We start from the raw sequence: 102,372 nt of genomic DNA, 5'->3' as shown, positions 1-102,372 counted from the left end.
CAATGAATGAGTGAACAAACCACAAATGAACTTCCCTCGTGCAGCGATGGGCTGGCTGTGGCTCTGCCGGGAGACCGTCTCCCTTAGAGCCTAAATCATAAAAACTGGAAACAGTATCTTGCAATCACAGGGATGCTGCCCAGGGAGGCGTGCACGGTGGGAAGTAGACCCCAGCTCCCTGTGTGGTTCCCCAGACCAGGCCAGCTTCTCTTTGTCGTCCCCCAGTCTCAGATCCCAGCGGTGGCAGCCAGGCTCCTGCAGGAGGTGGTGGTGAGGGGGTGGTTGGACTTGCCTCCTGTCTTGCAAGGGGAAGTGTGCCCCATTTCACTTCTGCTTTGAGGTGAGACACATCCCGTGTGTCAGACCACCCTGGAGTGCTCCCATCCTCCGAGCGCCAACAACCAACGGTGGCTAGTGCGGTGGTCAGGCCCTGGGGAGGCCAGACACGGCCCTCATCACTGTGCAGGGAGTCTAGGCCACAAGCCCTGTCCTCCCTACTTCCAGGACGTGGCTGCCCCACCCTGAAAGCCACTGTTGGTAGGCTGCTTCCTCCCACATCCCCCCCTTCTCTCTCTAAGGGAAGAGCTGTGAGGTGGAGAATCCCTGAGCCCAATCCTTCCTCTGCCATGTGTGTGCTCAGTAACCCAGGGTAAGTCCCTCCACTTCCCTGAGAAGCGGGGGAACTGCCCTCAGGCTCCAGCACTAGGACAATGGATGCACACTAGCTTGGGATCCAATGTTACTTTTCTTCTGTTTTCTTTCCCTCCCTTCTCAAGCTTCCAACCAGCTGGTGGTGTACCAGGCTCTCAGTGGACCTCCAGACACATTCAAATCAGAACGTTTGGACGGCCTCAATGCCCCTTTCTCTAGTCTTCCCCAGCCCCCCTGTGCAGAATTAAGTCCCCTCCTCTATTTCTGTAGTGCTTTACATGTCTGCTGCCCTCCACCAAGAAAGCAGGGCCACCTTGGTTCGGCTTTGCATAAACGTTGGGCTGAAAAAATGAATTCAACCGATTCTAAATGAGCACCTTTGTGGGATGGAGACCCGCAGTGGAGGATACAAGATGAGCAAGATGTGCTCTCTGCTCTTGGGGAGCTTAGATACAGCTGGAGAGGCAAGCCACATGTACAAGGGAAGGGAAACACAAGAGCCGCATCATAGCACGTGGGCGCTAAATACAACCAGGATTCTGACCCTGGTTCTGTCGATAACCTGCTATGTGCCTCTAAGCAGGTCTCTTAGCCACTCTGGTCTTGGAACCCAGCAAGAGAAATTGCTACAGGACATTGGGGATGGGGATGCCATCAAGAAAGGATTCAGATCTCCACCATCAGGGGCAAGTGGCGGGCCCTCTTCCTCCAAAGTCACAGGAGGGAGGGGCCCCCCATCTGGACCGCTTTCCCCATCAGAATCTAGTTCAGGGCTTCTCAACATCAACACTACTGACATTTGGGACTGAATAATTCTTTGTGGCAGGAGCTGTCCCGTGCACCATACGGTGTCCAGAAGCAGCCACTGGATGCAGGTAGCACCTCCCGCAGTGTGACAACCAACTGTCCCCACATGCCCCTTGGGGGTCAAAATTGCCGCCAGCTGAGAGGCCGTGGCTCTCCTGATTCTCCTCCAGCGCTGTAGCCAGGGGCTGGACAAATGTTTCTCGGGCTTGCCTCTGGCAGAGCCCTGCTCGCCCCCTTGAGCTTGTGTCAGCTCAGGTTCTGAGGACACAGGGCTTGAGGAAAGGCAGGACATGACACCTTGAAAAGGGGCCCCTTCCCCAAGACAGCAGCTGATCACGCCTCCCAGAGCTCTCATCCTGGGTAGGAGGAGGACCCAGGATGTGAACCACTAGGGTTGGATGAACACAAAGGCACTAGGGAAACATTTCTCTCCTGGGATGCCACGGGCTTAAAAATAAAATTTTCTGCTGCTTAAGAGACATTTGAGGATGAACAGGGGTGGGGGCAGGGGGACGGGAATGGAACCTGGATAAACAACCTGGTACGTGAGACTCCATTCCAGTCACAGCCGCCACAAGCTGCTGAGGGATCGACAGGGACGCCAGCCCTCTGGGAACTCAGCTTCCCGTCAGTTGAGAAGGGGAGGTCTGGAATCTTGTGGGCCCCCAGGTTTCACCCAGACTCGCTGCCAAGGGAGACAGCACTCAGAGAGCAAGGGGCCTCCCCTCACCTTCGTGGGGGAAGAGGGCACCTTCTTGGAAGGACAGTGTCGTGATTCCCTGAGAAACAGATGGATCTTGCTGCAGCCAGAGAAGCAGGTGGAGGTCAAATTTAAAGGCTGGTGTGACTGAGTTCATGGTACCCACACATTCCAGGCCAGGCTTAGGGCCAGTGTGAAGGCCAGGAGCTGCCTGAAGCACTTGCAGGCTGAAGTCAGGGGCCAGAGGGGAGGAGCCTGGGGGGAGAGGAAAGACCCCGCCCCCTTCCTACCAGAGCCTTGAGGCCATGTCCACACCTGCACCCCAGCAGGGCCGCACCACACACGGAGCATAGTCAGCCAAAAGGGAGAGAGGGGCCCCCAGGACGGAGCAGAGGGCAACACCTCACTGTCCCAGCTGCAGCCGGAGGGGAGGGGGACAGCACAGCGGGCAGGGCTGGGTTCTGGGGCCCCACAGACTTGATTCCAGCCGCTGTCGGCTCTGTAGCCTGAGGCTCCGCCACCTGGGGCTCCTACCCCACATCTGGTGTGACTCCGCCAAAGATTACAAGATGGAAAGGCATGTAAAGTATGCTACACTGCCCAGAACGCAGGGAACCCTCGAGAAATGGGGCAACCATTTTTATTTCATGCATCTGAAACTATTCAGTCTTCTCTCCCACTCTTTCCACTTTAGCAAAACCTCGTGGTGTCTCAGGTGTGTATTGTGTACTTGTTCCTCGTAATACCTGAAGTTTCCATTTTGTTTTGATGGGTCTCTTCCTACAAATGGGAGACGGGCTTCCGTGCCTCTCCAACATAGAATTTGGCAGTGTTGGCCCATCGTTTGGGGGTCCCGTGCCTGTAGGGGTCCCGTGCCCTGGGAGGTTCTCTGTCCACCCCTGCTGCCATCGTGCTGTCACTTGTCGTTTCACCCTGCTCTTGAGTTCTCTGCCTTCCGGTGTGTGGCGACCTCTGTTCTGCTGATTTCCAGGCTGGTTAGGCCTGCGTGTAAAGTAAGAGGGAAGAATCCCAGAGAAGGGGTCTGCAGCAGCGTTTCTCAAATGGACCACCAAGACCGGAGTCACTCGAGCATCTGTTTACAGCGCAGAGTCCAGACCCCTTGAATCAGAATCTCTGGGGTAGGCTGTGGAATCTGTGATTTAAGCAGCTCTTAGGCACAGGAGCCTTGAGGAATCATGGGTGGGACTAACGCAGCTCCTTCTGCTTTGAAGCCCCTTTGGCTGATTTCTCGTTCCTTTGGTAAAGTGATGTGTTTCTTTCCCCATCATGTTTTCTGCAACCCACACCTGTGTGATTCCTCACCCCAGACTCACTACTACGTCCAGGAGGCTGACTGGCACCGCCCCAGGTGTACAGGGGCCCATGTGCATCCACCTGCCCCCAGCACAACCACAGAACTGAGAAATGTCTCCAGAGCTGCCAGCCTCGGGCCACAACCCTGTTCCCAGTGGGCAGGAGCCAGGAGGCCCTTCTTCCTGCTCTTAGCAACGTGGCACCTCTGCCAACAGAGGAAACTTCCCAGCAGAAGTTCCTGGGACCCAGATAAGGCAGAACAGCCACAGCTGTTAGAGGAGTGCAGCCTCTTGACCACACCGACTCCTACACATACTACAAGGCCCAAGGCTCCTTCCTCTTTAAAGACTGCCTCGTCCATTCCTGCCCTCTGTGGTCATTCCCATCTCTAATCCCCTGGGGTTCACAGAGTCCCAGGCAGTCATCATCATCGTCATAACAGCTCATGTTTAGGAAGGGCTCACAACCTTCCAGGCACCGTCTTAGCTCTTTATGCGAATTCTCTCGGGCAATTTTCACAACCCCATGAGGGTATTATTGTCTCATTTTTCAGATGAGAAAACCAGGGCTCTGAGAGGCACAGTAACTCACTCAGGGTCACATGCTGGCAAGTGGCCCTGCTGGAATCTGGATCTGGTGCCTAGAAAGGTACTAGGCCAGGAGCCGGAGGTCCTGGTTCCTCCTGCTGGTCCCACCCTGAGCCTGGGGCAGGTCACTGTCTTATCTGGGAGAAAATGAAGAGGTTGGACCAGATGTCCAAGAACCTCCTGCTCTGGGGCTCTTGCCTTATGGGACCAGCCTCATCTCCAACCGCAGTGGGGTGACCCAAGGCATGTCACGCATGTGTTGGGGACTCAATGGCGTCAATTCTCAACACGAATGAGTGCCTTCCAGGAGTCAATTTAGGAAGCCAGACCGGGGATCCTTTCAAGGTGTTTCTCACAGTTCTTGTGTCCCTCCTACATGCTGGACCCCGTGAGGGGCCCTGCAGCGTGCACCAGCTCCCTTGATCTCACCAACTCATTCTTCTCTCATTAGCTGAAGAATGTGCCAGAAGAAAGTCCCAGCAAGTGAGCTGAAACGGGTCAGCAAATAATGACAGTGTCGCAAGCACAGAAAAAGAGAAACACTCAGAGGCATGCTCGCAGGTTTGTGTGTCTGGGTGGGGGCTGGGGAAGAAGCTGAGGCCACACCATTCCTATTTAATAGGGGAGGAAACAGGCTCAAGGGACAGAACCATCCCTGGTTCTCACAGCTAAGAGATGGCAGGGCTGGAATTTAAAGCCAGGTCCTTTTGGGCCCAAGCCCACTGCTTTTCTCTTTCCACCAACTAATGGCTATCACATCCTTACACCCGGTGGTGGCCTTGCGATCCGCACCTGTCCTCCGAGTCTAATCAAACCTTGCCCTCCCCAAAGGCCGGGCTCCGCACCTGGGCAGCAGGGAGGGAGGGAGGTGGTGGGCGGGCCTGAGGGACAGGTGGGAGTCTGATGGAGGAGGACTGAGTTTGACTCCCAGGTTCGGTCTTGGACAAGTGGGTGGAAGGAGGTGTGGAGCAGCGGGAGGAGGGATGCGAGGGGAGCAGTTCGAGGGCACGTGTTTCACGCCCAGCTCCCAAGGATGGGTGACTCGGGATTCTAACTTGTCAGCTGCCCCTTCTCCCACCAAATCATTCTCTGAGCCTTCTCCCGGGTCATCTTTGGAAGAGGGAAGAGGGCAGAAAGCAGGGGCGATTGCTGGCCTTACACGCAGGACACCAAGGATCATAGGTATGGCGGTGGGTGACCTGATCTGAATGGGCCAGCGGCTGCCGTGTCCACACAATGACTCAGGAAGCTGGCTCGGAAGCACGTGAAGACTCCCGGCCTGGGGACATGAGGGTGGGCAGCCTGCATTTGTGTACTGCCTGCTGGTAAGTCAGCTCTTTCATATACATCTGTCTTTAGATCCTCCAACCACCCTGGGAGACACCCTCCCATTTTATAAGTGAAGGACACTGATGCTTAGAAAGGAGCAAAGATTCAGCAGAGGGAAGGGAAGGCGAAAAAGGAAAAGAAAATGGGTTTTTATGGAGGACCTGCTACATGCCAGGAATCAGCAAGTGCGGTCTCACATATGTTAACAGACCTATTCTTTCAAAATCTCTACAGGCAGCATCAACACCTGCATTTGCAGAGGAGAAAACAGGCTCCATTGAAATAAGCTGGAAGCCCAGGGAGTGAGGGAGAAATTCAGATGGGACACCCAGTGCCTGGCCCTCGAGCCCAGAGCTCATTCATTCACCCCATGCGCTGGGCCAACAACCACTTCTCCAGCATCTTCCATTAGGCCAAACATTTAGGAAAAAAGGATGAACAAAATAGTCAAGCCCCCTGCCACGTGCCGCGTGTGGTGGGAGGAGGGCAAGATGCCGTAGGAAGACATGACGGGGTCCCACGGAGCTTCTCTGGAGAAGGGACCTTTGAGCTGAGGGCGGATGGATGACGGCCAGGATGAGTGAGGAGTGTTCCAGGCAGATGAAACAGCGTGTGCCAAGGGTCTGAGCCCATAAAGAGTTTCTGACGTTCCTGGTGGCTGGAGAGGAAGCCTGGGACCAGATTGTGCAGCTATGTCTAAGAGCTTTGAAGTTCAAGTCACCAAAGAGGTCTAAATAGGTGGGAGGAACAATCAGAGTGGTGACTGCCGAGTGGAGAAGGGCCTGGAGGGAAAGCAGAGACCAGGTGGGAGGTGCTCCTAGCCATGCAAGAGGAGGAAGAGGTGAGGGCCAGGCTGAGAGCGGCTGCAGGGCTCCTGGGAGAGGGGTACGGACTTGCAGGCCATTGAGGTGGTAGATCAGTAGGGCTTGTGATTAACTCGGGGTGGAGGGGAAGTGGCGGGAGGGGAAGTGGTGGGAGCTGTCAGGTCCCCCACCCTCTACCCCCTGGCCAGTGAGGGCGGGGCTGCGGTTGAGGACCATGCGGAGTCTTATCCCACGGAGCAGTGGGTCCTAACCTCAGCCAGAGTCAACAGAGGCTTCCTTGGATTTTTTTCGGAATGCCACATTTGTGCGTCATGCCAGGCTCACCTACTTAGCAAGACTCGCCTCCCACAACCAGGCCCGCGGGATCCCAGCACCTCGTCCTGTCTGCTCATGAGGCCTGCCCGGAACTCTCTTCTCCTGCCCGAGGGCCCGTGAAGAGAAACCTTTCAGTAAACTCACAGCCAGACCCCCAAGTGAATTCTGGAGTCCTCCCCAGCGTCTGTGGCCGCCTCATCGGCCTCCAGGGCCCCAGCGGCAGGGCACGACTGCCCAGCCGAAGACAGGATTGCTGCTGCCCGGTACCAGGCTGGGGACAGAGATGCCACACGGGCCAGTTTATTCCTGTTACTGCTCTGTACAGGTATATACAGTTGGTGTGAGCCTATGGTACATTATTTCACAAAGTTATCTTACATCCTGTGCACACTCCTCCTGGGCGAGAAGTACCTGCGGGCGGTGGAGGAAAGGACGCTCACGGGAGCCACTCTGTTGCTGAGGACGTGCACGGGGGCGCCCTCCCACCTGCTCCCGGGTGCCGGAGGCTTCCGCAGTCTTTCTCCTGGAGCGGATAGAGGCTGGCGGGGGCCAAGCAGCACCCACAGCCCCCACCACCCCAGCCTGCCTGACCCCACCGAGTACCATCAGCAGCAGGACAGTATCCCCCGGCCCCTCGCCCCCCGCCCATCACGGGGCGCTGGCGTGCATCTTCTCCAGGCAGCTCGTCCAGAAGGTCACCAGCCGGTTGTCACGGTTGACGCAGAAGTCCGTGAAGTCCTTCAGCAGCCGGTCAGCAAACCTCTCGTCGCCGGTGGCGCTGGAGCGCCAGGTCTTGGTCAGCATGGTGTTGTAGGCCCAGCTGTAGCCCACCCTCTCCTCGCAGAACAGGCTCTGGCTGGCGGAGCTGGTGGAGTTGCGGCGCCGCCGTGGCTGCCCCGAGAACTTGCGCTTGGAGTAGGGCAGCTGCAGGAACACCGTGCCTGTGGGGACAGGGGCCAGGTCACAGCTCCGGGAAGGAGGGAGGGAGGGTGCCCGGGCCAGCCCCCCGCCCCCACTCTGGGGCTCCCGGTCCTACCTCGGCCGCCCCAGACCCCGCCCCGTCCACACTGCGCCTGGAGCGCCTCACCTGTGACGTGGATGTACTGAGGCTTGGTCTCAGCAGGGAAGTTGAAAGCAGAGGCAGAATATTTATCTTGAACAAACCCAAATCTAAGGGAAGGACAGGGAGACAGGCCGATGAGGGCCCCCTGGGCTACAGGGACATGGCGGGGGGGGGCGGGGGGGCGTGCTGGGGGGAGCGAGAGTGTGGCTAACACGACTCTCCGACGGCCATGGGATCTGGAAAGTCTCTTTCAGGTGGAACATTCAGGCTGCTCCTCACTGTCCTCACCACTTCCCACCATCCCGGCCCCCTTTCCTCTCTGGTGCTGAGAGCCTCTCACCTGCCCAGCTCTCCCTCCTCCAGCCTTCATCTCCACCCAGCCACCCCCCACTCCATCGCATCAGCCCTCCCCCCTGCGCCCACCCCCAAGACTGTCAGCTCCCCCGGGGAAGGCCCTTATCTTAACTCTGCTGAGCCAGGCCCCTCTCCCCTTCCTCTCAGTTCTCCCACACTAAGCACACAGTAGTTCTCAATAAAGGTTTTGCATTGAGAAATATCATAACTGGAGTCCTTTCCTTAAGACGAGGAAAGCTAGGGCCCTGCCTCGCTGTGTTCTGGAAACAGGCATCCATGGCTTGTTCTATTCCTGGTTTTTTAATTTCCACAAAGCGCATGTATTACACTTTACCTGCTAAGTGCTGTAAAGGATGCATTGGCAGATATGGCCCCTGCCCTGAGTCTGAGGGGTTTATGTAATGAAGCCTGTGATGAGGCAGAACTATAGCAGGGAAAACCCTGTCTCCCTTCCTGGACTGAGCTCCAGGGAGGTGCTGTGTTGCATCCTCTACAGAAGCTGCTGGCTTTACACGGGCACTTGATAATTATTTACTGAAGAACATGTGAAGTCAGACGCATAAACAGATCGGCTGATGGGCACTGCCAGCTCATCACTGTCAGCTGGTTCTAGCACATGCAGGAACGGCTCTGGAGTCTGCCCTTCTTCCTCTCTACTTTCCGATCAAGGCTCTCTATTTACTCAGCGTGGATCAGCAGGACCTGCTGACAAACTCGTCTTCCTCATAATAACTACTATCTCCTGGGGCCCTACTAGGTGCTGGGAACGTCAGGGAACCCTCCCAACAAACCCGGTGAAGGGGGAGAACTCGAAGGCAAAGCACCTCACGGTTCCTCAGCCAGATGCCGGTGGAGGCCGAGGTGAACCAGGCCTGTCCGCTTCCCACATCAAAGTCCTTTCCCACCTACCTCTTCATTGACCGCCCCAAATTGCACCCCCTCCTACTGGACGGAGGAAGTCAGGTGCCCTGGCATTCATTTCACAGCCTTTACCAAGCATTGAAGAAAAGGGCTGAGTAAGGTCTAAGGCAGGCCTGGGCCAGCTTGGGTGGGGGAGGCTGAAGAGTCCGGACTTTATCCTGCGGTTGGTGGGGGGCTGTGCACGGAGGGGGGTGTGCCAGGTGGGGCGGGGACAGCTGAAGGCGCCTGAACAAGATGATATGACACTGAAGCAGGCACAGGAGGCTCTGATTTTCTATGAATAACACAAGGCAGCAACCGGACACTGAGTTAGTGATGTTCTAGAGACCCAGCTGGACCGGCCTGGGGGATACAGCTAAGCCTAGGAAAGGCTCTCCCTGGTATACATATTAGGTACCAGTAAATATCTACTGAACGTATCTATTGCTTTTTAACCATTCATTGTCTTCTCAACATGTGTCAAGAGGCTCCTGACAGATTCTACAGTTTTTCACCTCCTGGAGAGTTTGGCTCCAGGTCCTGTAGGAGGCTGAGGAGAGAGCTCTCTGCTCTCCTACAAACTGGAAGAAGAGGGAAGCAAGTCTGAAAAACTACAGCTCCAGGAACCGGACAGGTGGTGCTCATCTCTGAAACCAAGGCAGAGGGACTAGTCGGAGATAAGCAGTGAATCTGTCACTGGTGGACTGGGTCCATCTCCCCAGAAAGGGAATGAACTGGGCTTCGCTGTGGTAACTGCTATTTGAGACAAACACTGATGCCTCCCCATGCTTCCCTCTTGCTAAGGGACAAACCTGTGTGCAATGGCTTCCTGGAAAAGGTGCATTCGGTCCCAGTATGTTTCTGGTTCAAAGCCTAAAAGGAAAAAAGAGTAAATGCCGAGTTGTGATTCCAAGATTTGCAAATCTCCCTGGGTCCAGCCTTGGGTATCCTTCACTACTCTTGGCAATGCTCCCCCCTTGAGCCTGAGCTCTGCTTTTTCACACCACCTGCTTTCAGAAAGACCAGCCTCCACCCCAAGGAGGGATATCCTAAAGACAGTGACAGCCCTCAAGCTTCATCAGGGTCTAGAAAGGAGAGGAATATGAGTCCTCAGCGACCCGTGTGAGCTACTAGAACTTGGTATAAGACTCATTCTAATGACCGTCTGTGCCAAAAGCGGAAAGGAGCAGGATATTAAAATACAACCAAGAGATAAGCTTGAAATGAATGTCATTTGCTTCTAAGGAGAAAACAAAAATCCCAATCTTCCATTTTAGGGGTGGGGAAATTGAAGCAAATCAATATAAAATGATTTTTGGAAATGTGATCAGCTGGGGAGGGGAGGGGAGGGGAGGGGGCAGGGCAGGTGAGTGCCCGCCCCCACCGCCCACTTCGTGCTCCAGCCTGGCTGGTGTGAGGACAGGAGCAGGGTGAGGAGGTGGCAGGGCTGAGGCAGCTGTCACACAGCAGAGGCAACAGGCCGGGGCTGCTCTCGGGATCAAGGTGTGGAGGGCTGGGGCAGCAACCACATGAGACCTCGTCCCAGAGGCCAGGGGTGCCTGCAGGGGCTTTGTTGCTCTTTCTGTATTTGGAATTTTATATCTAGGTTAGATTTGAGGATTCTGGGTAACCAAAGAGCAGAAAAGAGAAAAGACTTTGGCTTTAACAGATAAAAACAGACAGTGTATTCTTGTCAGATTTTTAAGATTTTGAATTCCCTATTATCAGAACGGGAGATAACAGGAAGAGAGGTGGCACAGAAGCAAGAAAATTGATTTTTAGATTCAAGTCCTTATTCCTTTCAACTAGGACTCCTTTCGTTCAGCTGTAACCATGGCAACCAACAGGGGATGCTGGTCTTGAAGACTGGGTTACGACTGGCAGGGAAAACCATCGGTTCACACAGAAATGTCCTCCAGTGCCAGCCCTGCGAGCACCCCTGCGCTGTTACAGCGAAGGTGGAAAACCCCAGAAGAGTCTTTGGGTGGTATGGGGGGAGATCTCGCCTTCCCCTCAACATGTTAAAAACAGCAGTAGGAGGCGGTGCCTGGCTTAAAGTCATCAGATGCAGACATAATCACCTGCCATTTCAGGACGGCAAAAAACAGTCCCCCCTCGGCCACACCATGAGGGTAAATGAGAATGTGTGTGTGTGGGGGGGTTGGGGGGTGCTTTGTAAACCCTAAAGATCCCAGGATCTTCAGCCTCCAGGGGCCGGGGGGCTCACCTGGAACCCCAACTATCACTTAAAACACTGTGTCTATACACAAATGTCTTCCAAGATGTAAAGAATGTACAGGTGGGCCTTTGGAACAAAAGCTCTTTGCACCCCGGGGGTGGGGGGGCCGTTTCTCTGCCACCAAACACAGCACAGACTCATAAGAACTCAGGAAAAAGCATCTCCTTCACCTCAAAAGTTTTTTTCTCCACACTGATAATTTCTACGCCTGAGAGTCTACAGGGCTCTGACACACCAGCAGCAACTCTAGCTTTTCGTTATAAAAAGATCATCCATGAGCTCATGGGGTGCTTTGTAGGAGCTAATTACATGCTCACTGAAATGAGTGCTTGGTGATGAAAAGTCCATGCTGTGTGAAGTCAGCTCATCCCTCCATCTGTCTATACCTGCCCTCAGAGTCTGGTAGACGAGGGTGGAGCAGCGGGTGGGGTTGGCCCCATGGTCTCCATTCCGGGGAAGCACTCTGAGGGGGTCCCGCGTCCTCCAGGTGCTGACGCATCTCAGCTTTGCACAACAGCACACTGTGTCCTGTTTTTGCTTTCAATGCCTCCCATTTCTGGCCTTTATTCGTGGAGCAGCAGATCCAAGCCTCCAGTGAGGATCAGATTCCTGCCGCCCAAACCAGTAAGGCTGGAGCAGAGAGAGGAGGGTGTAGGGAGAAGCCTGGTGCTGCTCGAGATTTACAGAGCACAGCGCCCTCTCCCACCCACCGTCCCCTCCAGGCCTTACGAGGGTCTTCTTGAGCTAGTGAGGCAGCTCTGGTCACCCCCATTTCAGGAATAAGGCATTTGAGGCTCAGAGACATTAAGTGACTTGCCCAGGGTTGCTCAGCCACTAAGTGAAGAATCAGGATTGAAACTCTGGCCCCAGCACTTCCCTGGTGGCGCAGTGGTTGGGAATCTGCCTTCCAGTGCATGGGACACGGGTTCGAGCCCTGGTCCAGGAGGATCCCACATGCCATGGAGAAACTAGGCCCGTGTGCCACAAATACTAAGCCCGTACTCTGGAGCCCACGAGCAACAACTACTGAGCCTGAGTGACACAACTACTGCAGCCTGCGTGCCTAGAGCCTGTGCTCCGCAACAAGGAGGGACCACCGCAATGAGAAGCCCGCACACTGCAACGAAGAGTAGCCCCCGCTCGCCACAACTGGAGAAAGCCCGCGCGCAGCAACGAAGACCCAACGTGGCCAATAAATAAATAAATTTATAAAAAACAAACAAACAAAATCCTCTAGCCCCCTGACTACAAGGCTCCTTCTTTTCACTGGCCCGTGAAAAGCTGGCCTCCATTTTACCAAATTGAAAAAAAAAAAAAAAAAAAAGCTGGCCTCCAGGCGCCTCGAGAGGCGACCCTGGGGGAAGGGTCTACGTGGGTAACAGGCCCTCCGGAGAGGGGTGTCTCTTACTGTCAAACAGGTGCTCGCTGCCCTCCTTGAGCAGGCAGCTGATGTTGAGTGGGATGAAGAGCTGGGCCCGGAGCGGGTCGCCGTACAGGTAACTGGGCAGCGCAAAGGGACCCTCCAAAACCGGCACCAACAAAAAGCCACAGGAGGTGGCCTTGCGATGCCAACCTTGGACCTGGTGGGAAGCACAGAAACACACAGCGTCACCTCCAAGTTCATTCTGACAAGAGAAGTAACTTCCTGAGGAGTGAAGCCACCCGAGTGATGGCCTGCGTATTGATCCACAGGTTCACTGATTAATGTCCACCGGCTCCAGACCCGCCCTGGGAGGAGGAAACACAGTTGAACCTCCTGTGAATCCTTGGAAGACCGGGAGGTAAGCGCATGGCTCCTCACAGCCTGAGTTTCTGCAACTTCAGGGGCTCTTTCGGGAGGAACAGGCTAGAGAGAGCTATGTCCTGCCTCTTCTTGCTCCATAGGATGTTGGAGGAAAGTCACAGGATATAGGTTAAGTCCTTCTAATTTTGTCCTTTATCAAAAATTTACTAAGTCCAAAGTATCAAATAGGAAAACAATCCACTCAGGCTGGCTGAGAGAGATAAGACGCGGGCTGCAAGATGATCATGGTGGCCTCTGGCCAAAAGTGACAAGCGCTGACCTCGCAGAATGAGAGCTGCTCTCTGCAAGCTCCCAAACGCCATCTGTCTGAAGACTGACCGAGAATAAAAGTTACTGGGGCTTAACGACAAACCTCCCCACTCTTAGCTTTTCTCCCAGGAACACTCCTAACCATGACCAAAACACCAAGGTCTCTGTTTGACCAAGTAATTTCTAAGGCTTATGTAATATTTATCTAAATAAAATGTGGTTTATAACAAATGTGGACATGGCCTTAAAATAATAATTAACCTACACTCGAGATTCTTAAAAACTTAATAAAATCATGATAAAAATGAGCAGCTTTCAGTGGGTTTTACATGAATTGATGTGCAAAGTGTACTTTTTAAAAGATAGATGCTAAACTCCTCTGAGGAAATAAATACTCTTCTTCCCGCCAAATTATAACTGTATCTCTGTGTGTGTGTGTGTGTGCGCGTGTGTGAGTGAGAGAGAACACTGTGGCTGTGTGGTTCTGAGACAGTGTCACCTGGTGGGGCTTCTGAGGAGGACGCTATCGCACTGGGCCAGAGGGTTAGTTCTGGCTGGAGGGAGTGGTCATCCCAGCGCTGACCCGCTGGGGAAGAGCTGGTGTCCCCTGCAAGCTGAGCGGAATGGGCAGCTGGGCGTCTTTTTTGATTTGGACCTTAACAATGTTCCCTGGATGGGAGTGTCTCCATGGGAGGGGTCCTCAAAGACAGTAATGCCATTTGGAGGCAGACAGGGGTTGGGCAGACAGAGACGTAGACCAATCTCTTCCACGTCTTATAGGGATAAAACTAGGCTTTTGAGCCCCGGACAAAAAAACCTGTACGTTGCCAGCCGACGCTGTGCTCCTTTCCCTTTGGTCATCTCCTAGGCTCTTCCAAACTCTTTTTGAACTTTCCAGCTGCTTTCAGCTGTGCAATGAGATGTTTGGACCAGTGTTGGAGGGGCGTGGGATTCAGTTGAAGCCACAGAGAAATACTCTTTGGGGCTGAAGGAGAGAGCATATAAAAAAGGGTAGGAGACCATAAAGATGGCTCACGAAGGCTCCTGGAAGACACTGACAGCTCGGCTAAGGAGCATTTATTTTAGACACACAGCCTGGGATGGGGGGTGGCCAGGAGCAATGAGTGACCTGATGAGGCAGCTGGACCACGGTGGACGAGAAGCAGAAACAGTCAGGAGACCAACTGAAACAGGGCTTCTCAGCTTTGGCACTTGAGACACTGGGGCTGGGGGATTCTTTGCCGTAGAGGCTGTGTTGTGCTCTGTGCTATAGGATGATGGGCTACATCCCTGGTCTCCCCACCACCCGCTAGACCCCAGGGGCACCCCCACCATTTGGGGCAAGTAAAAATGTCTCCAGATATGCCAAATGCTCCTAACAGGTCACAACCACACACCTCCCCCACCCCTGTAGAGAACCAGTTAATAGCAGTGATATTCACGAACAGAGGATTGTGTAGATAAACTATGATACAAACAAGCAACAGAGTATTCTGCAGCCCTTAAAAATAATGAGGCAATGTCTTCCAAATTGAGCTGATGTAGTGTGTTCTTGGTTACCAAAATACTCAGGTAGCTTTGGAAATTTGAAATGGTAAATATTCATGATGTATAAAAAAAACATGATACAGGGACTTCCCTGGTGGTCCAGTGGTTAAGAGTCTGTGCTTCCACTGCAGGGGGCGCTGGTTCGATCCCTGGTTGGAGAAGTAAGATCTCGCATGCCACACGGTGCAGCCCAACAAAAACAAAACACATGATACATAACTATAGAATCTTAATTACATAAAAATGGATGCTTAGTTGCATAGATACATAAACGGGACCTAGAAGGACGTGTCAGACTCTAAAATACTTGTGATTACGGATGACTTTGATTTTTTACTTCTTGTGTTTTTTAGTTTCCTATTACGCACATGTTAACTTTTAAGAAACAAATGTTATTTTAAAAACTTTCCCCCCAAATGAGGCAAAACAAATTAAAAAACAACTACAGCGAAGCCGACTTATTTATATTGATACAGAAGATATATAGATGATAGGAAAAGCACAACATGAATAGTAAATATTCTGAGCTACTATGTCTGTTAAAAAAAAAAAAAAAAAGTAAAAGTAACAGGGCCTCTATATGCACAGAATCTCTCTCCAAGTACCAGCAAAGTGGCAGGGCAGTAGATGGAAGTCCCAGGGAACAGGGTGAGGGTGGGAGAGAGGGTTACATTCTGCTCTGCACCAGTGATTCTCAGCTGGGGGCAATGCCTCCCCTCCCTGGGGACACAGCAATATCTGGAGACATTTTTGGTTGTCACAGGAGGGTATGCTACTGGTATTTGGTGGGTAGAGGCCAGGGATGTTGTTCAACATCCTACAATGCACAGGCCAGGCCCCCCCATGACAGAACCATCGGCCCTACGTGTCAGTAGCACACCAAGGGTCAGAAACCCTGATCTACACACCCTTTTCGACTGTTTGAATTTTTCACTATGCTTAATTTTTTGAAAGAGGCTAATCCAACGGTCCACGTGAAGGTAATAGGAGCCTGAAGTGAAAACCATTTTTTGAGTGACGTGAATCTCTACCGAGCACCTGCGCGCCCGTCTGCCAGGTGAGCCCAGGCCTGACCGCACATAAGGGGGTCTCACCATCTCAAAGAGCACAGCGGCGGTCACCGCCATCCAGTGCAGCTTGATCTCGAAGGCCGCGTTCAGTGAGAAGTTGCCGTGGTAGTAACAGCTGCACCACTCCAGTCGGTCTGTGCGGTTGTTCACATCCACGTCCAGGGTCACGGTCCTCTGCTCTGGGACAGTGGCAGCTACATGGCAGGGGGGGAGGTTGGTGGCCGGGGGGAGGGAAAGGAAGGCAGGGGGTGAGGAGGAAGAGAAAACAACTGAGCATCCAGATGTGAAACTGCAGATTCCAGATGCTTCCTGGAAATCAGCTAGTCCAGGGCTCGGCAAATGCTTTCCATAAATGTCCACGTAGTAAATATTTTAGGTTTTGCAGGCTACAAGGCCTCTGTTTCAACTATTCAATGCTGCCGTTACAGTGCAAAAGCAGCCTCAGGTTTACCTAAACGAGTGGGCGCAGCTGTGTTCCAGTAAAACTTTACAAAAACAAATGGATTTTTAGGGCAGTCAGGCTACTCTGTGTGATACAATAATGGTGAATACATGTCATTATACATTTGTCAAAACCCATAAAATGCACAGCACCAAGACTGAACCCTAAGGGAAACCATGGGCTTTGGGTGATAATGATGTGTCAGTGTAGGGTTGTCGATTGTAACAAGTATCCCACTCCAGTGGTGACGCTGATAGCAGGGGAGGCTGTGCATGTGTGCAGGTTGTGCGGGGCGGGGCAGGGAGTATATGGAAACTGTACTTTCTGCTCAGTTTTGCTGTGAACCTGAAAGTGCTCTAAAAATAAAGTTTATTATAAAACAAACAAATGAACAAACAGGTGACAGGCCAGATGTGGCTGGTTAAACCATAGTTCGCTTCCCCTAATCTAATCCAATTCCTGATTTACAGATGAGGAAACAGCAACCCATGGAGGAAAAACGTCTTGGCCAAGATCAGAGTCAGAACCTCAGCCAGGCTGAGCCCCAGATCTTCCAATTCCAGTGACCACGAAGGGACATGATGGGACACACAACCCGGACCACAGCGAGGAGAAGGTCTTGCTTTTCTGGTTTCAACCCAGGAAGGCAATAGTTCTATAATTGTTTCTCAAGAAATGAAAACTCTTAATGAAGGCTAACGCTCTGTCCCAACAACCGTGTGCTGCCCAAGGATGTCAGGTCAGTGCCAAAGTGGCTCATCCAATCTGGGCTCCTGCTCAGAAATCCTTCTCAACCAAGACAGGGGTGTTTTAGAGACGGGTCAGACTGTCAAGTTCCTGACCAGACTAAAGGCCCAAAGCGGGCTCAGAAGTAAGAAGATTAGGGCTCTGCTCCACCTGGCTGGGCACTGCCACACATGGGGCTTCCGCAAACTACGATCGGACCCTCTTTCTCCCCTGCCCCCTTGAATCCAGTGACATTTCTCTGCGGCAGTCAGCTTAGTTCTGGGTTCTGCAGGTAGAAGCCCCGAGTGGCTTTTATCACACACAAGTAACAGCTCTTAAGTCAGCAATTTGAATGAACTTGTGCTGGGGGGGCAGTGGAGCTGCCGCTCGGACGCTGAACGGGACCTGGGCAGACCAACACTCAGCTGCGAGGTACACAGCTTGTCATTCTCTCAAAACCAGAACGTGCAAAAAAAAAAAAAAAACCAGAACGTGCAAAGTGGGAGACACTGTCGACTTGGACTGGGAAGACCTAAGCCCTGCTGTCCAAGCCCTGCGCCCCTGAGAACATTGCTCCACCCCTCCTGGTTTGGCTCCTCGTCTGCAAACTGAGAGGGCGCCCGTCCAGCTGCTCTGCAGAGAAGAGGGGAGGGTCAAGTGAAACATGGATGAGAAGGGCTCTCGGACTTCCCTCCTGCCTTCTCCTCTGGCCACCCTCCCTTGTGACTCTCCTCCTTTCCTCCTCCTCCTGTTATTCCTTCCTCCCAGTTTAAGCCACGGGCTTATCACCACTGCTCCATCAGAGGTCTGCCTAAGACTCCCATGGACGCTGCTTAAGCCTAAAGAACTAGGTGGCTCTGGTGCTAAAAGTCTCATCAGAACGAGTTTCTGTCTCTGCCTCGTGTTCCTGACGCCTGACACCGCCAGAGGAACCCTTTACTGAACAGCCCAAACTCAAGGAAGGAAGTTTGCTCTCTGGGCTTGGACAGTGTGTTCTCTGTAGGTGAAAAGCCCCGGTCACAAAAGAAAGGGCACTCAGAAAACACCAGCAGTGACCTTGCACATGTCTCCTCTCCCATGTGGCACGTCAAGTTCAGAACAGGCTGGTCTGAGGAAGCCAGAGGAAGCGCACTGTTCAGCCTAGTGGTTACGGGCTCAAGATACCACTGGCTTCACTCCTCAGTAGGGGAGGTGACAGTGCAGACGCTGTGGGCTGAGGATGCTGACAATGGTGTGAGTCCAGCTGAGGTGCAGCCCCTGGCCAATTCTCTGCATCTCTTCTCGACTTCCATGAGGACCGGCTTGTTCCCCTTGGGATAGGGAGATATAGCGAGGCCAGTGAATAAGGACAAACCCAGGCTGAGCATCCTTCACCCGTGTCACAGAGACGGGTTGTCAAAGACCTGAGGAGGGGATCGGTGTCACAGGAGGAGAAAGAACAGCATCTCAGGGAGGGGAGTGAAGGTAAAGGTAACAACCAGCTCTGCCCACCGACAGAACGAGCAATCTCAGGAGTGAGTGCCACGTGGGTGGGAGTTTTCAAAGAGCGGCTGGCTCCCCACTCCTCAGGGCTGCTGTGGAAGACATTCAAACATCAGGGTTTGGACCGAGGTGCCCTACAGCCCCTTCTGAGCCTGAGATCCGGTGGGCTGCAAGAGAAGGCTGAGAAGTAAAAGGCGTGGGACTGGCTCAAGGGATGCAGTGCTGCCTCTTCCGGGGTCTCGGATCCCCTGAGCTTCACGGCTCAGCGACACAAGATGACAGGGGTGGGGAAGTGGAGCCACCACAGACCAAGCCAGACAGGACCATGTGCCGCCGTCAGGCATTTCAAAACAGTTTTCTGCTGCTAACTTCCAACTGAGAATTAGGAATGTCTAAAAAGGAACACATCAAAATGAATGAACGAAAAAGGGAGCAGGTCATAAATGGTACAAAGGCCTTCTTCCCCTTCTATGTCATTTTGATTTTTTTCTGAGAAAAATACTCAACACTACAGATAGACCAATTTCACTTAAGTAAACAATACAGTAAAAGTCTATATTCTAACCTGAAAAAATGCTGGGAAGAAGGATCTCATGTCCTAACACAGAGGTGGGAGGGGTGTTACTGGAGAGAAGTAGCTGTAATAATGCCGTGTTGGGTTTAAAAGGAAAAGAAACCCACTTCCTGTGGGAGGGGTGGTGGGAAAGGAAGCTGATGGAGTAAAATTCCACTATAACAATCATGGGAGCCATTGAAAACCTAGTAAGTGGATGTTTTCCCAGAAAACATGCACATATGAAAGATTCTGCCTAGTTTCAGAACCACCGACCCTCCTGACACCCCTGTACAGGGTGAAGAATACCCCAGGTTGATAAACTACCCGCTGTAGACATAAATCTCTTTGCCCCTACTCTTCCTCTTTTTTGGACATATTTTCCCATATGCTTTTCCTTTTTGACCACACTTTTTGAAGTAACTAAGAACCAAAGCTAAACCAAATGACACAAATCTCATCCTGAGCTTCAGATGACGGCAGTCACGAGAGGGTTGTACCAGCGGCTGCGGGAGAAGACTTTGGAAATGAGGATGTCCCTAGAGAGACTGTCAAGATAGCCTCCAGAACCAAAATGATGACGCATTTCCCAGAAGCAGTAACCCTAACCAAGGGGTAAGTGCAGCACACGGGCTGGGACCCTGCACACACACCCGTGGAGACCTTGGTGAGAAGCAGTGGTCTGTCCCCTGCCTCTCGCACAAAGCACTGGCCACACTGGCCCTGAGCAACTCTGAGAATCTGGAAACTGTGACGACTTGTAGCGTTTCCATTCCACCAGCTAGGCAAGCATTCCAATTAGCCGGGCACTTCTGGGCTAACCAAGTAGAATGGGGAATTTCCCTGGAGTTCGGCCTATGTTACGTTTGCTTCCCTCCATCCAGAGGGTTTTGAGGGTCTCTCCAACCTGCCTTTGAGGGAAATCTCACGACGCCCTGCCTAGGGCACGCATTTTCTAAAGACGCTCACATCTCGACCCATCAGTCCGGTCCTTGAGAGCAGAGGTCACCACTGTTCAATAAGCAGGTGCTCACCCCATCTTAGGGCTGCAGGAACCGAGGAAGGGAAAGAAGAATCCCGGTGTGCATCCCTTGATGGGGTAAGCACATTTGGGGAGGGAGGGCAGAGAGGAGGGTCACGCACAGGGTGAGTGCCTGGAGTGGACACCTCTGAGGTCTTCTTCTTCTGAGGTCCTAGGATGTTGTAGTCATGGGACAGCCTCTGGCAAGAGCTAAACCAGCAGTGAGCACCAGCTCACGTCCCCTGTGTCCTGAGCCTCTTGGGAAAAGTGACCACACCGTCTGTCCTCTCCTATCCATAGAAGATTAGTGTCCTGCCCTGATCTGACAACTGCTGAGCCCTGTTGGTTTGTTGGGACAATGATGAGCTCGACCCACTAGGCTGGTGAAAGCCGCACAGGAGCCACGGTGCTAACAGTCACAGTGTGACAGCCACGGGGGCCCTAACCCTGGTTCCCGTGGCACCGCCCCTTTGGCTGCCCCTCTGCTCAGCCACCCGCCAGTGTGTCCCCGGGCTCCATCTGCTTGGGCACCTACCTAAAAGCGCAGCTGCCTGGCTCCGGCCCCCAAAGCTGCGGCTGAAGGAGCTGTGCCTGCTGGCGTAGGAGGCTGGCCGGCTGGGCAGCCAGGGCAACAGGAAGGCAGGGATCTCCGAGTGCAAGAGCTCCTCGGCCACGAAGGCCACCTCAAACCACTTGCGCTGGAAGCTGGCGAAGTCGTCCACCGCCGTCGTGTGCCAGGCAGTGGGCTGCTGCACGGCCACTGGGAAGGGCAGAGGGGAGGGGGAGCCCTCAGCACAAGCTCTCGTGTGCTCACCGGTTCACGCCCAACACGGGTGAACCTGAAAACACAACGCTAACGAGCCAGACACAAAAGACCACAGAGCGTGTGAGCCCGCTTGGGTGAAATGTCCAGAACAGGCCAGTCTTCAGAGACAGAAAGCTGACTGGTGGTGGCCAGGGCCTGGGGGAAGAGGAGTTTTGGAGGGAGCCCTAATGAGGACGGGGTTTCCTTTCAGGGCGATGGAAGAGGTCTGGAACTAGATAGAGGTGGTGGTTGCATGACACTTAGAATACTCCATGCCACTGCCTTTTAAAATGGTTAGTTTTGGGAACTCCTTGGTGGTCCAGTGGTTAGGACTCAGTGCTTTCACCGCAGTGGCCCAGCCAGATTCAACCAAGATCCCGCAAGCTGTGCCCCACGGCCAAAAAAAAAAAAAAAGCCAAATAAATAAATAACTAAAATGGTTAGTTTTATGTTATGCAACCTCTCCTTCAATTAAAAAAATATTTTATCCCCAGTTTCAGACCTCTAATTTCAGAGCATGTGACAGTAACTGGGGGTTTTTCACCTTGAAGGTAAGGTGGGTGTCTACTGGTCAAACTCAGAATTTAAGGGAAGAGGGGTGATGGACACACTTGGTGTCTACGAGGAAAAAACCTAGACGGATCCACTTCCAATACATGCTTGGATAAGAGCGCCAGTGAGTGGCACCAGCCGCTTCATCTGATGGAGTATTCCCGAAGCCCAGAGGCCGAGAAGCTGTCTGTCTGAAGGGTGGGAGTCACTCCCCTCCAAGGTCCCTGTGTGCTCGGGAGGGACTGGAGATGCTGGTCGGAACCCTGGGTGCCTGCAGCTCTGACCAGGCTGGAAATTGCTCCCCTTCTGGGAATTCCTTTTATTCATTAAAAAACAAAATACTTGAAATTTATCTTGGAAAGCTTGCTAGTCTTCCTGGAGGAAGAGATGGAGTCTGAAGGCCCAGCAAGTAAAAAGTGCTCTCAGTTAGATGAGAGCTGTCATGTTATACTCAGACCCACCTGCACTGGGTGGGGGTCGGGGGCGCCGTGAGTAAAAACAGTGACCAGCAAATGAGCCGCGGGCATTTCCTCATCATTTGCCTCAGCCTCTTTTAGGCTTATCTTCCATCCACACTGTGCTCACCAAGAATGTACTGTGGCTTTAAGAAACCCTTTGTCACTCTGGTGATGCTCAAAGTAAGTACAGATGCTCAAGGAGGCTGACGGATCCGTCAACTTAGGGGACAGCATCACACGAGGAGCTCGAGAAGCACCGTCATTTAACGGAGCATGTCACCAGGAAACACCTGCCCCACGGGCAACAGTTCGCCTCACCTCGCTCAGGCTCTCTGTCCATCACTATCTTGTAGAAATAGAAGCCATATATGAAGGTCCGCCAGACTTCACCAGAGGCGTGTGTGATGAGCTGCTCTTCCAGCATTTTCTAGAAGGAGAGACAACGAAGCTCTGAAATTCCTGCAGGGGAACATCTCAGAGGTGCAGCCCTCAAACCCCACTCTCCACCCCCATCAGCGGTGACGACTGCGCTGTGTTAAATGCTGTGCCTGGTGTAAATTATATTATAAAATGCAAATGCATAATACAGTATCATCAGATATTTCAAACATACAGAGAAGTATAAAGAAAATCCAGGTCATGCCATCAGCTAAATTCAACTAATTTAACTTTTTGCTATACAGACTTCAGAGATTTTTGTTTAAAAAAAAAAAACATCTCGGGAATTCCCTGGCAGTCCAGTGGTTAGGACTTTCACTGCCGAGGGTGTGGGTGCGATCCCTGGTCGGGGAACTAAGATCCCGCAAGCTGTGCAGCGTGGCCAAATAAAATAAAAATTAAAAAATCTCTATGGAGTCTCCCATGTCTCACTCCCCTTCCTCTCTCTCCAGAAATAAATGGTTAGCGAAATGTAATTCTCATGCATGTTTTTAATAATTTTATTATATAGACAAGTATTGATCAAACAGCACTGATTCCCCATGGGGGCCTCTGTGTGGACAGTACGGTGTGAACCGACCTCTCCCTTTCCCCTTCTCTCGAGTTTAATTCCAGTTCAGAACAGTGTCATTAAATTCAGCGAGTGCTTGCTCAGTGCCTACCATGTGCCAAGCAACACGGCGGGCACTGGTGATGTGGAAACACACAGTAAGGGATGGCCTGCGCTCGGGGGGCCTGCTCAGGGCGGAGGACGAATGAGATGTGGACCCCACTCTGCTGTGCCCAGCGATCGACAGAGGATGCGCGGGGTGCCAGGAAGATGCTGAGGCAGAGGGAGGGCACTGCCTGAGGATCCTTCACAGAGACTCCCCCAAGGTTCAAAAGCACAGATTCTGCCCAAAACATTTCAGTTCCGGTGGCAGATTATGCCCGATGTTTAAGTCAAGGTAAAGTAGTGCCTTTCGAACCAAGACCTGCTCTATGATTCGTTGATCCCAGACAGGCCTCACACTGACTAAAAACAGACTCTTACTCCACCTGGTGACCTCATTACTGGCGAGGGCCCCCGCTCTGTGGTCTTACCTGCATGATGTCGATGGCCATGGCCTGCGTCTGCACCCCATCCACGTTGTTCACCAGCCAGTGTACCACTTCCGCACTGATGAAGCAGCACGGTGAGAGGCCCTTCTGCTCAGGGAGCAGCTGGACTCCTGTCCTGAGTTCCAAGGCGGCAACAAGCAGAAAGAGAAGGTAAAAAAGAAGGGACCCCCACTAAAACATTTGATATCTGAAGTGAGGATCCCCACAGCTCAATTTCTCCACATTAATCCTAGACTCAGAGAAATCCCTGTGACAGGACAAAAGAAGGTGTTACAGGGGAAAAGGAGAAGGGGGAGGAGAGAACCTGGCCTTCAGAGAACACCTATGCTTGTCGGGCGTTACACTGGGTAATTTACATGATTATTTCATTCAATCCTCACATCGATCCTGTGAATCAACCATTATAATCCCACTTTACAAACAAGGTAACAGAGGCTCAGAGAGGTCAAGTGACTCACCCAAGGTCTCACAGCTGCTGAGCGTAGTCAGGTATAAACCCACCAAACCACGCTGCCTGAGCACCACCCCAGCTTGGGCCATGGGATCCTCCCACCCCTGCACTCATTCATGAAAGAAGCCACTTACGAGGGGTGCTTCATGGCCTCCAGGATCTCCACCAGGGTGGAGGAGGACGTCAAGGAGCTGGCCGCCAACTGCTGAGAGCTGTAACACAGAGAAGCAGAGTGAAATTCCCGAGTCTTGACCCTCTTGCTTTGCTTCTTACAGAGCTGGAAACCAGGCTGATATGGACACTGAAGGCATTCAAGCAAATTCTGGACAGTTACATCCTGGAGATATCTCACAGGGGGGTTCCTGCTTCCAACATGTATACATTTAAAAAAAAAAAGGATTCAAAGTGGTTTTGTGTCCAAACTTGCTTCCTTTAATAAGCATCTCCCCTCTGAATAATACGTCAGGCTTGATCCCTTCCAAGAAATCTCTCTAGAAGAATGTTCTGGACCTTTCACACATCACATCATTTAATCTCACCAAAGAACGCTAGGTAACATGGTCAGAGCACAGGGGGCAGAATCCCAGGATCATCACCATCAGCTGGAGGGCCTCTGGTTTTTCTTGGCCTAAGTTTCCCCATCTGAAAACTGGGGATGATACTGTTCCTGTCTTCCAGGGTTGCTGTGAGGTTAGTGTGTGTAAAATACTGTGCATGGGACTGACACCCACAAAGTCCAAAACGGTAGACCATACTAAACACAGTGACAGTAACATCCACCCTTTGGAACTTGGAGATGTAAAAGGAGCTGGTGAAGGTCAGAGCTGGGAAGCGTCAGGGTCATCATTTGAATCCCGTCTGTCTGCTCCAGCGCCCAGATCTTTCCGTCACCTGCTGCCCGAGTTCTTCCTCGATGGTACTATGGTCCCTTAAAGATGCTTAATACTCAGCGACCGAGCCCAGATTACTGGGCATGGGACACACAGGGCCACCCATCACACCAAACCTGGGGCTTATCCGGAAGCTCCTTAAACCCCTCCCATTCCTCAGTCCCAGCCTCCTCTTCCTACTAGGCAGGTCCAGGACCCACTGGAGCATTTCAGAATCTCAGGGTTAAAGAAGACTTTAAAGATCCTGGAAGTGAACTAATGCCTGAGTCCTCGCGACAAGAGTCTGGACAGAGGCCGCTCCATTGTGTGAACATCTTCAGTGGCAGAACCAGCTGCTTGGGAGCTCTTTATCGTGAGGTGGAGTGTGTTCTCTGTAATTCAGTCATTGGTCCTGATTCGTGTTGTTTTTGGCCTCTCATCTCCAGCCTAAACATTCCCAGTTCCTCTTCCAAAAGCAGAAGAGAACCTGCCACGTGAGCAACGAGGAAGCAGAGAAGTGCACGCCTTTCCTGTGCCCTGGGCTGCCGGAGCCGAAGCGTCTGCCAGACTTGGCAGGGACGTGGGCCTGGGGAGACGACAGAGGCCAGACAAGGCCAGGCCTGCGGCTGCCTCCAAACTGACCACCTCTACCAGCCAGTATAGACGAGATGCAAGTAAATCCAGCACAGGATGTGTGACGTGCAAAGGAAACTGCGTGGCTGCTGATGGGGACCAGCCAGGTGAGCTGCCTCAGATGACCTTCTGCGCTCAGGTGAAAGGTCCAAAGTCATGTCTCTTAGACCATTTAGCTGAGGACCACTCAGTCAGTGCAGTGAGGGAACAAGAGCAGACTGGACAGAATTACGATAAACCAAACGCAGCTGGGAAGGATATAAAAAAGAAGTTTCTCAAATTTGACAACAGCATTAAAAGCTGGGCACTTCCTCCAGCAAATGAGCTCCAAGCAGCTTCTTTTCCCCCTGGTTATTCAGGAACAAGAAAAGAGCCACGGAGGGACTTCCCTGGCAGTCAAGTGGTTAGGACTCTGCGCTTCCACTGCAGGGGGCACGGTTTCCATACCTGGTTAGGGAACTAAAATCCCATATCCCACACAGCGCAGCCAAAATTAAAAAAAAAAGAAAGAAAAGAAAAGAGCCACATTGGGGCTCTTAATCGACCCATTCACTGTTCGTCCATTTCCTCAGGTGGCGTGGACTGACTGCACCTGACATAGGCAAGGCATCGGGCCATGGGCGCCCCGTGCAGCAGGACGGGTTCGCTCTGGGCCCCCTTCCCGAAGCCCACTCCTGCACAGTGCCTGATGCTTCTCTGTGTCTCTGCGGCAACCTCTTAGCTGTCCTGTGAGGAAGGCAGGGCACTGACCACTAGCCCTGTCGAAAGGTGCTGGTGAGGACCGACTGTCTGGGCTCCCAGATATAACTTGTGGCCGAGTCAGACCTTGGGCCTGGGATCCGGACCCCCGGCCTCTGCAGCCTTTGAGGTCAGACCAGCCTCACTGCCCAGGAGCATGAGTTTGGCCTTTCTGGGTCTCACCTGCTGTCACTGGAGTTTGCAGAGGGGAAGCCCTGTTCCCCTGAGCTCTGCGAGTTCCCAAAGGTCTGGCTGTTGCCTCTGTCCACGGACTGGCCTGTGCTCACCCCCAGACTGGTGCTGTCCGACATCGGGGTGGCCGTCTGGTCCACAGACACCTGTAGGAGATTTAAAAGTTAACACCAAAGGGAAAAAAAAAATCTTTCAGGCTATTCACACGCATGGTCCTACCCATTCCTCTCATTCCCAGTCCCCACTAGTCCCTGGTTGAGGAGCTAAAGGAGTCCAGGGACCACCCTGCTGGCGTGTGCCCCCTTCTATCGGAGCCAGTGGGGGGGGGGATTCCTGTGCCGCAAACTGAGGCCACGGGAGGCCAAGGTGCACAATGAACCCCTGGGACCAGGACCTGACTCAAACCACAAGATTTACACTAAAGAAAACCCCCACCAAGGGAGTAAAGAAGTCAACATCTTTCCTCAGGGCTGGGAGAAGGGAGAGAGCACGGTTAGAGACAAGCAGCTCTCCTGGCCCCCAGTCTTCCTCACTCGCGCCTGTCGCAGGTGGAGTCAGTCTTCCCATTTGCCCAGGTTCACAGCTCAGGTGCATCTGAAGCTCCCTTCTCCAGCTTCACCTCTAGAGGCCTCGTCCTGTGGCCTCCCGTCTGCCGACTCCCACGACCCCTCAGGCGTGCCTGCCCCACCGCCTGGCTCCCACTGACCCCCCCACCTCACACACACCCTACCTGTGAGCACTCCAGCTTCATCTTCCTAAAGGATAGCTCCAATCTCATCACTCCGTTACTGTGAAATCTTTCAAGACTCCCCACAAGCTACCGAACTGAGAACCGACTCGCGGCACCGGAGCTCTGGCTCAAACTGCCCCATCCACGCTCACCCACGGCTCTGTTTCCAGCCGAGTCAACCCTGTGTGTTTAAAACTGTCTGTGTGCCCCACCAACCTGCGACGCCCTTCCCCACCACCACAGGCTACAAACGCTGTGTTTCAAATGCTGCTCCCTTAGTGAAACATTCCCTGACTCACTCTGCCCCCATCCCCAAACAGAAACTGTCTCTCTACTTTGGGTCTCTGACCCCTGCCTGGGAGCTGCCAGGTTTTGCTTCATGTCATGGTTTTCTATCTGTCTCATTCCCTTTAAACGGCCTGGAGGGCAGGACTATGACCTGCCCACCTAGAGAGGCTGCACCCCACAGCAAACATCTGGAGAGAACAGCAAGCCTTCCAGAGCACTTCTGGAAAAATCTAAGACTCCTAGTCCCTCTTACATGGGGTTCTCGAGTACTTCCAGAATGGAGCCTTATATTATCAGATACTCTATTGGATGATGGAAAAATCACTCCTTCTAAAACAGGGAGTCTCGGGACTTCCCTGGTGGCGCAGTGGTTAAGACTCCACACTCCCAATGCAGGGGCCCCAGGTTTGATCCCTAGCCAGGGAACTAGATCCCACATGCATGCTGCAACTAAGAGTTCACATGCCACAACTAAGGACCTGGAGAACCACAAGTAAGGAACCCACCTGCTGCAACTAAGACACAGCTCAACCAAATGAATAAACAGTAAAAAATAATAATAATAAAATAAATAAAACAGGGCATCTCAACCACCGCATTATCGCCGTTAGGGGCCAGATAAGCCTTTGTTGTGGGGACCGTCCTGTGCATCCTCGGGTGCTGAGCAGCTCCCTGGCTCCTACTCACCAGATGCTAGTAATGACCCCCTTATCATCGCCCTCTGCTCCAGCTGTGACAAGTAAAAATGTTTCCAGGTATTACCAATCGTCCCCTAGGAGACAAAATCACCCCTGGTTCTAAAAGAACCAATTGGCTCTCCTACATCAGGTTCAATGAACTGCCAAAAAAAAAAAGGACCAATAAGTCTTTGCCAGCACCATAAATACTGAGAAATGCAGCAAGAAGCAGTTTGCAATTACCAGCTACCACCTGCCCCCAACCAGTAAGACTTAGGAATAGATGCTACACCGAAAAATTAAGTTAGAAGCTAACGGAGGGGACTAGACTCAGTTCTCAGGCACAGAAGCCTCTAGGTGCTGCCTCTCTGGTGGGGTCATCTCTCGTCTACTGCCCCTGAGAATTGCCCCACCAGCCTGAGCCAGGAAGTGGTTAAGAATTATCCTCTAAATCAGAAATTGGCAAATATTTTCTGTCAAGGACCAGATGGTAATTATTTTAGGCTTTGTGGGCTATAAAGCCTGTTGAAACTTATACAGTTTCTGTATAAGTGAAAAAGCACAAAAGCAGCCATCAATGATGTAAATGAAGGGGGTGTGGCTTTGTCCTGATAAAACTTTATTGACAAAAGCAGATGGTGGGCCAGATTTGCCCCACCCCTGCTCCATATCACACAACGTCCATGTTTCAAGAGGCTGCTCAGATGGGACTCCTCTGGTGGTCCAGTGGGTAAGACTCTGCACTCCCAATGCAGGGGGCCCAGGTTCAATCCCTGGTCGGGGAACTAGATCCCACATGCATGCCACAACTAAAAGCCTGCATGCTGCAACTAAACATGCCTCAATGAAGATCCTGTGTGCCACAACTAAGACCCAGTGCAGCCTATATAAACAAATATTTAAAAAATAAAAAAATAAAAAAGAGGCCACAGAGAAAGGCATTTTGCTCAGATCTTAATACCAGGAAAAGTTATGCTTCTCCCCAACAACTGGTTTGTCTTTATCTCATGACCACTCTGAATCCTGGAACAGATGTTTCCCACTTTTCTTTGGCTACCAGGAAGTGCAGAGCTGAATTTAGCAGGAAACTCTAAGTACGTTATAAGACCTTGTAGGATGTCCTGTCTTGTTTTTTCTTTTCCTGAATTTCCCCATCTAGTCACATTTTTATTCTGGAGGTTGCATTTATTTCCATAATCCACCCGAAGAAACTTTTTGGAATAAGACCAGTGGGAAAAGACAGACAAAGAGATGGACAGAACCGCCGTTGTCTCACACGGAGAGCTGAAAAGAGCCAATCAGAGGGAGGTGCTTGGTCTGGGATGGGTTTTGTCTTAGGAACCTCATTCAAAACCTTCCTTACAGAAGGACCCCATTAAACCTGTGCAGATGGGACCTTCCAGAGGTGAGTTTAATCTCCTGTCTCCTCTTTGGAGTAGGCTAGATTTAGTGACCTGCTTCCAGAGTATAGAAAGGGGAAACAGCAGCTTCACAGTGGAGACAGCTGGCAAGTACCACGTCACCAAGCGATGACGGTTCACGTCACCAATGATGTTGTGTGGACCTTGTGGACCTCCATGGGATGTGATGAGATGGGTACTTCACCTCTGAGGATTCTTTTCAAAAACCTATAACTCCCGTCTCGCCGTGAGAAAAACATCAAACCAACCCAGATTTGGAGACTTTCTACAGGATATCTGGCCAGGACTCCTCCAGACCATCAAGGTCATTTAAAAAAAAAAAAAAAAAAACCAACCCAAATAACAAGAAAAGACTGAGAAAATGTCACAGACCAGAGGAGACTGGGGAGACATGGCAGCTAAATGCAACATGGCGCCCTGGATTGGACCCTGGAACAGAGAGGACGTTCACAGAAAAACCAGTGAAATCCAAACAAAGTTTGGCACTTAGTTAATTAAACAAACAAACCAACAACCCTCAGCAGCAACACCAACCCCTTCTCCTCCCACCTTCCCACACGCCCAAAGCTGTGGGAGAAGCTGAGGGAGGGGGCTTTCCCAAGGACGCCTCTGAGATGAGCATTAACCACAACACGTGCCCGCATGGCCCCCAACCCCATGCCTGTCAGAGCCCTGCTTGCTCCTGCTGGAGGACAACCAGCCACCAGGACACAGCAGGACCCGCCAGCCCAGCCCTCAACTGTGCATTGAGGCCAGCGTCCCACCTGGAGACGAGGTGGGTTAAGCAGGCCTCCTGCCTCCAGCCACCCAGCACCATCCGGGCACAGAGAGGCCTCGTAAAAGCACTCATGACGGAATCCCATATACCTTGCAGAGCTGGAGAATAACCCCAGCCCCACAGCCAGGATGTTTTCCAGGGTTTATATCATCAGAGAAGGAAGGAATATCACCCCTCATCAAAACCCTCCCCTGAAGTTTGCGATTGACATGTACACACTGTTGTATTTAAAATAGATAACCAACAAGGACCTATTGTATAGCACAGGGAACTCTGCTCAATATTATGTAAACCTAAATGGGAAAAGAATTTGAAAAAGAATAGATACATGTATATGTATAACTGAATCACTTTGCTGTTCACCTGAAAGTAACACAACATTGTTAATCGGCTATACTTCAATATAAAATAAAATGTTAAATAAACAAACAAAAAAAAACCCCCAAAAAACAAACTTCCCCTGCCCTCATGGTGCTCACCCTCTGGGGGTGAGGAGGGGGGAACAGACATCAAACAAGCAACAACCACAGGGTGTCGTGTTCATCCCTGTATCTCCCACGGCACTCAGCACAGCTCAATTTAATTTCATGTCAGTACAGAGCGCTCCCTTACTACATCTTACACGGGATCATTTTTTTTTTTAATGGTGGGTAACATAAACTCCTCATCTCTGTTTGCTGTTTCCAATTCCAGGAACTTATCCACTTCTGTTCTTCCGGTGAACTCCACCACGTGAACCTGTGTGGAGTATTATAGGATGTCTAAAACAATTCTCTCCCGCTCTGTTGATTTATCTTAGGTTAAGTTCTAATCTAAGTCTGAAGCTTTTCACAAGAGGGTCTATTGTTAGAAAGTAAAAGGTTAAAAACTCCAACCGGAGTCTGTTTTAAACCACAAGGGCAGGTTGCCTCCTACGGATGGTGATCGCTGGATTAGGACTCAGAAGCCCCAACGGGGACCTGCCCAGGGTCGCGCTTTCACTGGGAAGAGCCCAGCACAGACCCAAGATGCCCTCTGGCCTCCCAAGAAAGGGAAGACACCAGTGTGAACTACAGAACAGTGGAGGGGCTCTGCCACTTGCTAGTTCCGGGCCCTTTGACCAGGCAACATACTTAAGCCTCAGTTTCTTCATCTGGAAAATGGGGTGATAGTACATGTACCTCATGGACTCACAGGCTGTTTGCAAAGCCCTTTGCACAGTAGCTGGCGGAGCACGTCCTCAATCCATGTTGGTTTTCTCACTTCCATCAAATAAGGGTTCCTAAACCTTTGCCCCGAACCTCCCACGTCCGTCCTCCTGAGCCTGCCCTGCTCTGCACAAACCTCTCCTCCCTTTCAAATCTCTGTGACCAGGTCAATCACATATACTCAGGGGCCTCAATAAAGGGCAGGGAGCCCAGGTTCTCTTCACCAAGATCTGTCAGCACAGCAATGACTGATGCTAATTATGGGGTGGGGGTAGTGAATCAAGCATCTTGGTCTTGATTTAAATCCCAGCTCAACCCTGTACTGTGTGAAGCACAAGTTCTTTGGCCCTCAATTTCTCCATCTGTAGAACTGGGATAAAACTTCTGCTTAACTCATAGGCTACGCTGTGAGGATGAGATGAAATAATACTATGAGCCTGGCACATAGTAAGTGAAGAGTTTTAAGGCTTGGAAGCCCCTTGAGATGGGTCCAAACCCTTTATGTGACACGCGAGTTCAGGACAGTCCAGAGGCAAGCTGCCCAGGGACACACACCCTCAGTCTATGACAAAGCACATGCCTGGTAGTAATTGCTTGCTCTGTTCTTCACCACTTCCTGCCGCACTGCTATAAATTTATCTGCTTGTACTAGGAAGAACAAAATAAGAGTTCTGTCCTTAAGTCAGCATGTATCATGTTGCTTATGTCATATGGCCAAAAACACCTAAATAGGAAGATGCTGCCCCGTGGCCAAGAGTCAGTGGCAACACATGACAAAGACGGGAACACATTAAGCCACACGTGCCAACATGTTTTCTGACGTTAATCTCCTCATCCCCCTGTGTCACCACAAACACCAAGAAAGGAAATGCACCTCTGAGACTGAATTCAGTTTCAACTGCCCCTCAAACTCGGCTTCGGCCCAATTCCACGCGTTCAGAGCCGAGCTGAAGGCCAGGTCGCGGCTTCTGCGACGGACAGGCATGCACGGGCCTCGGGGCCCTGGGGTTGGACTGACCTGCGGGTAGAAGGTGGACGATGCTGTGCGTGGGCTGCGAACAAACTCCATAAAGAAGGCCCCGTCCTGAGGTCAGAGCGGCAGGAAGCGGCAGCAGGTGCGAGGGGGCGGAGGGACGGAACGTGGCCCAGCAGCGAACCATCGGGGAAGGAGGGGGGGACGAGAGCAAAAAACAAAAACAAGGAGGGAAGGAGAGAAAGAAGGGCACATGAGGGGAAAGGGAAAAAAAAAAGAGAGGGAGAGAGAGAGAGAAAGAGAGAGAGATCCACCCAGGAGGAAAATATCCAAATGCGAAGCATTAGCAGAAACTCACACCTTCCTGGGCAGAATATCCCAGTGGGGTGGGAGCCAGCACCTGGGGGAGAAGGTGTGTCCAAGCGCCTCAGATCTCATCAGAGCCTGGCTTGGCTGCTTGCGTCCTCCCACATAGCTCTGAACATCCTCAGACCTATGCCGAAGGGAGGAGAAGGCCGCAGGGCAGCTTGCAGAGGGGGGCATGGGGCAGGATTGGGGGCAGCGTCCTGGCCTCCCGCCTGGCTGGGTGACCAGCAGGCCTCTGGGAGACGCACGGAGGCCTGACGTTTGCGTTTCCGCCTGTAACATGGCAGCCAGATGGGAGAAGAGGATTCACTGCAGGAAAAGTTCTTTTTCTTTTTTTTTTAATTTTCTGTATAGATCATATATTGAAAGTGATGATATTTTGGATACATTATGCAGGAAAAGTTCTTGTTTAATTTTCTGAGCAACCTGGGAACACAGGAGCAGCAATACCTTCTCCCCACTGGTTGTGTAACAAAATCATATGCAGTCCCCGGGAGGGGCTCCTGAAGCAGCCTTCCCCTCCCCACCCTATTCTTGTGGGGTTCAAGCTGCCGTGTACTTGAAACATAAATGACAGAGAGAACTTTTCCAAAGACCCACTCCCTCCCTCTTTCTTAAGGTCAAGAAGTGTCCTCTTGTCCCTTCAAAATCTTTTTACTTTTTATGCTTTATTATCACTGAAATTCGGAAATGCCACTTGATACACCTGAAGGTCCCTGCTTTCCTAAAACTTTTTAAATTCTAAAAGTAGAATCACTGAAGTATTTCGGTGTCCATTTTACCAGGACTGCTGCCACGCCCATCAGCCACTAGGAGCTCAAGTAACGAGCTGAGGAAACACATGTCTGCGGAGATGCACACTCGGGTACCCTCTACACATCCTGACACAGCTGCTGCCTGGAGAGTGCTGGGCCATCTCCTAACACCTCTGCTTCTCCTGGACCACTTGGGAATCTACACCCAGCAGACCGATGGCTATCCACATGGATTTCAGTGTCCAGCTGGAAGATGAAGGGAGTGCTCTAGACCATGATCTCCTATTTGGCTGTTGGTGTATTTTAACCATAATGCTTGTGGTTCTGTAATTTCTGTACTTCTCAGTACTGTCCCCCGCACTGTTTCTAATCCTCAAAGACGGCAGTGGGTGGACGTAACAGCTAGTGAACAGCACACAGGCACTTGTGTGTTCTCACGTTCTATTTGCGTCCCTTCTCTGCCAGAACATACAGAAGCAGAGGTGCTCACGCTGCTGAGATGATGTTCCCGTGAGTGAGGACAGGTGAAAAGACTTTCTTCACCAACAGGTCATTCTTGACGCACAGACTATCCTTGGGACTGTACCTAGAGTCACTGCCTCAGAGCTGGGTTTGCGGAAACGACAGCCTACAGCCTAATCCAGTCACCTGGTTATTCCAGCCTGTGAGCTGAGAACCATTAAGATTTTAAATGGTTACAGAAGAGCCCACACAATAGCCTTGATCTTCCCTCTCAGCCCACAAAGCCTAAAATATTTATTGAGGTTTGCTGTCTCTGGCCTATGGATGCCACACACTGCCTGCAGCCTCAGTTGCTACTTTTTCTCAGATTTTAATCCCTCCATCCTAGAAGTCTAATTCTAAGAACTTACCCTGTAGAAACAATCAGAGATGTGATCAAATAATTATGTGCAAGGATGTTTGCAGTATTACTTGTAATTGTGATACACTGCAGAATAATTATACAAACTTATGGAATAATTGCCAAAAACTATTTTTAAAAATCTGAAACCACCATTTTTTTAACAAAAAATGAAGTTATAAACAAAGGTCTAATCATGTGATGAAATATTATATAGTTATTTTTTAAAATCAAACTTTGGAGAAATAATGACATGAGGAAATTTTCACGATGTGAAAGTAAAATAAATAAATATGCAGATGGATATACAAGCTGACCACAATGTTGAAAAATAAAATACATCTATTGAATCTCCTTCATTTCCGAGTGAGAGAGACCAGGTAAGAGAATGTGTGGCCAGCTCACCCTGCCACATCAGAACGATATCAGATTCTGAATTTCCAAGGAGAAGGAGTTGGCAGAGACACATCTATTGGTCTTAAAAGCTACAACAAGCCTGACCTGTGGAGCTTTCAGCTCCTCTACTGTACTTGCTATTCCGTATAGAGGCCAAAGCCTCAGGTTTTGGTTTCCGTCTCCCAGGATGCTCCCGTCTGACTACTTCTTAGGAGTCTAAGCAAACTGATGGGAATTTCATTCACCAAAGAGTGAGCTCTCCCAGAAGCTGCTTCAGTCATTTTCTACCTCCCTCCCGCCACCAGGAGGGCTGAAGATGGGGCTGAAGGAAAACCAGAGGCCAGTGTCACAGCTTGAGCCAGATCTCAGATAGATAGAGTTTAGCTTGACTGATTTACATCTGCTTTCATCTAGCAGTTAGCGTCCTTACAACCGTGAGCAGGCAAGTCCCTGCATCAAAATAGCAGTGCTGCAAAGGATTCCTCCAAATCCTCAGCACACTTAGTCCTGGACTCATGGGCTGCGTGTTACCCTCCATACCGGGTCCCTGAGCGCACACGCCAGCCCCCCCACCGGAGGGGCTCCTTTACCTTTCGTGGGCTGTCCACGTAGGTGGGAGTCATGGCTACGCCGCTGCTCTCGGCTGGGGGGGCGGAGCTCTTGCCCCCATGCACCGCCACCTGCTGTTCTCCCAGGCACCTGAAAGGGGGGAAAACACAGGGCGGTCCTTGCTCAGAGCCCCCTGGGGAAGGACCCATGTTAACCACAACGAAGCGAAGGCAGCTCTGTTGCCAACACCTTCGAAACACGCTCTTCCGCTTTGTTAATCCTCAGGCCCTACGTGGTGCCCTTAATTTCATTCATTGTCCTGAACAATCACCAGCTGCCACGGAAAATCAGAAAACAGCTCAATTTTAAAAGCCTCTTGGCAGCACCTGGGCTTATGTATTACTTTGAAAAGGCAAGTGACATGGTTTGAGTGACTCTGTCCATGAACACCATTTTTTTAACTCTCTGGGAGAAACTTTTTCTCAGTTTTTATTAAATATACCAGCAGAAGCACATTCTGAACGTTAGGGCTGCGTTACCATTCCGCATTAACTAAACAGGGTGAAATGTGTCGACTCTTTATACATTTTGAAGATCCGTTAATCTTGCAAATGCACACACTTGAGCCCTCCCCACCCCCCAAAAAAATGCCACACACTAATCTAACAGGCATTTATCTCAGACACAAGACAACTATGGTTTTCTTATGACATCTCCTCCCATCTCAGTTCTGGTATCCATAAATGCCTACTTTCACATATATTTTCCTAATTTTTTTTTCCGTACTAAGATAAGCCATGAACTATGGTAACGTAAATGCTACCCCCAAATTAGACTGTTCTAATATACCATTGAATTTTTATTTGGTAAGTTCCAGGAGACTCACATTACAGTCTAAAGTGCTTCATTGTTACCATAACACACACTTCTCGTGGTGGGAACTTCGAGGCGCCACCCAGACCCTCTGCCGTGGCCCTGCTGACACGGGAACTGGGCATGTTGTCCCCCTCCAGAGACGGCCCAGCTGCAGAGCCCGAGCCCCTCCCTGGGCTGCCTGTGGACAGTGAACCATCACCAAGGGGTGTAAAGGCCTGGCCCTGTTGGTCCAACCTGGCTCATCTCCGAACGTGGCTCTAGCTCCAGGGCTTGAGGGAGTTGCCCGAGGCCGTCACTGGGCTTTCCTGCATCTCAGCTTCTCCCTCTGTCCCCTCCGCCTTCCGCCCGCTCCCTCCCACGGGGGCTGAGCCCACGACTAAATTCTGTCTCCATCCGTTTCCCCTGGAAGCCAATTTGTGACATTTCCCTCATCTTAAAGCCTGACACATCTCTTACTGATGGTGAAGTAACCTCATATCGGAGATTAAAAATCAGTTTCCATAGTAACCTGTTACACTCTCTCTTTTTGGTTTTTGTCATGGAAAATTTTCAAACCCATATGAAAATAAGGAGGATAATGTAATCGAACTCTTATCTACCTGGACCCCAGAATTATTTATTGATAGAGCCAATCTTGTTTCATCTATCCCTATCCACCCGATTATTTGGAAGCAAAACTCACACATGCTATTACTTCATCCACAAACACTTCAGTATATATTGTATCTTTAAAAGATTTTAGGACTTCCCTGGGGGCGCAGTGGTTAAGAATCCACCTGCCAATGCAGGGGACACGGGTTCAATCCCTGGTCCAGGAAGATCCCACATGCCAGAGAGCAACTAAGCCCGTGTGCCACAACTACAGAGCCTGCATTCTAGAGCCCGCGAGCCACAACTACTGAAGCCGGTGCACCTAGATCCCGTGCTCTGCAACAAGAGAAGCCACCGCAATGAGAAGCCCACGCACTGCAACTAGAGAAAGCCCGCATGCAGCAACGAAGACCCAACGCAGCCAAATATAATAAATAAAGTTTTTTAAAAAAAGATTTTACTGTGTGTTTGTTCAAAACAGGATTCAGTTAAAATCCCTACAATGCAGTCAGTTATGTCTCTCAAGTATTCCTTAAGCTAAAAGCTCCACTCATCCCTCCATCTCCCCGCAATTTATTTGTGGAAGAAAGTAGCTCACTCGTCCTGTAAATTTACAGTCTGGATATGCTGATCATATCCCTTTATTGCTTATCGTGTTCCTCTGCGCCCCATACTTCCTGAGCACTAGAAATTATATTTAGAGGTTTGAGCACATTTAGGTTTGATGGGGCAGTAATTCTTCCTCAGTGTGTTGTGTGCTTCTACATGGAGGCCCACAGCATCTGGCGATGTGAGCGGTCACTGGTGATCTCTGCTAGGTCCGTGAGCGCATCAGAGCCCACATGTGGTAATGTTCCAGCGCTCCTTCTGGACCCATTAGCTGGAATATTGGAGAAAGACACCTCCTGCACCAATCACTTGGGGACTCAGAGGTGTAATTCATATAAGAAAAGCAGACTAAAAGCCTGACTCTGCCTGGTCCACGTACAGTGCACTGTCTCTGCACCACATCGTGGTGTGCTCCTCTGGGCCTCATCCGCAAACACACACTGGGACGCTCTCCTGCGCCTCCTGGGGGCTGTGGCCTAGCCCGTGGCTGGGACAGTGGTGGCAGGAAGCCTCGGTTGCCCCCCAGGGTCCCCTCGTCTGATGCACATGACAACCCCCAGGTACTGAGCTGCCATCTACGTGCTGACCCGTGGACTAGGAGTCGGGGATTCAGAGACAAGTAGGACCCGTCCTTGCCCTTGGAGGTTCCTTGTCTCACGGCTCAGGAGAGGGGATGTCACAAAAGGACTAGCTGTACTGTGCAAGTCCACACGTGAGAATACGCATGGGGCACGCTGCCTTCTTCCCAGAGGCCGCGACAATTGCCACGTGGGCTCTCTCCCTGCTCTGACTCCCTGACATCAGTTTATCCCCATCTAACAGGAGCCGCAGAGCTGCGGACTGGCACCTGCAGCCCAGACTGCCCACAGCCACGCTCCTGGGGCCTCTGCCTCCCACGAGAGCCTGACAACAGGTGCACGCCTCCAGGTAAAGACCCAGGAGAAATGGAGGAAACAGACACGCGTGGTAAGATGACAGGACTACGGGTGAAACTTCTGAAACTCTTCTTCGTATGGCTATAACAGTTTTCCATAATAAAATTGGATCTGCTTGGTGTAGCAAAACAATAAAGAAAAACACAAAGTAAAAAATGCCGTGTGAGCAAACGTCACGTAAAGGTCTCGCTCCCTCTGCTCGGCCTCCGGCTCTGAGAAATCACACCACATCACCCAGGAGCGGTCATCTGTCCTGCCTCCTGCTGTGGGGTCAGCTGAGCTCCCCACACACACCCAGGGACACTGCCACCCCAAAGTACCAGTGCTCTTCAAGTCTGAGCAGAAAGAGGCTCCTTGGGGTGCACTGAACGATGACTCACTGACACATTAAAATAAGATTCCCCTGCCCCCAAATTCGCACCCCTCCCAGCAACATATGTTCCTTGTTCTTTTTTCCAGCAGGAAAGGTCTGTGATTAGCTACAGGGACAACCTGCCAGGTGGAGTTCTGGGGTCTTTCCTTGGTCAGATAAAGGTATTTTCTGGAGGCCCCAGTGCCCTCAGTAATGAGCCCGACCTACCCCAGCTCTCCTCCTCTCATCTGCTCCCCTGTCACCATGGCCACGCTCTTCCCTTCTCTCCCCGCATCCCTTCCTCTCCATCCCATCCTCACCCTCTAGCCTCTTCTGCCTCTCGCCTGGACTAGTGAGGCCTCTGCCTCCTGGGCCCACCCACCAGGCCTTCCTGTACATAGGACCCATCTCTGCAAACACCACTTCTGCCAAAGATGCTGAATGAATATTACATGATATTAAGGAACTGCTGTGACTTTTTAGGTAAATTATGGTATTACAGTTTTGCTTTAGGAGTACTTATCTTTCAGAGATGCACACTGAAATATTATAGACAAAGGGGTGTGATGTCTGGGATTTCATAAGAAATAAAAAGGAAGATATGAGCAAGCAGGATATAAATGAAACAAGATTGGCCGTGAGTTGATAATCATTGAAGCTGGGTGATGGGTAAACAGGGATTTAATACACGAGTCTACTTTTTTTTAATCTGTTTGAAATTTTCCATTAAAATAAACTTTCAAAGGGTCGCTCTTGCTATGAGAATGTGTAAGAAGAGCCTGGAATCCGATTTCCCATGCTGTCTTTGCAACTGCATCTCCCACTGGGCCTCGGGCTCACTCATGTTACCTTCTGAAAGCTTAACATATTTGGGCTCCTGTGGGCATGGCACAGACCCCCTCACCAGACAGACACCAGGAAGTACAGCAGGGATCTGATCTGGCTGGAAGGCTGGAGGGGGCAGGGAAGACCTCCCAGAGTAGGTCCCACCTGCTCGTGGCAATGTTTTCTCCTTTTCCCCAAGTCCTCCCCCTACCCCCCATATAAATGCATCCCTTTCTACAAGGACATCTTAAATCCTACCTCCTGTGACGCCGTCCCTGCCCTCCCAAAGCAAGATGTGGTCCCACGGGGGTCCTAAGAGCTGCAGCACCTACTGTTTACAAAGGGACCACATACTCAAATGCCTAGAGAAGCTGGTCAGGTGGCCCTTGTCTGAGGGGCCAAGACAAGTCCAAGAGCAGACGGCGTGCTGGTTCTACAGTAAACCAGGGGCACTAGTCCACCTAAAGTGCCAGCCCGTCGTGGCTGGGCTTGAACGTGGACCCAGTGGTAACTGAGCCTCCACCACTTCGAGCAAAGTTGGATGTTACATATTACCCATAATATAATTTCGTATTACATTATCTATATTTTTTATACAATATAACCATGTTATATATTTTTTCATGTAAGAATTCATTAAGAAATCAAGATTTTTATATGAAATCTTCAAACGAAAAAAATTTGGCTCAAATATTTAAAAAGTATTTTGTGTTTTTAGGGCAATGTTAACTACTCTATAACGGTGGCTACATGTCATTATAAGTTTGTCTAAACCCATAGAATGTGCAACACCGAGAGTGAACCCTGATGTAAATAAACTGTGCTCTTTGGGTGACTACGATGTGTTAATGCAGGTCCATCGATTGTAACAAATGTACCGTTCAGTGAGGGATGTGGATAATGTGCAGGGACAGGGTGTAGATGGGAACTCTCTGTACCTTCCATTCAGTTTTGCCTTGAACCTAAAACTGCCCTAAAAAAGAAAGTCTATTAAAAATACAAAACAAACAAAAGCGCAACCAACCAACAAAAAAACACCTTGTAGACCAAACCAACTGTATCTGTAGTTCAAATCAAGTCCCAGACTGCAAGTTTTTAACTTCTGACCTACTTCATGACATTCGACACTTACCAGGTATTAACCTAGCTTTTTTTTCACATATGTGTCTTTTTGTCAGTTACTGGCTCCTTGGTAGACAGAAGTCACATTTCACCGCACTGGGGCCTGGGGGATGGGAACGAGTCTCTGTCCACCAGGTACTTACTTCTGAGTGGCTTCCATTTCCAGCAGGGCAGACAGAGCTGAGGTTCCCTTCTTCCCAACCGGGGGGCCGGTCGACTCGAGGGAGTGGGTAGGGATGGGCCCAGCCATCTGCAAGCCTTTCATGGCGGCCCCCTTCTAAAGCATAGAGGAGGAGACAGGCCATCAGATGCTGCTGCGTCTGCTGTGCCTCAGGCTCTGGGAGCCCACCAGTGCAGTTGGGGAAGACGGGGTCTCAGGATCAGGAAATGCCAGGAAACGGCTTTTTGCTTGAACTGAAGGTCCCAAATAGCTGTGGACTCAAAACACACTGCCTCCTTGAGGCGGTTTACGTATAGCATCTCATTTTATTCTCAATCAACGGCTCAAGGATTTCCTTGTAAATAACATCACATCTAATTTAAGGAAAAAGAAGCTAAGTCTCAGAGAAGTGAAGTAACTTATCCCAAATCGCACTGCAGCTGGAATTCAAACTCCAGTTAACTGACTTCAAAACCAAGGTTCTGGGCTTCCTTGGTGGCGCAGGGGTTGAGAGTCCACCTGCCGATGCAGGGGACACGGGTTCATGCCCCGGTCCGGGAGGATCCCACATGCCGCAGAGCGGCTGGGCCCGTGAGCCATGGCCACTGAGCCTGCGCGTCCGGAGCCTGTGCTCCGCAACGGGAGAGGCCACAACAGTGAGAGGCCCGCGTACCGCAAAAAAAAAAAAAAAAACTAAGGTTCTTTCCACTACATAAGCTCTCCCAGAAATGATGCTGTGTACGAGAGGCAGCTGGCCTGGGTTAAAGAACACTGAACTTGAGGTTAAAAACAAAAAATAAAAACACGGCTGATGATGGAACACTACTCAGCAATGGAAAGGAATGAACCGTGGATTTCAGCGACAAGTTGGATGAACCCGAAAGGCATTATGCTGAGTGAAAGAAAGCAGCCTCGAAAGGTTACATATCGTATGATTTCACTTATAGGACATTTGGAAAAGACAACAGTATAGTGATGGAGGACAGACCAGTGGCTGCCAGGGGTTAGAGATGGGGGACAGTGTGACTCTAAAGGGTAGTGTGAGAGTTTTTTTGCACTGATGGAACTATTCCATGTCCTGATTGTGGTGGTGGGGGTGGTTATGTGAATCTATACATTTGTAAAATTCACAGAGCGGTATGTGTACACACACACACACACACACACACACACACACACACACACACACACACTCTCTGAATCATCCCAGATCAGCCCTTTCTTAGCTCGGTGTCCTCAGACACATCCCATCACCCCCACGAGCCTCAGCGTCCTCACTGGGGAGTGAGTGGTTGAATGAAGGCCCAAGGGTGCAGGAAACACTACAAGTGACATTGCCGCTGTCACCCTCTTGAGCGAGTTTCTATCCAGCAATCCAGCACCAGCAATCCAGTCACATAAGCAGCTGTGCCTGATGCCGGGTCCCCAGTGGGGAGCTCACAAAGGGCTGTATCCTCGGGTCAGATGCGTGGCCCCAGCCCGGTGGCTGGCTGTGTACCCTGCTTCACCCTGCTCTGGAGGAGAACCCACTTCTTTGGACTGAAGATAAACGCTGGGCAGCTGTGGAGTAAAGAAACTGGCCGGCGAGAGGCCTCAGACACAGGAGGAGACGGTCCCTGCATCCCAGACCGGGCCCAGCCCCCAAGGGGTCCGGGGTGCCTCACCCGCATCATGCGATCGGAGCGGTGCCGCCGGCGGATCCGGTTTAGGCCCTCCACGAATCGGATGAAGCCATCCAGGAGCTGCCACTCCTCCTCGTCTGCCCGAGGCCTGTCCCCGTAGATGTCACAGTGGGCCTCCCCCTCTGTGATGCGCTTGGTGGCGGTGACACAGGCTGGCAGCAGCAGGAAGCGGGTCCTCCAGAACTTCAGAGACTCAATTAAGCTACAGAGGGCCAGAGGGGAAAAGGGGTGGTGGTGAGAAAAAGTAGATGATAAAAGCACCCCAGTAAGCATCCCATCTCAACACCCACGCCCCCGGGAGTGAGGGTGCAAGCGTCCATCTGCCCAGGAGCACGTGCTCATCTGATGCTGCATTTCACGCAGGCTGAGAGGTAAGAACTCCAAGGCTGCTTTTACTTTCTATCCCAGAGACGTCAGAATGCTTCTGTGCACCCAGGCCCAGTGCCGCTGTGGCCTTTTATCATCACAACCATAAATCATGCGTAAAAATGAAAAATTAAAAACAAGATGTCACAGGGAATTCCCTGGTGGTCCACTGGTTAGGACTCGGCACTTCCACTGCTGTGCGCCCAGGTTCAATCCCCGGTCAGGGAACTAAGATCCTGCATGCCTCGTAGCATGGCCAAAAAAATAAAATAAAATAAAATAAAAACAAGAGGTCACAAAGCTTTTATATATAGAATGGATAAACAACAAGGTCCTACTGTATAGCACAGAGAACTATATTCAATATCCTATAATAATAAAAAAACAGTGAAATAATGCTATTTGCAGGGATATGGATGGCCCTAGAGATAGTCATACTGAATGAAGTAAGTCAGAGAAAGACAAATATCATATGATATCACTTATATGTGGAATCTAAAAAAAAAAATGGTACAAATGGACCTATTTATAAAATAGAAATTGAGTCACAGATGTAGAAAACAAACTTATGGTTACCAAGGGGGAAAGGGGCGGGGAGGGACAAATTGGGAGACTGGGATTGACATATACACACTACTATATATAAAACAGATAACTAATAAGAACCTATTATATAGCACAGGGAACTCTATTCAGTACTCTGTAATGACCTACATGGTAACAGAATCTAAAAAAGAGTGGGTATATGTATATGTATAACTGATTCACTTTGCTGTACAGCAGAAGCTAACACAACATTGTAAATCAACTATGCTCCAATAAAAAGAAAGAAAAAATCTACATTTATATGAAACCATCACATTGTACACCTTAAATGTGTACAATTTTTGTCAGTTATACCTCAATAAAGCTGAAAAACGATTTTTAAAAAATCCTATGATAAACCATAATGGAAAAGAATACAAAAAAAAAAAGAATGTATATATGTGTATAACGGAACCACTTTGATCGACAGCAGAAATTAACATAACATTGTAAATCAACTAGACTTCAATTAAAAAAAAAAAAGATGTCACAAGCAGTCAGGAAAATGTGAAGAGCACTGACATTCCACCAAAGAGCACATCTTGGGACTTCCCTTGTGGCACAGTGGTTAAAACTCTGCACTCCCATTGCAGGGGCCCAGGTTCGATCCCCGGTCAGGGAACTAGATCCCACATGCATGCCGCAACTAAGAGTTCACATGCCACAACTAAGGAGACTGTGTGTGGCAACTATGGACCCAGAGAGCCACAACTAAGGAGCTCATGTGCTTCAACTAAAGAAGCCCGTCTGCTGCAACTAAGGAGCCCATGAACCACAACTAAGGAGCCCACCTGCTGCAACTAAGAGCCGGTGCAACCAAATAAATAAATAAATAAATATTTTTTAAAGAAAGAGCACATCTTCACCAGGTTTTTTGCTGTTGTTTGTTGTTTCATGCGGTAAAATATACATAACAAATTTACCACTTTAATGATCTCTAAGTGCACAATGCAGCAGCATTCAGTACATTCACACTGTTGCACAACCAGCCACGTCCATCTCATCACTGAGTTTTTAACCCAATGCAGATGTGCTATTTCCCTCCATTTTCTTTTTCTTTTTTTTCTTCTAAAACAGGCATCATTTTGCAATCAGGAGAAAGGACAGAGACATTAAAATACGGATACACACAAGGCGGCGAGGATGGAAAGTGAAATCGGGGTCTCTGACCTGAAGTCCTCGGAGCCGGCAGAGCAGATGTACTGGTCTAAGTAATTCCACTTGTACTCCTCCAGCCGCTCGTGCGAGAATTCCACCCAACAGGAGACAAACTCCGAGTCTGAGTGGGAGGGGCAGAGGCTGTAGGTGTAGTGGATCTGGGCAGATTCGTAAGGGTACCTGAAAAACAAAGGGTGTGGCCTGAGGTCCAAACAAGGATCCCCCCCTCCCCCCAAGTCTCCTGTACCTTTTCTGTCTCAAGACACTTAGCAGTATCCTTGGCACTCAACCCTCGACCACAGTAACCAAAACTCATCCCAGGGAACTGGTAATGGAGATTTCTCAGTTCTTCTTAAACTTTCTCATTCTTCTAGCCTCATACTCTTTATTTTTAATTGGCATGTTAAGACTCATGCTAAACATTATAAGCTGGATCAAATCCCTTTTGGAAGTAGGTGAGCTACAACCATAAAATACAACCCTAGAGAGCAAAACAGTAACTCTGAAAGAAAAACCAATTACTCAACCTCCTTGGTTTGAATTACATGTTATACACATAATTCAGTATGTGGACAGTATGTGTTAGAAACATAACTTAGTAGTTTGACATAATTTAGGACAGAGCTGGAAACTTTAAATACCCAAGGACTCACTTGGGAAGGTATCGTGTCACTGTGATCATCTTATCCTTCAGTGTGACTTTGTGGAAAGTTCTGCCCATGCTCAGCCAGTACTGGTCTTCCTCCTCAGGGCGGTTTCGGGACACAAGGCCTAATAGGGAAAAAAATAAATAATTTCCTCCATCTGGTTGAGGGTCATTCCTTTAACAGGCAATTGCTTCTCTTCCATATAGATTTAGAAAAGGAGAAACAAAAGAGGCAACACTTTCTTTCCAGGGGCAGTTTCATGGAAAAGAAATATTCTTGGTTTAAAAAAAAAAAAAAAAGTCCTGAAGTGGGCAGATTTTTCCGTTACTGAACCAGCCAGCAGGAGGTTAGAGCCTGGGGGTGCCTACAACAGCTGGCCGAACAGCCCAATGCCTCATCCTCTGTGAAGGAAAGTTCCGGAGTAGATGTTAATTGGCTAAAATGGAACTCCACTCCCCTCAGGCACAAGCTGCCACCCGGCATCTGAGGCCCTCAACCGCGGGGGTGGCCAACCTAGCTTTCGGCCCTCAGCCCCCATGACGCCCACACTGCTGCACCACGTTTCAGACTTATTTGCTTGAATTTCCTTCTCCAAACATTTGCTCCTGTTGCTTCTTCTGCCTTCTCTTCCTGGGCGACTGTCGAAATCCTAGGGATCATTTAAGGTCACCATCAAATGCCACTTCCTCCAGAAAGCTATCAGACCCTATCAGCGGTGAATTCTACCCTGGATGTAGCTCCTTGTGTGCCTCTGTCTCACACCCTGACAAACCAAAAGTTCCAGGAGGCCAGGACCCAAATCTTGTTCGTCTTTGTATTTTCAGTAGCACCTGATAAAGTGCTATTTCACAGAAAAGGAAGTAGGCAACCTGGATGGAGCCACTGACACGAAAAGCAGATCCATCCCACTGCTCTTGGGATAAGAACAAAATCCTTCACGTGGGCCTGTGCAGACTGGGTCTCCTGACATCTCCGGCCACATTGCTGGCTTATTCCCAGTGCTCTCCACGCCAGTCTTCTTTCGGGTGCCTAGAAAGTCTCATGAGGTCTTCCAGCCAACAGGGCCTTTGCACATACTAACCCTGCTGCCTGGCATGCTTGGCCCACCTGTTCCTGCCCTCCACTCCTCTCTCACTAAAAACTCCTGCATGTGTTTCAGGTACAGCAGCAGCTCAAACATCAACTCCTCAAAGAAGCCGCCCCTGACTCTCCAGATCAGATCAGGTCCTGTATTAAATATTCTCGCAGCCCTCTGATTTTTCCCTCACAGTCTTTATTGCAACGTGGAATTGTATATCATAGTTTGACTAATGTTATTTTCCCCCACAGAGCAGGAGCTTCAAAAATATTAATGAGGGGCTTCCCTGGTGGCGCAGTGGTTGAGAGTCCACCTGCCGATGCAGGGGACACGGGTTCGTGCCCTGGTCTGGGAAGATCCCACATGCCACGGAGCGGCTGGGCCCATGAGCCATGGCCGCTGAGCCTGCGCGTCCGGAGCCTATGCTCCGCAACGGGAGAGGCCACAACAGTGAGAGGCCCACGTACCGCAAAAAAATAAAAAAATAAAAAAAATAAACTAATGAGGACTTCCCTGGTGGCACAGTGGTTAAGAATCTGCCTGCCAGTGCAGGGGACACGGGTTCGATCCCTGGACCAGGAAGATCCCACATGTGGCGGAGCAACTAAGCCCGTGTGCCACAACTACTGAGCCTGCGCTCTAGAGCTCACGTGCCACAACTACTGAAGCCCACGCACTCTAGGGCCCGTGCTCCACAACAAGAGAAGCCACCGCAATGAGAAGCCGGTGCACCGCAACAAAGAGTAGCCCCTGCTCGCCACAACTAGAGAAAGCCCGCGCGCAGCAATGAAGACCCAACAGAGCCAAAAGAAAAAATACTAATGAATGAATGAATGACCACAGTCATATATTCATCAAGGCACACTGTCGTACACCAGGCACAGTGGTTTTCGTGGTGGAGGACAACAAGATGCAGCTGAAATCATCCTGGCACTCAGAAAGGTTACTATTCAGTACAGTCTATAATGTGCGAAAAAGGCATCACGTGATACATATCACAAGGGGCTTTTAGAGAAAATCCAGAGGGAATCCAAAGCTTTGTCGTGAACAACAGGACCTGGACCGGAGGACTGCTAAGCTCCCATTAACAGGTCCATGCTTCTTTGATCCTCTAACCAGAGGAGATTTTTTTTAAATTTTTGGTTGCTTTGGGTCTTCATTGCTGCGCATGGGCTTTTCTCTAGTTGCGGTGTGCGGGCTTCTCATTGCAGTGGCTTCTCTTGTTGCGGAGCACAGGCTCTAGGCAAGTGGGCTTCAGTAGTTGCATCACGCAGGCTCAGTAGTTGTGGCTCCGGGCTCTAGAGCGCAGGCTCAGTAGCTGTGGCACATGGGCCTAGCTGCTCCGTGGCATGGGGGATCTTCCCGGACCAGGCTCGAACACGTGTCCCCTGCATTGGCAGGCAGATTCCTAACTACTGCGCCACCAGGGAAGTCCCCAGAGGAGCTTTAATGAAGCCAAAGATGGCCTGAGGTTTGGTGCTGGCTGGTTAGGGAGGAGGGGAGCTCATTAGCTACAAGGAGGAAGCAGGGGACTATCAGATGCTCAGTGATGGTTCCAGGAAGTGACCGCCGCTGTGTGGTTCCAGGCCCCTGCATGTAATTCTCGCTGCCTGACTTGTTTCAGAGGAGCCCTCCAGAGCCCAGCTCTGACTCAGCCGGTGCCACTGAGTCTCCGCCACTCACTAGCCTCTGCCACTCAGGGACAAACCATCCCAGCTTCAAGTCACTGAGCTGCAGTGACAAACAAGAGAACATGAATCCAGAATAGGAAAAAAACCGAAAAAACAACAAGTATAAACTTGAGATTCAGGTAACATGAGAAGACCTACTGTGTCAGGCACTGTGTGAGACATAAACCCAGGCTCCTGGGTCTGGAATATTCACCCTGTAGTTTGACAGCTCAGCCCCTGCTTGGCTGCCTGGGACCCCGAGGTACTGCTCAAGCCAGGCTGGAACTTCCTGAACTTGGTCATACCCTCTACCTTAAAAGGAGAGTTTTAAGATAACTCCGAACCCAGTGGAGAGTTTAATTCTCATGTAAAGTTAGATTTAGAGGGAAAAAAAGTGTGTGTTGAAAAACAATGACTCCTAAATGTATGTATTCCCTACTATCTTGAGAACCTGCTTGCACAAACTTAGTAGAGAAGAGAAACTACAATCCAAAGAGGACAGCTCACCACGGCCATAGAGCGGGCTGCTGCTGAGCGGGGGCGGGCCAGCGGGGCTGGGCTGCTGTGCCCTGGGCTGCACGATGATCTGGTAGCCCTGCATGAGCCGCTGGCAGACAAACTCCTCAAACACCTGCTGAGCCGTCATCTGCACACCTTCCTCGTCCCTCCTGAAAAGACAGACGGCTGTTCACAGGACATGCCTGGCCCAGGGCCGTGTGACACTCATAGAGTCCCCCGGTCCTTGGCTTCATCCCCATGAGCCAGCCCTGATGACCCTTCTGTGGTGGTAAGTGAAACTAACGATTTGTAAACCAGTCTTGGGAGAAACAAAAGCTGCGCGCCTTTCCTCTGCCACCAACCTGTCGATGTCGGCCTCTGGGAGGAGATCGTAGCAGCCCTCTGTGTAGTCATTCTGCAGGCCCTGGCGGTCGGGGAAGTAGTCCGTGGTGAGGGGAAGGCACGCCGGAGTAGTGAGAGACTTCCAGTCCACGCCAACTGTGCAACAGAAGCCTGGCACTACAGGGGGAGCAGACAGCGTCAGAACTGCCTCGTGTGAACAGGGAGGAAGGTACGTGTAGTCACCAGGCAGGTGTAGGATGGCGGGGTGGGGGGTGGGGGACAGGGGGAGGGACGAAGGGAGGGGGAAGGAGAAAGTATGTGGTGACAGGTGATAAAATTGCCAGGAAAGGGGTGGGGGGGGGGAGAAAGAGAGAGAAACAGAGGCTGTTAGACAACGCAGTGCTTATCCAATCCCATCATGCAAATGGGATGCACAGCCGATACTTTTCATTTACTGCTGATCATGAGCTACAGCCGCGATGCCAGTGAGGTTACCGCAGGGCAGGCCAGGCCAGGCAGTTACACATCGAAGCAAATCAACATTCCAAGACCGGAAGAGAGGCTCGAGCTGGAAGCCTCCCCTGGGCTGATGGAGAGGCTGGGTGGGGAGAGGAGGAGAGCGCAGCCGGATTTTGGAGCTGGAGTTTGGAGCGAATAGCACACGGGAGCAGAATTCAGGAACGCTTTCAGGATGGCAAAAATAAGTCACAGATCCAAAAGGGTAGGAAGAGGAATCAAGGAAGGATGTCTGGGAGTTACAAGGCCGGAACTTTAGGAGACAGAGTTTAACAATCTAGAAATGAAAGCTGCCATCAGCAGAGTGGGCCCGACCACAGGGGTCTGTCCAAAACCTCCTGCTCTTTGGGTAAAGCAGAGTTTCTCCACCTCGGGGCATGAAGGCTATTCTAGACCAGATAACTCTTTGTTGTGGGGGCTGTCCTGGGCATTGTAGAATGTGAGCAGCATCCCTGGTCCCTACTCACTAGATGCCAGTGACATCTTCTGGTTGTGAAAACCAAAAATGTCTGTAGACATGACCAAATGTGCCCTGAAGTGCAAAATATTCCCCGGTTGAGAATCAGAGTTAAAGTAATGGGGCGGTAATCTCTCTTAAGTCATTTAAGTGAAAATTATTTGTCAAATCTCCATGCGAGGGAGCAACGAGCAACAGAAACACTCCGCGCCTCTGCCTCTGCATTCCCAGTGAGACCCTCACGCACCTCACTTCTCGTGGTGCCCTGTGACTTACCGTGTGCTGTACCCCCTCACATCACCTCCTCCGAGCAGGTGTGGAGGCATCATCGGCCCCTTTAAACACCTGGCCGAGCCGAACCCACCACAGGTCACAGGGCCAGAAGCCACTCTGCTCAGGGATCTTTCCTCCATACAGTGACCGACACACACCACCCAGGGCAACAGAGCCTCCCTGAGCCCGGAGTTAGGGACAAGAAGGGGATTGCACCCTGAGTCCCAGCAGGAAACATGCCCTGTGTGGCAGCCCTGCTTTGGGGAAGATGACTTGACCTGCAACAGGCCTAACTCCATGGTCTCCACTCCAGGTCCTGGGCTGACTTTTGTTTGGTTGGTTTGAATTTTATTTTATTGTGGTAAGAACACTTAGCGTGAGATCTACCATCTTAGCAAATTTTTAAGTGTAGTGGAGGGTAGGGTGAGGCAGGGTGGGATGAATTGGGAGAATGGGATTGACATATATACACTAATATGTATAAAATAGATAACTAATAAGAACCTACTGTATAATAAATAAAAATAAATAAAATTTAAAAAAACAAACAACAACAACAAAATTTGTAAGTGTCCAATTCAGTATTGTTAACTGAGGACGGTGCCGAGCAGCAGGTCTCCAGAACTTACTCATCTCCCAGGACTGAAGCTTTACGCCCACCAATCAGCAACACCCCCCCTACTGCCCACCTCCCCACAGGTCCCAGGCAATCACCACTCCACTCTCTGAGTCTATGCTTTTGACTCTATACAGGTCTTGTTAACTCCTTAATACTTCAAGAACTCAAAACACAGCCAAGGGGGAAGGGGGGAGGGAGAGAGATGGACTGGGAGTTTGGGGTTGGTAGATGCAAACTATTACATTTAGGACAGATAAACGACAAGGTCCTAATGTATAGCACAGGGAACTATACTCAGTCTCCTGTGATAAACCATAATGCAAAAGAATATGGAAAAAAAAAGTCCATATGTGTATAACCGAGTCACTTTGCTGTACAGCAGAGATTGGTACAATGTTGTAAATCAACTAGACTTCAATTAAAAAATAAATAAAATTTTTTAAAAAACGACACAGCCCACGATAACCTAGTTAACACCCCAATTCCCCATAGGGCAGACGAGGGATGAATTTGTTCACATTTCTTGGTTAGAACCAGCAGCAGAAGGTGGGCACACAATGCAGCCCCCGTGGGGAGGCCAGAAACAGAAGACACTCTATCACTGTGCCTTCTTACATCGTTCTGGCCGTCACCAGCTTCCTGACCCTCAAGATTATAAAAACCTTTTAGAAATGGTATCTGCGGGCACACACTGAGATACGGAGAATTCAAACCCCGTGGTGAGAAAAGCTCCCGATTCTTAGCTTGATGATGTTCTTTTCATGGGTAAAAGGTCTGTGTGGCCTCTTTTCTACCTCCAGTATCTTCAGGCCCTGCAGAGGCCTCTGAGGAGGTCCCACCTCAGAATCATTCAGTTAACAGTAATAAACACAGATGACAAAATCCAGTGCTGGGGTTGTAGAGAAGAAACAGGCTCATCTATTCAGGGCTGGCAGCTTTCTAGAAAACAATCAATCTGCCAACTATTCTTTGGAATATATTCCGAGGATCTGAACCAAGAGAAAAAAACACACCCACTGCACCATGCATTATATGCTAAAAAACTAGAAATCACCCAAATGGCCACCATTAAGACATGATTATCCAAAGCACGATTTAATAATGTGTTTGATATTGCCATGAAAAATGACCAGTATGCCGGACCTGGAGAAGTAGTGAAATGATTGTTAAGTTCCTTAAAAGTGGGGATAAAAAGACTTGGTGATGTACATATATCCACTGGTCACAGTGAAGTAAAGCAAAATCAACCAAGCAGTAGAATTTTTTTTTTTCTGGTCTTTTGCTATTGTTGATATTTAGATGTTCAGCTATTTCAATAGACAAGGATGATCAAAGCAAATGCAACCCAGACAAACACTTCCAACTACAGGGATGTAAACAGTTTCAGGTCTTATTCCTTCCGACTTCTCCCCAGAGCCATCATTAAGCATTTGAGAGCCAAGGCCAGCTCTGGGAATTCCTCTACCCTTCCTGTGTGGCCCCGAATCACATTCCAGAACAGGTCATTTGGCCTCCCTGCCACTCATGTTCCATCGGAGAGGCTGCAGAGTCTCCCCTCTCCCCTCACCACCCAGAGACATGTGAACTTCCAGACCATTCTCTTCCCAAAGGGCTCCCTCTTGCTCCCCCAGTGCCTTGACCATCCACCCCCACGCCCCCACCTCCCTGCCACCTTCCCCCGTCAGCAGGCCCCTCTTACTTGGGTCTGGAGAGGTAGAAACACTGTCCTCTAAAGCATCCTTATTCTGGGTCCTAGGATTCATACCTGTGGAAAGATGAAAAGAATCTGTGTCAGTGAGACTCATTCTGCAATAAAAGTTCTGACCAGTTATGGTTTTTAAAAAAAGCCCCAAACTGTAGCTAAAAATAAAAAACCAAGTACAAATTCTGTGCTGAGTATCTCCAACAGCACAAAAGAATCCATCAAAGAAAAACGAGCAATCTAAAGTTCGGGAAGGAGCCAGAACTTTACTCTGAGGTTATCAATACTGTTCGCCTAATGGGACCTTTAGGGCACATGCACAAAAGCAAACAGCAACCCACCACTTAGAATAAGAAACGGGACGGGGCTTCCCTGGTGGTGCAGTGGTTGAGAGTCTGCCTGCCGACACAGGGGACACGGGTTCGTGCCCCGGTCCGGGAAGATCCCACGTGCCGCGGAGCGGCTGGGCCTGTGAGCCATGGCCGCTGAGCCTGCGCGTCTGGAGCCTGTGCTCCTCAACGGGAGAGGCCACAACAGTGAGAGGCCCGTGTACCGCAAAAAAAAAAAAAAAAAGAAAAGAAAAAAAACAGAAACAGGACGAATTTCAAAGTAATTTCAACTAATTAGAGCAACCTTTAGCAAACACAAGGTGACCTATTTAAATTTAGTCCACTTAACAGTCATCCTCTGAAATTTTCTTTCCTGAATCATGGCTTCCTGGAATATGACTTATGCATTGAAATGCAATGCATTTCAATGCAACTTATTGACTGAAAAGTAATAGAACTAATTTCAAAACACACATTTCAATATTTAAATGTCCCTTTCAGGGCTTCCCTGGTAGCGCAGCGGTTACGAATCCGCCTGCCAGTGCAGGGGACACAGGTTCGAGCCCTGGTCCGGGAAGGTCCCACATGCCACGGAGCAACTAAGCCCATGCGCCACAACTACTGAGCCTGCGCTCTGGAGCCCGTGCTCCGCAACAAGAGAGGCCACCGCAATGAAGAGTAGCCCCCTCTCGCCGCAACTAGAGAAAGCCCGCCTGCAGCAACGAAGACCCAACGCAGCCAAAAATAAATAAAAATTAAAAAATTAAATGTCCCTTTCAAAACACATTTACTAGGGAATTCCTTGTCAGTCCAGTGGTGAGGACACCGCGTTTTCACTGCCAAGGGCAGGGGTTCAATCCCTGGTTGGGGAACTAAGATCCCGAAAGCCGCGCGTTTACATTTACTAGAAAATTAGGATAGGACTGGAAAGATCCTCACAAAACTGTCAACAGTGGCTATCTCCTAGAAGAAAGCTGGAGGAAGTGGTGGGAGGGAAAGGAGATCTTTGGCTTTTTACTGTAAATACTTTCGTGTCAGCTGAATCTTTTCTAACAAGAACAAATACTTACAAATCCCTTGTGAAATTTTTGAAAGGACAAGCTACAACCTGTGAGAAAGTATTTGCAAATCGCACCTCTGGCAGAGGACATGTATCCAGAACACATAAAGAACTCTAAAAACTCCAGAGCAGGAGAACAACCTGATGAGGAAATGGGCAAAAGATATGGACACACATACAGAAGGCACGTGAAAAGATGCTCAATGTCATTAGTCATTAGAGAAATGGCAAATCAGAAGTTCGGTGGGATACCTCTGCACCCGGGTCTCTTGGGATGGCTAGAAGGACTGCTCAAGCCAAGTGCTGACCAGGATGTGCAGCAACAGAAACCCTTATCCACTGATTGTAGGAATACAAAATGGCACACCACTTTGGAAAACTGTTTTGCAGTTTCTTTAAAGGTTAAACATATATTGACCATTTGACCCAGCAATCCCACTCCTAGGAATTCACCTAAGAGAAATGAAGATTGATGCTTACACAAAAACCTGTTATGTAAGTTATGTAAGTGTGGCTTTATTCACAACCCAAATGTCTTCCACCTGGTGAAGGGATAAACTAATACATCTATACAATGGAATAAGATATGGCAATAAAAAGTACTGAACACGACTGGGGATGCCGGCAACAACTTGGATGAATCTCGAATTATGCTCAGTGAAAGAAGCCAGACTCAGAAGGCTTCAAGTTGTATGATTCCATGTGCAAGACTTGCTGGGAGAGACTAAAGGGACAGAGAACAGATCGGTGGTTGCCAGGGGAGGAGGGAGGGATTGAGTACAAAGAAGCAGCACAAAGAATCTGAGGGGTAATGGAAATGTTCTGTATCTTGATGTTTTTGTTGGTGCTTATGACTCTATGCATTTGTCAAAACTCATAGAACTGTACACTAAACAGAGTGAATTTTACTGTATGTAAATTTAAAAGTAAATATATATTTTTTTAATTCAGAAAGATGATGTCACTTGGCCAAAACAATTTTAGAACTTCTTTTTTGGAGCTGCCTTCAGTAGATTTTTAAAAATTACTAGCCATCATAATAAGAAGATACAATCTATTAAGTCAGAAAAATAACAGTGCTTCATTTTATTCAAATCCACACTGAGGCAAATGTGAGGTAGGTGTTATCCCTTTTCCACAGATAAAGAAACTGAGGCACAGAGAAGTTAAGTAAGTAACTGAAGATCACACAGTAAGGAAGTGACACCTGCATTTAGACTCTTTCTGTGCAACTCCACAGATGCTTTATTTCCTGACTATCCAAATGGGTCACCAGTTTTCATCTACTGAAAACGTTATCTGTTCTCTGCCAACAGCCAAAAGCCATTTGTAGCTAAATTTTCTGAAAAAGCTAGCCTGACCGACAGCATCCATTTTCACACAAACACAAAGCATAACAAGGAAGCAATGGGGTGGTTTTTCTTGTCTGGCCTGAGAACTGGTATGAAGGCAATTATAAAACCGGCATTCTCCGAGCGATGCGAGCAATAGGAGAATTACTAATACATCGCCTCATGGGTTTGGATTCTAAATTTCGTCATCGGAGCACCTTTTTTTTTTTTAACCCAATCCAGACTTCGACTACAAGAACTGAAATTCTTACCCTCATAAAGAAACAGTTCAACTTAAGAATTGTGTGAGCAACTGTTTGAGTTCAAAGAGGCAACCCATCAAAGGGTTCTCGGAGCACCTCTGGCTTCTAGGCCCAGAGCAGACCTGCCCATCTCTAAGGGATAAAGCATGTTCAGCCTTTTGTGCCTCCCCTGTCTTCCGTCCCCAAACACATTTTATTTGAAAGAAATGAAAAGAATTTAATGAAAAGAATTAGAAGAAATACATATTTTAAAGGCTTCTTCGAAGCTACTTTCACAGTTTCCTTGCAGCTCAAGCCCAGCACACAGCCTCTCCCTGCAGCTCTGCCTCTGAGGCTCAGCTTTAGGCCCGCAGACTCACCACTGGCATGTGAAGAACCCAACGACCTGGGAGGGCGGCGGGGGAGACCTCCTGGGCGGGCGGCTCTGCTCCAACCTAACATTTGGGAATGAACCTCACTCTCAAAGTTGAAAGCCAGACGCACCGCTCGGGGAGCCAATGCTCAGAAGAGCCAACTCAGCTCTGTCTCTTTTCACAGCTGTTCGGAGTCAAGCAGTGTGAATGTGTTCTCTGGTTGCTAACGTTTGGCCAAAAAAGGTAATCCGTGTGGGGCCTTTGGGGCTGCTTCCAGGGGACACCTGTGCCTGGGGCGAGTCACTTCTTCTCTCTGGGCTACAGAGATGGTACTTCCCCACAAACACCCAGCCTGGCCTGGGTGAGTAACTGTGCGCTCTGATTTACTTTGCCTGGTAGCTCTCGGTCCAAATCTGCTGCACGTATCTAAAACTCAACACAAACACCAAGTTGCAGATTCAGAGTCCCGACAGTAAAGAGAAAGAAAACTTGGCGTCCACTGATTTTCTTTATCAAAATTCTCTAGCACAGGGCTTCCCTGGTGGTGCCGCGGTTGGGAGTCCGCCTGCCGATGCAGGGGACGCGGATTCGTGCCCCGGTCCGGGAGGATCCCACGTGCCGCGGAGCGGCTGGGCCCGTGAGCCATGGCCGCTGGGCTTGCGCGTCCGGAGCCTGTGCTCCGCTGCAACGGGAGAGGCCACAATAGTGAGAGGCCCGCGTACCGCAAAAAAAAAAAAAAAAAAAAAATTCTCTAGCACAGTTACCCCCATCAGGGGGATGACACTGACAAGTCTTATAAACGGGTGCCCAGTTAAAGAAACAGAGGGATAAACGCTGCCTGCCCAGACCAACCAACAACCTGGTTCCTGCTGGGCAGCACAGGGCCAGGAGGGAAACCCGCAGAGATGCCAGCCCTGTGAATCACAACTCACCTATGAGTCAGGTCCAAATGCAGGCGAAATCGGAGTCACGCCTGCATGCCTGCTCATGGTGCAAACCGCCAAGGCCAGAAGGCAGAGGTGGGTCACAGATGAGGTTTTCCCGTTTCTCTTCCATTTTTTAATGAGGGAAATGTTCACTAGTTTTGTTTCGGCCCCCACTTTGTCCCCAGACAAGGACCCAGTGTGATAATTTTGCCCTGAAGGAACCCGATCTACTTCTGGTCCTTCAACAACTCTGTGAGGCAGGCAGGCAGGTGAAGATCTTTATGTCCATTTCATGATCTAACTTCTATTTTCCAAGGGTCACTCTGAACCACTGTGCTGAAAATAAACTCTACGGCAGGGCAAAGGGAGGAGGCTGAGAGACCAGTTAGCAGGCCACTGCAACAATCCAGGTGAAAGATGAAGGCCTCTTGGGTTGGGCTATGACTGGTGGAGTGATGAGACATGCTAAGATTCTGGATATACCTGAAGGTAGATCTGACAGTAACTGGTCATTGCACACGGTAATACAAATTAGAATGATTTTCCCTAATTTCTCTCTGTGGCTAGCTGACATAATTGATCAAGAAGTACAAGAGCAGGCTTCCCTGGTGGCGCAGTGGTTGAGATTCTGCCTGCCGATACAGGGGACACGGGTTCGTGCCCCGGTCCGGGAAGATCCCACATGCCGCAGAGCGGCTGGGCCCGTGAGCCATGGCCGCTAAGCCTGTGCGTCCAGAGCCTGTGCTCCGCAACGGGAGAGGACACAACAGTGGGAGGCCCGCATACCGCAAAAAAAAAAAAAAAAAAAAAAAAGTACAGGAGCAAAGACTAGAGTCAGTTCCCACGCGAGGCCAGTGCTAGACCATCTCCTCACGAGCCCCGGCCCCTTAATTTTTTAAATTAATTATTAATTTATTTTTCTTTGGCTGCGTTGGGTCTTCGTTGCTGCACACGGGCTTTCTCCAGTTGTGGCGAGCGGGGGCTACTCTTTGTTGCGGTGTGCAGGCTTCTCGTTGCGGTGTGCAGGCTTCTCATTGCAGTGGATTCTCTTGCTGAGGAGCATGGGCTCTAGAGCACAGGCTCAGTAGTTGTGGCGCACGGGCTTAGTTGCTCCGTGGCATGTGGGATCTTCCCAGACCAGGGCTCGAACCCGTGTCCCCTGCATTGGCAGGTGGATTCTTAACCACTGTGCCACCAGGGAAGTCCCAACCCTGGCCCCTTAGAAAACACATGCTCCTGGTCACAAAGGGACTGGGCAAGGGTAAGGATGACCCTATTTAACTATATCACCCTGACTGGAGAAAGAACCCAAGGAGCCGACACCTGCTCTAAGAAGCTAAACACTGTAGGACATATTTACGAATTGATAGCTCGTATACCAATTAAACAGAATAATTATGTGGGTTGTTCAAATGCTGTCATTCTGGCAGCTTGGTTTTAGAAGTATAAATGTCTTTGTCAATAAACACACTAAACACTGTGAGGAGAAGATAAATAAAGATAAGCTCTTTCAGTCTAGTGGAGAAGCAGACGCAGAAACAAACAGTGGGCCCAGGATATGCCAAGTGTACAACTGCGTCTGGAGTTACGTGGAAATGTGCCTCACACCTCCTGGGAGGAAGCAAAACCACCAGGGAGGGCTCCAAGGAGGAGGTGTTGTTGGAGCTGATCCATAAAGACCAAGTGGATGTTTACAAGGCAGAATCAGGGGTTGAAGATAAAGGAAAAAGCATATTCTGTAGACGGACTAGTCTATGCACAGAAACATCAGGACAAAGATCTTCTGAGAAGGCACAACAGCTGGAATATAAACTGTGTTCATCTAATAAGAGTAATGACAACAACAGCTCTCGTTTGCTGAGTGCTCACCATGCGTGCCAGGCACTGTCCTTAGCGCTTTGCGTGGATTATTATCACACTTAATACTCAACCCTCCTCACAGATGAAGAAACCGAGGTACAGAGCAGTTAAGTACCTGGCCCAAGGGCCTCGCCGCTCTTTAGAGGTGGAGTCAGGACTCATGTCCTAAGATTCCAGAGCCTGTGTTCTTCCCACATGCAGGGCTACGTGGGAGTAGAGGCAGGTGAAGGTGTAAAGGCAGGTGGGGCCCAGGTGACGACAGGCGTTACAAGCTGTGAAGAACCAATAAACGGTTCATATGTGGGACAGAGAGGGTGATCAGACCAGACCCGCATTTGGAAATGGCCCATTGGTGACAGTACAGGAGATGGATCGGAGGGGACACGAACAGAGCAGGAGGATGATTTGAAGGCTACGGTGACAATCGTGGCCAGAAATGACACGGGTCTGAAACAAAGCAACGGTGGTGAGAATGGAGAATGTGGCCCAGAGTCAGAAAAGGAGGGGCAGGTGGGCAGGTGGGGGGGACAGCAAGACGTGAGCTCAGCTGCCGGTAATTAAGGATGAGGTAGCCGGGGGTCATCCAGGTGGGGAGGCCCGTCAGGTAGATGGATCTATGACTCAGGAGCCCAACAGGGAGAAGGTGAGCCCGAGGTGCAGGGGGCAGCAACCGCTTTCCCAATGCATGTGCACCAGGGAACTCTTAGCTCAGAGGCCTCTAGGATGGTGTCATTTGAGGATCTTCCACACCAATCGCTGAATAAGGATTCTTTGCAACTTCCTGCTTTTCCCCAGACTAGATTGTAAAGTTCCAAGACTCGTCTTCTGAGGAATCATCTGGTCTACGTGAGCTACCCACCCCAGGCCCGGAAGCACTCCACGACCACTGTGGGCAAATCCTGGTGCTGTTACCACCTGAGCCCATGGTTCCCCAGCTTCAGGTCACCAGGAAACTCGCTCAAAGTGTGGTCCCATGAGCCCCAGAGCAGCCCTCCTTGGTACAACCTGACCCCAAACAGCCAGGAAGGTCAAACTCTGGGTTCCTATAAAATGGCTCCTTCTTTTAGCAAAACAATAGAAACGTTGCCTTTAGCGTATTCTGAAGGTACTTTAAAAGAGTCTGGTAGACAAGTAACATTTTTAGCCCCCTGAGTACAGGGATAAAAAGTATCTTACTCACCCCCCAATTTTTATTCAATTTGTTTTCTCATTCAAAATAATGACAGAAAAGATGCACTAGAAATAGGAAGGAAATAAGTATAATCCTTTAGTAATTCTCTCACTGCCAGTCCAGTTTCCGAGCCTTAGCTATAGGCCTCTAGAAACGTCGCTGGCTGAATCCACCCGTGAATGGAGGAAAACTTCATTCACCAACTTAACACAACTTCACTTTCATTACGCCTTCCTTAAGCCAAGTTCCACAAATGCAGGTTAACTGATAGAAAACTAAGACACAAAGTAGCAGCACCATTTTTTCTTTCCGTTTTAATGTTTTTCATATTCATTTTGTATAATTATCTGCCCTTTGAGGCTTTCCAAAATCTGCCCCCCACCCATCCAAATTCATGTTCCCCTACCCCTGTAAAGTCTCTCTGAACACTGCTGCTGAAATCAGAAACAGCAGGACACCTGGCTACTGGCTTGAGCGATTAGTGTAACATCTCCACACCTCTGGGTGCTATGCTGCCGTATATGTAAAATATACTTAATAACCTACTGCCTACTGGGATGATCGCGTAAGATAACAGATATACAAGTGCTTCCAAAAAGCATAAACCCTGTATTAATACAAGTTCCTACTCTCCCTCCACTTAGAATCCCTTACCTTCTCACTCTCCTCCTGACCAAATTCTACCCCTTCGCGTCTGAGATGCGTGCCCACTTCTGTAGGCAACAACGTCACCCTTCTCTTCTCTGAACTCGTAGGTGGAACCACACTGCTCCCTCTGGGTCTCTCCTGATTGTTTTTATGGGGGTGGGTTTGCCCACACACACACACACATGTAATTTAAAGCTCTCAGGCCTGGTGTTGCCCACTACAGTGATCTCATAAGCAGCCCTCAATCATGACTCACTGACAGTCCAAGGATAAATGTGTTCTTGACCAACACGTTCTCGGCTAAAAACGTAAAGTGCAGCCCATTTATAATTCCATGCATTATACAGCACTGCTTCTAAATAGGTCACCCGAAATTGTGGCTGAAATGATCCGGAAATAGACATGGCCCTGCTTTTCTGGTTCCCACCTCGCTTCTAGGTGTGGGCCTGCTCTGAGCATCCCCACTCTGTTACCTCTTGGGTTGCTTACCTGCACCACTGCTGCTGAGCAGGCTGACAGGAAGCTCTTCTGTTCCAGTGAAGTTCAAGAAGGATGTGCCATCGCCAGGCTGGTGGGAAGCGCTGTGCCTGCAGAGAACAGAGCCCAGCCGCCTGGCTTAATGTGGATCATCACCTCTTTTATCCTGCTCACCCTGTCTCCAGGGGGTTTTCATCAAAACCAGGCCTGAACATTTGGCCACACAGGCTGGCAAACACTAAGACCCATACCATGGCCGCCAGGCTGCGGGGCTTGGAGTGTGTGCCAGCTCTGGTCTCCTGCCCTGGCACCCCAGCTGCTTCCCCACTGCCACGTCAGATGCCTGCCCCCTCCGTCCTAAGCCTCCCCTTGCTGATACCCACAGGACAACGTGAGGTGCTTGAATAGAGGTACCAAGTTAACCTGGGAAAGAGGTTATGCCCTGCCTGTATCCCTCATCCATCCCATGGGATGTTGGGATGACTGAAAAGGGATCAAAGATTGCTCTTTGCAAAGGTAACAGATCACAGCAACAGCGGGTAGTGTAGCATGGACTCGAGCATGTCAAGGCTTAAATGACTTTCTTCCTAGGCTGACTCTCCTCGGATGCCTTGTAACACATTCAGGATCCTGGTTTGAAAAGACTTGTTTCTATAAACACAGGCCTTGGTTTCCATTGCTTTTAGCATCAACTTCTTCTAAACCCAACAGTGGAATTCCTCAATGACCAAAATGACAAAAGTCATAGACTGACTGCCCAAAACACACAGCGGGAACCACCTGCCTTGGAACTCGTTTTCTCCCATGACTGAGGATTAGGAGAAACTCATGTCTGAGGTTGACAAAGCGTGTTTTGACTTAAAGCAGAAGCTAAAGCAGGGTCTGGGGAACATCTCTGGCAAAAGCATCTCAGGCTATTTGCTGTGCACTGGCCTGGTGGCAGGGACGACGCTGACAAAGGAAAGGCCCGCACGCGTGCACACGGTGTCTCCGAGTCTCACGAACGTGACGTTTCGCGGGCAGTCTATTCTGCTGTTGCCCTGGGTGCCCGAGCACGTTCTCGCAGTACCTCCCACCCAGTACCCCGTGCCCGGCCTCACCTTCCAGTGGCTTCATGGTATGCCAACTCCAGCAGCTCTGCAGAGGAGTGGGTCGGGTCCCTCTGCCCGCTGCCCTGCAGCTCTGCCATGTTCTGTCGGGTCTGGTGATGGATCTGGATAGCCTCTCCAGATGGTCCTGCCCAGACAAAGATCCACTGAGCATCATTCCCCCGACAGCCAGTGCTGTGTACTTCACCTCAACCTTCCTTCCTTCCCGCTGCTGGGACGCGGGTGATTGAAAGGCGACCACGCCACAGAGGCACGTCCTGTCTGTGACCCTCTGGCTCCCAGATGGGACATCGCCTCTTCCAAGCAAGGCTCATCCTCCTGTGAGGCTTCAGTCTAAAAATATTTTGGGGTCCTCTGTCTCGCACATGTCAACTGAGACACAGTAAAGAAAGATAACAGTATGGGAGACAAGGGTCCCTCCCAGGAGGGTCAACATGGGCGAAACGAGAAGGGACACACGAGAGAAACACCGATGACTCTGTTAGTACCTGAGATGATAACAGCTCCTACTTCAAGAGCAGAGGACGCACAAGGGCAAAACGGACATCGAGTAGGAGCTAAGTGAGAATTAGTTGCGTCTACGGAAACATGCTTCCTGGAGAATGATAGGTTTCAGAGCTGACTGTCCAACCAGGTTAGCGGGGATTGAAGAAGAGGGTATTTGGGCAAACCCCAAACGTGGAAGAGGCAAAACACAAGCTGGAGGCCACAAACTCGCTTGGGAAAGAGAAAAACCTCTGAGGATGGGGGTGAGGAGGCGGGAGGCTGGGGAGCCTGGCAGAGGAGGGCCTCGGCTCTTAGAGGGCCAGGTGGGCAGAGTATTTAGTAAACACATTTAGCTTTAGAAAAGCATGGGTGATGGGGGTGGGGGGAAGCACAGAAGCAGGAAGAGCTGACGGTCATGGAAGAAACATCAATAGTTCTCGTAAGAGAACTTGAAGGGAGCCGGTGGGGATGATGATGGGGAGGAAGGGACACCAGAAAGAAACAGGTAAGGTGACAGATTAGGATAGAGATAAGAGGGGCAAAAAGGGGGTTGGGAATGACCCCCAATTACAGCCAAAAGAACCAGATTCATTGCTCACTTATTTAACTTGTAACTCCGAAAGCAAGTACCAAAGAAAATAACTAGACACTTGCAAGCATTCAGCAGGATGGCTTCCTGAAAACACCCAGGAGGTTAATGTACCTGTTCCTCCCCAGCCCAGTAACAGCCCATCAAGCTGAAGTTTAATTTTAGCCACAGCTTTATAAAACCTTACTGTCATCTTCTTTAGGACAGAACACAGATCAAAAAGGATGAGCTCGGAGAAACAGTGAATTTGAAAAAAAAAAATTTATTTTTTAGTTTTGATTGGTTTTGAACTTTATTTAAATGGTATCATACAGAAAGTACACTTTTATGGCAGGCTTCTTTCATTATGTTTGTAAATTTAAACATGGTTTGGAATATGGCTGTAGTTTGTTTTTATTTCAGCTTCCCATTATAAAAAATAGAACTCGTTTATTTTAAGCTTTTTTTCCCCAATTTATTTAAACTAAAAAAAAAAGAAAAAGGAAAAAAAGAAATTGTTCACCCATTTCTCAAAAAAAAAAAAAATTTTTTTTTTCTGCTGTCAGAGACCCTGAGAGGAAACAAAGTAACATAACTCCGTGTAACCAAGACTGTAACACTGACATCCAGAGAGTAAGGAAAGGAAGGAGTGAACAAGAAGAGGGACTTTCGTCTCAGGAAAGAAAGCAGGTGGCAAAGCACAGTCCCTGTCAAACAGAAAAAGGAGCCCTTGGGTCTACACAGCTGGCTAGCTACAAAGTCCTCAAGGATCCTCACAAGAGCCCCGGGACAGACAAAGTGGGCGTGGCCACCCCATCTTCCAGGTGGGGCACCACAGGTGCAGAGAAGATGACACCCTTGACCAAGGCCACTCAGGGGACGCCAGGACTAGGAGTTCCCAGTCAGGGCTCTTTCCCGAGCGCCCAACTTACCCACAGGAAAAGTGTGCATCCAGCGCCTCCTGTTGGACGTAAGCTTCATGGGCATCCGCGAGGGTGCAAAGGGGTTGATCAGTGCCCGCTGGGGCATGTATCCCCCAGGTCGAAAGTGCAGCATGGACTCTGCGCTGCCCACGTGGAACCTCCCCGGCGCACTGGAGTCCCGCTGTGGTGGCTCCATCATGTTCTCCAGGACATCTGCCAGTTACCGTGGGGTGGGGGAGGCACAGAGAGAAAGCACAGGGTCACGGTGAAAGCAGAACTAGGAGGACAACCTGCGGAGGCTGACAAGGACCTTGGAGAGCGTACATGTTAGGGAACGAGGGAAATGAGTGAAATCGCCAAACTATAAAGGAATGAAATAATGGGTTTACTTTTTAAATACCTGGGAGAAGGGGGTTCTGGTTCCTAAATTACTGGCCCAGTGAAGCCACACCCAAACCTGATGGGGAGGACCACACATTGCCTGGAGACCTTAGATGTTGAGCTGGATGCAATGACTCAATAGTGGGTCTTGAGTTGTCTCCCTTTGGGGATGGGGCGGGTGCATTCTGCATGTGGGAGGAACAATACATGTACATATTTGGTGACCAGAAGGGCAGACCCTAGCAGAGATAGCCAATGTGTTCACTAGACCTGTTTGATTTTCCTCTGAGACACACAAGGAGACTGTAGTTTCCAGTCCCTTTGCACTGGGGCCAAATAACTGAGTTCCAGCCAAGAGAACACAGGCAGAAGTGACATGCTCCACCCGAAGGCCTGGACCACAAACCTCTCCACGCATGATCTCCATTCTCCTCTGCCCTGCTGTGGAAACTTTGGAGACCAGTGTTGATGACCATGGCATCCCGGGATGGAAGGACCATGGGGCCCTGAGTGACTGGGTGGATCAGAACCCCCTCCCATTAATGCAGTGGCCTGGAACATGAGTAAGCAATCAAACATTACTGTGTTAAAAAAACTAAATTCTTGGGAGAATAGAATGAAGAAATGGATGCATCCAGCCTTGACCAGGTAAGGAGATGGCATGATATTTAGACTCAACCTGTCCCATTCAATGGCAGACAGGTCCCTAACCTGAGTAGATCAAAGAGCTGAAACCTACAACCAACTCTGTTGGTGAGCATCCCATGTTTACTAAGCAAACACCCAGGTTAGAAAGTGGGTCCAGCAGATACAAATTCCATGGCATCAAGGAATGTCTTGTCCACCATTATCTACCCAATTCCTACCAAAGAACATGGTACATAGTAATATTTAATTCCTCAAGCCATTGTGCATGCAAGAAGAGAACATTCAGTTCTCCATGAAAACTGTATTTTTCACTGTAAATTAATGAAATTGATGGTCCAATTTATCAAATAAGAAAGAATACAGTCTAGTTAGTTATCATGGAAATAAAAGGAGAGAACTCAACTTTAAAAAAGGTGAGTACACACTTTGAAAAGGATAAGAAATAGGACTAAGGGCTAAAATGGGTCAAAAATATGGGTAGAGGAAAGGGGAAATGTTTCCTATGCTACACTGGGTAGGTGGATGGGTGAGAAGCCCTAAATATAACAGAGAAACTGGAAACAAAGGCCATGTGGATGGCATTGCCTGACACCGTTCCAGTGAATTGCTTTTTGGCTTTTCCAATAAACTCTCACATATCATTAAGGATGTTGAAATCAATTCTACCATTCAGATAACTTTTAAGAAAACTTGTTTTCAGGGGCTTCCCTGGTGGCGCAGTGGTTGAGAGTCCGCCTGCCGATGCAAGGGACATGGGTTCGTGCCCCGGTCCGGGAAGATCCCACATGCCACGGAGCGGCTGGGCCAGTAAGCCATGGCCACTGAGCCTGCACATCCGGAGCCTGTGCTCCGCAGCGGGAGAGGCCACAGCAGTGAGGGGCCCTTGCACCGCAAAAAAAGAAATACTTGTTTTCAGAGCTACTTGGATTGGGACTTCCCTGGTGGTGCAGTGGTTAAGAATCCGCCTACCAATGCAGAGGACACGGGTTTGAACCCTGGTCCGGGAAGATCCCACATGCCGCCAAGCAACTAAGCCTGTGCGCCACAACTACTGAGCCTGCACTCTAGAGCCCATGAGCCACAACTACTGAAGCCCACGTGCCACAACTACTGAAGCTCGCACACCTAGAGACCATGCTCCACAACAAGAGAAGCCAACGCAATAAGAAGCCCGCGCATCACAACGAAGAGTAGCCCCCGCTCACCGCAACTAGAGAAAGCACACATGCAGCAACGAAGACCCAATGCAGCCATAAATAAATAAATATATATATATAAAATTTAAAAAAATAAAAAGCTACTTGGATTAAGAGCAAATTTATCTCCTCAGAGGAGAACTGGCTTTTAGAATAACAAAGGTTTTTAAAGGATTAATGTGTAGTTTAACTTTTACTACAGACCCTTCTAAGAATATGTTTAACAGAATGGGAATATAACTGTCATGCAAACTCAGAAATTTCCAGAAGGTGGGAAAAAGCTAACCTAGAATTTTTTTTTTTTTTGGCCGCAGAGTTTGCGGGATCTTAGTTCACCAACCAGGGTTTGAACCCGAGCCCTTAGCAGTGAAAGCGTGGAGTCGGGGAATTCCTAGAAATCTTCAAATGTATTAAAATTCTTTTGAATACTAACCCTAATTAATGTAGGTGACATAGGTTATATTCTATAGTTGTGTAATTAAACATCTCCTTTCTCTTTCAGAATTTCCTTTTTATACTTTGAACCAGTTTAAAAAAAAAAAAACTTTTTTCAGCAGTCAAAAGATTTCTGGCTGTTGGCTCAGTGTCTATGGTGCCTAATGAATGAAAGATGAAAGCACCCTGCTCCTCGGTCCTCAGGCCCCAGGAGCCACCAGTTTCCCCTTCAAAGTGCTGGGAAACACCCCTCACCCTTTGGGAATCCTTCCAGGGCAACAGGAGGCAGCAGTGTGCACACAACAGTCCTAAATCAGTGATTAAAAGTCAGGAGGGCTACTCCTCCATTTAGAAAACATTCTTGAAATATCAAAATTATGGAGGAGAATGATTAGTGGGAGGGTATGGCTCCAGAGGGGTAGCAGAAGAGAGGCCGTGAGGATGGAATATCTTAATTGTGGTGTGGTTACATATGTCAACACATGTGCTAAAACTTCACAGACACACACACACCCACAAATGCATGTACGACCAGTGAGCTCCGAATAAGCTCTGTGGATTGTACAAAGGTCATGTTCCTGGTTTTAATACTGTACTAGTTATGCGAGATGTTATCACTGGGGAAAATGAGTGAAAGCTACACAAGACCTCCCTGGATTTTTTTTTTGGCATTTCCTATAAATCCATAATTATTTCACAACAGAATGTTTTCCAAACAGGCAGGAGGGGGCTGTATACTTGAGTTGCAGATGCCACTGGATGGGTAAGATAAGATATAGGAAAAGCAGCACCTGTGCTCCCTGGGCCATGCCAAGTTAACAGGTCACTTGAAGTGGAATAGAGGAAAGAGGCTGTTTTAAGTGTGGCTCGAATGGAAATGCTAAGGAAATAAGTAAACACTTTAACCTTAGGCCTAAGAAAAGCTCTACCTTAACATATGGAAAGGTAGACATTTATAGGGAAGAGAGAAGAAAGGGCAAAGATGAAAATAGTATAACACACACACACACACAAACAGCTAAGGCCATTCGTACTCACTGCACCTGCATGGAAATAATTAACACATGGGACTTACAGCCCACACCTATCCATGGTCCCGCCCATCCCCGCTACAGGAAGGCAGCTATCCCCACCCTGCCCAGCCCTGCCCTCTGACCTCGAGTGCTGGTGTAGCCCAAGGAGCTGCTGACTTCATACTGGTGCAGGTGGGGGTGAGGGATCATCAGGATGTTGGCGCTCCTGCCCAGGGAACTGTCGTCAGAAGCCTGGCTCCTCACCTCCTCTGTGGGCAGCGGCTGGCCAGGCAGGGAAGGGCTGGATGAGACATCACAGGAGCTGGCGCTCTTCCGACTGTGACTCTCCCGCTCTCGCACGGACCTGGTGGGTAGAGACCAAGTCACACCAAGCGGGGGGTGCTGTCCGACCTAGAGTTACAACTCCCAAATGGATCCCCAGCCTGGGCTACATGGGAGGCCAATAACGAAAACCCCCAATGGGATCTCCGAGGAGGTAATGTAGGAGGGACTCTGCCCTGAGCAGCTGGAGACGTCGTGGAAGAAACGGGGGAGATGACTGACAGTCATCCAATGGCCGGAGTCCCAGGATCAGAGTTGTAAAGAAGCAATTGCTCAGCCTGACCCCACCTCATCCCACCATCAAGCTCGTGTCACTGAGAATGGGGTTGTGAACCGATGTCACCCAAGAGGAAACACACAGCACAGCCTGAGATGTCTTCCGGCATCAAAAATTGAATCTAAATCTAATCAAGCCTCTAGAGATAATTGCCAGTTTACAGCAGATTCAGAGACAACAGGAAAAGTTAAATGTCATATGGAAATAAACAAAGGAAGAAAGCAAGACACTCTGCGGTCACAGAAAATGACATAAGAGAAAATGCAACATGTGCATCTTCTTCAGATCCCAACTCAAACTAAGTAACTGTAAAAATCACAGTTTTGAGACCATTGGGAAATCTACAGAGGGACTGGCTATCAGGGATATTAAGGAATTAGTGTGAATTTTGTTACCAGTGACAAGGGTACTGTGATCAGATTTTTTTTGTTTTATTTCTTATTTGTTAGAGAGACACATGCTGAAATATTTACAGGTTTAAAAAAAAAGAAAAGGGGGCTTCCCTGGTGGCGCAGTGGTTGAGAGTCCGCCTGCCGATGCAAGGGACACGGGTTCGTGCCCCGGTCCGGGAAGATCCCACATGCTGCGGAGCGGCTGGGCCCGTGAGCCATGGCCGCTGAGCCCGCGCGTCCGGAGCCTGTGCTCCGCAACGGGAGAGGCCACAACAGTGAGAGGCCCGTGTACCGCAAAAAAAAGAAAAGGATACCTGATATCTGTTTTAGAATACTCAAGCGAAATTTCAAATGTGGGAGAAGTGATAAAACAAGATTGACAACACACTGATAACTGTTCATTTCACTGGTCTGTTTGAATGTTTCCTTAATAAAAATTTTAAAAAACGTATGCCCTTATTAAAACATGAAACTCCCTGAGGGGAAAACCTCTGGAAACAGCAGGAAGAAGGATCAGCAGGAGAGGAGCCCAATGGGGTACAAAATTTCAGAATGGAAGAGTCAGCAACCGCCGATAGGGCCACCGCTCTGGCATCAGAGCTGTTCTCTTTCCACCTGGAAGGATTTTAAGGGAGAGCTTAAATGGAACATGAAAATAGATCCCATGGGCTGACTACACTTTTCATTATTTCAACAGTAAATATTTAAGCGCCAGCATATGCTCAGCCCAGCGTGGGGATAGAGCACAGATTAGGGCACAGTCTGTGCCCTCAAGGAACACAGCCTGAGTCTCTGAGACACCAGGTCTTGCCGTCTTTGATCAGAAGAAAGAAAACCAAGGATCTTGGACCATGAAAGGGTTCTTAGACACTCAAGAAAAGCACCGCCGAGGCCCTAGGCAGCATCTATGTGCAGGGGAGCTGCTGTTAACAGCACTCACTGTGAGCTCTAAGCATTCTCGGGACCAGACATCAGGATGGGATGAGGGGAAAGGACAGAAGAAGAGCACGTGGCCACTCTAAGCCCATTTGTCACAATGTGAAGAGACGGAATATTCCTCCAATCAGTGATTCTTCCAATCAAAGCACACTTTCCATGTCTAAGAAATGTGGAAAATGGACTCGCGGTACTTGGTCAACTAGGGAAAAAAATAAGCTAGAGCTCTGTTTCACATTTCATTAAAAAAAAAAAATTCTATATAAAGAACTAAGTATAAAAACCAAGACCGAAAAAGTATTGGAAGAAAATACAAAAGACACGTTTCTAACCTTGGAGTGGGGATGGCTTTCTTACACAAGACCCAGAAATGAGTATGTTGGTAAATCTGACTATATCACAATGAAAAACTACTACATGACCAAAATACCATGGAGCAAATTTTAAAAACAGGAATAAAGAAAGAAAAGTCTCTCGCCCTCTGGGAATAATAAACCTAAAAGAAACTCTGGGCCCTGGGATCGATCGGTTGATCAATCTATCTATTTACCTATCTATCTATTATTTATTAGTGGCCGCCTATCTATCTATCTATCATTAGTGGCCTCCCAGTGAAATGAAAATTCCAGAATTCACGAATTGCTTCTCTTGGCTAGAAAAAGCAGAATGCTCTCCTTATGAGGGGACAATACTTCATAGCAAACATAGCTAACAAAATGGCTGGGCCAGAGAACCAGAAAACAGACTCCCTAATGATCCACATACTACGGCTTCCACTTGGCTAATTTTAATTTAAGATGTTTTCAAGGTTGCTCTCATGCAGGTCCCTACTGGGCCTCAGGTTTTCCTAATCAGCTTCTACATCCACCCCAAAGTGCATCTGGCAGAAAACCTGCAGGTGGCGAGGCGCTGAGCCCGGGATGGGCCTGGCAGCCTGAAGACTTGCGCGTCATAAGCATCGTAATCCACTTGGATGGGAAGGGTGTTCTCAGATTCTTTGGGAGTCCCCAGAGCTGAAACACACAAATAATACAAACTGTCCTCAAAACACATTTCAACAAGAGGTCTTCGGATGGTCTTCATGAAAATCTGCAAGATATAGGTCATCATCACCATCTCCCCCTGAAAATAATGGGATAATAACCCATTCGTCAGGTTACTAAGATTAAATGATTTATATGTCAAAGCGATATAGAGATTACTATTTACTAGCATTAAGTAAAGGCAAGATGATGGCAGCATTTCCTTCTGTGATCCCACTTTAAAAATATCATCTTGGGCTTCCCTGGTGGCGCAGTGGTTAAGAACCCACCTGCCAATGCAGGGGACACGGGTTTGAGCCCTGGTCCGGGAAGATCCCACATGCCACGGAGCAACGAAGCCCGTGCGCCACAACTACTGAGCCTGCGCTCTACAGCCTGTGAGCCACAACTGCTGAAGCCTGCACACCTAGAGCCCGTGCTCCGCAACAAGAGAAACCACCGCGTTAAGAAGCTCGCGCACCACAACAGAGTAGCCCCCGCTCACTGCAACTAGAGAAAGCCCGCGAACAGCAACAAAGACCCAACGCAGCCAAAAATAAATTAATTAATTTAAAAAAAATAAAAATATCATCTTAATGTGTATATTTAGTCCTTTAAAACTTTCCACCCGATCCCTACAATTGACCTATGGAAAAGAAAAATAAGGTTTTGTTATCACCCATTTTGCAGCTGACAGGACAAAAATATACAGGATCACTAAGGGACCTTCCAAAGATCACACAAGGGGAACTCTGGTCTCCCAAACTTGGCTGTGAATTTTTTACGCAACCTCACAAAATCTTGTTGCCATGGGTTAGGTGACTCTTTCTAAAAGTGATGAAAGGAGAAAAAAATACTCACACGTATCACGGCCATTTTTTGCTTTCTCAGAGGCAGGCTGCAAAATTAAATAGAGTTTATCACTCCTGGGATTTGCTTTGTTGTTTATTTATTTAATGCAGAAAACTATAAAGTACTAAGACAAATTTCTCAAATGCTATTCATGACCACTGGGGGATAGGAGGTTTCTTAGGCCCAAAATAACAACATCAGTGACAGTCCCTAAAGGCTCTGCTGGTGGGTGAAACCTACCTTCTTTCCGGCCAGTTTTATTCGTGGGGTGAAACTATTACAAAAGAGCTGGCTTTTGGATGTGTAGAAACTGCAAAAGAAACAGACAGGGTCATTCATCTAAACCCCTTTCTTTCTTTTTTTTTTTAATTAATTTTTTTTTTTGGTCATGCCACACGGCATGCGGGATCTTAGTTCCCTGACCAGGGATCGAACCTGTGTCCCCTGCAGTGGAAGCGTGCAGTCTTAACCACTGCACCGCTGAGGAAGTCCCTAACCCCCTTTCATTTTAAACCTCAAGACACAGCTGGAATCCCAGCCATGGATCAGCCCTCCCAGGAACACCTTTGTCTCAGGCCTCACTGATCTTCCCAATTCTTTCTTTTGTAATTACTACAAAACATTAATTATGTTTTAAAATATTGTTCTATTCCTTTTTTTCCTATAAATTGTCTCATGTGCGCTAGTCCTGATTCCTAACTGGATTAGAACCTCCTCCTTGAGCTGAAATTAGCAGGAACACTGAGGCCTGGTCTCATGCGAAGAGGAGGCATGGGGATTTTTCTACAAATGGAGAGGCCCAGGCCCTGTGCTGGTCCACTATGGTCTGTGTGAGTTGGGAACAGGGGGAATTGGGAATAGTTGTGGAAATAAGTCCTTCAAACTTGTTTTTATGTTTTTCACCATAGACTGTTCTTATGTCACAGCCATGGCTTTGCATATAGAGATGCTTTAAACAAATGTTAGAACTTTGGTTTCCACATTCTCGTCACAAAAGATTTTGTCGTAAGAACTTAACAGGTTTGAAGAAAAAAATGGCAAGGAAGCTAATGGAATCCCTGATCCTCTACGGCGAATCCAGATCTCACCCACCTGTGGTTTATCCAGTGAGGGATATTGTAGTCATCACCCAGGCGAGAGTCGCGAGGGCCACTCCGATTGTGCAGCTGAAAGGGAACAAGGCAGGGCCCAGGTCAGCTGGAAAGCAGGTAGGGCCCGGAACTGTTCCAGCTTCTCTGATTCTAACTATTCTCAAGACCACCCTGCACTGGAACCTGGCTTTTAGTGAGCACTGCAAAATCAATCACCTTGAACAACGGGACAGCATGCAGTGGCTGCTCCCCCATGCACACCAAGTCCACACCGATTCCTAAAAAAGGAAAGACAGAAAGAGTTGGTGGGGGGGGGCGGGCAGTGTAGAGATACGTATCCCAATCTATTAGCCGTGTGATTTAAGTGGGTCAGGGTACAAGGCACAGCTGACTTATTCTCCTCACCAGCTCTGCCCACGTGGTTAAGAAGTAAATAGGTGCATTTTGTCTGTGTCCTCTTTACCAAGTCCCACCGCATCTGCCACTAATCAGTGCTTGACAGCTTTTGACGGCCTTGCAGATCGTGATTTGTCAAACAGACCGCCAGGCCTCCATGACTACAGTTTCAAGGCCCGAAAGGAAAGGGAACCTTGTCATCTCAGTAAAAAGCAAAATAATCCACATCATTCAACAGAGTTTCTTTACTGGCCACCAGGATTTACGTTCCCAACTCCATCTTGTTGTTAGAACACAAATCAAATAGGGGGAGGGGGTGCAAGCCGGAGACGCACAGCACATCCCAGAGGGAGGACCGGATGATCCCATGGCGCTTCCCAGGATGGGCTGATGGACGCTGGATCCTGGAAACAATCCCCCAAAGGGGTTCTCCAGCGTCAAGTATGTTTGGGAAACTCAGAGTGCCAGTTATGTCCTCTAGAGATAAACAAGATACACTAACATATTCAAACTGGCAATTAGGAACTCTGCCGAACTGTGCACAACCCAGCATGTCCCAAGCCGACTGACCATGGAACTCTTTTTTGTCACCTGACATTACTCATGTCCCCAGATCCCGATGGGTAAGGGTAAATCAGGCTATAAACATAGCAGCGCCCCGGAAGCATTACCGTTATCTATCATCCGCTGCTTGGTCAGGATCATGAGTAGCCGGTCCACTTCGAACACACCCACCCCGGGCGTGATCACCACAGACATCTGCCCAGTTCGGTCAAAGTTGCGGTTGATGTAGTGCTTGTCAAACACTTGAAACAAAGTAAAAAGTCCTCCTGTGAAGATGCTACAGCTTATCAGAAACCAGCCAGTGGCAAGCGTCTCCATGCTCTCAGACCATTTTGTCCATGTTTCTGTTAGAGCAGTTGTCACCTCCCGGCCTGAATTCACTACTGTCCTTCCCCTTCTACAGTAAGAACTGCTTGAATACAGGTCTATGTCCCTGTTGCCTTTGTTAATACCCCTCTTCGAGGCTGAATACTTGCCTTGTGCAGCCTTAAGTATCCAAATTTCATGTCGCTAATTTAAACCATCCATAAATGGATCTGTATTGAAACTTAGAAGAATCAAATATTGATTTAAGACAATATTTGAGAGAGCTGACCAGAATCTTGTGATGACTTTTTAAATTTGGCAAGTTAATTCTTACTTCTTGGTTTTTTTTTTTTGGCCGTGCCATGCCACGCAGTTTGCAGAATCTCAGTTCCCTGACCAGGGATTGAACTTGTGCCCTCAGCAATGAAAGCAGAGAGTCCTAACCACTGGACCGCCAGGGAATTCCCTAATTCTTATTCCTGAGCTGTGCGGTTTTTACTATGGAAATTTAGTGCCATTCAAATGTGACAAAAAGGCTTACTAATAAAAGACCCCATGCTCTAGAATCCCTAGCACCTGAGTACAGACACAGGGGCAGGCGATACACACAGTAAAGTGACCACACACCATCTCTTCTGTCAGTTGCCAGTGATGGACAGACACCTAACCAGAGCTGGGAATGTGGAATTCTAACCAGAGAGCAGAGACAGGGTCACTGGGAGCTGAACTCGTGTCTAGGAATTCCTGCTGCTGCGGTTCCCAGAGCCACCCTCATTCCCACCTTCCTCAACAAGGTGTTCAAGCCTTTTCTGGCTGCCCCAAGAGCCCCTGTATCCTTAGAGTAAACTTCCTTTTTTGTTTGAATTCAGTAGGTTTCTGTTATCTGCAAACAAAGTATCTCAGCTAACACATAAATGCAGGGAGAAACGTTTGGAAGAAATCACATCACGCTGTTAACAATGGTCCCTCTTGGAAGGGTCTGACAGTGGAGGGAAGGGGGAGATTTTCATTGTACTTGATATACTTCTCTAGTATTTGAATTCTAGGAACAATGGGCTCCTTCTGTAATTTAAAAAAAAAAAAGTAAATTAAAAAAAATTACCTGGAAGCAACTGAAGGATGGAGTGGAAAATAATAAGAACGCAGTTTTTAGGAAAACAAAGGGCCCAAGGAGGACTTTCTCCAGCTCTTTACTCTTGGATCACCATGAGAAGCAGATGAGAAGAGGAAGTTGATTCCCAACAGAAAACCCAAGAGCTACATGGTAGCCATTAAAACCATCCAAACAGAAGTTACTGCTTTCAGTTAATCTGGGGGGTAGGTAGGTGGGGGCATCACCAGCTAGGTCTGGGTCTCTGCACATTAGTAAAAAGAAGGTCACAGCCATGTGGTCAGCAAGACATCCGCTCACTGTGGCTGGCGCCCTTACTCACCATTGAATGACAGATTGATGGCCTCTAGGTAGTTTCCTTGTGCTGAGGTAGAATTGTCTCCTTGAGGAAAGCCCTCTGAAGCAAAAGACACAAGAGAAGGAACAACATCTCATGAAAGATGGACTCGTAAGAAGCAAGTGGGGGGATTTCTCTGGTGGCGCAGTGGTTAAGAATCTGCCTGCCAGTGCAGGGGAAACAGGTTCGATCCCTGGACCAGGAAGATCCCACATGCCGCAGATCAACTAAGCCCGTGAGCGACACTACTGAGCCTGCACTCTAGAGCCCACGAGTCACAACTATTGAGCCCATGCGCCACAACTTCTGAAGCTCACGCACCTAGAGCCCGTGCTCCACAACAAGAGAAGCCTCCGCCATGAGAAGCCCGCACACCACAACGAAGAGTAGCCCCTGCTCGCCTCAACTAGAGAAAGCCCAAGCACAGCAACGAAGACCCAACGCAGCCAAAAATAAAATAAATAAATTTATATATAAAAAAAAAAGAAACAAGTGGAAGGTGCCTTGATCCACAGGCCCCTCCCCCTGCAGAAGGGACGTGACTGAACTTACTGCACATGCAATGACCAGCGGGACCCAACCAGACATAGAAACCCGGCCAGAAGCAGAAGCCATACTCAACACTGGAAGGGAAGCAAGCAGGAACCTCTTGGTCCCCCAGCCTCCATCTGACACCTCCTCCCCTGCTGCACCTTTCAGCACATAAATGCAGTACCTGCCTGTTCCAGTCGCACCAGCACTGGATACTGGATGAAGAGCTTTTTAATGGTCACGAGGAGGGAGGTCCACTCTTCTCTCCTCTCATTCTGCACCACCACCCTGAAAGGAGCACGATCACAAAATAGGTATCGAGCAGTGATGACACACAGGACATAGGGTCCCTTACTGGGTTCAAGGAAAGGAGAAGAGGGGACGCCTGGAGCTGGGGTCATTTATCATATAGCAATATGTAGTAAAGTCGAATGCCTTTAACAAACGTTAACAAAGAAATGTAATTGCATCAAGAGAGTGAAAATTAAAAATTGAAAACAAAAAATATAAAAACATTTCAAAATTGCCTAGAGATTATATAAATGCCCAGTGCTGTGCAGGGAAATGAACATTCTTACAGACTGAATTACAATTAGATAGCATATACGAAAAGCCTTAAATGAAAACATCCATATATGTGTTTTTACACAGACAGCCAATAAACATATCTAGGTCAGGGAACTAGATCAGTGGAAAAGGATGGGTGGGAATCTGCTTACTGTATACCTCTGAACCTTTAAAATTTTGAACCATGTGAATGTATTCCAAAAAATAAGTAAAATTTAAATTGAAGAAGAGAAAGATACATTTCCATTTAATGTTAGGAATTTATCCTAAAGAAACACACAGGATCCAGAATAGCCAACACAGTACTGAAGAAGAACAAAGTTGGAGGACGGACACCATCCAACTTCAAGACTTATATGAAGTTACAGTAATCAAGACAATGTGATATTGTGAATGAACAAATAGATCAATGGAACAGAATGGAGCCAGAAATAGACCCACACAAATATAGTCAACTGATCTTTGCCAAATGAGAAAGACAATACAATGGAGCAAAGATAGTCTTTTCAACTGGTGCTGTAACAACTGGCCGTCCACTTAAAAAAAAAAAAAAGGAAGGAAGGAAGGAACAAGGAAGGCAGGAAGGAAGAAAGAAAAAAAGAAAGGGGAAGAAAGAAAAAAATCTACTTGCAGTCTACCAATCAACAGCATTGGGATCATCAAACTCTCAGGATCCATCCCAGAACTTACTGAATCAGAACCTACATTTTAACAAATTCCCAGGGATTCATTTGTACACAGCGGTTTTAGAAGCACTAGTACAGTGGACCACAAACACTAAAAAGGTGCTTTATAAATAACTCTACTGAGCTGATATTTAACATACTCTCTACAAAAAAAAAAAAATCTAGACACAGACCTTACAGCCTGCATAAAAATTAACTCAAAATGGATCACAGACCTAAATACAAAACATAAAACTATAAGACTCTGGAAGATAACACAGGAGAAAACCTAGATAACCCTGGGTATGGTGATGACTTTTTAGATTCAATACCAAACGCACAATCCATGAAAGAAAAATTGATAAGCTGCACTTCATTAAAATTAAGAAATTTCTGCTCTGCAAAAGACAGTGTCAAGAGAATGAGAAGACAAGCCACAAACTGGGAGAAAAGACTTGCAAAAGACACATCTGAATAAATGACTATCATCCAAAATATACAATGGACCCTTAAAACTTTACAATAAGAAAACAAACAATACAATTAAAAAGTGGGCAACAGGGCTTCCCTGGTGGCGCAGTGGTTGAGAGTCCGCCTGCCGATGCAGGGGACACGGGTTCGTGCCCCGGAGCGGCTGGGCCTGTGAGCCATGGCCACTGAGCCTGTGCGTCCAGAGCCCACGCTCCACAACAGGAGAGGCCACAACAGTGAGAGGCCCGCGTACCGCAAAAAAAAAAAAAAAAAAAAAAAAGTGGGCAACAGACCTGAACAGACACCTCTCCAAAGAAGATAGACTGATGGCAAATAAGCAGATGAAATGATGCTCCACCTCATACGCCATCAGGGAAATACAAATTAAAACAACAATGAGACAACACTATATACCTATTAGAAAGGCCAAAATCCAGAACACTGACAACACCAAATGCTGACAAGGATGTGGAGCAACAGGAACTTTCATCTGTTGCTGGTGGGAATGCAAACTGGTGCAGCCATTTTGGAAGACAGTTTGGTGGTTTCTTACAGAATTCTTATCATATAATCCAGCAATTGTGCTCCTTGTTATTTATGCAAATGAGGTGAAAACTTATGTCTACACAAAAACGTGCACATGGATGTTTACAGAAGCCTTATTTATAACTGCCAAAATTTGGAAGCAACCAAGACTCCTTCAAGGGGTGGATAGTACAGCCAGACAAAGGTCCATTATTGAACGCTAAAGAGAAATGAGCTATCGAGCCATGAAAAGACATGAAGGAAACTTAAATGCATACTACTAAGTGAAAGAAGCCAATAGGAAAAAATTACATATTATATGATTCCAACCATATGACACTCTGGAAAAGGCAAAATTATGGAGACTGTAAAAAGATCAATAGTTCCAGGGGTTGCGGGTGGAGGAAGGAATGAGTAAGTGGAGAACAGAGGATTTTTAGGGCAGTGGAAATACCCTGTAAGATACTATAACGATGGAGACCTGTCATTATTCATTTGTCCAAACGCAGTGAATATACACCACCAAGAAGCCCATTTTTTCATCTTGTTTGTTTTGGGTCTTACCCCTGGTTTGACTTTGCAATCCAAAGGGAAGTACTTTTAACACTATGATATGTGTTTCTCCAGACCCTTTTCAGTTTAGCCTGTTTTAAAATTGGACGTTCCTCTTTTTAAATTTTTGTTTTTAATAAAATCAAATATACTTTGGTAGAGAAAATAGCACTGTGAGCCTGCATGTACCTACCACTCATATCCAACAATTATCAAAGAGGATTACATCATTTTTAATGGGATGGCTGTATAATATTTTGTCAGTCTGAAATTCTACCATAATTTAATTCTTTATTGTTTGATATTTAATTTTTTTCTAATTTTTAAAATTATATGTCACTGTGAGAGACAGATACACAGTTATGCATCCCTGAGTGTTTCCTGCTTTTTTTTTTTTAATTCAGACTTTTTTTAGAGCAGTTTTAATTTCACAGCAAAATTGAGAGGAAGGTACAGAGATTTCCCATATACTCCCTCCCTTAACACATGTTTCATGCCCCCCTCACCCAATTATCAACATTCCTCACCAGAGTGGTACATTTGTTGAAATTAATAAACCTACAGTGACACACCATAATCACTGAAAGTCCATGGTTGCCCTTATTCTTTAGGAACAAAATGTTTTAATATCTATAGTTTGCTCTTAAGTAAAATGTAGCCAAAAACCAAATGAAGCGGGGCTTCCCTGGTGGCGCAGTGGTTAAGAATCCGCCTGCCAATGCAGGGGACACGGGCTCGAGCCCTGGTCTGGGAAGATCCCACATGCCACAGAGCATCTAAGCCCGTGTGCCACAACTACTGAGCCTGCACTCTAGAGCCTGCGAGCCACAACTACTGAGCCTGCGTGCTGCAACTACTGAAGCCAGCGCTCCTAGAGCCTGTGCTCCACAACAAGAGAAGCCACCGCAATGAGAAGTCCGCGCACTGCAACGAAGAGTAGCCTCCGCTCTCTGCAACTAGAGAGAGCCCGCGCATAGCAACGAAGACCCAATGTAGCCAAAAATAAATAAATAATTTTTTTTAAAAAATGAAACAAATATGGCATGATAATAACTGTTTAATCCAGGAATTGGGTATATGGGTTCATTATATTAATTCATTATTCTTTTCTGTGAGTTTGAAACTTTTCACAATAAAAAGTTTGGAAAGTCTAATTGCAATGTGGTATCCTGCATTGGATCCTGGAACAAAAAAGGTACATAAGCGGAAAAACTGATGAATCTGAGAAAAGTGTGATATTTAGTTCATAGCAATGTACCAGTCCTCATCTCGTAGTTTTGATAGATGTACCTTGGTTAGGAAATATTCACAGAGGAAACTGGGTGAAGGGTATATGGGAACTCTCTGTACTATCTTTGCTACTTCTCTGTAAACCTAAAATTATTCCAAAGTAAAAAGGTTAATTTTTTTTTTCTAAGTTAGGGAAGAAACAACCAAGGGAAAACAAAAGGCAAAAGCAACCCAAACATACTTATAGAAGTCTTCATAGAATCGCCCCTTGTGATCCTGCCTAATTGAGGCTCGGTTTATTTCAGGAAATTCATCTGAAATAGAGAAAACAACATATACAGATCAGATTAAAAAGAGAAATTCAGTTTCTCCGCTTCCCCCTTCTGGGTTGAAGAGTCGCATCACTCACACACACACACACACACACACACACACACACACACACACACACACACACACACACACACACACACACACACACACACACACACACTTATGTATCTGTTAAGTTGGTTTTAAGATGAATCACAGCCCACAGACTCCTTGAATCTGCTAATGGACTGTGTCATTTTCCACTCTACCCTACCCTCTAACAGAAAAGATGGGACAGATGGAGCAGTGCCAAAGGAAAGAAAATGATAAGGAATGAATTGGGATGGGCGTGTGGAAAGCTTAACAAAAAAATAACTGTAGGAGACTTACGCACCAAGAGATTTTGCATCATAGAAAGTCCTAGAAAATAGGACCACTGTCACTTCATGACTACAGTTCTTCTCCTAGGGATGAGTAGAGAAAAAGAGGACTCAAGTTTATTCCATTTACTTCAATTCTGGGAGGCTTGGGGGCTCAGGCATTGGGTAGCATCATGTAATTGTAGACTGCGTAATGCAGTAGACACAGCTCTGCCAGAGTCAGAAGGCTGGGACTGACTCCTGCCTCTGAAACTACCACTACATGACCTTGGGCAAGTTATCTAAAGTCCTAGGAATGTGGAAGGTGTTTTGAAAACTGCAAATCACGGGACTTCCCTGGAGGTCCAGTGGTTAAGACTCCATGCTTCCACTGCTGGGGGCGTGGGTTCCATCCCTGGTCAGGGAACTAAGATCCTGAATGTCGCACAGCACGGCCATTAAAACAAACAAAACCCTGCAAATCACCAATAAGTTGGGGGTGCTGTCTCCCAGCTCTTGATTTGGCATAAAATAGATCAGCCCATTGTCAGAGGATCATGGTATTTGTACCTGCTTCATGGTGTTTTTTAATTTCTTCAGGACTGTGGTTTAGGGAAGAATGGAACCCATGGTGGTGGATGTAAGCACCAGACACTCCCACCTACTGCCAGGGCCATAGGACGAGGACTGGGTGCTGCTCAAGATGCACAGGTTGAAACCAAGGTAATTACCTTTGGACTGCGATGGGGACGAGTGAGAATACACATTTCCATGCAGTCTGGAGTTCAACATTCTACAAGTAGGGTGTTTACAGACGGCATGAAATTTGGCTTGCACCAGTGAGCCAGAAAGCTCAGTTTCAGTTCCTCCTGGGTCTTTGAAGACAACAGCCTATACTGACCAACCCCATCTCGAACTGATCTTACTAACCACACAATTCAGCATTCACCGTATAAAACAACATAATGAACATAACATGTCACCTTATATTCTTCCACCGATATCTCTCAAGTAGACAGAAATTCCTAAATACAAGCCACAGTACCAAGAGCAGACCTTCACTAGCCATCAACTAATTTATTGGATGCCTAGTGCTCCAAACACAGCTCCAAACTCATCTGATTTTGGTGTAAGTTTTACACAGGAAAAGTGCCTGACAGTGGGCTGGTGTGGGCATGAGAGCCTCTCAACTCATGTTTAATGGAGGAGGTAACATACAACAGTGGTGACGTGACTCAGGATTACAGAAACAAACAGGACGGCCCAGGAGTTACGACCTCAGGTGAGCACTGGATGAATGGATGGAACTGGATTAGAATCCTCGCTCTGCTTTTTCGGGCTATCGATCACAGGCAAGTTACCTAACCTCTTTCAGCTGTACTTTCCCTACCTGTGTAAGAGTGACAAGAGGATGAAGTGAGATAAGGAGGGTAAAACACTTCCCACAATACCTGGTATGTGCTCTTATATTTAGGTCTCTGATTCACTTTGAGTTAATTTTTGTATATCATGTGAGGTAAGACTCAAAATTCATTCTTTGGCATATGGATATTCAATTGTCTTGAATCCATTTGTGGAAGAAGCTATTATTTCCCTCATTGAGTGGACTGCACATTCTCATCTAAAATCAACTGACCATAGATGTATGGGTTGATTTTTGTACTCTCAATTCTATTCCATTGATTTACATAGATACCTTTATGCCAGTACCACACTGTTTTGACTACTGTGGCTTTGTAATAAGCTTTGAAATTAGAAAGTGAGAGTCCTCCAACTTTCTTCTTCTTTTTCAAGATTGTTTTGGCTCTTTAGGATCCCTTGCAATTCCACATAAATTTTAGAATATTTTAACAATATTAAGTCTTCTAATCCATGAACACGAGTTATTTTTCATTTATTTAGGTCTTCATTCATTTCTTTCAGCTATGTTTTATAGATTTTAGTGCATAAACCTTGCCCTTCCTTGGGTAAATTATTCCAAAGTATTTTATTCTCTCTGATGTTCTTGTAAATGGAATTGTTTTTTAATTTAATTCCCTTTAAAATTTTTTATTCCTTGTTTTAATTTCCTGATCAGATTGTTCACTGCTGATGAAACACAAATGATCTTATGTGTTGATTTTGTATCCTGCAACTCTGCTGAATTTATTAGCTCTAATAGTTTTTGTTTTTGTTTTTTTATGGATATTTGGGGGTTTTCTACATACAGGATATCATCTGTGAAGAAAGATAGTTTTGCTTTTGCTCTTCCAATCAATATGGATGCTATTTCTTTTCTCTTTTCTTTCTTCCTTTCCTCCTTTCCTTCTTTCCTCTTTCCCTCCTTCCTCCCTCCCTCCCTCCCTTCCTTCCTTTCTTTCTTTTTTCTTCCTTTTTTCTTTCCTACTTGCTTTGGCTAGAATTTTCAGTAAAAGGATGAATACCAGTGGTGAAAGCAAACATCCTTATCTTGTTCCTGATATTCTTAAGGTGGAACATTTTCGGTCTTTCACCATTGAGTATGATGTTAGCTGTGTGTTCTTCATAAATATACTTGACCATGTTGAGGTGATGAAGGTAATTTAAATCTAGAGTCTTATCAATTTAGACTTTAGCTAAGGTACCTCAATTAAATTCAGCTTAATAGAAAGAGTAAGTTTTTAAAATCTGAATTGAATAATGTTTACGCAATGAGATTTAGTGCATGAGAAGAAACGTACCTTCCATTTGGTAAAGAGATCAGCAAGGAAACCATTCACAGCTTTCTCAAAATACAGATCCCCTGAAAAGAAACAATAGAAAGAAGGTGGGAATTATCTTTATTTCTTGCTTACATTTTCTTCTCTCAGTAAATTAACAGGAATAGGACTAGTCAAAGAGAAGGTGGTACTGCTACATCCTAAAAGCATTTTCAACCTAGACTTTCTATGGAGCCAAATTTAATATTTACCTCACTCAGTAAGAGGTCATAGCTTCAAGGTAAAATACAAGATTGAAAAGCTTTGATGATTGAAAAAGACAGTGTATCTTCAAAATGAGAGAACCGTCTAACTTTTAAATATAATTATTCTCACAGTGACGCTTCCAGTTTGTTTGAAGGTGATCTGGTAGCCCCTGGGCCTTCACTAAATTACCATTTGCAGTTTCTGCTGTTCTTGAGTATCCAAGATGCCCTACATCAAAAATTAATTTGTAATTTTGCTAAACACAAATTAGAACTGCATGCACCATGAGGCTGGTGTGTCGGGCACAGTGTCCACACCTCATAGCAGCTTTACTGTACTCCACTTATTGTGTAGTAATTCTAATAAAATGAGACAAACTTGGTGATTTCTGTGAGTGATAGGACATAAGATGAAAGATATCAAAGAAGTGCTGGTTCCTGGCCATAGAGTCACTCCCTCTATGACTTTTGATCTATGCTTATAGAATAATTGAAGATCTGAGAATTCAGATTTTTCATTAATGCTTTACTACATTTCATGCAATTCACTAGATATATAAAATATTTATCTATTTTAGCATTTGAGGATTTGTTAAGATCTCAGGACATATCTTCAGAGAATGCTAAGAGATTGCTGTAAATGATACCAACTTGGGGGAAACCAGAAACTTCTCCCCATTAGCAGTTATGACCCGCACTTAGGAACAGTACCATAAATATCAAAATCCCACATTTCACAGCTCATCTGAATAAATATGTAAACCATAGCTGACGTAGAACGGAATACCACCTGAAAGAAACAAAGACATAATTGCATTAAAAAGCAATGATGGATAGAATTTCAGTTCTGCAAAATGAAAAAGTTCTGCAGATCTGTTTCACAATGATGTAAATATACTTAAAACTGCTGAACTGTATATTTAAAAATGGATAAGATGCTATATTTTAGGACTTCCCTGGCAGTCCAGTGGTTAGGACAAGGTGCTTTCATTGCTGGGGCCCGGGTTCAATCCCTGGTCAGGGAACTAAGATGCTGTAAGCTGCGTAGCACAGCCCAGAAAAAAAAAAAAAAAGCTAAATTGTACATGTTTTTTACAAAAAAAAAAAAAAAAAGCAATGCTGGAAGATTTCTCTTAATTGTGAGACATGGAACTTCTAAAAGCAAGCTCCATCCCTGGCATCACAGGCCATGAGGGGAAGATTCTGTCCCTACCCTCTAGGAGCTCACGGCAGAGGATAAAGACATGCAAAACACTGCAACTATATACAAACATTCCTTGAAGCTTCCCACAAGAAACGTTGGAGAAGGGGCAGTGAATCTACTGGGAAAGTCGATGAGACCTCATTACAGAAGGAGAACTTGGGCTAAGATGCACCAGTTGATGAGTTGTTGATCTAATAACTAATCCACATCATACCCCTCTCCATACCCAGAATGCCTCCAGGAAAAGCCCTAGTGGTTTCCCTGGCCTGTGTGCTTTACCACAAAGCCCTTTCTTTACCCAGCCCTTCCCTCCTCCAGCAGACTTTAAAGAGCTTTGGTGGGAAAGCAAAATGTATAAAATGTGTAAGTTGCAGGCATCAATACTCCCTTTCCTTTTACATTTGCTCCTTCGAATCTTTTGTGTGCCAGGTAATTGAACTGATTATAAAGATTATCTCAAGTAAAAGAGCCTTGGGACATTAAGTGCCAGGAGGTATGCCAGACAACTTTGGGATATAAAGGTAAAAGACACAGTCCTTGCCCTCAAAGCGCTTGCAGTCTGGTGGCAAGGCAGGTAAGAAACGCATTCACCGGAGTGTGACAAGTGCTGATATAGATATATGTCCCAGGTGCCACGGGGGCACTTCCAGCCTGGTGCATCCAGGGAGGCTTTCCAGGAGCAGGGAAGCCTGAGACTAGTGCTGAGGGATGGATGAGAGGCTTGGGAAAGGGGGAAGGCGAGGAGCAAGCACCGCAGGCGGGAGAGAGCAGCACGCAAAAAGACACGGAGGCAAGAGAGCACGCTGCCATGTTGGAGGGATGGTGAGCGGTTCCCGTGGCTGGATGGGATGGGGGGCTACATGGGAGAAGTGACAGATTAGCTCCAGACTCAACTGCCTCCCCTGATTTTTCCACTCGGCTGTCCAGACATCTCACAAACTGAAGTTCCCCTGAATGACTCCTCCCTGGCCTTCTCCATATGATAAATGGCACCGCCATCTCTCCACCAGCTGCTCAATTATTCCTTTCTTCACTCTTCACACCCAACACATTAGCAAGTTCTGTGGACTCGACCTCAGAATGTTTCACCAATCTGCCCATCTCTCCCCTGCTCCAGTGCCCAGCCTAGCCCACGCCACCACCTTCTAACTTCCTAACTCATCTCTCTGCTTCCACTCTTGCCCCGACAATCAACTCTCTGCTCCAGAGCCAGAGGGGCTGCAGCGGGTACTGTGGACGCCTAGCCAACATCCTTCCTTTCTAAGTCAGAGGAAGCTGATTCTATTCTGGGAGGCAAGGGACCCGCCAAGAGACCAGACCTCCAGGCATGCTGAGCAGTTCCACATGACTCAACCCTGGTCAGTAAGGTATAAATGGAAGTGTGTCCTGAAAGGAAGCTGACTCGGCTGGAGCGTGCCCCGTTGTTGTCTTTCTTCCCTTCTTCCCTCCTCTGCCTGGCATATGGATGTGGTCACAGCAGCTCCAGCCAGACCACGGAAGCCCAATCCTGATAGGCAGAAAAGGAAGGCAGAAGGGGCCTTAGACCACCAGTAACTGTGACGCTGTCACACCAGCCATAATTTGCCTACCCATGGACTTCTTTTATATGAGAGAATAAAGCTGACCTTTAAGTATCAATTTGCCACCGTAACTCTGGGAGTTTATTTTTTTTATACAGTATTATTTTTTAAAATAAATTTATTTATTTTTGGCTGCATTGGGTCTTCGCTGCTGCATGCAGGCTTCCTCTAGTTGTGGCGAGTGAGGGCTACTCTTCGTTGCGGTGCTCGGGCTTCTCATTGCGGTGGCTTTTCTTGTTGCAGAGCGCGGGCTTAGTAGTTGTGGCTTGCGGGCTCCAGAGTGCAGGCTCAGTACTTGTGGTACACGGGCTTAGTTGCTTCGCAGCATGTGGGATCTTCCCGGACCAGGGCTCAAACCCGTGTCCCCTGCATTGGCAGGAGGATTCTTTAACCACTGCGCCACCAGGGAAGCCCACTTTGGGAGTTTTGTTCAACAAAATCCAACTGAATGAATAAGTGATCTCTTAAAAGCGTAATTCAGGTATCATTCCCCCACTTAAAATCCTTCAATGGGGAATTCCCTGGCGGTCCAGTGGCTAGGACTTGGCGCTCTCACCGCCATGGCCCCAGGGTTCAATCCCTGGTCAGGGGACTAAGATCCCACAAGCCGCTCAGTGGGTAAGCATGTGCCAACTTATCATGGTCTTTATAAGCCATACTTAAGAGTCAATTCCCAGAAAACTGGGGGAAAGATCACTGTAAAATACCAATGTATGCCCAGTAGAGTGGCAAAAACTTTCAAAATCTAAGACCTGGTGTTGTAAAAAGTGAAAAACAAGATTTTATATATGGCTACTAGGAGTTTAAAATGGTCCAAAGAGTTTGAAAAATAATTTGGCATTACCTTACAGAGTAGAACCTATGACCCAACAAATATACTCCTAATCAATGATGAAAAATATAGTGAGTACAAACGAGATAGCTAAAGTGGGGGGGGGGGGAAGAGAATACATTTTAATCCACTTTAATAAAACTTAAACGTGAGCAAAACAAATAATATACTGCGTAGGGTAAAATACATATGTATTATCACTATGTAAACAAGGGAATTACAAAAATAAAATTCAGATAGTGGTTACCTCTAAAAATGGCCCCAAGTTCTCAACTATTTTGCTTGCCCAGGGGACATCTGGTAATGTCTGGCGACATTTCTGGTGGTTATGACTTGCAGGGGGTGGGGATGGGCGCTACTAGCACTTAGTGAGTAGAAGCCAGGGATGCTGAACACCCCACAATGCACAGGACAGTTCCGCACAATGTTACTGCCCTTGGGGCCCAGGTGACCCTTTGTTCTGGAGGGCTGTCCTTTACACTGTAGTGCGTTCAGCAGCATCCTCCACATAACCCCAGTTGTGACGACCAAAGATGTCTCCAGACTTTGTCAAAAGACCCCTGGGGAGGCAGGATCACCCCTGGGTTGAGAACCAAAGGGAGGCTGGGGGATAGGAACACGGAAGAGAAGACAGGTGCTTTCACCAGCGTGGGTAACGTTCACAGCTGTTCAGTTTGGATTTTTCCAACTGGAACAGAGTCACAGGAGGAGATTCCTTGGCAAAGGTCTTTCTTCGTGTTTACCAACACAATCTTTTACTGAATTTAACTTTCGCTATGTATTAGTGGGCACAGAAACCTGCAAGCTAGATGTTCCATCTCTACATCTGATATTAAACGGAAGAAAATGAAGATCAACCCCAAACTGGAGAGATCCAACTGTAAAACACTAGAATTTCAGGAGTCCCCAACTATATTACAATATTATCCAGCTGAGCAGATAGTAGCTGGTCACCAGCTTGATCATGAGATCAAGTTTTTGCTGGTTTCTGTTTTGTTTTTTGATTTCACAACTTATAGACATAATACCACGGGGAAACAAACCGAAAAAAGCACTTTATCACCCTTACCCTGGTATCTTCGCTTATATAACCACACATGACCTTCTCATTCTTGACCCACAGCTCCCCGGCCTGCGCCCTGAAAGGAGAGGCACACGCGTTATTACGAGTCCTACATAAACCGAGAAGAAACAGGGGTGCCTTTGGGGTGTCTCTCTCTACTCTATCATTTACACCCAAATGACCTGGCCAGTTACAGATTTCCAGAGGGCCATGAACAGATTACACAACATAAAGAATTCTCAGAGTACGCTGAATCTGTACAACAGGAGCTCTTAATTTGGGGGTCTGCAGACAACATGTGGGTCTAAGGAAGGGCTTCGGGGAACCCACGAACCTTCTGAAATGATGCAAACTTTCCTGAGCACAGAATTGTACCTTCTGGCAAACCTCAAAAGGGCACACGTCACAAAAACAGTTAAGAGGCACTGATGAACAAATTTGCTAACCCCAGCTTTGAGTCAATGAGTTTCAAAAAAAACAAGATCCACTGCAGTATCAAATTAGAAGATAAGAAAGAAGTCAGGGGGCACAAAGGGACAGGGTCCCTATTCAATGAAGGCCATTTTGCTGAAAAATTTTTATGTCAATATTCAGTAATGTAATATTATGTCTTTTCCCCCTGCTTCTTTATTCTGTTTTTCATATTGTCTACAATGAGCAAGCACTGTATGTAAAAATACTTAGCATAGGCCTGACACATAGCATGTGCTGAACAAGTGGTACTTGACAGTATTAATTCTATAATCAGGACAGGTGTGTTGAGACTTGACACCATAGAATCAGAGCTCAAGTCAGAGAAGATCCCAGAAGATCCTCTGCAGTGGGGCAGATCTAGCAGGAAAACACCCAAACTGGATGTTCCAATGGGCTTTAAGTATGACTCTCAAACAGATCTGTCTGCCCCAGGACAGCTGGGAAGTCAGGGCCAGAAATTATTCAGTGTTGCTCCCTCTGGCATGTGAGTTAGAAAAAAACAACAAAAAAAATTTTTTTTAAGTTAAAAAAAGTAGGCAGCTAGTCAGTAATCTCCAAAATTATATCTGGGAAAATGGTATCTCTTCACAATAAGATCAAATAGACTAGGTTTCTAAGTTCAATTTTTAAAAGATATTTATTTTTTTACTGAAGTATAGTTGCTGTACAATACTATATGTTACAGGTATATAGTATACTGATTCACAATTTTTAAAGGTTATACTCCATTTATAGTTATTATAAAATATTGGCTATATTCCCCCCGTTGTATGATATATCCTTGTAGCTTATTTTACACCTAATAGTTTGTACCTCCCACTCCCCCCCAGCCTATAATGCCCTTCCCCACTTCCCTCTCCTCACTGGTAACCACTAGTTTGTTCTCTATACCTGTGAGTCTGCTTCCTTTTTGTTATATTCACTAGTTTGTTGTATTTTTTAGATTCCTCATATAAGTGATATCACACAGTATTTGTCTTTCTCCGTCTGACTTATTTCATCTAAGTTCAATATTTTAAAAAAGCAGAGTGCTGTTAGGAGATAGATTTTAGTGCAATATTTTTCTTTAAAATTTTTCTTCAATTTTTTAAAATACTGATTTTGAAGTTTTTTTGTTTTTTTTTTTAAAGAATACATTGTGAATTTACTGAGAGCAAAACAAAATGTTTACTTTTAAGGAAAAATAACATTTCAAAGGTAGGGTCTCAAGGTAATAAAACTACGTCCTTAACTGTTGACTAAATTACCAGATTAAAAGGCTAAATTACAGGGAAATTCTCTAATAATTTATTATGATTTGATTTTATTTTCTCATATGAGGCCCAGAACACTTTTTTTTTTTTTGGAAAAGAAAGTGACTTTTGATTCAATGTAGAAAGACTATAAATTTTTTGGAAAAATGATAGAAGATTTTGTGGTTTACATTTAACCATGAATGAGCAAAATATTAGGACAGATCTTGAAAAGTCTAAAACTGACATTATGTCAGGGTGTATGAAGGCACTTACATGGAGAAACAAGGAATTTAATTATGAAAGGGATTCTGAGAGGGTTTCTAAACCAGGACTCATCAAACTGTAGCCTGCAGACCAAATCCAGCCCATCTCCTGTTTTCGTATGGCCCACAGCTAAGAGTAGATTTTACATTTTTAAATGTTAAAAAAAAAAAAAAAATTGCAACAGAGACCTGAGACTCACGTGGCCCAAAGTCTAAAATATTTACTATCTGGTCCTTTACAGAAAAAGATCCTAAACCTACCACTTCATTTTGCAGAGGAACAGATGCAGAGACTCCCTGAGCTGTACAGCATCACCCTGCTAACCACTGGTGCTGCAGGATGGAATACAGGTTTCCTGACTCCTGGCCCACCACCTGGGAGAGACCAGCTTGTATTTGATGGCATAAATAGGTTGCATTTCTTGTTCTGCTTGAGACTTCATCACTTCTTGAACTGTGCTTTAGTTGCTAAAATTTTTTCAAAGAATTTTTGACCTTATAACAACTTCTAAAACATCCCCTTTCGGAAAGAAAAAAATGAATCTTTTATCCTTTCTTTCTTTCAGGATCAGTAATTCAGACTAACCAAATAGCCCTCATTGCTGGTGAAAGGTCTTTACAAAAGGATTCTGGACAATAAAGGTAGGAGGAATGGCTGAATTAGAAAATCACCATCTTGCAATAATCATCAACAGATGAAACCATTCTGTGAAAACCTGATGGGGAATTTCATAACAGGGGACCAGGCTGCATCACCAGAATCCAGTGGTCAATCTCACATTAAAAGTGAGTCAACCAGATGTAAATATGCTTGAGTATATACAGTAAATTTCAAGAAAGACACAGTTTCCTCTAGGGAAAAGGACATATTTCTAACACACTTTTTTGGTGCTGTTAAGCCTTCACTATGTGGATATTTTGATTTTTGAATTTAGAGGGGGTTTCAAAAAGTCCCCTTTTCTCTCTTCTCCACAAACTGAAATACAGAAATCATTTTAATAAATCAAGAGCAGTGTGATATCTCTAAAAAGGCAGCAAGTCAGGAACTATTGTGCTAGTCATTTTATGTCTCCAAACCTGTTTCTTAGACTGTAAAACAAGAAAGTTTGATGAAATATGTTCATCTAAGGCTTTTTCCAGTTCTAAACTTGTGAGTCTATCCCTCCTTTGTTCAGAATACAAGGCGGCTTCAGCAACATCCACCCATCTTAAAACTACTATATAGTGCATTTCGGGGTCTTTTGGATTGTTTTAGCTACCACAATCTAACGTTTTAAGCGATTGTGTATTTTATTATAAGGATGTCCTCATGCCTCAAAGGTTGTATGTAGCAGTTACTGCACTACATGCTATTCCCAGTTACAAGCTAATAAATCAAGAGTGACATAGTATCTACCTGATGCCAGCGAATTCCACCTTCTGAGTGATATAGGCACATGTGCTGACCTAAGGGAAAAGAGAGAGAGAGAGATTCAACAATACATCAAGGCCATGAAAGGTCACAAAGAACATCTCCTGGCTTTCGAATCTCTTCTATTAACCCAAAGTTCAATTAACATGGGAGTAACAGATTTATCCCATAGGAAAACGTGTTGGGGCAGGTATAACAGTAGGTTCTCACGGGTTTGGCAAGTATAGACAATAGTAAAGACCAAGTGGATAATAAGTGGCCAGCTTCAGTAATATACTTATGTTCACACACACTTGCATACATATGTACATTTACATATGGAACATTTATTTCTCAGTTTAGAAAATGGAACCTTCTCCCACCAAATAAAACATGAGCAAAGATATCTCTTTCTGAAAATATACACTGTATGGACATTCTACCTATGATTTGTTGTTTCATAATAGCCAAAAAGTCCAAAAGGAGGATTTTCAGCAGCAGCTCACAATTCTGATGAACTGATCATGTTCAGCGGAAAATGTCCATTAAAAATAAATAAACAAGGGCTTCCCTGGTGGCGCAGTGGTTGAGAGTCCGCCTGCCGATGCAGGGGACCCGGGTTTGTGCCCCGGTCCGGGAAGATCCCACATGCGCGGAGTGGCTAGGCCCGTGAGCCATGGCCGCTGAAGCCTGTGCTCCACAACGGGAGAGGCCACAACAGTGAGAGGCCCGCGTACCGCAAATAAATAAATAAATAAATAAATACACAAGGAAAATGGAAGGAGGGTAAAGCAAAAAAGCAGTCTAACCTGGAAGGAACAAGATCTGGGTTCCAGGGACTTCCCTGGTGGCGCAGTGGTTAAGAATCTGCCTGCCAATGCAGGGGACACGGATTCGAGCCCTGGTACGGGAAGAGCCTGTGCACCACAACTACTGAACCTGCGCTCTAGAGCCCGCAAGCCACAACTACTGAGCCTGTGTGCCACAACTACTGAAGCCCACACGCTTCGAGCCCATGCTCCACAACAAAAGAAGCCACCGCAATGAGAAGCCCGCACACCGCAATGAAAAGTAGCCCCTGCTTGCCGCGACTAGAGAAAGCCCGCGTGCAGCAACGAAGACCCAATGCAGCCAAAGATAAATAAACAAAATAAATAAATTAGTTTTTAAAATGTTAAAAAAAAATTAAAAAGATCTGGGTTCCAGCCCAGAGTCAATTGCTTACTAGCTTTCTCATCTTAACTCCTCAATCTCAGTTTTCACATCTATAAATTCAGGATAATAAATGCCTGTCCACAAGAGGAGATGCGAGGAGCAAAAGAGATCAAGTGAAAATCTGAAAACCAAAGTTCAAATGTAAAATAATATTACACTCTCCCCATTCAAACCAAAAATGCAGAGTTAAAACTCTCTGATAACAAACAAGCAAAACAAAGCTTATAAAAACCATGAAAAGAGAATGGGAGGAGACATACAACATGTTTACAGTAATTGTCTGTGATGCTGGAATCAGAAAGGATTTTATACTCTTCTCCATACCAGATCTACATCTCCCTGGTGACATGGATTATTAACATAATGGAAAAAGTAACACACTTTTTAAAAAATAATATCTTACCAAACTTTTCTTCAGTCGCCACATATCCCCACGGCCAATATATTGATCCTTAAAGGTTAATTCCACTAGGTCAAGGGTCACATCCTAAAAGGGATAATCAAATATATGTCTCTGCTTTTCTCTGCCATACTTTATAGTCTAAGATAACACTCACTCACCATGGAGAAACCTTTTGACAAAAGGACAACTACTGGAAGACCATTCAGTAGTAGAACCCTGACAAACAGAATTTTACCCTGCCCAAGAAGGCTTTGGAGGACAGGTAAGTCTCCAACAGATACTATAGCTGCTGTATCATGTGTGGTTAAGTGCAAAGGGCACCAGAGTAGTGATTCTGTGTTTTAGTCTTGATTCTGGCACACAAACACGACATTGAACTGTGGGCTTTATTTCCCTAGATAATGTCAACAATATCTTTTGGACAATGATTTTTACCTCTTAATTTTATAGCATCATTTCTCAAAGAAAAAAAAGAACACATAAAGAAATGTTAGTATTTTTATAGAAAATTTTACATTTAGCTTCACAAACACACATACACATACAGAATCTTTTTAGGACAAGATTTTTAAAAAGGGGTGAGGATTTTAAATGCAACCTACATTCTACCTATAATCTAAATGACCTATGTATGACCACATATTTAATAGCCTAACACTATACTTAAGTAACTCATTATTTCCTTAGAGACCTAATCTTGAGGAAGGGTGTTAATCATTCCTCAAAAGATATTCAAATCCAGAACAAAGACACACCTTAGGGTCTACGACATTCACATACACATCTTGATAAGGTCTTAGCCGAAACACTTGAGTCACCGTCTGGTCCACACTGATAGTTTCTGAAACGGGAGAAGGAACCTGGATCAGGTAAATATATTTGAATCCATAACTACTCAGACATTCAACAAACAACATCCTTTGCCAAGGGCAAGACATGTTGTCAGCCTTCAACAGCTTAAAACTTAGAGAGTTCTCTGCTTTTCAGGTGAAATAAGACCTGAACCCAAGCAATTAAAAAATGAGAGAGACAAACAAATAATACAAAGAGACAGAGATAGAGACAGACAGAGAGAGAGAAAGGAAAGAAATTAAGAAGCAACATAAGAAAGTTCGAAGGGTTGTGAAAATTCAGAAGAGGAAATCATTCTTTTGGAATGAAAGTAGCAGGGGTAGTTAAGGAAGAAATAAACTTTTCAATGAGCCCTTAAGTCTGGTAAGTAGGAAACTTAACAGGTGGCAGGAGATGAGGTAAGAGTAAGAAGGACACTCAGGGTCTAGATTTTACTGACTGTTTTCCCAACAAGTTAAAAAATAACAAAAGAAGTGGTTGACACCAAAATCCTTTAGAGCAAATTAAAAGTTTTTCCTTTTCTTTTAAGTGCCAGTTAAGGAAATACTTTATTAGCTATCAATAAACATTTTAGTTCCTTGATCAGTACGGTATAGTCATTAGAGGAAAAAAGAAAGGATTTGGATCCAGAATGAATAAGTAGAATCACTGCTCTGGCTCCTTCACTTACTGACTCCAGGCAAGCCCACTCATACCGGTAAGACAAAGCTTCCTCACTCTCTCAAGAGTTGGTGGGAAAATCAAGAAAGATAAATGACAAACAGGGTTTCCCTTGTGGCGCAGTGCTTGAGAATCTGCCTGCTAATGCAGGGGACACGGTTCGAGCCCTGATCTGGGAGGATCCCACATGCCGCGGAGCAACTAGGCCCGTGAGCCACAACTACTGAGCCTGCGCGTCTGGAGCCTGTGCTCCGCAACAAGAGAGGCCGCAATAGTGAGAGGCCCGCGCACCGCGATGAGGAGTGGCCCCCGCTTGCCACAACTAGAGAAAGCCCTCGCACAGAAACGATGACCCAACACAGCAAAAAAAAAAAAATTAATTTTTAAAAAAAAATGACAAACAGCTCCCAGCACAGTGCCTTGCACAAGTGGCAGGTAATCAACAATATATGTTCCTCCCCTGCCCCAACCCAAAGTAGGTACTTAAATATTTTGTGAAGAAAATATAATATTGAGAAAAGCATGCTTTGCCAACAATCTTTAAGTGTAAAGCTTCACCTATTCAGATTAACCGTCCTCTTGACTCTAAATATAGTTTTTTCAGTGCCCTCAAGATGCTAACAAATGAGATTCCTTGGCAATTTTGATATCTGACAATATTTTTTTTTAGCAGGAACACAATTTGATAAGGAGAGAAGTACTGTGCCCTCATTCCCAGAGATTGTGAAGAGGGGTTTCTTACAGTTTCTCAAACAGTAAAGTGTAAAAATCTTAGAGAAGCGAGATGGAATTTTTACCTTTCTGCAAATCCTCCTTAAGTGACTTGACCTGCAAAAGCAGAGGGCTGGGGAAAAAAAGAAAAGCAACAGAGAGAAGGGATGTTGTCAGCAGTAACTAACCAGCTTTCTTCACCACCCACAAAACACAAACAGATCACTCTGGACATATTCTAACTGGCAGCACAACAATTGGAGAAAGTTCCCTTAGAAAACAAACCCTGCACTTGTATTAAAGGAAATGGATAAATGCTACAGAATTGTTCAGCGTTGTCATCTCAGCTTTAAAAACAAAAAGAATGGACCACTTTTTAAAAGATGATTGGTTTATCAAATCCTGGAGGGCAGGAGCATTTTTATCCAAAGGCAAAGAGCCATCTTCCCCTTCAATCCCCTTAGACACAACATCACCTGGAAAGAGAGGGCTGCCCAGTTAGTTCCCTGCTCCTGTCGGAAGCTCACCTGTACTCATCGTTGGGGTGAGCAATCTCCACAATGTCTCCAAGCTTGATGTAAGGAAACACTTTGGGGTTCACGACTAGCTCATCATCTGAAAGACAATTCAGCCATCTCAGGCAGCAAAGAACTCACTTGGGCAGCAGGTTGCTGTGTATGTTTTCACACGGGGTCCTTACAACCCCATCATTTGGTATTATGACCCCATCTTGCAAGATGAAGTTCCATTTAAAATTGAGATTTAGCTCAACTGAAGGATTTGCACAGGAATCCAGAGCTAGTGAGTAGTTGAGGGGGCCGGTGTTCGGGGACCTTTGTCTCCAGAGCTTTTCCTACTAGCCCACTGCTCCCAAGGAGAGGGTAACTCTTCTTCTTTGGGAATTAGGTCTCTGCGGCAATCCTTGACTCCCTCAAATAGCATGTATCTGGCATATGCCAGGAACAAAACAGCCGGGGTCCCACATACAGCAAAATCCTTTCTATTTACAGTGTTCGCAGAACTTCTAAAAATACTGTCTGAATGTGACCCTCACAATAAATATTTGGATCTAGCAGAAGCAAGGAAATGACCTAGGAGATAAAGCAACTTGCCAAAGGGTAGATAGCTAGTAACAGTACACCAGGACTGGTTACTAGTCCAGGGTTCCTAAACAAACCACCTCTCACACATGAAAATCAAGCCAGAGAAAACACCCTGGACTTTGGAGGGCAGCACCTGATCAGGGGAAAACTTCATATATCAGTTCACATTAGAGTCCAATGAGACCCTTAAAATATAAGGAGAATGTGATTTCATATGTTTATCTACCCCTGCCCCCCACTGGGGGTGGGGGAGAATTCTTTCAAATATAACAAACTCAGGATCATAAAGATAGGGTGATTTTTTTTTTTTTCTGTTTTAGCTTTTAGGGAAAGACATGGCCTTCAGTTATGCTAAAACCATGACAAATAAGTATGTCCAGATTTCAAATATAATCAGACCCAACAAAAATTCAGCCTAGGAAAGCGAAGTACTGGGTTAATCCCACAGTTGCTTTTTTTGTATATTGTTTCCATTGACAGATGTATACCAAATCCTCTATGAAGTCTTCCCCTAACTTCCACAGTCTGAATTAAGCTCCCTGAACACATATTCCTTCCTGCTCCATTTTATCATTTCCTTTTTGCATGTCTGTCTCATCAAGCTGAAAGCTCCGTAGGGAGAAGGGACCTTGTCATATTCAAAATCTTTATGTTTGGTACAGGTATGTACTTAATAAATACTTGTTGGATGTATTTTTTTTTTTGGATGTATTTTTTAAATTTGATTTTTACTTTACTCATAGAAATACAGTTGATTTACAATATTGTGTTAGTTTTCAGTTGTTCAGCCTAGTGATTCAGTGTTTTTGCAGAATATATTCCATTATAGGTTATTACAAGATAACAAGTGTATTCCCTGTGCTATGTAGTATATCCTTGTTGCTTATCTATATATAGTAGTTTATATCTGTTAATCCCATACGCCTAATTGTCCCTCCCCACTTCAGTAACCACAGGTTTGTTTTCTATGTCTGTGAGTCTGTTTCTGTTTGGTTTTTTTAATAAATTTATTTATTTATTTATTTATGGCTGCATTGGGTCTTTGTTGCTGCGTGCAAGCTTTCTCTAGTTGTGGTGAGTGGGGGCTACTCTTCCTTGCAGGCGTGGGCTTCTCATCGCGTTGGCTTCTCTTGTTGCAGAGCACAGGCTCTAGGTGTGCAGGCTTCAGTAGTTGTGGCACGCGGGCTCAGCAGTTGTGGCTCTCGGGCTCAGTAGTTGTGGCTCTTGGGGTCTAGAGCACAGGCTCAGTAGTTGTAGCGCATGGGCTTAGTTGCACCGCAGCATGTGGGATCTTCCCGGACCAGGGGTCAAAGCCCTGTTCCCTGCATTGGCAGGTGGATCCTTAACCACTGCGCCACCAGGGAAGCCCTGTTTCTGTTTTACATGTACGTTCATTTGTATTATTTTTTAGATTTCACACATAAGTGATATAATATAGTATTTGTCTTTGTCTAACTTATTTCACTAAGCATAATATTCTCTACTTCCATCCATGTTGCTACAAATGGCAGTATTTCATTCTTTTTTATGACTGAGTAATATTGCTGGATGTATTTTATTTATTTATTTTTCTTTATAGTCCTGCAGCAGACTGGGTACAGCACAGAGCTACCTTTGTCTTGTACACGTGAAAAAGAAGACTCGCATACATTGTATATACACTGTATATACTGTAGCCTTGTATCTTTCCCTCCTCTGTCAAAAGTTATTTCTGTTGTGCATTCAATTCTGCTCCACAAACGTTTAGCCAGCTTCAGCTGCATACAAAGTACAGTGTTAACAACAGACTGTGGTTTTAGCAGAAATAGTGTTTTAAATATAGCAATGCTTAGTATATCCTTCCTGGTAATTACAATGGTTACATTTATTAAGCAGGTAGAAGGAGCCTGGTACTCTACTAAATACTATACATACATCATTTTACTTTATTCCCGTAAGACCTTATGATATAGAAACTATTATTTTCCCTTTTTGGCAGTCCTGGCCTTTGGGTGGCTTATACATATATAACACAGGAGCAAATACATACTAAAATACAATTTTAAAAACACTCACTGTGTTGTTAATTCTAATTTCTGAAGTAAATAAGGTTGTTAGGACAGAGGGAAATTTATTCCTTTACGAAAGAAAAAAAAATCATATGAGTAGGTGCTTTTCTATTCTACAGGTTTATAGACTCAAGGTGCTAAGAGAAATGGAGAAATTATTCTAAAGAGCTGGAATTTGTAGTTAAGGTAAACTAGGGGCTTGCCTGAGGTCACAGGGAAAGTTAGAGGCAGAGCTGATACCCGGATTCATGTTTAACACAGGACAAGATGCTGTGTCCTGCCCCATCTCACCGTGCTTCAGAGCCAGGCAAAGGTTCATGCTTTGATCATACCTGTCTTATGCACATCCACTACTTCTTTCATTAAACATAAGTTTCTCTTATCTGCCAAACCAGTGCATACTGGAATTTTGCAGAACATACACAGTAAATAAGTAATAAAAAGATACAAACAAATCAACAAGGACCTAGCACAGAGAACTATATTCAATATCTTGTAATAACCTGTAATGGAAAAGAATATCTAAAAAAAAAATCTATATATAGGTATATATATCTATATATCTGAATCACTTTGCTATATATCTGAAACACAACACTGTAAATTAACTATACATTAATAAAAACATTTAAAAAGCAAAAACAAATGAAGAGTAGTAAGCTGGCAATATTCACAAAGTTTGTTAAAATGCAGGATGCAAATGCTTCTAGAAGGGGCCTGCTACTCTCCCCACTACAGTATCACTTGCTGCTTCACTCAGTTAAGCTACCTGCTTAGCCTCGATTGTCACGAGTCAGTTTGAAAATTTCAAGGCACCGGACACATCAGAACCTCGGCCAACTTACGCAACCCCCCTAAGACCAATCAATACTGACCACTGCCCCCAAAGCCCTTCTTGTGGATGACAAGTTTGTAGACCTTTGTTGTTCTCATCTTGTACTGTTGTTTCCTTCAGCTGTTCCAAGCTTGGGGGAGAGAAATCATCTTGCCTCCCTGCCAGTGAAACACAAACAAAAAGGCTGGAATGTCAGACTTTTCTTTGCAACTGCTCTTTGATTTCAGGGCAGTGAAAATACTGCCCTTGCTCAGCTGAGAGGTGGCACCAACCCTCGGATGAAATCACTCCTCCAATTACCAGGAGGGACGTTGAACAAACAGAACCAGTGAATCTGGAAACGAAAGGGAATTCGGGCCAGGGTCTAGTCCAACCTCCAAGAAGATATTTTATCACACCCTAAAGGGAAAACTTGGAGTGAATGAGGCATTCATTACCTTGCCTCTATATAAACCAATAACACCCAAATATTAAAGAGATCTTAAAAGAGATTAGGCACACAATCTGTAGATGAGGAAAGTGAGAGCCAGCGCAAGGGACTTGCCCAAGGTCTCTGAGACAGAGAGGCATTCCCACTGCTCACGTTTCGCCATCGATGTCCTGGGCAAGAAGAGTGTAAACAGAGGAAGGCTCATTACCCAAACCTCCATCTGCACAAACTCTCAGTGGTTCCTCCCCGCACTCTCCACCCCCATTTCATAGCTGAAGCCACGGAGGCTCAGAGACGGAGAGAGACTTGCCTAAGGTCACACAGGGGGTTGGGGGTGGGGCCAGGTTTCGAACCTGGGCCCCGGCCCCTTTCCTCCTGCTCCCCAAACCCGGGCCCCGGGCGGGCAGCTCCACTCACCCGCAGCTCCGGAGCCCCTTCCCGCTTGAGGCCGGGGTTCCGGGGTCCGGACCCTGGCCAGGGCCCCCGCGCCTCCTCGGGACGCCCCGCCTACGCCCGCAGAGCCTGTGCAGATCCCGAGCCAGAGCTGCAGGCGCCAGCCGCCCCGCCCCGGCCACCAAGCGCTCACCTGAGAAGCCGCGCGGCTCCGGTGGCTCCGCCCCGGGGCACCGCCCCCTTCCCGCCCACCCGCCCTGGGCCGCTCTGGCCGGGCCTCCGCCTCGTCTCGGTGTCCGCGCCACTTCCCCATCCGGGGCTCGTGCCGGGGGCGGGGCCTCGCGTGAGGCCTGTAGGTCGGGCTGCCCACCTGCGTTTCCCGCTCCCGAGCTTGAGGGCCGTCGTCCCGGGGAAGGAAGTCCTTTTCCTCCAGACGTTCCGAAATAGATCCGAGCACAAGCGGTTCTCTTCCGACCTAGTGATTTCCTCAACAGGGCAAACTCGGGCGAATGTCCCCGGATCTGTAAACGATGTTATGGACCCTCACCAGGCCTCTCAGGGCTACTGAGAGGCACAAAATAGAGTTTCTGGGAGAACTTTTGTAAAATGCAAAGGGCTAAGCACGTGCGATGGCCCCTGCTGGGAAGTATCCACTTGAGGGGCTTTTCAAATCCTTCCAAACCCCAAGTGGTGTTCCGTGCTTCTGTGGTTGTTAACAATAGCTACCAGAGCTGTCACAGACATTCTTATGTAATCGTCACATCTCTTTTAGGTGGCATATACTATCTCATTTCACAGACAGGGGAACAGGCTGAGGACACCAAACTCCTTCAAGGACAGATCTTGACCCAGTGGAGTCCAACTTGGCTCCGAAGGCTGAGCGTTTAACCAGCAACCTCGTGTCTCACCCAAGGGTTCAGCCTAAGCCCTTATCTGTTGGGACATCTTTCTCTTCTCGAGTTAAAAATCAGAGCTGTGTGGGCAGTGCCTGAAGCTGGCCAAGGGCTGCTGGCAAGTTGCCAGCTCCATCTAATTGACCAACCGTTTTCAGAAATTTTCTGAATGTTGAAATAAAAAAAGCATCACATACCACAGAAGGACTAGGGAGTGAGTGAAGGATTCGATTCGGAAGTTAACTCTTAAATAATTGCAATTTTTTATTTTTTTATTTATTTATTTTTGCGGTACGCGGGGCTCTCACTGTTGTGGCCTCTCCCGTTGTGGAGCACAGGCTCCGGACGCGCAGGCTCAGCGGCCATGGCTCACGGGCCCAGCCGCTCCGCGGCATGTGGGATCTTCCCGGACCGGGCACGAACCCATGTCCCCTGCATCGGCAGGCGGACTCTCAACCACTGCGCCACCAGGGAAGACCTAATTGTAATTTTTTAATAGTAAAGAAAAACATGTAATCAAGCAGACTGCAACAGTTGCAAAACCTGTCAAGGATAAAATGTTAAATATAAAATACATGTTTATGTTGCCAATTCGGGGGGCACACCCAGATCCCCCAGGCTGTTTTTCAGTAGCTGAAGTCCTTCCATCCCAGAGTTTAGGGGACTCGCTGTCCCTGGCCCTCAGGGGAATTTGATTCCGTCTCCTGAGAGATTGGTGTGTCGTATCTTGGAAATACAAATATTTCACTTTTTAATTTGGCAAAAATTTGTAAAAAACCTTGACGAGTTTTGAGATTTTAAAAAATTGCCTAGGGAATTCCCTGGTGGTCCAGTGGTTAGGACTCCATGATCTCACTGCCGAGGGCATGGGTTCAGTCCCTGGTGAGGGAACTAAGATCCCACAAGCCATGTGGCCAAAAAAGTCTAAAGCTGGTCAAAGTTAGGGGTTAGGGAAGGCTGGAGGGGGTAGCTCCCAGACTGGAGAGCCAATGGCCTTCGTTCTACAATGTACAATCACTGTGCTACAACCACATGGAGGATTGCCTGTTTTTAGCTGTGTGGCTTTGCACAGGATACTTCTCTTTCCTCAAATTTCTCCCCTGACAGATGGGAATAAAAAGTACGTGTTCTTCCTCCTTCACAAGGTGTTTGAGGGCCAAGCAAGGTGAGGGACATGTTAAGTCTTTGAAATTAGAAGAACTTAAAGTGCCAAGTAAATGTCACCAAAAGCATGGAATTTGTCAGGAAATTGGCTCTTCTCGACTTTTAGGGGATTGAATTATATATATATGATGCTTCTTTGGGGTCCCTTTGTGCTTAACACAGAGCTAGGAGCAAGACTGGGACTAGGGTGTGGTAGGTGGGGCTAATGAGACACTTGCCTTATTTAGAGCACAAAATGCTAAGGGGGTCCCAAAAAACTCAGCAATGTAAATAATGTGATTTTTGTTTTTAAAAAAAGAATACAAAAAATCCATGTTGAACAAAATATCACATTTTTAAAGACGAGATCAATAATGGTGCTGTGCAGTAATATTAGATCCTGAGGGAAAAGACAAACCAGTAATACTGAGTTTCTCAGATCCTCTT

The 102,372-nt window shown here is 47.4% G+C and overlaps 1 protein-coding gene across 3 annotated transcripts; it reads right to left on the bottom strand.

The window, feature by feature from the left end:
- Positions 1–6,806: 6,806 nt before the first annotated feature.
- On the bottom strand, positions 6,807–100,114 carry DEPDC5 (DEP domain containing 5, GATOR1 subcomplex subunit). Of its 3 annotated transcripts, none has more exons than XM_082667208.1 (43): positions 100,083–100,114; positions 99,107–99,224; positions 95,608–95,695; positions 95,167–95,213; positions 93,613–93,698; positions 92,858–92,941; positions 91,246–91,295; positions 87,884–87,953; positions 83,910–83,988; positions 82,975–83,036; positions 80,311–80,380; positions 79,846–79,918; positions 75,779–75,882; positions 75,049–75,123; positions 73,417–73,551; positions 72,566–72,627; positions 72,351–72,424; positions 71,499–71,568; positions 71,268–71,304; positions 70,277–70,397; positions 67,581–67,801; positions 63,774–63,977; positions 61,779–61,914; positions 60,691–60,788; positions 52,258–52,323; positions 48,714–48,870; positions 48,361–48,521; positions 45,112–45,229; positions 44,471–44,638; positions 42,332–42,551; positions 40,651–40,784; positions 35,239–35,347; positions 32,315–32,380; positions 26,207–26,361; positions 23,918–23,995; positions 23,315–23,447; positions 22,112–22,220; positions 20,514–20,738; positions 15,779–15,948; positions 12,492–12,663; positions 9,657–9,717; positions 7,615–7,697; positions 6,807–7,468 (listed from the first exon to the last, which is right to left on the bottom strand). In XM_082667208.1, the coding sequence occupies exons 2-43, from the start codon at positions 99,162–99,164 to the stop codon at positions 7,176–7,178; spliced, it is 4,782 nt and encodes a 1,593-aa protein (XP_082523334.1). In that variant the 5' UTR covers positions 99,165–99,224; positions 100,083–100,114; the 3' UTR covers positions 6,807–7,175. The 3 variants fall into 3 exon arrangements, with proteins under 3 accessions (XP_082523334.1, XP_082523333.1, XP_082523335.1); XM_082667207.1 differs by lacking the exon at positions 100,083–100,114 and adding an exon at positions 99,914–100,047; XM_082667209.1 differs by lacking the exons at positions 32,315–32,380; positions 100,083–100,114 and adding an exon at positions 99,914–100,047.
- Positions 100,115–102,372: the final 2,258 nt, after the last annotated feature.

Source organism: Grampus griseus (assembly GCF_964374135.1).
Source record: "Grampus griseus genome assembly, chromosome: 12".
NCBI lineage: Eukaryota > Metazoa > Chordata > Mammalia > Artiodactyla > Delphinidae > Grampus > Grampus griseus.
This window is presented reverse-complemented; position numbering and strand designations above follow the sequence as displayed.

Bases quoted from the DNA above. Each gene is read 5' to 3' on its own strand.
- DEPDC5 (XM_082667208.1), bottom strand. From the start codon at position 99,164: ATGAGAACAACAAAGGTCTACAAACTTGTCATCCACAAGAAGGGCTTT. The intron at 73,552-75,048 runs GTGAGTAAGGGC...CTTTGTTTCAAG, and splicing joins CATCAATCTGTCATTCAATG to TGTTTGACAAGCACTACATC. The intron at 45,230-48,360 runs GTGAGCTGTCCT...TTTCCCTATTAG, and splicing joins CAGCCCGCTCTATGGCCGTG to GCCTTGTGTCCCGAAACCGC.